The 144,179-nt window shown below is 40.6% G+C and overlaps 4 protein-coding genes and 1 long non-coding RNA gene across 7 annotated transcripts; 3 read left to right on the top strand and 2 right to left on the bottom strand.

Moving 5' to 3' along the window:
* The first annotated feature begins 8,631 nt into the window (after positions 1 to 8,631).
* On the top strand, positions 8,632 to 42,824 carry LOC134211831 (homer protein homolog 2). Of its 2 annotated transcripts, none has more exons than XM_062689119.1 (8): positions 8,632 to 9,043; positions 18,026 to 18,182; positions 28,438 to 28,569; positions 28,633 to 28,824; positions 31,879 to 32,063; positions 32,124 to 32,202; positions 32,315 to 32,608; positions 38,125 to 42,824. In XM_062689119.1, exons 1-8 carry the CDS (start codon positions 9,039 to 9,041, stop codon positions 38,233 to 38,235), a joined length of 1,155 nt encoding a protein of 384 aa, XP_062545103.1. In that variant the 5' UTR covers positions 8,632 to 9,038; the 3' UTR covers positions 38,236 to 42,824. The 2 variants fall into 2 exon arrangements, with proteins under 2 accessions (XP_062545103.1, XP_062545102.1); XM_062689118.1 differs by lacking the exon at positions 8,632 to 9,043 and adding an exon at positions 9,825 to 9,892.
* A 25,988-nt stretch (positions 42,825 to 68,812) lies between these two features.
* On the bottom strand, positions 68,813 to 100,619 carry LOC134211829 (lysine-specific demethylase 5). The gene is made up of 4 exons (XM_062689117.1): positions 99,625 to 100,619; positions 82,989 to 84,725; positions 81,175 to 82,065; positions 68,813 to 70,179 (listed from the first exon to the last, which is right to left on the bottom strand). Exons 1-4 carry the CDS (start codon positions 99,970 to 99,972, stop codon positions 69,088 to 69,090), a joined length of 4,068 nt encoding a protein of 1,355 aa, XP_062545101.1. The 5' UTR covers positions 99,973 to 100,619; the 3' UTR covers positions 68,813 to 69,087.
* Positions 100,620 to 104,753: 4,134 nt separating this feature from the next.
* LOC134215987 (uncharacterized) lies at positions 104,754 to 106,016 on the top strand. Of its 2 annotated transcripts, none has more exons than XR_009980412.1 (3): positions 104,754 to 104,815; positions 104,892 to 105,019; positions 105,836 to 106,016. It is a non-coding gene; the product is annotated as an uncharacterized LOC134215987 (long non-coding RNA). The 2 variants fall into 2 exon arrangements; XR_009980413.1 differs by having other exon boundaries at positions 104,754 to 104,819.
* A 3,782-nt stretch (positions 106,017 to 109,798) lies between these two features.
* LOC134211828 (U4/U6.U5 small nuclear ribonucleoprotein 27 kDa protein) lies at positions 109,799 to 124,707 on the bottom strand. The gene is made up of 4 exons (XM_062689116.1): positions 124,557 to 124,707; positions 124,319 to 124,405; positions 115,186 to 115,296; positions 109,799 to 111,399 (listed from the first exon to the last, which is right to left on the bottom strand). The coding sequence occupies exons 2-4, from the start codon at positions 124,390 to 124,392 to the stop codon at positions 111,114 to 111,116; spliced, it is 471 nt and encodes a 156-aa protein (XP_062545100.1). The 5' UTR covers positions 124,393 to 124,405; positions 124,557 to 124,707; the 3' UTR covers positions 109,799 to 111,113.
* Positions 124,708 to 128,243: 3,536 nt separating this feature from the next.
* Positions 128,244 to 143,820, top strand: LOC134211837 (complement component 1 Q subcomponent-binding protein, mitochondrial). Its single transcript, XM_062689131.1, has 5 exons — positions 128,244 to 128,624; positions 136,357 to 136,507; positions 136,565 to 136,758; positions 143,450 to 143,538; positions 143,606 to 143,820. Exons 1-5 carry the CDS (start codon positions 128,396 to 128,398, stop codon positions 143,756 to 143,758), a joined length of 816 nt encoding a protein of 271 aa, XP_062545115.1. The 5' UTR covers positions 128,244 to 128,395; the 3' UTR covers positions 143,759 to 143,820.
* The last annotated feature ends 359 nt before the right edge of the window (positions 143,821 to 144,179 follow it).

The raw sequence follows: 144,179 nt of genomic DNA, 5'->3' as shown, positions 1-144,179 counted from the left end.
TTGATATTCTAAAGTGAACTGTATGTTGACTTGATCCCATTGAAATTAAATTAATTTAATTACGTTAGCCGCAAATTAGAAAATAAAAGGCTATATTCCGGGGATTAAACCACCCTAATTGGACAAAATCACAAAATTTAGTGTTACGTAATTTTAGAAAGAACCCTTAGAGGAGCGTGCGTATTAAGAATGTCTGGCGGCTACAGCTACACACATTCTTCATCAGCAACTGTACTAATCAAGTAAAGTTGTGTGAGCTATAGACGAATCCAAGTAAAAATAAGAAGAAGACACACGACGGTGTTAACTTTGACAGATCCTACAGCACAGCATAGGAAGATCATTTTAAAATGCTTATAATAAATTCTAGACAAATGAATTATTGGCAGTGGCTGATTTTCTACCCGCCGCAGCCACATCCAGGCGCTATAGTATATGCACAAAATATCCAGCAAGAGTTAACCGCCAGAAATTTGTATTGCGAAAGACATCTAACGCTGGTTTTCTCAAAATTAGGAACTTTTCATGAAAAACTATTTGGTACCGGTTATGAGGGATGGTGTCCGCTACTACGCCTACCAAATATTTTTTCGATTAAAGTGCTTAATTTGGAGAAATCGAACCTTAGATGCTTTTCGCCATACTGATTTCAGAAAGTTAACTCCTAGTGTGCCGCTGTAAGCACGCTCAAAGTAGTCGATTCATTGTAATGAATTATTGGCAGTGGCTGATTTTCTACCCGCCGCTGTCACATCCAGGCGCTATAGTATATGCGCAAAATAGCCAGCAAGAGTTAACCGCCAGAAATTTGTATGGCGAAAGTCATCTAACGCGAGTTTTCTCAAAATAAAAAACTTTTCATGAAAAACTATTTGGTACCGATTATGTAGGAAGGTGTCCGCTACCATGCCTACCAAATATTTTTTTGATGAAAGTGCTTAATTTTGAGAAATCGAACCTTAGATGCCTTTCGCCATAGTGATTTCAGAAAGTTAACTCCTAGTGTGCCGCTGTAAGCACGCTCAAAGCAGGCGATTCATTAAAATCTGATTGATGTATGATACGGAAAAAGTTCTGAATTACATATTCGGAAGCTTATCTCAATTTTTTGAATATTTTCCAAAAATGTATCTATCATACAGTTCGGAACTTTTTCCGTATCATACTTCAATCAGATTTTAATTACTTTTTGTCTAGAATTTATTATAAGCATTTTAAAATGATCTTCCTATGCTGTGCTGTAGGATCTGTCAAAGTTAACACCGTCGTATGTCTTCTTCTTATTTTTACTTGGATTCGTCTATTTGCCAGTCGGTTGTCAAGTTCAGACCCGACCGCATTGCGTAGGCAAGAGCACGTAAGGTTCAGTTCAAAATATAAAGTACAGTTCGACACTGTTGTTTCATAAGGGTCAATGTCGCAAACGTAAACAATGCCTTTTCCTGCAAATTCCTCAACAACTAGGACCGCTCCCAGCTAGCAACCACTTGGAATTGGTGGCGCTCCGCGCCTTCTATCGAACGGAAGTAGAAAATAAGACCAGAAATCTCTAATCTTCCTGAAATCAGCAGAAAAAGTCAATGTTTACGTTTGCGACTTTCGCCCTTTTGAAATAACAATGTCAAGTTAACGTTCGCTTATTAGGGTTGTGATCCATTCCACCGATTCGTTTAACTTTTGGTTAAAATTTGACACTCCGATGGTTATTTTCCCATCGTGGTTAAAATTTTACTCCGAAGCCGACCCATTTGAGTTTTGACAGATTGATAGTTATTCGGAACGAAATGGATTTGGCGCCAATTTTCTCGCGAACAAAGTTTAACTATCGAACTGTCAAATCTAACCATGCTCCGGAGCAGGGCTATTTTTAACCACGGCGAAATAACCATCGAACTGTCAAATTTTAACTAAAAGTTAAACGAATCGGTGGAATGGTTCACAGCCTAGGTACTCTTCAGCGAGCTCTTCAGTTAGACTGTGGACCAAAAGATATTTTAGTTACTAGATAAAGATTGTCGCTGTCGTCGCTGTCCGGAACATCTTTTGCTGGCGAGGATAGGGGAGCTAAATGTCAAAGAAGGAATCTATATCTAGACAATCTTTATCTAGTAACTAAAATATCTTTTTGTGGACCATTCCACCGATTGGGCCCTCCTTAGCCGTGCGGTAAGATGCGCGGCTACAAAGCAAGACCATGCTGAGGGTGGCTGGGTTCGATTCCCGGTGCCGGTCTAGACAATTTTCGGATTGGAAATTGTCTCGTCTTCCCTGGGCATAAAAGTATCATCGTGTTAGCCTCATGATATACGAATGCAGAAATGGTAACTTGGCTTAGAAACCTCGCAGTTAATAACTGTGGAAGTGCTTAATGAACACTAAGCTGCGAGGCGGCAATGTCCCAGGGGGGATGTAATGCATTATGCCAACGAAGAAGATTCCACCGATTCGTTCAACTTTTAGTTAAAGTTAGGCAGTTCGATGGTTATTTTTTCCATCGTATAGTTAAAATTTTACTCCAAAGCCCACCCATTAGAGTTTTGACAGATTGATAGTTATTTGGAGTAAAATGGATTTGGCGTTAATTTTTTCGTGAACAAAGTTCAACTACCGCACTGTCAAATCTGACCATGCTCCGCACGGAGATTTTCGTTTATCCAATAATGGGTAAGGGAAGATCCATAAAGTACGTCACGCAAAAAATGGCGATTTTTAACCCCCCTCCCCCCTTCGTCTCACTTTTTGTATTAAATCCTAAAATTTTTGTATGAGTCGTCACGCTGCTCGGAACCCCCCCCTCCCCCATAGGAGCGTGACGTACTTTGTGGATGGCCCCTAAATTTAGATTTTCCGTGTGAAGGAGGGTTATTTTAAACCACAGACAAATAACCATCGAACTGTCAAATTTTAAATAAAAGTTAATCCAATCGGTGGAATGGTTCACAGACTCAGGGTGAAGCCAGAGTAAACGCGACGGCGCAATCCATCGCGATGCGATAATTCATTGATAATAGGGGCAATATGAACATACGGGGAAATATGAGCCACCCACAAATTGAGCTTATTGACAAGTTTTATCATGTCGTAGTTATATGGTCTTCAAAAGAATGCTCCACACATGCCTCAACGAGAAAACCGCATTAAAATTCAAGTCGATCATGGAAATACACTTGAAAATATAAATTTTCCCTGCATAGGCAGAATTATTATTGCGCATTTAGACCCAAACTGTTTGTATGACGCTGATGAACCACTTCCGACGAGATTCACACAGAAAAATGAAAAAAAAATACGCAGCACTGCACGGTGTTATCTGTCACAAAATTGAGCTTGTTTTGTCGCTGACAGCGTCGCTGAAACCAAATTGAAGTTCGGAAGTCGATTTCCATACTTCCGAACGCTCTTCTGACAATGTGTTGCTAGCAAATTCAATTTTTATTAAGTAAAGACAGAATCACCGTCTTCGACCAGAGGTCGCACAGACTGAACACTTAACATCTAGCATGAGACAACGGACAAGGGCATTTACACAACACCCAGTGGACCAGTGGAGAACTTTTCGCTTTACGAAAACTTATCTCCTTACCGGGGGGCGAACCCACACTTCACAGCACATGCGTTTAGACGATTGACGTCGCTAACCACACGGCCACGGAGCCACAGACACAATATAAGATTTGAAGTTTATAAATAAGGTTTTGACACAAAACTGATTCAAATACAGGTCAAAACTAAATATTCAAAGAGAAAAAATCGATTTTTATTCAATTTTTTTTAATGACTTCAGATCTCGACGTTTCATACATTTTTAAGTCATTGGGCATCCAAAACAAAAATTCGATTTTCGACTTTTCCTTTGGTCTCCCCTTAGGAATATTTTCATGTGTAAAAACTTCAAAACTTTAAATTAATGATTTCGTGTGTGTTACTTCTACGTGAAGTTAAACGATTTACAATGATATGGAAATGCTTATATCATCTTCCAAACTTGGACGTACATGTTCATGATAGAATTAGAGGCGCAAGTATAGAATTGATAGTTCCGTTAGGATACGGCAGGCATGAAGAATGTTTTTATAGAAGTCGATTTGAAAGCGAGCGGAGGGCAATATTTGTGATGGCACATATCACACGACCTTCCTTCTGCCAAGCTCCCTTACGGGATATAACAGGTAAATAACAGGCTATAGACATCCCTATCTAACTCCCTTAGCCTAAAAATAGCCACCATGTCCCGGGCACAGTGTGCAGATAAACCGCTGTCAGTTGCATGAGATGTCAACAATCGTCAACAACACCAATGTTTGTAGCTTGATAATTAATAATATCCACAACAATAAAAGAGCAGGATTTATTTTTAAATTCTGCTCAAGCTTTTCACGGTGAAATAAAAGACAAATTGTTGTTCTCCATGTAAGTAAAATCAAAATTGATCATTTAAATAAGTTTTGAATCAATTAAACTCATTAGTCATATTTAATGAATATTCCCGATTAAAGTTGAATATTGAAGAAAGCTGAATTTGGATGTTTTATGATGTTAAGCTTTTTTAGATTTGACGTACGTTGCTCGGCGTTGGTGTTGGTGTTGGCTATGCTAAACATGAGCTCTTAGCATAGGGGTGGTAAATAATGAACCCGGCATGTTTGAGAACGATAACAAAAGAAAACGCAGCGACTATCTTCCTCTATATAGTTTATTACCTGTATTATAAATTCAGTAGAAAATCGAATTATAGCCGCTATCGAAATTGGATTTTTCTCACAATCCATACGTTAAACCAAATTTCGGAAGTAGTGCGCTGTATAGCACATCACCAAATGAAAACAGCGCTCTACTTCCGAAGTTAGGTTTAATGTATGGATTGTGAGAAAAATCCAACTTCGTTAGCTGCTATAATTCGGTTTTGCACTGAATTGATAATATATTAAATAAACTATGCGGAAAGAACCCACACTCAGAATTTAAAATAAACGAAAATAGTTTAAACTTTAATCATTTTAGTGATTTTTAACATTAATACATAGCCTTGTATAAAAAGTATACTATCAAACATTAAAGTTTATACTAAAGCAGATTTTTGCTTGAATATTTGCTATTGTATTCCGATTGTTTGAGAGGGAGACATGTTTTCTCGTATTTTATATACTGAAACACTCAAAATCTTACTTTCGATATAAAGATCTGTGGCGTACTTATGGCGAATCATTCATATCTTTAAACGTAAGTAATTCTGAAGAAAACAAATGGCATATTAATGAAGAACATTACAGACGGGAAATTTTTCTTTTATAGGTACTTTAAAACAGAGGTCTGCCAGCACGATCCGCCATAAAAAAATGGCAGGAAGAGATCGAAATTTCTGGCTTAAAATTATATGAAAAATGTCGGCGGTAATGCTTTGTACTGAATGGAGATGGTACGCGGCGTGACGAATTTGGTGTTCGACAAGATTGCTGAGCATCGGTGTCTGTGGGACACTTGGTATCTGGATCAGGGATGCCAGAAGATATTTTCATATGTCTTCACAGTCGTTTAAAAATGTCTTCAAATGTCTTCAATATTAAAATAACGATTATTAGCGAGAAATTTCAAAATCCAATAGGTTTGTAAATTCATTAATCTCCTTGTTTTACTGATGTGGAATAATATTTATTTGAACATAAAAATTGTTAGAATTCAAGCGAATATTCTTTAAAATTATTTAATTTTTTTATGACGAGTTTCCCCTGGATTTTGTACTGAGGCGGATTTTTAACTGAATTTTCACTTGGAAATCTTTCAAATTTCTTTTTAAAGAATACCCTGTTGGGATTCGAAATTTACTGTGAAATGCTTGAAGAAACATCCAGAGAATTGTCTGAAGGAAGGTAAAATTTCTAGATCAACTTCCGGATAAATTCCTGATGGAGCTTCTTATAACTTCTTTTGGATGGAGCTTCTAATTACTTCTGGAAGTCTCCTGAAGAAATTTCTCGAGGAATTCCTGTTGGAACATCCAAAGGATTTACTGAAGAAACTGAGGAAAACATTCCGGAGGAATTCTTGGAGGAACTTAAGAAGGAATTCCTGTAGAAACTTCAGGATGAATTCCAGATGTTTTTTTCTGGAGGAATACCTGAAGGATTTTCCTGATGGATTTTTGAAGGATATTCCTGAGGAATTACAGAATCAATTTCCGGTGGAATTCCTGAAGAAACTTCTGGAGAAATTCTTGGAGGTAGTTCTGGATGAATTCTTGGAGGAGCTTCCTGATGTATTGCTGCAGAAATTTCCGAAAGCAATCCTGGAGGAAATACCAGATAAATTTCATAGTATACTTGGCGTTCTTGGAGACTCATTCGGCAACTTTCTTAACAGTTCTTCCAGAGGAAGAACTTCCGGAGGGATCCCTTGTGGAGCTTCCGCCGCAATCCCGTGAAAACTTTTGGAAAAAATCCTGGAAGAACTACTGGAGGAATTCGTGAAGGAACTACTGAAGGAGTTCTGGAAAAACTTCTGGAACTTCTTCCAAATGAAGTTCTGGAGGATTTTTCGGAAAAATCCCTGAAACTTCCGGACAATTTCCTGGAGGGATTACAGAAAGAATACAAGGACGATTTTTTGAAGAAATTCATAGAGGAATTCGCAAAGTAAATACTGGAAGAATGTCCAAAAATATTTCTAGAATAATAATCAAAGGAATTCAAGGAAAAATTTAACAAAAGTTTGTAGCAAGTTTCCTCTGGATTTCTTTTAGCTGGATTTTCCTGTAGAAATTTACCTGGAAAATTATGAGAATTACCCATTTAACACCAGCATAATTTCAACTTCTTATTGTCATTCGTAAGAATTTTTAATAAAAATTAATTGGGGCAATTTTCTTGTGGAAATTAAAAGGGATTTATTGTGGGAATTGTGGAAATCAAGATGAATTTTCCGTTTAAATTTTGGAGGATTTTTTTTATGTTTTTTTACGGAAATTATTAAATTTAAATTTTATACTGAATTTACAATTTCAATTCTCTTGAATATAGACAAGAAATTCCTCATAATTTTCATCGGAAATTCTTTTAAAAATTCACAGAAAATTCAAAGAGTTTCCCGTCGAATATTTAAACGAAAGTCACATGGGCATACCGAAAAGATCAAATGAATTCGTAAGGAATTTAGAAAAAGATCAGGTTCTAGCTCAACGATTGAATAGATTAAATCAAGTCATAGAAGAGTTCAATATATTTTTGCCGTAAAATAAAACGGCAATTGCGTTCCAATGTAATGATCGAAATACCTTTTTACATACACGCCATCGGGAATTTTTTAACCAGCGCCCAACTCCAAGTTAAGTGCGTACGTATGAAGTCTAAAACGCGTTGCATTTATCAGCCGGCTAGTGAGAATGTATTTTTATGTTTGAGATTCTGAGCCCCAGACAAAGACTATTATAACTTTTGTATTTTTTTTTGCATAATTTACATATGGTTGGGATTCAGCCAAACCGCACCAAACGGCTTTTTGACTAACTTGTGATATTTTGTTCGCAAAAGACAAACGGAAAGTATTTCATGTTAAGTCATGCGTACATTTGTTGTAAGGGATCCTCAGCTATGGCGTTGAACGATGTCCGATGCGATTTTTGACCATCAAGTGAATCTATTACATGAAAAACTTGGCAAAAAATAGGAAATATTTCATTGGCGCTTGGTGTGATTTGGCTGAACCCCAACCATATATAGAAGTCGCAGAATTTATAACTAAGAAATAAAATTATATTTTCTCTCGCTGGCTTATTGATTGTCTTCAAGTATCTTCAAATAAGTAGATAAGTCTTAAAATATTTTGAAAAGTCTTCAAAATGTCTTCACGAAATAAATGTCTTCACAGGGATTCAAATGTCTTCAAATTGAAGACATGTCTTCAAATCTGGCATCTCTGATCTGGATCCATTCACCGACGCGGAACGGTGTCGTCAGTAGGGACTGATTGATCGATGCCGTTCAATTGCACCAAGAGTGGCGACGGAGGACGAAATTCCAACCGAGAAGCAGTTCGAGGACCCGTTTTACGATGCTACCGATGCTACGATGGCGTGAATACCGTCGTTGCGATACTCAGCATTAGATGGTCATCATCGTTCCGCCGGAATCTGGAAGACCAGGATCTCGCGGATTTGGCGTGCCGAATCATTACTCCGAGCGTGATCCCATCATCGAATTTGCCTTTTCACTTCCGTTATAGAATATTATATGTGGCTCAGTTTCATTTTCTGCTGTTAAATGAAGTGATAAAATATAATTGGTGAAACCTAAATCGACCTAAATTTTACGAAAGAAATTAGAAATATTTTGTGTTTATTGTTTCTGACAGAACAAAAACAAAACTAAAATCATTAAAACGCCTTTATACTATTGCCATATACTGGGATGTTATACTATATGTTAATAAGTTGAAGTTATACTATCTTCGTTTTGTCCAAGTTTAAACTAATACGGGGTCAACCAGGCGAATAGCCAGTTAGTATGACTTTTAACCTATTTAGCATAAATTTATTTCAGAGTGCAGGTCATCAATTTTATTCCGTGTACATGCGTGTTTTGCTGCCATCACTCTGACATTGGGTTGAAGTTTGACAAATAATGGAAAGGAGATTCGGCGCAGTATTTGACAGCATACATAAATCAGAATGATATACAACAGTGATGTAGATATGAATTTTAAATCATAAAAATAGTGGAACTGGAGTGCAACAATAACTACGTATTGTAAAATTCAACACATCAAAGATTAAAATAAAACATGTGCTGTATCAATTAATCTATAGAAGCCGAAAATAACCATTTTTACAGACGAGTAACACTATGATCGTACCAGATTTCGGTAGTATCATTTGATATTTTAGTAAACGTCGTGAATGGGAGTGCATACGGTATCATCTGTCAAATTGTGTCTGAATTTTTCATGAATACATCTCAACTGTGTAAAATTTGTCTTACAAAAATTACTGGCTAGAATTTCGTGTTTTTAAATGTACAATTAAACGTCGCATCCAACAGTTTTTCACAATGGGGTAAGTAATTTACATGTTTATTATAATTACATCTTATATCATTTATACAGTAACTGAGGAGAAGTGTCTACAGTTTTTTAAACGTTCTATTTCCTACGCTCCACCCATTCTCAAAAGAAAAATAATGCTCAGCTGCAGTCTTTCCCGGGAATTTGAATTATTTTTTAATTGAAGCTAACAAGGATATGATTAATTTTGATGATGTAAATGGAAATATAAATAGGTAACTAGGTCAGTAATAAATTTGTTGAGCCAAGCACGACTGGATGATATGGATTAAAAAATTGTAGAATTAAATAAAAGTTCTCCTTTTATTTTGTCTAGTGTACCTCCTGTGTATTTCGGACCTAAAGGGCTAAATCATTCATTAAAAAGAATCTCCTGTGTCCTCTTTTTTATTCTGTAGTGTTCATTGAAAACTTTGATGCCATGAACCCTAGTAACATTTTGGTTTTATCACACTCTTGTAGAGTAAATTATGGACTTCAAAAGCGTTATAAAACTTAAAATGTTACTAGGGAATGGCATATATAATATTTGATATTACATTTATAAGTTTCATTCCAGATATCTAGATATGGAGACGGTCATGTTTTGCTGGATTTTTTAAAGATCGCAAACGATTGTTCAATGTCGTTTCAAAATGTCAATTCAGAGCACCGTATGAGATCAAGATAGCAATTGCACACTTGCTTGAATTTGCGCCAGTCCAAGTAATTAAAATGAAAATGATTCTTTCCCATGATTTTTTTTTCCAGGCAAGGGACTTTTCAAGATATTTATTCAGTTTACATGGATGCTAAATGCAGGTTTCGTGGTGGCTGCTGTGAGACCAAAAACGATTTTCCTGTGAGTGAAATTTCATATAAATGTGTATTGTATAAATTATGGGGGCAATCACAAATCCGTAATGCTCTTCACGCAAACTAGTTTTGCATTTCCATGTAAAGTTGATGAAGGGAAACTCAGATTCCTGATTCAACAGATAGAAATAATAATTTTACGAACCAATCGTGATAAATTTCAATAGTGATTGGTAAAACACTATGGGTCACCGGGCATTCTAACAAAAGTTCGATTCTGAAGTGATCCTATAGCCTTTCGGTACAACTTAGTCCAGGGATAACTAGTCCTATCAGGTGACGCGAAGGTTTGAAGTCATTCTCAATCAAGAGAATGTTTTTGACGCTTCATGGAGAACTAGTTTGGATGATGTGGGATCCGTTGTAGGAAAATTTAGCAATATTATAGTTCCGCCTGACGATGGTATTTTCCAGTTCCGTTAAATTTCAATGTCTATTATACGCTTTAATCCGATCGTGAGTTGAGCCTACGTAGATTTCAATTGAATACAGACCCTGTCTATTCAATTGATAACAAAAAACGCATTCCTTCGATTGAACATTAGCGAAATTTGCTACAATTCAAGCAAGCATGAATTCGACATCAACAAAACAATATATGTTCAATCGAAGGTAAGAAAAACATTTTCCCTGCTATTTTCTTTTTTTCGACCAACAATCTTCCGAATAACCCATATCTCAATTGACAGAATAAAATCAATTGAGAGAATAATTTCTTTATCAAATATCTCCAATTGCCATACATCCCAGGTAAAATCGTCATATATCATTTCCAATCCTAGATATTTTCGGAGTATCTCAAGGCCACCATCTTGGACCACTTGTGTTCCTTTGAGTATGTGAATGATGTAATCTTCAATTTGAAGTGCTTCAAGCTAGCTTATGCTGATAACCTAATGCTTTCTTGGCTCATAAAACAACCCCTACATTACATTCAAAGTTAATTGCCTATATGCCGGGTATTAAGCCACCCGGGGTGGAAAATAATTACTATGTCTGAAACTCGATTATGCATATGCACAAAATGTGATAGATTTAGTTCGGAAAAGGTATTGGAGGATAACCACCCCTTCGATGGGCTTTGATCCCACGATCTCTTCGCTTATATGGTCGGGTCGGATCTGACGACCAACTGGCACAACGATGGAAAAAACGTTTAAAGATCCTAAGAAAACTGATTGGGAATCCTACTCAGCTATCCTACGATCCGAAGAGTACATCATAGAAAGTCACATCAAGTCCATAACACAATTGGAAGATGCGTCCAAATCCATTAAAAACAAAATCCTTAACGCCTACCAAGAGAGCTGTCCAACTAAATCAACTAGTTCGAGTAGAGACGTTCCATGGTGGAATAAAACTCTTGAGAAGCTTAGGAAAACTGCGCGTAGGGAGTTCAACCGTGCTAAGCGAACCGGCGATTGGAGCCTATACAGAAAGGCCCTGACGAACTACAACAAAGAAATAAGGTCAGCCAAACGGAAATCGTGGATTTTAATGTGTGAAAGCATAGAGAATACACCCGTAGTGGCCAGACTCCAAAAAACTCTTTCAAAAGACCACTCCAATGGTGTGGGTAGCCTCCGAAGGACAGATGGTTCGCTCACTGTAGAGCCTAGCGATACACTGAGCGAATTGTTAAAGATCCACTTCCCTGATTCAATCCCTGAGTCGAGCATCGGCGACCAAGGCACTGGAATTGCTGTCTCAGATCCACAAGAGATCCAATCATGGGTTTCTGGATCTAAAAAAGACGCAATAAAGGTTGCAAAGGAAGCTTTCACTCGGGCCAGGGTTGAGAGGGCTGTGAGATCTTTCGAGCCATTTAAGTCTCCTGGCATGGATGGAATATTCCCAGCGTTGATCCAAAAAGAGGAGAAAATACTGGTTCCATCCTTGGTTGAGATTTTTAAGGCGAGTCTGATTTTGGGGCACATACCTAACGATTGGCGTCAAATCCGGGCTGTCTTCATTCCGAAGGCAGGCAAGACTGATAAAACCAACCCCAAAGCATTCAGGCCGATAAGTTTATCCTCTGTAATGCTCAAAATTATGGAAAAGGTACTATGCGAGTACATAAATCACAAATTTATGAAAGCAATGCCTTTGTCAAAAAACCAATTCGCTTATCAAAGTGGAAAATCTACGATCTCGGCACTACATACGGTAGTTCAAAAAATCGAAAAAACACTTAATGCAAAAGAAATGGCTCTTGTAGCATTTCTTGATATTGAGGGCGCATTCGATAACGCTTCTTATTCGTCTATAGGGTCAGCAATGTTGAGGAGAAAATTCGACCCATGCATTGTTACCTGGGTACATGCTATGCTAGCTAATCGGAAAATCTCCTCTGAGCTTAGCGGTTCATACATCACTGTTAAAGCAACAAGGGGGTGTCCGTAAGGTGGAGTGCTTTCTCCTTTGTTGTGGTCACTGGTGGTGGATGAGCTTCTAGACAGCTTAGAGAGAAGAGGCTTCGAAGTGGTTGGATATGCTGATGACGTTGTCATTATTGTACGAGGCAAATTAGAAAGTGTTATCGTGGAAAGAATGCAATCTGCCCTAAATCACACTTTTTCCTGGTGTCAAAAGGATCAACTAGGCATAAATCCTACAAAAACTTTCATTATCCCTTTCACCAAACGGAGAAAGGTACAACTGAAACCCCTTTTCTTGAATCAAACACAATTAGTTTATTCAAGTGAAGTAAAATATCTAGGTGTCATACTCGACGCAAAGCTTAATTGGAACTCTCATCTCCAATCAGTTGTGCAGAAAGGTCTCAATACACTTTGGGTTTGTTCAAAAACCCTTGGTAAAAGATGGGGCCTAAAACCAAGTATGATCATGTGGATATATAAAACCATTGTCCGTCCCAGGACAACTTACGCTTCCCTTGTCTGGTGGCCTAAAACTAATGAGGCTGCTGCAAGGGCTAAGCTCAACAAAATCCAACGCACCGCTTGCATAGCCATCACTACTGGTGCAGTTCGTAGTACACCCACTTTGGCCCTAGACGCAATGCTTCACCTGCCCCGGTTAGATCAATTCATAAAGCTGGAAGCGGAAAACAGTGCTCTAAGGTTAAAGAGAACAAAAACACTGCTGTCGGGAGACCTTACGGGTCACCTCAGCATATTAAATGAATTTGCCATAAATCCCGCAATAGGAATTTGTAGTGACTGGATGGAAACGGTAGTCAATTATGACTTACCTTACGATGTGTTCATTCCTTCCCGCCAGGAGTGGGAAGGAGGTGGACCCAGCGTTCCAACAGGCTCTATAAATTTCTTCACAGATGGTTCGAAAATGAATAATCTGACAGGATCCGGAATCTATGGCCCTACAACAAAAATTTCTGTCCACTTAAAACAGTGGCCCACAGTATTTCAGGCGGAAATATATGCAATATTAGAATGCGTGTTATTATGCCTGAGGAGAAAGTATAGATTTGCAAAAATATGTATTTTCTCTGACAGCCAAGCGGCACTTAAGTCGCTTAATAACTACACTTGTAACTCAAAGCTAGTGTGGGAATGCATTCTGGCTTTGAAAAACTTATCCATACGCAATCGAGTCTACCTATATTGGATCCCAGGACATACGGGTCTAGAGGGAAACGAGATTGCTGATGAGCTAGCCAGGAATGGATCTAATGAAAGGTTCATTGGCCCTGAGCCCTTCTGCGGGATCTCAGACTGCTCTGTAAAAATGGAACTGAACAAATATATGGTCAGTCAAATCACATCAACTGGAATGCATTTCCCCATACGAGCCAATCCAAAAGGCTCGTAACGATTAACCCCAAGAAAACCCAACAACTATTAGGTCTCAACAAAAGGGATCTCAACATCTACACCGGTCTAATAACTGGACACTGCCCCTGCAGATACCATCTACAAAAGATCGGAGCAATCCAAACCTCAAATTGCCGCTTCTGTGACGAGGAGAGAGAAACATCAGAACACATCCTCTGCTATTGCAGTGCACTCACCCAACGTAGGTTCAAAGTTCTCAGCAAGCCCTTTTCAGGGCCTGCTGACATATGGATCTTATCCCCCAAGGACGTGGTTGGCTTCATAAAGCTAGTCTCGCCAGAATGGGGGAGTCACATACTGTAACTCAGGATCTCTATTCATCAATAATAGATGGTCTTGAGTTCAATCGATACCAAGGTATCTCAGTGACAAACATGTTACTGAGATAACTTGCGTATTTCACAGCAAAAGGGTATATCACAATAGTCCTAAAATCTGGACGCAGTGATCTTCACCCGACAAACGAGGAAAAAAAAAGAAAAAAACTGGCACAACCTCACACAACCCTACTTCATTGAGCGCCGTTGCTGATGAAGCAAGTGTGTAGGAGCCGGACAATACTAAATACTCATCCTATTTGGTTGGCATGTGTACAAAAATACACATGAGAGAGTTAGTTCTGAAAATGTATTGCGAGAGTTCGGCTAGTGGAGCTGCGGAGGACGACGGAGGTCCTTCGTAGCTTAGTAGAGAAAGCACCTGTATAGCGTACTGGGGTCGTGAGATCAAAGCCCACCGAAGTGGCGGTTACCCTCCAATACCTTTTCCGAACTAAATCTATCACATGTTGTGCATATGTCTAATCGAGTTTCAGACAACCCCTACATGCCAATTTCTCGCAAGAGCAATTTATGTCATTTGGTAAGTTGCACGTTACCACAATAGATCAATTTACTGGTCGCAGTGGCTAAAACCATCACAAAAAAATTAAGGGACAGCCTTTGATCGGCTCTACGAACTGTAGGCGTATGACTACGTAGATAAGTAGAACACGTCACATTTAAAAATGAACATATTTTACACATTTTATACACAAGAAAATTTAGAATATTGGTTACATATCATATTGATATTCTATTCAAAACAACTAACATTTTGTGACTAACTTACTTGATGGGCTACAGCTCCTCGAAGATACTACGCCGAATGGGGTATCCACTGGACTCAATCCTGGGCCAATCGCTTCCAGAAACATTCCGTGTACCTAGTTTCCAACCATAGTCCTTATTTCGTTGCCGGGTCGGTAGCCAAAAATAACGTTCTCGGTTACTTCTTTCTCCATTTTTTTGTGGTATATTTGAAAGGCTTTAGTAGACTATTTTACCAGGGTTGTGTTACCTACACGGAAGAAATAAACTACCCAATAGTGAGTTTAATTCACCCAACCTCGAACATCCGTACGGGAAGCCAAAATTGAGTAAGTAGGGTCGAAGTAGTTTGCCTTTACTCCCATGTTAAAAAAGTACCCAACGGAAAATTTATTGACCCAAATTTAAGTTTAATTCACTCAATTTCGACCTCAGGTAATAAAACTCAAAATTGGCTTCCCGTATTGAACTGGCGTCGTTGGATTGTTTGGCTCTTTTGATTTTGACAACAAAAGAAAGAGTGGATGAAAGAGAAGAGAAAAAATAACTCAAAAGTAAGTTTAAAAATACTCAATTTTGGGTACTTTTTTTCTTTCGTGTATATCGCGCTGGTAGGGCTACCATCTTAGGGCCGATGCCTACGTAGAGATTTTTCAACGCTGCGTGCACTTGGCGTTGAAAAAACGCAGGTGTGCATCGGTGCGGCGACGCTTCGTTACCGCTGTTTCCCGAAACACACATGCGTCCTTTTAACGCCGTGTGCACGCAGCGTTGAAAAGACGCTACGTGGGCATCGGGCCTTAAGTGTAGCTGACGCACACTACCTGATATTCCAACAGCATTGGTTTGGGAAATGGATTGTGAATGCTTCGACTATGCGTTCAATTGGGGAATTTCGGGCTCATTCAGTAGCCGCTATGTTGCGAAGTTTGACGAAGGTCCTTCCACAAGCAGCACAAGTTGAGCAAATCTGGTTGCATTGTGACTGAATCCGATCATATATAAACTACTGTGATCGATGTGTGCTGCTCGAGTTGTAGCTTAGTTGGTTAAAAGCACCAGTCTAGCGTACTGAGGCTCATGGGTTCGAGTCCCGTCGAAGGAAAACGGTTACCTCCAATACGTTTTCAAATCAAATTCTTCCACATAATGTACATATTCACATCGGAGTTTTCCAGAACATTGTAAACTGTCTGTGATTGTTTGACTGATTGATTGATCATTGTTGTCTGTGATTTTTTTCATCAAATGCTGTGTCTGGTTGTCTAAGGTTGTCAGTGGTTTTGTTTTCTGTATCTGATAGTAAAAAAGAATTGAAGTGTCAAATATATTATTTTTTGTGAGAATTTCCCCGCGTGCTGCGTCTGGTTGGCAGGTCACCGGACAGACAAACAGGGCTATAGACTAACGCAAAATGAACTCCCCCAAGAAATTATGACGTTTGAGCGGGTCGCATAATGAACGCAAAATGAACTTTTGTTCGAGAAGACGACCCGCTCAAATGTCAAAATCCGTCGGGTGAGTGAATTCGATGAACCCCTGCATAAGTCTATTATATACTCGATTAAGTTGAAAACCGGAATACGGGACTAGCGAAGTTGGATTTTTCTCACAATCCTACGTTAAACCTAACTTCGCTAGTGACGCGCTAGTCTAATTAGGGCCTAATTAGACTAGCGCACTACTAGCGAAGTTAGGTTTAACGTACGGATTGCGAGAAAAATCCAACTTCGATAGTCTCCCATTCCGGTTTTCAACCTGAGTATTGTCAGATTTTCTGGATATGATACACTGCGCGGCGTTTGTAGTGTTCCCAAATGGGTACTTGCACAAAACTTCACGCGGCGAATGACTGTCGAAAGGTACGGCCGCGCCAAACGATACACCGCAATGCTATTCACCCATAAGAATCAAGTAAACGGGGTGCAGAAAGCGCGGCGGTATTATCAATTTTCCACCTTATCGGCCGCGACGATTTGAAATCGTCGCAAAACAAATTGACGCCAAAATCGTCGCCAGCAGAAATGGCCATAAGATCTGCCAAATCAACTGTGAACAAAATTTTATATACTCAATAATCACATTATTTCCCAAAATTGAGCCCTGTTTTTATTGCAGATTGACATTATTTACTAATAGAATATTAGTTATTTTAGAATAAAGATGTTGGCGACGATTTTGATAGTGCCTAAAAAATGGTCGGCGCGTTTTGTTACCAAGGAAACAGTCAATACCTTTCATGAAGGGTTCGCCGCGTGCAATTTTGAGAAAATCAGACAATAGCGATATATAGTATATTAATATTAATATTAATGACAACTACAGTGACTACAATAACAGTGTCGTCAAGTGTCAGTAGAGATGTCGTGAAATCCCGATTAATCGATTATTAACTAATCGATTACTCTCGATTCTTGTCGATTGTTGAATCGATTAATCGTTGGATAGTAATCGATTCAAAATAAATCGATTATCATAACGATGAATCGATTAATCGAAGTAATCAATTAATTAGCGACATCCTTATGATGTCGTAAAATCCTGATTAATCGATTAGTAACTAATCGATTACCCTCGATTCCTCTCGATTATTATATCGATTAATCGTTGGGTAATAATCGATTCAAAATTAATCGATTATCACAATGATGAATCGATTAATCGAAGTAATCGATTAATTTACGACATCTCTAAGTGTCAGAATTGGAACAGAATCGTCTGTCAGTTCCATACAAATGCGCGTTCCAAACGAGCAGGAGACCTGTCAAACGTGGCACATGACGTTACTCTTCTTATAGGACTCTAATGACAACCATATCGGGTGGCTCATACTGCAACTTTGGCATGGCACCCGAAATTGCTATGTGACACCGCGCTGCAACAAGTGTGGCGGCTCCCACTTAACCGATAGATACGACAATATGGAGGTGTCGACAAACATTGGGCCACCACCAAGGGCTGTCCAAATCGTGCAGGGTAACTGGAAATCTGGAGGAAAGCTTCCACCAGACTCTCCCGAATCTCTTGATCAGCCATATATCCCCTCCCTCCACCGTTGGAACCACAAAACCTAGCAGCAGCTGCAGCATCGATTCAAGCTCCAATATCACCTGCTGCCTCCATAAGCAGAAATTCCATTTGATGATTTTTATGGCTCCCTAGATCACAAATAGTTTATTGTAATAATGTTTTCTTTTCCTTTTTTTCTTTTAGGGAACAACCAATATTCTCCTGCAATGCTCATGTTTTCCATATAGATCCCAAAACTAAAAGGACATGGATAACTGCTAGTTCTAAGGCTATATCAGTCAGCTTTTTTTATGACTCTTCCCGGAATCTCTACCGCATCATAAGTGTAGAAGGCAGTAAGGTAAGTGTTTGAACATTATCAAAGTAAAATGAAACTAGGTATATCACGTTTTCGCAAGAGAAAGTTATCCCCATCGATTTTCCACGGCTAGCATTCTACTGCTGATAAGTACTGCGGAAATAGATAGGACACGGAATGGTCAAGGAATGATTTTGCTACTGAAATTCCTTGAGCAGTACAGAGCTAGCAAGTTTGAAACTCTAATAACGCCTGCTATGTAAAGTAAATGGAGCTGTTGCTTTTCCTTGCGGAAAAACAATCCGTACCAGGGAATCAACAAGGCTTGCTGATGTTTAATCATTTTTCTCTTGTACGCGAACAGAAAAGATAGGATTTGTTTGAAAAAGAAAGATGATTAAACGTCAGCGAGCCTTATATTCGATCGATACACAATATACCCTCTGTTATCAATAGAGCTCGTTACTGACAAACGCACCGCGCAACAAGCCTTTATCAGAACCCGAACACAATATGACAAGAATTATTTGCCTTGATTGCTCTGCATAGCAATATATCCAAGAATACGATGATAATTTTTTATTGTTTATCCGGATAAAAGTTAGTAGTCTTTTTTTACCGATGATGGATTTTTCTCGAGATATAGGCAATTTAACCAACCGCGAAAATAGTGCGCTGTATTCACATAAAGATGCGCTTAACAACGCATCACATTTAGTTTGACAGATAAAACTTCGGAAAAAAGTTCGGTTTGGAAGTCCCTATTTCCGAACTCTAATGCTATTACGCTGCTGAAAAGTACCAACACTATGGGTCTCCAGGCTTCTTATAAAAAGTTCGATTTTGGATCGAACATATTACTTTGTATACGAGAAAGGCAAAAAATAAAAAAATAATTTAAAAACTAATAAACAAGTAAAGCGTCTGAATAAATAAGGAAAATCTACAATCGGAATATATATATATATATATATACCCAGGTTTTTTTTACACGGTTGGAATTCATTAATTTCTAGGTTAACCTGAACTTTCACAGCTTTTTAAATACTCCCTGAATTTTCTTTGATTTTTTGTGAATTTTTTCGTGGGGTTAACTCATTGTTTAATTGACGCTGAAGGTCTTAAACGACTAAACCAAACCGTGTAAAAAAAACCTGGGTGTATATATATATAAAAGAACGAATAATAAATAAAGACACCTTAAGCTAGTAAGCGTAAAATAAACATCGTGTTCACACATCATGTGGAAACGATTATTGGACACTTAGACATTTAAATAAGAAATATTAACATACAAAAAAAATAAACCCAAATTAATCCACCTAGCGGTGACGATGCCTTTCTCGATTAAATTGTTTGGTTTCGCCTTAGTGTGATACACATCATAAATAATTGCCTACATTACGGCTCTTGCAAACGCTGTATAGCAGTGATCCTGTATATCAGTGATGCGGCCCTCGAAGCCTTTTGCTGCGGCCCGCGAAGGATTTCAGAATATACACTTCATGTGGCCCGTTGCTACGCATTAGATGTCACCAAATGCTTTTCATCATGCCCAATTGTTTGTGCTACTCAGGGAATCTGTCAAGTTCACATCATTATGGTGTTTGAGAAGCATGTTTAAGAAGCATCACGATTGATTCATCACTTCAGATGTTACGTGCAATGGTATTGCCCCGGGCTATGAAAATAGGAAATTCGTTGTCTTCCTATCGGTCGGACGTGTTTTCTAGTGCGCTTACACAACTGTTCTACGTTCGTGAGCAATCACACAGTGATGATATGGCCCTAAACTCGCGAGAAAACACTTTTAAGCTGGACTTAAAGAACTTTCCTCGGCGACCTAGTTATGAAGAAATTCATAAATTTGTGCATCGTGTCCTAGGATTACAACCTAATCAAGTGAAGCGCCTACAGATTAATCATTCGTTGAAATGCGCTCATGTGAAATGTGTTGATTTGGCTACGGCAGAAAATATTGTGAAGAAGCACGATGGCCGACACGAGATGGAAATGGAAGGATGCAAGTACGGCATTAGATTGCAAATCGATAATGGATACACAGAGGTTAAGGTCCATGACCTTTCCGAGAGTGTTTCAAATGAAGAAATTGCTGTTTTTCTACGTCACTACGGTGATGTACATGATGTGAAGGAGCTGAGTTGGGGTTCAGATTTCCTTTATCAAAACATCTCATCAGGTGTTCGTATAGCGGTTATGACATTTCGGAATCACATCCGATCGTTCGTCACCATACAAGGACAGCAAACCCTGGTTACTTATCGTAACCAACCTCCCTCATGTAAACACTGTGCACAACCACTACATCCAGGCAGTACTTGTGTACAATACAAGAAGGAAGCAAAACTCAAGTCCAACAATGAAGCAGTTTTTAAACCGACATCTGTATCGTCCAACGACAACCCAACACCCAGACCAACCGACAAACCAAAGGAAGTAAGTGCATCCATACCGAGCCGTTCCCATGAAGCAAGGAAAAAATTCCTACCAAGCCGCCAATCGGCCCTGCTACACAGAAGAGAAAAAAACAAAAGGAGCAACAACCGAGAAAGAAGTCCGATTGCACAGAGAAGATCGATGATACAATGGAGCATGCAAGCAGCGCGGATTACTTGGATGAGCCCTCGCCGTACGACTATGTTGATAAATGGATTGAATGGGTAGAAGAAAATCATAAAACATTGAATGTATTTGAATTATTTAATTTTATGTTTTGACTGTTATGAACAGTAATGGTTACCCAGAGACGAACCAGCGTAGGGCTGCAAGTCTCTTTAATAAAGATTTAAAAAAAAAACAACTGCAATGGTATTGCCCCGGGCTATGAAAATAGGAAATTCGTCCATTTTTTTCACATATTCAAACGAACTAAATGTTGGACTTGAGATCAAAATAATGTTGTCATACACTGCTCTGAAATGAAAAATCTTTCAATACAAGTTAGGATTTGACATAATTTAAATTGTTTTTTAACTCCAGAAAATAAGCTGAATATCAACGTACTTTTCACTACCTAAATTTTTTAACGAAGTCAAGTTTTTGTTCATGCTCTGATTAGTTGATGAAAGTTTCAGTAAATTTCAATTGATCGGAAATCTGGAAACACGGTAAATAGTGCGGAATTCAGATTTATTCAATTTCTATTCAAAATTGCCGGCAAGTTCACCTGGCTCCGAAATATGTTTGACGTTATTTGACACGACAAGTTACGATCAGTGGAGTCTCGACATCTTACTTTTTATCTATTCAATGACACAGAATTTGGAGATTTCAATATTTTGATTACCCAAATAAGAAATAAAATTATCAGAGTCAAATCAATCTCATTATTCCATAAACTTACGCGCACAAATTTTGCATATTGACAGTCCTTGAACCGATAGAATGATGTTTAGGAATCGTTACTTATATATATATTAAAATTATTAAAATATTTTTGTGTTTTCCCTTGAAAAAGACATAATCCCCGCGGCAAAACGTCGGATCAATAATAAACTCGTTGTAAAAATTGTAAGACTGAGTAGCCGTTCAATAAATATAAATAAAACGTACAGTCGATCCATAATTAGGAATCGTTACTGTTTTGTAGTGAACAATTAACAATCTTTCAATAAAAATTCAAAATCTCAGTATCGGGCGACATTATGCGAAATTTGTTTCTCGTGCCAAGTCCACTACCACAAAAATTTCTGTTAGAATCAACTGAAAGTCAGCTACGGTAATAAAACCCGTAGAATAAAATGTGCTTACTAGTATGTTATTTGAAGAAGACTCATCACAACAAGTTTTATTCAAATGTGAAATAGGTGTATTAAAAATAATTTTGAAAAAGCTTTAAAATTCTACATGAAATGAAAATCTAATGTTGGAAATGTACTGCGGCCCGCTTCGGCAGTTCAAAATTGCTATGCGGCCCTTGATTGTAAGCATGCTGGACCACGTCTGTATAGCGAATCAACCAACCAACCGTGTATAGTTCAACACGGTGTCAGGCCATCAGGCAGAAGGCCGTTAGGCCGAAGGCCATTTGGCCGAAGGTCATTAGGCCGAACGGTCATTAGGCCGAATGGCCATTAGGCCGAATTAGCAAAAAAAGAAAACAGTGAAAAATGAGAAGTTCTTTCTTCACCTTACGCCTCCTTCCTTCTCCCTTCTTGCACCTTCCTTCTTCTATCTGTCTTCTTCGTTTTTCCTTCTTCCCTCTTCCTTCTTCCTTCTTCCTTCTTCTTTCTTCCTTCTTCCTTCTTCCTTCTTCCTTCTTCCATCTTCCTTCTTCCTTCTTCCTTCTTCTTTCTTCCTGTTTAATCTTCCTTCTTCCTTCTTCTTTCTTCCTTCTTCCTGTTTAATCTTCCTTCTTCCTTCTTCTTTCTTCCTTCTTTCTTCTTCCTTCTTCATTCTTCATTTTTCCTTCTTCCTTCTTCCTTCTTAATTTTTCCTTCTTCGTTCTTCCTTCTTCCTTCTATCTTCTTCCTACTTCCTTCTTTCTTCTTCCTTCTACCTTCTTCCTCCTTCCTTCTTCCTTCTTCCGGGGGCAGCAGGGACAGCAGGGACAGCATGGACCATGTCCAAGGGCTTGACGACCCCTACCCAGCTGTCTGCGAGTCAGGGAGAACTGCCTAGGGCGTGGTGGGATTTAGCAGTGGGCTCTGCTAAAATCCCTCCCAAAAAACCACAAGTGCCCGTAAGCAGACTCTATCAAAGCGACTGTGTGCCGCTTCAAAAGCACAAGCCCGAGAGTGCCAATTGGCATGGGGAGTGTCCCTACTTCGGTAGGGTAGCGCGTGAGCTGCTTCGGCAGGGAGTGAGTGATCTGTTTGTGCTGAGGCAGGAGTGTCATAGCGCGTCACCGCTATTGTCACCTCGAAGCGCAGCAGAAGTCTGAGTATGGACTGCACATGCTAAGGTAGGAGTGTCGTAGCGTAGTATCGTTGATTTGTCCCTACATACCGCTATCGACACCTCGAGGCATGGCAGTGGAGTGTTAGAGTGAGTTGGGGAGTGTCCCTACTTCGGTAGGGTAGCGCGTGAGCTGCTTCGGCAGGGAGTGAGTGATCTGGTTGTGCTGAGGCAGGAGTGTCATAGCGTGTCGCCGCTATTGTCACCTCGAAGCGCAGCAGAAGTCTGAGTATGGACTGCACATGCTGAGGTAGGAGTCGAGGGACCTATCGACACCTCGAGGCATGGCAGTGGAGTGTTAGAGTGAGCACCCGAAAAGGGTCACATGGAGCGAATGGTCTTTGGAGAAGCTGCTTCGGCGGCAGGGTAGCAGTGGGTTGTACCCACACACCTACAGTTGTGCACATGTGGTGCATGGGGAGTGTCCCTGCTTCGGCAGGGTAGCGTGTGGTCTGCTTCGGCAGTGGTGTGATTGATCTGCTTGTGCTGAGGCAGGAGTGTCGTAGCGTAATATTTGTAGGCCCAGGCAGTTACCGCTATTGACAACTCGAGGCATGGCAGCGGAGCGCCCGGGAGAGCATCCAAGTAAGACTCAAATGGAGTGAATGGTGTGCGAGCCTGTGTGCCTGTGTGAGCGATAATGAGCGAGTACGCTTAGTACTGCCATCCCCCCAGAAGTAGTACTGCGAGGTAGTTCCTGGGAGAAACGATGGTGGAGCCCAAGGGAGTTTAGTCGGTATTACCGGTATGGTCGAGTCCGACACTCCAGTACACTTCCGTGTGGTAGTTTGGCAACTACAATGCACGTGTACTGGGTTAGTGTGTAAATGCATTCTCCCTTGTAAAAAAAAACAAACAGACATCACCTCAATTCGTCGAGCTGAGTCGATTGGTACATAACACTATGGGTCTCCGAGCCTTCTATCAAAAGTTTGGTTTTGGAGTGATCATATAGCCTTTACGTATACTTAGTATACGAGAAAGGCAAAAAAATGTAACTCTTCTAGTTTTAACAAAAATATTACTAAATATCTTATTAATTGAACAAAAATATAACTCTAGGTGTTACACAATACTGATGAAAATAGCTTAAATAAATTATGTTATTGAAAAGATTATGATTATCCACAATGTAGGCAAATAAATTTGTCCAGCTGGTTAAACTTTGAATGTATGATCAAGTTATACTGTAGGTAGTAACTTCGTTTTTTTCCAATTCCTATCTACCAAAAATGTTGGCAATTTTGTTTTTCTGTAAAATAAGCATAATACATTACGCTATAATCAAGTTATGACGATCGTGAAATTTTCTTTCATCCATTTTTGACAGAGAATGTATAACAAAATTATTTCAAGTATTGTTATTTGTAACACACATTGATAAAATTGTTATGACTAATTGGTCAGGTTGGTATATAACATCATGGAGACTTCTATAAAAGGTTCGATTTTGGAGTGAAACGATAGCCTTTCGGTACAGCTTTGTTGTACGAGAAAGACAAAAAACATATTTGTTATTTCTTCTAAGGGAAGATCCAATAATTATGAAAATTTTGTATGGACCGTGACACTTTTCCGACATCCTCTATCCTCACCCCTTTGACTCAAGTGGTGGAATTAAATGGGGTAGTACTAACTCGTCCTATGTCAAGTGAAGATATTTCACAAAAAAGCTCTAAATAATTTTCTTATCAAAATAATTGCTGTCCATGGGCTAAGACAAGACGAGACAAAAGACGATCTATTTGCTTGCTAAAGTTCTTTTGTTCACAACGTAATAATATATTTTAAAAGGTCAGTGGACAGTGCTGCGGAACGTTGTTTCTTGACTAAAGTTACTGTTGTCGTAGTAAATTTCATACAAACTTCCAACGGCTTGTGCTCTGTTCAATTACAATTAATTACAATTCAAATATCAGTACCAACATTGTCTATGGCTGGCAAGAATAGTGTTCTACAGTTTAGCTCGAGCTCAAACATGAGAACTTGACTCTTTATAGGTAGAATCACTTTGATTGCAAATTGATGAACCATGCTTATATCCAATACTAAGAGTTTTCATATGCCATAGAAAAGTTTTCAGCATAATTACATATTTCGGAATAAGAGACAGAAACAAAATTCCAACAATAAAATTCATATGGAAAAAACTAAAATTGGTAGAATTTCGGATGCTATGAGCAAATTTTGGAAGAAAGGGGTCGTACACTAATTACGTAAGCACTTATGGGGGGAGGAGGGGTCTGCATATTTCTTACGCTCCATATAAATAAAAATTGATTTGTATGGGAAAAATCTCACATTTTTCGGTTGTTTGAAAAACCCAGAAAAAATGCTTACGTAATTAGTGTACGGTCCCCAAGACACTTCTATTTAATAATTAGAAAAAGGCATTCTTAAGGTTCTTGTGAACAAAAAATACGCATTTGTAAGGTTTCAAATAGAAACAGACCAAAAAACACTAAGCACATTTTAAACTAAAACGTTAAAAAAAAGCAGCTTATCGCAACTTTTAATGAGCATTTGCGCCTATACTTTTGGAGCACTTCAATAAAACAAATGTGAGTATTTTGAATAAATTTGTATATAAAGTTAACTTAAGTTGAGTTCTGTCACCTATTGTTGACATAGGCATACTATTTAAGACCCTGATAATGCAGTATTAAAATAATATTGGGGTTAGCGATGTAATTGAAGCCGTTCGATGCTGATCTAAACGCTTTGTCAAACAGCGTTTTTGATTGGAAATCAACAATCATGTTCAAATTAAAATGATGAAACAATGTCAAAACTCAACAGAACTTCGTGAAATTTTGAATTTTAATCGCATAAGTATTCTATAAAATGAGAAAATATAATTCCGAGTATTCCGACCGAAGTACGAATTTAGATTTTTGAGGTTTTGGCTGCCTTCGAACCATTGTGCAGTCGTCCGATTTTCACGATGTGAACGATGGATGGTTCTCCCAACAGCTGATGTAACTCGTGCTTTATTCGCCTCCTCCAGGTACCATCCACCATTTGCACACCATCATAGATGGTAAGCAGCACTTTCCTTTCAAAAACTCCTAGTGCGCGTTGGTCCTACACGAGCATCGCCCAGGTTTCGTTTCCGTAGAAGACTACCGGCCTGAAGAGCGTATTGTAGATAGTCAGTTTCGAAGAAACTCGAGAAAACTACGCACATCAACCGATATATCGTCACCTTGACCAACCGTATCAGCTTATCCAGAAATCTGTATTCGTGCATTAGCTGCCATAGCTTATCTCGTTCGATTGTATCGTTTTCTTCTTCTCCAATGGCTCTACATTCCAACTGGAACTTGACCTGCTTTCCAACTTAGAATTCTATTAGCATTTCCTCAGTTATTAGTTGAAAGCTTTTCTATGGCCGCCATTGTATGATAATGTACCTTGTGTGGCAAGTACAATGGATACTAGGGTGGTTCAAAAAATTGATTTTGCTCCACAGTGCTCATCTGATTCTTTACCATGTTATGAGTGTCCTCTGAAAATTTGAGCTCATTTGGATTAAAACTGATTTAGCACAAGCCGTTTCAAGTTTGCATGCAAATTAGTATGGGGAAGTTTATTTTTTCATTATACTGTTAATGACGCTTCCCCATCAAGCGCAGGTTAAAAGGAAACCTACGTAGCTAAAAGGAATACTCAACAGCTTTCACTCAGTGAAAACCGCATCTCAATTAATCGTTCCAATAATTAGTAATCGAATTTAATCTATACCGTGGGTTTCTGGAGCTAATTGCATAACTCATCAACAGGCAACATTGCTGCTCGTGGCGCGAAAGATAGCACACACAAATTCAGGCTACTATGTTGCACTGCAGATTTCAGTGATGCCTTCAAAGAAGTTTAACGATCATGACTAAAGATTCGCAACCTGTCTTAAAATCGATTACTAATTATTGGGGCGATTAATCAACGTGCGGTTTTCGTTGGGTGAAAGCTGTTGAGTATTCCTTTAAGCTATGTAGGTTTTCTTTTAACCTGCGCTTAATGGGGAAACGTCATTAACAGTATAATGAAAAATAAACTTCCCATACTAATTTGCATGCAAACTTGAAACGGCTTGTGCTAAATCAGTTTTAATCCAAATGAGCTCAAATTTTCAGAAGACACTCATAACATGGTAAAGAATCAGATGAGCACTGTGGAGCAAAATCAATTTTTTGAACCACCCTAATGGATACGCTATGCCCAGGGCGTCGAGAAAATTTCCAACCTGCAAACCAGAGATGCATCTGAACACGAGAACGAGTGTTCGTGTTCAAAATGTTCTGAACACTGCACACTGTTCAAGAGCACTTACCTAACTTAGCAACTTGTATCCTAGGAAAACAAATTCAAGCGACGGCATGCTATACATTTTTCGTCAAGTAATAGAAAACACGTGGGCATCTAACGGATAGAAATCAAGCATGCTCGTATGTTTTTGCATAGTTCCAAATCTAAGGAATCTTAGTTACCATGATCGTTTTACTTGCGTACCAACCCAGTGCACACTGAACTGTGTTCAGAGTTCAAAACTAAGAACACCAAGGCACGCTCTTGCCTCATGTTCTGTTCAGGATGCATATCTGCTGCAAACATCCTAGACCGGACCGAGAATGAACTCGCCATCTCCGGATTGGAAATCTTACGTCTTTGCTCGCAAATCTGCTGGACTTGCAACCCTGAATAATTCAATGTTGTTCAAGTAGAGAACGTAGTCAGTACATCCGTTGGAAAAATCGTTCATGGGTTATTGAGTTTTCATCCCGCATAAAAATGGCAAAATAATTCACTTTTTCATGCATTATATATGCACTGACGGTTACTTGGATAGGGTCCACTTAATGATTCCTTAGCAATGTATATAGATAAAGAATATTATGTGAGATTTTCAGGTAGATTGCAGATTTTATCAATAAATCGTCGATGTCGAGTTAGGTACGAAACACTGAAGACGGCCTTACTGTTGAGGTCGAAATACGTATCTGTCAAGATACAATCAAGTGGTGGAATTGAATGGAATTGTACGATTTCAAGAGGTTTAACTGGTTTAACAATTTTATGCACTTGTTCTTATATCTATCTCTGGCATAGTTATGTCATGCCTATAACATGATATACGAGTGGAAAAAGGATAATTACTGTGAAAATCGTGGTACAGCTTACCCAGTCAACACAAGATCATATATGATGTCACATAAGATGTTAAAGTGAAGGCCATATAGGTACTTCCGCATGTACTATCGTCTCCAGTTTCGCATCTTATGTTGCATCATATAAGATTTTGTGTTGACTGGTTAATTACTCTCATTACTTTTTCTTTCATTACTTTTACAATTTGATATAAACAACGTTTATCAAATTCCAGGCGGTAATTAATTCGACTATAACTCCTAATATGACGTTTACTCAAACATCACAAAAATTCGGGCAATGGAGTGACGTTCGAGCTAACACCGTATATGGTTTGGGTTTCGCGTCAGAGGCGGAACTTGGCAAGGTAATTATTTTAAGGTAAGAAATAATAAGTAATTTAACATCGACACCTTGCTTGCCCCTACAGTTTATAGAAAAGTTTCAAGAAGTGAAGGAGGCAACAAAAAATGCCCTTAACAAAGCATCTACCAATGGAAACTCAACGGTTACTTCCGCGAATGCATCTCCAGTTACAGCGCGCTCTTCGATGTCCAACAGCGATAGCTTCGACCCTAACAACATTGATGCTCCCATTACCGTAACTGGTAATGTACCAACGGTAAGTAAACATATTGATTTCAACAATGTATATGACGTTTCATATCGAGACAGTATTTATCACGAGATATAGCTCGTTGTCTGAATACTTTATCAGCTTGGGTTCATTCACATAACGCTGAAATTGGCCATATTCAACCTAGTAACACTTTTAATACTCACCACCTAGTAACACTTTTTGTAAGGACAAGCTTGAAAATTTGTATAAGCCGTGCTTAGATAGATATACACCCCCTAAAGTGTAATGTGATTTGTGAATGGACCCTTTAATTATTTAATGGAAATATATACCAAAGAAGCCACAACATTCAAGACATGTTCATCGTAATTTTATTATAATTATAATCTTTCGTTGACCCGTGGGACGCAAAACGATTGTGTACACATTTATCGTTTGTGCACTACCGCCGTGTGTTTCGTGATTGGATTGGAGTCAGATCCCAAACTATATCAGATATTGGGCTTGTCTGACTCTGATTCAGAATTGAAATTGATACGGATTTTTTCATATTTCATCATATTTCAAATTTTTGATCACACCTGTTCAAAAAGTGATTCATCTGCATTCATTCAAGGTAGAGACAAATATTATTTATGATTTTCTAAACCTTCCTTGATCTTGGTGTTAACAAAGCCTTTTTCGGAGTTTTGGTTATACTTTTGGACCGGAATAGCTCGATGGTACATCATTTTGCTATTATAAATATGTCACAGTAGTTCCAGTACATCTACATCTACAACTTGTTAATTCAAGAGCAATCGGGATATCGAGAAAGACATTTTTGTGAGACCATTGAACGCATTGAACTTAGTATTAGCCAAATGGAAAGAAAACATGGAGTGTAAAGATACTGTCATGGCTATATTTTTGGATCTTAAACGCGCCTTTGAAACAAATTCTAAGCCCTTATTGTTGGAAAAAATCAAGCGCTTTGGAATCTCGGGTTCTGCGTATGAAAGGTTCAGAACAGAGTGTATGTAATTAAGAGTGGCGACATGTGCGGCATTTGACAGGTCTCCTGCTCGTTTGGAACACGATTTTGTATGGGAATGATAGATGAATTCTGTTTCAATTCTGACAGTGTCGCCACTCTTAAATACATACACTCTGGTTCAGAAGCTATTTGTCTGACAGAATCCAAAGGACTGTTTTTAATGATTGTGTTTCAAATCCCATGGCAAGCAATCTTGGTGTTCCACAGGGAAGTGTATTAGGGCCCGTTTTATTTATTATGTACTAGCAGACCCGACGAACTTCGTTTCGTTTAAAATTGATTTATTCTCTGCTTAGTTCTCGAGTTATGCAGAAATTTATGTTTCATTTGTATGGGAGCCCCCCTTTCCGAAGGAGGGAAGGGTCTGTAACCATCTTAAAAACCTTCCCCGGCCCCAAAAACCTCTGCATACAAATTTTTACGCCGATCGGTTCAGTGGTTTCGGAGTCTATAAGGTTCAGACAGACAGAAATTCATTTTTATGTATATAGAAGAAGAAGAAGAAGATATTAATGACATGGGACGGGTTTTACGTTTTTGCAACATTAATCTTTTCGCGGATGACACAGTATAGGGCACTGCACGGAAACATCTCCTTCTCTTTCGTTCCTCATTAATTTTGACGTTTACTGGCCTTGTTGTTTTCTAATTTCTTTGCAGCGAGAAAGAGACGAAGCAGTCCGTGCAGTGCCCTATTATTCATTGCAGCTAGAAATGTCGATGATGTTGTTTCACGCTTGAATACAGATTTGCATTCTCTAAGTAGATGGTTGAAGTACAAACAGTTGAAGTTGAATATAAGTAAAACTAAATACATGGTAATTTCGCGAAATCGATTCATTGATAATGTTTTTGTTTCATCAATTCTGATGAAACACCTATCGCGTTCGGGAAATTAAATATGTTGGCGTAATTATTGATGATAAATTGAAATTTGATTCTCATATCAACAATGTCATCAAGAAAATAGCCAAGAAGTATGGAATTTTATGTCGATTACAAAACGAATTAACTGTTGCGAGTAAAATACAATGTTTCGTGTGAATAAATCAAAGAAAAATCACATGATAACTAATATGCATTAAACATTCAGGATGAGTGCAAAATTGAGAAAATGTAAATCGTGCAAAAACAGAATCTAGTGTATTCAGAACTATGGTGAGCCGATTATAAAACCAGAAATCAACTAAAACTATGTTGAAATGATTCTCGCCAGTAGTGATACGACAGGTACGAAAAGACGCGATGCGCAGATGAATTGATGAGGTTGAATATCAATCAGTCATTGAATCATTCTTGGTTTGTTTCATATGATTCGTACAATTATGAACCGATCGGAATTGATTGGGCTTTAAATACAGGGTGCGTGACGAATTTTTGCAGTAATCAAAAAATTTAGCAAATTTACACCAGTTATAAATTTCCAGTAGTCGGGAAAATAGTAAAATCCAAGAAAAACATATTTCTCATTTCTGATTTCATATGTATTGTTGAAGCCGAATTGATTTGTGCAAATTGTGGTCAAGATTGTGAATTGTTGAATGCGTTTGCAGCTGTCTATTGATTAGATCGGGCCATTTTCTATTTTCATTGATTTTTTATCGAAAAATTCGTATTTCTTTCTCAATATATTGTGATTTTTTTTTTAATGTTGAGGGAGAAAAAAATTTCTGTTACTAAGTTTGATGTATTTATGAAAAATTGATATATCTCATCTTATCTACTTATCTCCTTGGTAGATAGGATTTTATATCGTTGTATCTCCTTGTATTTAATTATTACATATTTATTGCTTCTTTACTGATTTCTTCACAGGTATTTTTTTTTTCAATAAATTTCTAATTCATCATGAAAAGTTTATTTTGCTACCATTTATCTCTGGATACCACCGTTAACGGATGATTCCTTTTTTTCTGTTTGATAAAAACGTCATATACATTTTTTCCAGTGAAAATTTGAGGCACAACATATAGTTACTCTCGGGTTTTTATATCATATATAATATAGCATGAATAGCCTATTACATTCTATTAAAGCTCATTTTCAAAACTCTGTTTTAGAATATTAAAACTGAAAGCCCTTCTCACCCCACAACCAACGACGCACTCAATAATGTGAATCCCATAAGTACCGAGCTGAAACAGATGTCTATCAATTCTTCATCCAGTGATGGTATGACAACTTCCTCTGCAGAACAACAGCTTAAATATGAAAATGAACGGTTAAAGTTGGCCCTTGCTCAAAGGTAATAAAATGAATTTGCTGCACTAAAGAAGGATAAATGTTTCCTCAATATTTTTTACAGTTCGGCCAATGCTAAAAAATGGGAAATTGAGCTATCTACTCTAAAAAGCAACAATCTTCGACTGACAAGCGCTTTACAGGTACGCACAATACTTACTATCATTATAACTATAGAACAACTGGCACACAATATAAATCCAAAATCTTGAATAGTTAAGTTTTCGTTTAGTAAAATTTTTCTACTTCAAATAGGAATCCACCGCAAACGTAGACGAATGGAAGCGCCAGCTGCACTCCTATAAAGAAGATAATCAACGGCTAAAGATCCGTTATCAAGAGTTAGAAACTTCCAAAGGTAGTAACACAGCCACAGGTAGTGCGGGATCAGCAGCAACCACTGGAAACACTGAAATGGCAGACGAGCTTCGTCGCGAGATATCGTTGTTGAAAAGTCGAATTGAAGATTTGGAAAAGGAACTGATGAATCAGGAAATTGAACTGAAGGCTGCCAACAAGAGCTTGAAGGACAAACAAAACGATCCTACGGTAAGAACAGTTGTATCAATTGAAGAATTAACTCCTGAATGTTTACAAAATGTTACACAAATTGCCTTCACAAATCCATAAGTTGATCGGAGAAGGTAGTGAGCCTCAATATCGTTAATTTCAGTTTCAGTTTAAAACTAGTATCGAACAAACTGAGTAAATTGAAGCACATCGATCCAATCGTTTCTGCATTTATAATAGCTGATTTCCTGAACTGAAATAAAACGCTGAAAACCCAACTTTTACTTTACATATTAAAACCTTTTTTGACAAAAACACTCGCGGTTTCGGGAGCCTCTTCGTAATAATGTAAAGTTTGTAAATGTAACTAATGAGCGGGATTGAATGACTACAGCCAGAAAGAAGGAAAAAGTTTACTACTAAATACTGTTGGCTTGCCCGCCAACCAAGTACACAGAAGTCGGTATTTCCGCGGGGGATACGATCCGTTTAAAAAGTGTTGTTTTTTCCTTTATGTTTTAAATAAACATTCCTTCTGCACATGGTCTTGCTTTGTAGCCGCACGGCAAAGGAAGGCCCAACTCTTCAAAACTCACGAGAGGAACCGGCCTAGGGCCGAAAATCTCGTAAATAAAGATAATTCAATTCAACTCTTCAAATCTACGAATGATATTGTATTAATAGTGCTGTCCAATGAGAGCTTGAAGTAGCTCGAATTTTATCCCTGTCCTGCTCATGCCCATTTGTTGACAAAAAAGAACGAGCAGGACGGGAACAACTTCGAGCTGTTCATTGGACAGCGCTAATGCAAATGCTAATTGATATAGGGTAAGGTTATGGAGATGGGTAGATGGGTTATGGAGTAAGATGGGTCAGCTGTTGGGAAAAACATCCATTGTTCACACCGCGAAAATCGGAAGACTGCGGTGGTCTGGGCAGGTAGTCAGAATGTCGGACAATTGAAAATGGTGAAAATGGTTATCGACCACGATCTGACTGGCAAAAGAAGATGAAGTGCGCAGCGAACAAGGTGGATCGATCAAGTGGAGGACGATTTGCGGACCCTCTGGCCTTAGTCTGAGAAATAAATGATAATACATTTTATGCAGATATAAGAACAATAATTCGTTATGCACCTCGCCTTCCTGTTCCCGTCGGATCGTTGTCGAGAACCATTTCCACCGGATTACTGTCCGACATTCTGGCTACGTTCCCGGCCCACCGCAGTCTTGCGATTTGCGCGGTGTGAACGATGGATGGTTCTCCCAACAGCTGATGCAACCCGTGGTTTATTCGCCTCCTCCACGTACCGTCCACCATCTGCACCCCACCATAGATGGTACGCAGCACTTTCCTTTCGAAAACTCCCAGTGCGCGTTGGTCCTCCACGAGCATCGTCCAGGTCTCGTGTCCGTAGAGAACTACCGGTCTTATAAGCGTTTTGTAGATAGTCAGTTTGTACGGTGGCGAACTCTATTCGATCGAAGCGAAGCGTTTTGCGGAGTCCAAAGTACGTACGATTTCCTGCCATGATGCGTCTCCGAATTTCTCTGCTGATATCGTAATCGGCGGTCACCAGTGAGCCCAAGTACACGAATTTTTCAACCACCTCGATTTCGTCACCACCAACAATCCAGCTTATTGCCCTTTTTGTAGATGGGACACACGACACCTTCCATCAACTCCTGCGGCAGAACCTCATTCTCCAAAACCTCCCAAACCCAAGCCAGTGCCTACCCACCGTGTTTAAACAGCTCTCCTGGTAGTTGGTCAACTGCAGGGGCTTTGTTGTTTTTTCAGATGGCCGATTTCCTGGAGATTCGGAGCCGGAAGTCGCATGTCCTGCGCGCGTGCTCCTAGGTTCATTTCCATACCGCCACCGTTGTCTGCCACATCGCCATTCAGGTGCTCTTCGTAGTGCTGCCGCCACCTTTGGACCACCTCACGCTCGTTTGTAAGAAGGTTCCCGTTTATATCGGGCATATGTGACACGTGCCCCTTACGTGAACGGTTCAACTTCTCATAGAACTTTCGTGCGTTATTAGCGCGGTACGGTGGCGCTTTTTCCTCCGAGAGTTTTGAGTGCTGACATACAGTCGGGATTCGCTGGTTGGGATGTTAATACTTGAGCCACTTTTTAGTTGGGCCTCCGCTGTTGGGCCATGGCCCAATTAAAAAGCTACCGTACGTCAAAATTCAATGTAAAAACGGAAAACGGGATTGGGCGTCACTGGACATCATTTGTGATGTTCAAGTCGAAATACATGTGTTCAAACCGAATTCGTTAGTTAGGCCGAGGTCGTGGTCCAACCAGCGAATCACGACTGTACTGCAACGAGGTAGTGGTCGGATTCAATATGCGCACTGCGGTAAGTGCATAAGTTCGTGATGTCGCAGAAAAATTTACCGTCGATTTGGTTTTCCGTTTCTTGGTTAGGTGATCTCCATGTGGCCTTGTGGATATTTTTACGGGGAAAGAAGGTGCTTCGGACTACCATTCCGCGGGAGGCTGCAAAGTTTATGCATCGTTGGTCGTTGTTGTTCGATACGGTATGCAGACTATCCAGTCCGATGACCGGTCTATACATTTCCTCCCTTTCTACCTGAGCGTTCATGTCACCGATGACGATTTTGACGTCCCGCAGTGGGCATCCATCGTATGTCTGCTCCAGCTGTGTATAGAACGCTTCTTTCTCGTCGTCGGGTCTCCCTTAGTGTGGACTGTGCACGTTGATATAATGCTATAGTTGAAGAATCGGCCTTTTATCCTCAGCATGCACATCCTTGCGTTGATTGGCTGCCACCCAATCACGCGTTGGCGTATCTTTCCCAGCACTATGCTTTGGTAGAACACTTTGGTAGCACAGCTTTGGTAGAAGGTAGCCGCTCGATGCCCGCTTTTCCACACTTTCTGTCCTGTCCAGCAGATTTCCTGCAGCGCTACGACGTTGAAGTTGCGGGGATGTAATTCATCGTAGATTATCCTGTCGAAACCTAGCGACTTGCAATTCCATATTCCAAGGTTCCAATCGGGATTCTTTATTCGTCACCTAGGTCGTTGCCGTTTATATCGAGTCGTACTTTCTTCTATGTCATGCGTAATGGTTGTTTTTAAAGGCAACTTATTGGGCCTGCGCAAACCTCCTGTCTGCCACCACGGTCGCTTTGGCGGAGCCTACTTGCGGATACATGCAGCTTTTTATAGAAGTTTAACAGGCCCAGTGTCAAACCCCACCAAATTCTAGGCAGGCACCACAACTCGCAGATGGCTTGGGAAGGGACCGCCAAGGCCTTAATCTCGTCGAACAATGGTGAATTTAAACATTTTTGATAATATGGGGACATATCATATGTAGCGATGATGATGATGTATTCACTTTTTTTAAATAAATAAACTTGATCAAAAATTAAACATTCTAACATGAACCTGCAAATGGGGCGAGATGGGTATAAGCTTATTTAATCATTTTAAGGTTATTTTCCAGCATAATAGAGTTAATTTATTTATTGAAAATATATCATTTTTGCCTGAAAGCAAGACATGGACGGCTTGTTTTTATAAGAAATTGCAGACATTTTTTTTAATGTAAGGCAATTTCTCCATCCAAAGTCTCACAAATCTCGTTTATTCCATTGAATCATTGGCAATAAACCTACTTATACACACATTTAATATCGTGAATGGAAACAATAACAATTGTAGAATTCAAAGGTGTTACGCCCCGCTGTTTGGCTTATCTTACCCCGGCATTTTTTTTATTAACAGTAAAATAGACTTTTACTTTATTGAATCAAAACAAACCAGAAAGATTAAGAGATACAGATTATGAATTGTTTTTATAAATCCATGTTGGAAAGTTTAATTGACTTTGTTATTGCCCTGAGGCATTGATGGTTCGCCTAAGTTCAAATGCCAAATTGCCTCATCCTACCCTATTTAAAAAATGAAACTTGGTTAAGGTTGCGTCGATCGCATCCCGTAATAAGGTGAATAAAGATTCCGCAAGTAATCATAAGCACTGTATTTTGCCTTATCGGCTATAAACGGATATTATAGAGCTAATATATAGCTTTATAATAAAGTTTGTTAGCTTTGTTATAGCGTTATAGTCGCACGTATGGCTTATTTAAATGCTTACGGCAACCTGGATCATGCAACTTATTCCGTCCGACTTACGAGAAATCCCTTCTGAGACTATGTGTAGCGGCAAAGGTGACCTTGTTGTCCATTTAGAGATGCACGGGATGCAACACCAACATTCATTACTTTCCCTGTAATGATGTGGCATTCTCCGTAATTGATTTTTCAATGTCATGATCTCTAAATCTAAAAGGCCCTCCTTAGCCTAGCGGTAAGACGCGCGGGTACAAAGCAAGACTATGCTGAGGGTGGCTGGGTTCGATTCCCAGTGCCAGTCTAGGCAGTTTTCGGATTGGAAATTCTCTCGAATTCCCTGGGCATGAAAGTATCATCGTGTCAGCTTTGTTTATGGGGTGTAGAACCACTGGGTCCATTGAGTTGAACTTTTGCGCTATACCCCTGATTACTCTTAACTATGTATTCGCATCTTGTAGGTTGACCACTATTTATCAAGTAAACAACCTAAGACGCGTCTTTTCGCAGTCCGGTATAATTGAGTTAATAAAACCCACTACCTGTCCAGGATTTGCAGTCCAAATATCTCCTGGTTGCATAAAGCCACTATTTAGAAATTTAGATCTACCCTTGAACAATGCATAACAACTGCAAAGCAGATGTTCAGAGGTTTCACGTTCCATGTTCCATCACAGAAACGACAGATATCATTCTGAATCTGGCCAATATTTTTCATGTGATATCTGCTCGGGCAGTGTCCGGTTATTAGGCCAGTGAAGGAGCAAAGAGTTCTCTTGCTGAGCTCCAAGAGCTTTTCGGTTACTTTAACATTGGGAATTATAAATCGTGTTAGCTTCATGATATACGAATGCAAAAAAGGTACCTTGGCTTAGAAACCTCGCAGTTTATAACTGTGAAAGTGCTAAATGAACACTAAACTGCGAGGCGGAAATGTCCCAGTAAAAGATGTAATGCCAATAAGGGCCGATTTCTTCACCTTCGCTTAACTCTTAAACGGTGCTTACCCATATGTTTAAACCTGGTTTAGCGCCTAAGCGGAGGTGAAGAAATTGGCCATAAGAAGAAGAAGAAATTCTCTAAATCTATACACATTGAGATTGTAAGCTAATCCCAGACTTCAACTTTTGGGTTCCTGTGCAATTTTGATTGTTCTTATCACTGAACAGAAATAACGATTTTTGCGGCCAACCTCAAGTGCTAAAACTAGAGTTTATGGCTCTCGAAAAGAAACAAAACTGTCCAACTTCATAGCTTCGCGCGTAATGATTTTAACAATCCGTATCCTTGACAAAAATGATTCAGAAAAATACATGGCTCAGCTCTTTTATGCGGCCGTTCGGATCTATATGACAAAAGCAATACTGTGTTCATGAAATTATTTATTGAGTGTGTCTATGAATGTATATAACAATTGTACTAATCATGAATTTATTTTTAGGTTAAGCAGCTCACGACATTGTGTAGTCAATTCTCAGTACACATAACTGAACTGAACGGTCTCCAAAAGGAAATGGAAAAAGTTATTCAAACTCATCACAAAACCACTTGAGAATTATACGAGAAAAATGTTCAAACCAAGAAATTAATGGACGCCATAAATGTTCATGAGGATTGCCATAGGAATGATGGCATTATGATGAAATCTCTCAACAATAATTTTACCGCCAGCAACAACGACAAGGTTGATCCTAAATTAGACTACAAAGGTTATATACTCACTAACTGTAGCACACTTACCAGCGCATACCAGCAACCAGTTGAAACCTCTACAACTGATGCACAAAAACGGTCTTTAGCGATTGCACCGAAAACTGTAATTCCTAATCGTGCTAACTCTGGCATCGTTCTGATTACCGCCAAACTAAACCAGTCAGATGAAAGCAAACTCATCCAGTACAATGTCAGCAGTAGCAGCGGCATCACAAGCACTAATAAACTAAGCAAAGCCAATCTGGATAAACTGAACTCTGTTCGAGTAGCAGCAACAGAAGATCTCACTCTAATCGCACAGAAGCATGCCGCTTTTGGTTCCGATGAACAACAGCAGCAACCGAAAACAGCTACCATTTTGGTTTCAAAATCAAAAACGAAAACTGGACTTCCACTCCTGTTGAAGAAATCTAAATAGCGACTTTTAAAATTTTAAGTTTTTTAAAATCTCACTTTCGAATTTTCAGTAGGCAAAAAACATATTTGCATTTTCCATAGTCAGTTTAAGGCTTGCATACATAACTAACAATTCCCACTTCCCCATACCAACCCTTTCATTTTATGAATGTTTTCAATGTTTCGACCATCATTTCAAGACAAATTTGGCTCTAAAATTTAGTTATTATTTTTCCATTGCATATAGTCAATATTAGTTATGTTTTTAATCAATCCTTACATTCCTTATATTTTTAAGCTGAAAATCAGATTAAACTGATTTCGAGGTCTACATCAGTACTCTGTTTTGTAAGACTGTTTTCAGTCCGAACGAATTCAAATCGCTGTTATTTTGCTAGTGCCAGGTAACGAATTCTACAGTCAGAATCAAAAAGAGTGTTATCATGAACAATGCTCTTTTAATCCAGTTCACTTCTTCTTCAATGGCTCTACATTCCAACTGGAACTCGGCCTGCTTTTCAACTTAGTATTCAATTATCATTTCCTCAGTTATTAATTGAAAGCTTTTCTATGCCCGCCATTGCATGAGTATGTATCTTGTGTGGCAATTGATACACTATGCTAACATTCGTCAGGCTGGTCAGAAAAGAATGGTAGGTACTTGGGAAAACAGATGCCACATTGCGCATCATCGATTTCGAGTGTCCTCGATTCGACCGCATTTTTGTACGACAATTTACATGGTTTGCTCGTTTCGAGTCAAGATGCGCAAAGCCATCTCAGCAATTGCCTTCGATCCATCGATTGTGGCATTGCAGATACGTAAACAGCAAGGCTGTCTTCAGTGTTCCATACTTGATGATCTGGCCGAAAATCGAAGGATAGAATATGAATATACACCCGTTTTCTTATTTAGGACGAACAAAACATTCGTAGCGAATTCGATTCGTTCCATAATTTTCCCGTCCAATTTCTTAGGCGTAAATGAAAATGCGCATCAACTTTTGAAAGAGCATCCAAACGTTAACTAGATCATGGGGGGTTTGATTTGGTATAAAACATCAACACGTAGGAAGTATTAATAATACCTCTTTTGTAATATATATAATACATAAATATATATAAACATATATATATATATATATATGTATACACACACCCGATTCTGTTTTTACACAGATTTTTTTACACGGCCGCGTAAAAAAAAATCCCATACAAAATTTTTGCAAAGTTGCACCATTTTGCATGATTTGTCGAGAAATCATAAAACTTTTTTTACACGGATTTTCGAATTTTAAACTGAAAACTTTTTTTATACGAAACGCATCCCCTGTGTAAAAAAAGAATCGAACGAAATATATAAAAACAAGTTGACATTTCCTTTGAGGCAATATAACTCAAGAAAGGATGGACCGATATGCAAGAGTTCCTCGCTAATCGATTCGTCTTGTTATCAGCTGTGTTTAAATATGAAGAAACACATTTTTTATGGTTCAAACAACATCAAAAAGATAAACTGTTCACGAGTTGTGGTGAAATCTAGAAGGATCGCACAAAAACCGATCTAGAGTGAAGTGCTGTAAATGTTTCGAATCCGTGCAACCCATGGTACGTTCTCACATAACGTTCTGCTAGTATCTATTATATGATTTCAATAAGTACCGAGTTGTAATTGACTCTGAAACAATCGAAAGATGTGAAAAATTCACTGCGGGAACTTAGAGCCTAATTTGGTCAACCCTGAAAATGCATATTTTATCTCCATAAATCTCCTTTACAGTAAATAAAGCCCTCGGAAATTGCTTTATTTTTGGAAATATGCGAGAAACTGGCCAAATTGGGAACATGGCCAAAACTGGTACAGTCACCCTATATAGAATTTTATACGGTATTCGGACTACGAGCTATCCCACGTGACATAGAGTGTCACGATATGAAACGTCAATACATTATTTCCAGTGAAAATTGACATCAAGTTATTGAAGGCGATTCGATCATACGCTTGCAATTACATAGTAATGAAACTCAAGTCTGTAAGACCCAATTTCAATAACTTATTTTAACCTAATTCATAGTTAAATAATAATTAACAAATTTGTATTGATGCTAGCTTACTTTTAGTAGTTTTCAATCGTTTTTGGTCTATATTCGTGGGTCAAAAGTTCAGCTAACCGCACCCTGCTCAATTTCCGATATTTCATCCAAAATCGAAATCATTTGAATTCCGGTATTTTTTAAATATTTCTCGGGTACTTATTCAAAAGGACGTATGTGATTTTGTAAACAAAGATTCGAACGTCGATTTGTCCAATCTGATAGCACTCCCACGCAAACCATCACGACAGACAGGTAGAGGAAGCCTTCGGCTACCTGTTGGTGGTGTTGGTTTGCGTGAGAGGGCCATCCGATTGGACAAATCGACGTTTGAATCTTTGTTTACAAAATCACATACGTCCTTTTGAATACGTACCCGAGATTTATAGGTTATTCCTCACGAATCAACTATCAACAAGTTATATCTTTGAGGAACACATAGCATTGAGCTATTTGATCGCAGAAATATAAACTAGGGGTCTATGAAATTATGAGCCTTTCTCGTGTTGCAGCGCAGGTCATAATAAATAATTGAAATTTCATAATCATTTAAGCCCCAAACGCAATACAACGGAAAATTTGACAGTTAGCCCATATATTTTCTGTCAAATTTGCCGTTTCCGTCGCCGTTCCGTTGTATTGCGTTTGGAGCTTTAGAATAAGTTACAAAAACTAGCTTTTTACCTTCATAACTAGTGGAAAACAAACAAGAAACTGTCAGGCAGAGTTGTAGAAGTCCATCATACAACACGTTTTGAAATTCAGGTTCTTAAATGATTATTAACAATTTGCTAAATGATCGAACCCAAATTACTAATTGATCGACACCCTCCTTGTATTCAGCCTGTTATTTTGAAGCTCCTAGTTTTTATTTCCTCGCTTATTCCTAGTTCTTTTTTTATCAGCAATCCAAAAGCGTTAACATGTGTGCTCTTCAAAGATATTACATATTAACAGTTGATTTTGGACCGAAATCATATTTCAAGTGCAAAATCAGATCTTTGCCACCCTGAATATGTACACAATTGATAGTATCATGAAAATCAGTAGTATCTTGAGAATCAATTGATAGTGTCTTGAAATGATGAAATAAAAATAAAAACAAATCACTCCCCGATTCCCATTCCCCCATACGACTGCTTTTATCGCAATTAGTACATCTAAGTTTGTAACAGCCTGAGATTTATATTCTACTTTATCTCATGATAAAGTGTTTTATTGAAAATCTTAAAAACATTTAGATAGATTTACAGCATTTTAATGTACATTACATACAAAGTTTTATGTAACCAAACAGTCAATATTAGTTTTTGATTTTAGTTATATTCAGTGTTGTTTTCATCACCAAAGATTTATTGTATAGCAAATATTCACTTTATGTATTGTGAAGTGTGCAGCGCAGTTGATTCCATAGAAAATAACGCATTCAAATATACTCTAATAACAATCTATAACGAATGTTATTTGTCATATAACAATAGTATATATCAATGAGCAGCCATTTTTATGTTACTCACAGGGTAGATGAAAAGTTTTACTGGTCATTAAAAGTATTGATTTTTATTTTAATCAGATATTATAGTATAAGTTCAATGCATATTTAAACGATCGGAATAAACAATGTAGGATACAAAATAAATGTGTTTATTTGTGATTTTGTAGAAAAGATAATTAGACTATTTAAATTTGAAAGTGCTCCAGCAGACTTGGAATAAACTAGGCTTGTTTTTTTTGAAATCTCATTTCTCTCAATCACTCATTAATGACAACATTGAACTTTAATTTGGATTATTAGAAACATAGAATACATATTAAGATATTCAAGACACTCCCCCCATCAACAAGAAAATTGCTTTCTTGCTCTTCATGACGATATATATATATATATTTACTCCTAGGTAATCGGAGGATGGAAAATAAATTATTGTGTTTAAAACATCCGTTTTTATCATAATTGCGTTTTGAAACAAAGCCTTCATGTCCATCTCGAGCTATACACATGTTGTACATGTACTCAGTGTTCTAGTTGCAAAAAGTTGCATAGAGATGTTTTTTTTCAGTACGAGTCGCACATTTATCCAAAGAGGCTTGCCGAACTTGCCTTTGGAAAATTTGGATGTCGTGTCCATCAAACTATTTCATTTATTATGCGACGCAGAGAATACATTAACTGAACACTTACTCAAGCTAATTCAGCAAAATATAGTTATGTAACGACTGTTCTGATGTTGGTTATTCATTATAGCACCCAAATGACTGCTATAATGGATTTTATGCAACTCATTTGAGTGGCAGGAGATGCCGCATGGTAATTTGATTATATAAAAATGAAATGGTCTGTGTTCGTATCCGCAAAACTTGAAAACGGCTGGATGGATTTTCTTCATTCCTTCAGCAGATATGTTCGTAGAAGTTTCTACGAGTTTACCTATATGATATTTTCTCATGCGAAAGTACGTTCTAGTGGGAAAGTTAAAATACGGATTCATATCAAAATTTCGCTAGGAAAGTTCAAAACGCACATTTTTGCCCACTGCATGAACTTTTATTTTGTGGAAACTCATTAAGAAAAATCTGCCGCAAAGCGTACTTTGATAAAAAAAGAAAATGTGTTTACAACGAATTCGGGGTACCTTGTGCTTGTAGGTACCAGGGGTGGTCAATATTTGAATACATGACGTTTTAATTGACGGAAAAATATTTAGAAAAAGCCTCCGAACGCCTACAAGGTACTCTCCCAATTTTATACCGTCGACTAACACCAATTGCAAGAGAGCTCGTGGGGCAGTACCAGGCTGGTTTTATAGGCGAATGCTCTACCACGGACCAGGTGTTCGCCATTCGCCAAGTACTGCAGAAATGCCGCAAATACAACGTGCCCACGCATCATCTATTCATCGACATCAAAGCCGCATATGATATAATCGATCGGGACCAGCTATGGCAGCTAATACACGAAAACGGATTTCAGGATAAACTGACACGGTTGATCGAGGCGACAATGGATCGGGTGATGTGCGTAGTTCAAGTTTCAGGGGCATTCTCGAGTCCCTTCGAAACGCGCAGAGGGCTACGGCAAGGTGATGGTCTTTCGTGTCTGCTATTCAACATCGCTTTGGAAGGGATAATACAAAGAGCAGGGATTAACACGAGTGGTAAAATTTTCAAAAATGTCCGTCCAGCTATTTGGCTTCGCATAGATATTATGGCACGTAACTTTGAGAAGATGGAGGAAGCCTACATCAGACTGAAAAGGGAAGCTAAGCGAATCGGACTCCGCAAGACGCTCCGATCGAATAGAGTTCGCCGCCGTACCAAACTGACTATCTACAAAACGCTCATTAGATCGGTAGTCCTCTACGGACACGAGACGTGGACGATGCTCATGGAGGACCAACGCGCACTTGGGGTTTTCGAAAGGAAAGTGCTTTTTTTTCCTAAGCAATGGAGGGGGAATCTGCTCAACAGATATCCTGGGTTGTCCAGGAAGTGCGGGGTTAGGGATACCCTTCAATAGCAAACGAGGGAGGCAGGACTACATCCCTGACCCGCTAAACCGTTTCCATGGGGGACCCATAAGAAATGAGTATTGAACGAAACCAATCTTTGGAGTTGGAGGTGACGGACCCCTTTGCCAAAAGGGGTCTAGCGAGGTCCCCTATTAAAGAGGGGGCAAGTGGAGTGACGGCAGCTGCTATTGGCAGTACCGAAGAGTCTCCAGTGGTAGTGGGGAGTAGCCCTGCCTGCACGCCTGACGAGCCACTACCAGGGATACGGGTGGTGGCCGAGCAACTCGATGAGATCATCGAGTTCGTAAGCGGCAGGCAGAACACCAACAAGGAGCTTAAGCAGAGCCTGTTGGTGCTCCGGCGAGCTGTTCGTGTCGCAAGACAAGAATAGGTCGCTTATATCAGGCGTGTAGCGGAAGCAGAGAGGGTAGCCAAAGGTACGCAGACCAAGGCCCTCTCCTCCCCTAGCGGTGTTACTGCGGTGAAAGAGGCGACCGCCCTTACGGCCAGTGAGGGCAAAAAAACGCCAAGTAAGAAGCGACCCAAACGCGCTACCATTAATGCGAAGCGTCGCCTGGATGGTGCACCGGAGCCTGAAGGGCGTATGCCCAAGAAGGCGAAAGGCACTAGACAGGCACAAGTTGCTGAGCCACAAGCTGGCCCCAGCCAGCCATCGGTAGCCGCCGAAGGGGATGCGAATCCTTGGCAACTGGTCAGTAGGGGGCGGAAGTCGAACACCCCTCGACCAATGAAGAAAGTGAGAGACAGAGGCGAGGCCTTGTTGGTGAAAACCGACAAGGACAAATACGCCGATGTCCTTAAATCGCTGCGAGCGGCCGATAGCCTATCGGCCCTGGGCCAGGACGTGCGCAGCGTTAGACGTACCAAGAACGGTGAAATGATCTTGGTACTGAAGCGTGGCGCAATCCAGCGGGGTGGCTTACAAAAGCTTGCCCAGGAGGTCTTGGGTGACGGCGCTCAGGTTAGGTCGTTGGGTGCGGAAGTGACCCTCCAGTGTAAGCAGCTGGATGAGGTCACGACCGCGGAAGACGTCGTCTCTGCCGTCAAAGAGCAGTGCGGCACAGAGGTTGAGCGGTCCTCTGTACGTCTAAGAGGATTCTTTGGCACGCAGGTAGCCTATCTCAGACTACCGGTGGCTGACGCCAAAAAGGTCATCGAGAAAGGGAAGCTGAAGATCGGCTGGTCAGTATGCCCAGTAAGCGTGCTCCAGCCACCTTCAGTGGACAGGTGCTACCGGTGCCTTGAGTCCGGGCACAAGTCTTATGACTGCAAGGGCCCAGACCGAAGCAAGATGTGTCGTCGCTGCGGCGAGGAGGGACACAAAGCACAGGAATGCGACAAGGCACCTAGGTGCCTTATCTGCGCCAGTAGAGTAGAGTGGGGCAAGAGTACGCACTTAGTTTTCAATCGATCATGTAGCCCGTATGAAGCAAGCTTCTGCATATCAAATCAGTGTCGATGATTCATATACTCTTCCTTTATGTTACCCAGTGGAAAAATATTGAAATTATTGAGATTCGTTTTAGTAGAACCCTTATTGCAAGACAAGTGAAAAACGTACTCTTACCCCACTGGTGGGGTAAAAGTACGCATCGGGTGGGGTAAAAGCACGCATTTACGTGCTTTTAGTATATATTAACACAAATAAGAGTTAATAACATTTAATTGATGTTTATTGAGCATATATTAGGGAATATTTAAAGATTACGTAACTCTTAAAGGGGAAGGGAGTCCTAAAAATGTGCACTTTCATACGAAAAACCATTGTTTTTATATATACAAAAACTACAGAGGTAAAAATATATATCAGGTTTCGTGTGGCGTATACAAAGGCATTTTCCTTAAAGAAAGTCCACCAATCATGTAACGTAAAATTTGGCTATTTCATCACCCTCCCCTATCTTACACTATTTGTATGAATCCTACAAAATTATATGGATCGTCACACATCTCATAACCCCTCCCAGCTAAACGCTGCGTAATTTTTGAATGTTCCTTTTGATTAAATGAAATTATCATCTAGATGAAGTTGTGTTTTCGTACTATGTTTAGGTGTACAACAAGTCCTAATACAATTTCATTATTTCGCTTCAGTGCTTTTTTCGCTAAGTCCTTTCTAACACCGAATTACTTAAACTTATCCTAAAAACTTGCGATAATTTCGAATTATGTCCCTTTTTTCTTAGTTGTGAATCTTTACGCTTTGGAAGAAGTCTTATTTCGGCCGGAGATACGGGTTTGACATCATAACTTGAAAATTCATATGCGTACTCTTGCCCCACCTGTTCCTGCGTACTTTTACCCCACAGTCCCAAAAAATTATTCAAGTAATGGTTAGGATTCCTTGGAAAACCAACCGGATTGGTGTTCTGTACCATAAAGTACTCTATACAATAGGTTATCGAAATGGTATAATGTTCACCTGATTGAACGTATATATGGCAATGAAATACTAGTTGCGGAAATCCAATTATTTTTAGCAAAATGACTAAAAAGTTATCTAACTCCATATCTCTCTTGTTGTTTATTCAAATCGTTTACAATTACACATGATAATAGTTGGCCAGAATACCTGTCAAACTGATGCAGTGCTGCTAGTTTATCTTTTTTTATTACTTCAAAAAATCGAAAACGTACTCTTACCCCACGCGCACTCTTGCCCCACTCTACTCTAAGAAGCAGGCCCGGAACCATGCTATGGGCGGGCCTGCGTGTCCCTTCGGAGAAGCCAATCGGAAAAAGCCGTGCAAGTAACACAGCTGAATCTGAATCACTGTGCACCTGCCCAGCAGCTGCTGTGGCAGGCGGTCTCGGAGTCGAGGATCGATGTCGCCCTCCTGTCCGACCCGTACAACGTCCCTGCCGGCAACGGCAACTGGGTGGCGGACGGGTCTAGGTCGGCGGCAATCTGCACAACGGGAAGGTACCCCGTTCAAGAGGTTGTACACTCCTCCGCGGAGGGTGTCGCGATAGCCAAGATCAACGGGGTGTTCTATTGTAGCTGCTACGCCCCACCAAGGTGGCCAATGGAACAGTTCAACCAGATGATCGACAGGCTATCGGCCGACCTAGTAGGTCGGAGCCCGTTCGTTATAGCGGGAGACTTTAATGCTTGGGCAGTGGAATGGGGCAGCCGCTGCACCAATCAGAGGGGACAAGCGTTACTCGAGGCACTTGCAAAACTCGACGCAGTGCTTGTCAATGACGGAGCCAGTAGCACATTCCGTAGGAATGGGGTCGAGTCATGGATTGATGTAACGTTTGTCAGCCCTAGTCTGGTCTCGGACCTGGACTGGAGGGTAGACGAGGACTACACCCATAGTGATCACCTAGCAATTCGCTTCAAGATCAATTATGGTGTGCAGCGTCCGAGGGCGGGTGATCCCTGTCAGGTCCGTGGGTGGAAGACCATTCACTTCGACAGCGAAGTTTTCACCGCGGCCCTGGGACTGGAGGCCAACACCGACAGTCTAAACGGGGATGCGCTGATAGCTGTCCTATCACGCGCGTGCGACGCTACTATGCCGAGGAAAGCCCTGCCAAGAAATGGCAGACGCCCGGTATACTGGTGGAGTGCCGAAATTGCAGCCCTACGATCAGCCTGCCTCAAGGCTAGACGTAGGACGAAACGAGCCCGCACCGAGGAGGAAAGAGCGGTCCGCCGGGAAGTGTTTCAAGCTGCGAGACTGGCCCTTAACAAGGCCATCAAGAGCAGCAAGAGAGCGTGCTTCGACAACCTGTGCGAGGGTGCCAATGCGAATCCGTGGGGTGACGCCTATAGGATCGTGATGGCCAAGACCAAAGGGGGCTCTTCACCCCCCGAACGGTCACCGGACCGGTTGGCGAGGATTATCGAAGTACTCTTCCCGTCCCGAGCCACAAGTCCCTGGCCTCCTCCTGCGCTGCAAGGCGCTGGGAGTGTGGCCGAAATGGTGGCTCCGGTGACGAACGAAGAGTTACTCGCAGTGGCTAACACCCTTGCGATGAACAAAGCTCCAGGCCCCGATGGAGTTCCAAACAGTGCACTTCAGGCAGCGATCATAGCGAACCCGAACATGTTCAGGCTAGCTATGCAGAGATGCCTGGATGAGTGTTGTTTTCCTGAGAGATGGAAAAGGCAGAAGTTGGTACTGCTGCCGAAGGCCGGGAAGCCTCCGGGTGACCCATCGGCGTACAGACCAATTTGCCTGATCGACACGACGGGTAAACTGCTCGAGAGGATCATCCTCAACAGGCTCACCCCGTACGCAGAGGGTACGGATGGCCTGTCGAGTAACCAGTTTGGTTTTCGGAAGGGTAAGTCCACGGTGGACGCTATCAATTCAGTCCTCAAGACTGCAGAGGTAGCGATCCAACGGAAAAGGCGAGGAATTCGATACTGTGCGTTGGTGACACTGGACGTGAAGAACGCATTCAACAGCGCAAGCTGGGATGCCATCGCGCTCTCGTTACACCGGCTTAGCCTGCCGGTGGGACTGTACCGGATCTTGGAATGCTACTTCCAGAACCGTGTGCTGCTATACGAGACCGATGCCGGTCAGAAAAGTGTTCCTATTACCGCAGGAGTCCCGCAAGGGTCAATCCTGGGTCCGGTACTATGGAACCTGATGTATGACGGGGTTCTGAAGCTAAAGTTCCCTCCTGGTGTGAAGATCGTCGGCTTTGCTGACGATGTAACCCTAGAGGTCTACGGAGAGTCAATCCGTAGAGTAGAGCTAACCGCAGAACACGCGATCAGCACTGTGGCGGACTGGATGAGTGCGAGAGGCCTTGAGCTCGCTCAACATAAGACGGAGGTGGTTATCGTCAGCAACCGTAAGTCGGCACAACATGCAGTTGTACACGTGGGAGACGTCGCGATCACTTCAAAGCGGAGTCTGAAGATTCTTGGGGTCATCATAGACGACAAGCTTACCTTCGGTAGCCATGTCGAATATGCGTGCAAGAAGGCTTCGACTGCTGTGGCGGCATTATCGAGGATGATGTCCAACAGCTCCAAGGTGTGCGCCAGTAGACGTAGGCTACTGGCAGGCGTTACCGCATCTATTCTTAGGTACGGCGGCCCGCCCTGGGCAAAAGCACTGGGGTAACCAGTTACCTGCAGAAACTGGAGAGCACCTACCGCTTGATGTGTCTCAGGGTGATATCGGCCTACCGCACGGTATCGCGCGACGCATCCTGCGTGATAGCGAGTATGATGCCAGTCGGGCTGGTCATCCGGGAGGACGAGGAGTGTTTTGACCTACGTGGCACCAGAGGAGCCCGCGAGCGTACCAGGGTGACTTCGGTTGCCAGATGGCAGCGCGAGTGGGATAACTCCTCGAAAGGTAGGTGGACCCACCGGCTGATTCCTAACATATCAAGCTGGGTGGGGAGACCCCATGGGGAGGTTCACTTCCATCTGACACAATTCCTGTCAGGCCATGGCTGTTTCCGACAGTACCACCACAGGTTTGGGCACGCGGAGGTCTCCGTCTGCCCTGACTGCCCAGGTGTTGACGAAACTGCAGAGCACATACTGTTCGTATGTCCTCGTTTCGACGTCGAAAGAAGAGCAATGCTAGACGTTTGCGGCCGGGACACAACTCCGGATAATCTTATCCAAAGGATGTGTCAAGCGGTGGAGAAGTGGAACGCAGTCTCGACTGCAACCACTCAGATTGCCTGCAGCTTGCAGAGAATCTGGCGCGCCGAGCAACAATCGACAAGCATGACTAACTTGTGAGTTAGAGCGAAAGTGCCGAACGCGAAGAAGTGTGTGAATGGTCTGCCCATGCAGAGGTAATGGCGCAGCGGGTGGCAACCGAGATCGTCACCTCGAAGCATGGCAGAAGGGTGAATGAATAGGTGTATGTATGGACTGCACACGCCGCGCTGGGAGTAGCGCAGGAATGTTGGTTCCTACGACTACTGATACCCCGCGGCGTGGCAGAGGAGTGTGGGTGAGCATCCAAGTTAGTCTCACATGGTACGAAAGGAATGAGTTGAGTCGTGTTGAGCTAGTCTCATATGGCATGAACGAGGTGAGTCAGACTCACATGGTATGTCAGAAGTGGGAACCTAAGCGAAGAGTCCCACAAGGGATGCCAGAGGGAGTGTTAGGTCGAATGACTCGAGTAGTATGTGTCAGCGCGAACTGAATGAAAGAGGTGAGCATGGTACGATAAAGGTGGGCATAGAATTAGTCCCACACGGTATGAGAAGGGTGGGCACAAAAGTTAGTCCCGCACGGCATGAGAAGGGTGGGCACACAAGTCAGACCCATAGGAGCGTTAGCGTGTGTGCAAGCATGGAGTGTATGAGCATGAATCAAGGGTTTGGGTGGGCATACAAGTTAGACCCACATGGCATGAGAAGGGTGGGCACACAAGTTAGACCCGCACGGCATGACAGAGGTGCAACAGAGTATGTAGGGTGTGTTTGAGGGTGCGATAGAGCGAGCACCCAAGTCAGTCTCGCACGGGACGGGTGCCTGTGTGAGCGAGAACGAGCGAGTACGTTTAGTACTGCCATCCCCAGAAGTAGTACTGGGAGGTAGTTCCTGGGGGAAACGATGGTGGAGCCCAAGGGAGTTTAGTCGGTATTACCGGTATGGTCGAGTCCGACACTCCAGTACACTTCCGTGTGGTAGTTTGGCAACTACAATGCACGTGTACTGGGTTAGTGTGTAAATGCATTCTCCCTTGTAAAAAAAAAAAAACCGTTTCCATTGCCGCCAAGCCCATAGTCCCTTCGGTACAACCAGAAAGTAATGCTTCAAAGGGGGGCCAGTGCACAACGCACCCTCGAGGTTAGCTGCGTGTCCTTGCAGCATCGAACTTTGTGACTCGCTTTTTTAGAAGAACACCATGGTATCGTGCCAGCGCATTACCGGCTTTCCAGGTGGCCTTACCACGCCCTATGTCCTCGGAAGGTGGGAAGGGTCGACTTCGCGCCTGCTTCCCTCTGCACGACTGGTATCAAGAATGATGATGCCGCGTGCACCCCAAATTGACCTTTCTGCGATAGGGCCTATTCGCCAGCACACAGAGGGACTTGTCTGCGCACACCAAACACTCGGGCGAGGCCGAGCAAGCCAGCTGCGTTACCTGCACTGTGATTTTGCAGCACGCTTAAACGCCGGGCACATCGAACCCCCCATGGGGTGCTTGCTGTTCACAGCTTTGCTGGAACAAATCAAACAATTGGGAGGGTTCGTGCAGCATTGTGCCTTCTTCTTCTTATTGGCATTACATCCCGACACTGGGACAGAGCCGCCTCGCAGCTTAGTGTTCATTAAGCACTTCCACAGTTATTAACTACGAGGTTTCTAAGCCAAGTTACCATTTTTGCATTCGTATATCATGAGGCTAACACGATGATACATTTATGCCCAGGGAAGTCGAAACAATTTCCAATCCGAAAATTGCCTAGACCGGCACCGGGAATCGAACCCAGCCACCCTCAGCATGGTCTTGCTTTGTAGCCGCGCGTCTTACCGCACGGCTAAGGAGGGCCCCTACATTGTGCATTGTGCCTTATCTCCCTCCAATCCGCAGCGTCGGCAGAGATTGCTTCTGTCAGGGCCTTTGCAGTCCCATTGCTTGTGCCCCGGTTCCAGGCACTTGAAGCAAACTTCGGGTTGCTCGTATATGCCCACAGGGCATACCGACCATCCCACCTTGACGCTCCCTAACTTGACTACCTTGGAGGCGTTCGCTGCAGTTAGCCGAACCAATGCTACCTGCGTCCCTGCCGGACCTTTCCGTAGCCGAACGGCTGCGGTGGGCGTCTTCACTTCACACTGTCGCCGCAGTGCCGTGACGAACTCTTGACTTCGATTATCTCGTCCAGGTCTTTAACCCTTAGATTCACCTCCGTCGTGAGTGCACCTTGACCGTCTCGCCTAGGACCTCCTCCGCCAACTTCTTGTAGGCGGCGCCCTTTTGCGAGACGCCCCGCTTCAGCTCGAGGATCATCTCGCCCATCCGGGTACGTCTTATTCGACGTACGTCGGCGCCGAGTTCACCGAGCTTGACGTCACTCTTCATCGCCTTCAAGACGTCCGAGTACTTAGCCTCGTCCGCCGTGATGACTAGGACATCGTTCCTGGAGCAATTGGCGCCTACCATAGACTTCTTGCTACCCGCATTCGCCTGGGCCTTCTTTTCGGCCCTTGACGTCTTCGGTTTCGTCTTGTTCTTGACCAGGGTCCAGGAGGCGTCATCCCCCTCTATTTCCCTGGTCTGGTGCGGCTGACAGCTCTCAGCCTGCCGTAACCCCTTACCACCGTCTTTCCTGGGTGGACGGACCTTTCCAGGTCCTTCCTCCCCCGGTTTTGGAGGTACCTGGCCGGGGTTCAGCTTCCCAGCCCCACTAGCCTTGTTCGGGGTAGTAACCCTCCGCGTTTTGGAGCGGCCCCCAGGGAGCTCATCCCCTGGAGACTGTCTCCCCTGTTTTTGTGTCTGCTCCGTTGGAGCAGTCACCCCCGACGTACCCGCAAATACTTGAGCCTCAGTCTGGGTAGACTTTGGTACCACCGTCTTCGCTGGCACGCCTTCGGTCGATTCGACCTTGCCCGAGTCCGCGAATCCTTAGGCCTCAGTCTGGGTAGACCTCGACTCCACCGATTTCACGGGTTTACACTTGGCCGTCCCGACCGCCCTCTCCAGCTTGGCGTCCAGCATCGACTTTCGAAGTTTCTGCAAGCTCCTCTTGAGGCCCTTACTGATATTATGCTTCGATGACGCAAAGTCGATGATGGCGTCCAGCTGTTCCGTCGCCACCTCGAAGGCCGAAAGCCCATCGCGTTTGCGGTTCATCGCCTCCACAAGCCATGGGCCGTCAATAACCCCTACCGGCGTTTTTCTAGCCGAGATGAAGGTTAAGTGACCCACGCTGGCGCTGCGCACTGAGCTACCGACTATTGCCTCTGGCCTCTTAGGCGGAGACCTGAACAACCCACCTCTTGCGAAGGGGTTGTCGCCTACAGTACTACCACTAATTGAAGAATTGACTTGGTTTTCCATTTTGGTCCCACGAGTTGCTCTGGAAAAGAGGTCCACCACGCCAGAGCCCAGCATGAGGCGATAAGGGACAATTACTGTGGAGGGTGCCCAGGTACCCCACAGGCTCCGTTAAAGGCCTAGCTTATTATTTCACCCCCCTGGCCATGCATCCCCTCGGCACGGGTCGCTTGACGCCTTGGGATTAGGGGTTAGGGACGATGGTCCCGGTCTAACTCGCAGTGGCCATGGGGAGGAAAGTGCTGCATAGCATCTATGGTGGGATGCAGATGGCAGACGGTACGTGGAGGAGACGAATGCACCACGAGTTGCATGAGCTACTGGGAGAACTATCCATCGTTCACACGTAGCCAGAATGTCGGACAGCAACCCGGTAAAAATGGTTCTCAACAACGATCCGATAGGCATAGGATCAGGTGGAAGATGACTTGCGGACCCTCCGTAGACTGCGTGGCGACGTGTAGCCATGGACCGAGCCGAATGGGAGAAGACTCTTATATACCGCACAGGCCACTCCGTCCTTAGTCTGAATAAATAAATAATAATAATCCGAACATCATATTCGTGTAACCCTATAGAAATACAGTGCATGTAGATTGTTGTCTTAGTTCATTGTTGTCGGTTGAAGTAACTCAAATTTGGTCTTTTATGAGTATCAGAAACTGATTTACATCATGTGTAGGAAAACACGGAAATAATTCCCTCTGCTCATTCGCTAGAGGAACTTATAGCATACAAGAATGGATAATCAGGTTGATAAATAATAGGCCAACATTTGAAAGGACGTAACAACCAAAATGTAATCATTCCAGTTCAAGGAGTGTAACTGTTTCTGAAAAAGCTACAAAAGAGAATATCGACAAGTCTTTGTCCTCACCTGCATAAAGTTGTAATGTTGCGTTCCATTTTATCTGCAACAAACGTGGAGAGGTAATTGTTGAGAACTTTTCAAACTACGATAACTTGTATATTTCAGAAGTAAAACATAAAACATGTTAACAGATGGTTAAGTTTATGTCTTAATATTGATAACTGATACTAATTTAATCAAAAATCGACTACTTCTCTAAATGCGCGGCGCGATCATTGTCCTATTCTGTTGCAGTTCGGGACAAACGCTTATTGTGAGTTGAGTTTGTCCTAATATTTACAAGAGAGAACAATGTTGTTGTCATTGGCAATATTGTTGTTTCAAACATTCCCTGTCCCAGTTACTAATCTTCATATAGTTTTCTATGTGAACAAAAATTCAAGCCCATAACCATCTATTTGATGGAATATCACGATTAAAGAACCACCGCACGGCATATTTTGGCATAAAAACGAAAATTTCCCCTCTAATGGGCTCCTCGCTCCTCGGGGGCACCTCACAAATTGCAGGAGTTGCTAATATGGTAGATAGGGGAAATTACGGCTTTGGCAGGTTTTGTTCTATTATTGTCAGGGGGGGTTTTCTATAACTAATGATGCTCAAATTTGGCCTAAACATTCTTTGTATATTAAAGAATATTGTGGCCAAATTTCATAAAATTTGCTCAACAAAAATCCCCCTGACAATAATAGAACAAAACCTGCCAAAGCCGTCATTGTCCATATTTGATTTCAAGCGCAGACCCGTCCATTTGATAAAGAATAATGAAGAAAGAGCCACCATGCATATTTCAGTGGGCTAATGAATATATATTCCCTTCTACGGAATCTCTGGAGGCACATCATAGGTTCCAAATGTAATCAATTTCAAGTGTGGTTTCAAGCGCCTAATCATCTATTTGATGGAAACTAATTTAGCAAGAGCTAATAGTAAGTCATGAAGAAAGAGTTGCAGTACGGCATATTTTGGTGTGATAATAAAATGTCCTTGTCTACGGGTTCCCCGGGTACACCTTGCAGATTCCAGGAGTGGCCAATGTTATATGTAATCATTTTCTTCCACATTATCATTTGTTCAAGAACGAAGTACTTCCCTTCTACCAATTCCTCGAGAGCTTACAGGTTCCAAGATTTGTTGATGTGGTCGCTAATCGACTGCAAGTGCATAACCATATATTTGATAGAAAATCACAACAAACAAACCGTCGAACTGTATATTTTGGCGCAAGAATGTTAATGTTTATCTCAGATGTTTACTCCTACGGGGCAGCAGGGACTATGTCCCGATCCCTCCCCAGGCCATCTGCGAGTTGTGGGGCTTGCCTAGGATGTGATGGGGTTTGACAGTGGGCTCTGTTAAACCTCTATAAAAAGCTGCATGTATCCGCAAGTAGGCCACACCAAAGCGACCGTGTGCCGCTCAAAGCGCACAAGCCCAAGTCCTGGTGTTAGGTGGGACGCTAAACAGCCCTGACACGACGGCCCTCCAACGAGACAGGAGGTTTGCGCAGGCTCAATAAGCCGCCTAGAAAACCAATCATTACGAACAATATAAGAGATAATGCGACTCGATATAATCGGCAAAGACCTAGGCGACGAATACAGGATCACGATTGGAAGCTTGGAACATGGAATTGCAAGATGCGCCAACGCGTGATTGGGTGGCAGCCAATCAACGCAAGGATGTGCAAGCTGAGGATTAAAGGCCGTTTCTTCAACTATAGCATCATCAACGTGCACTGCCCACACGAAGGGAGACCCGACGACGAGAAAGAAGCGTTCTACGCACAGCTGGAGCAGACATACGATGAATGCCCACTGCGGGACGTCAAAATCGTCATCGGTGACATGAACGCGCAGGTAGGAAGAGAGGAAATGTATAGATCGGATCGGATAGTCTGCACACCGTATCGAATGACAACGGCCAACGATGCATCAACTTCGCAGCCTCCCGCGGAATGGTAGTCCGAAGCAGCTTCTTTCCCCGCAAAAATATCCACAAGGCCACATGGAGATCACCTAACCAAGAAACGGAAAACCAAATCGACCACGTTCTAATCGACGGTAAATTCTTCTCCGACATCACGAACGTCCGTACTTACCGCAGTGCGAATATTGAATCCGACCACTACCTCGTTGCAGTATGCCTGCGTTCAAAACTCTCGACGGTGTACAACACGCGTCGAAGTCGGACGCCGCGGCTTAACATTGGGCGGCTACAAGACGCTAGACTAGCCCAAGAATACGCGCAGCAGCTGGAAGTGGCACTCCCAACGGAAGAGCAGCTAGGCGCAGCGTCTCTTGAAGATGGCTGGAGAGATATTCGATCCGCCATTGGTAGCACCGCAATCGCTGCACTTGGCATGGTGCCCCCGGATCAGAGAATCGACTGGTATGACGGCGAATGTGAGCAGTTAGTGGAAGAGAAGAATGCAGCATGGGCGAGATTGCTGCAACACCGCACGAGGCACGATATAAACAGGCGCAGAACAGACAAAACTCGATTTTCCGGAGGAAAAAGTGCCAGCAGGAAGATCGAGACCGTGAAGAAACGGAGGAACTGTACCGCGTTAATAACACACGAAAGTTCTATGAGAAGTTAAACCGTTCACGTAAGGGCCACGTGCCACAGCCTGATATGTGTAAGGACATAAACGGGAACCTTCTTACGAACGAGCGTGAGGTGATCCAAAGGTGGCGGCAGCACTACGAAGAACACCTGAATGGCGATGTGGCAGACGAATATGACGGTATGGTGATGGACCTGGGAGAATGCGCGCAGGACATAATCTTGCCGGCTCCGAATCTCCAGGAAATCCAGGAGGAGATTGGCCGGCTGAAGCACAACAAAGCCCCTAGGGTTGACCAACTACCAGGAGAGCTATTTAAACACGGTGGTGAGGCACTGGCTAGAGCGCTGCACTGGGTCATTACCAAGATTTGGGAGGAGGAAGTTTTGCCGCAGGAGTGGATGGAAGGTGTCGTGTGTCCCATCTACAAAAAGGGCGATAAGCTGGATTGTAGCAACTACCGCGCAATCACATTGCTGTACGCCGCCTACAAGGTACTCTCCCAAATTTTATGCCGTCGACTAGCACCAATTGCAAGGGAGTTCGTGGGGCAGTACCAGGCGGGTTTTATGGGCGAACGCTCCACCACGGACCAGGTGTTCGCCATTCGCCAAGTACTTCAGAAATGCCGCGAATAAAACGTGCCCACACATCATCTATTCATCGACTTCAAAGCCGCATATGATACAATCGATCGGGACCAGCTATGGCAGCTAATGCACGAACACGGTTTTCCGGATAAACTGACACGGTTGATCAAAGCGACGATGGATCGGGTGATGTGCGTAGTTCGTGTTTCAGTGGCATTTTCGAGTCCCTTCGAAACCCGCAGAGGGTTACGGCAAGGTGATGGTCTTTCGTGTCTGCTATTTTACATCGCTTTGGAAGGGGTAATAAGAAGAGCAGGGATTAACACGAGTGGTACAATTTTCAATAAGTCCGTCCAGCTATTTGGCTTCGCCGACGACATAGATATCATGGCACGTAACTTTGAGAAGATGGAGGAAGCCTACATCAGACTGAAGAGGGAAGCTAAGCGGATCGGACTAGTCATCAATACGTCGAAGACGAAGTACATGATAGGAAGAGGTTCAAGAGAAGACAATGTGAGCCATCCACCGCGAGTTTGCATCGGTGGTGACGAAATCGAGGTGGTAGAAGAATTTGTGTACTTGGGCTCACTGGTGACTGCCGAAAATGACACCAGCAGAGAAATTCGGAGACGGATAGTGGCTGGAAATCGTACGTACTTTGGACTCCGCAAGACGCTCCGATCGAATAGAGTTCGCCGCCGTACCTAACTTACAATCTACAAAACGCTCATTAGACCGGTAGTCCTCTACGGACACAAGACCTGGACGATGCTCGTGGAGGACCAACGCGCACTCGGAGTTTTCGAAAGGAAAGTGCTGCGTACCATCTATGGTGGGGTGCAGATGGCGAACGGTACGTGGAGGAGGCGAATGAATCACGAGTTGCATCAGCTGCTGGGAGAACCATCCATCGTTCACACCGCGAAAATCGGACGACTGCGGTGGGCCGGGCACGTAGCCAGAATGTCGGACAGTAACCCGGTGAAAATGGTTCTCGACAACGATCCGACGGGCACAAGAAGGCGAAGTGCGCATCGGGCAAGGTGGATCGATCAGGTGGAAGATGACTTGCGGACCCTCCGTAGACTGCGTGGTTGGCGACGTGTAGCCATGGACCGAGCCGAATGGAGAAGACTCTTATATACCGCACAGGCCACTTCGGCCTTAGTCTGAATAAATAATAAATTACTCCTACGAGTTCAACGGGGGCACCCTATAGGTTCCAAGAATGGTCAATATTGTCGATAATCTATACCAAGTGCAAAACCACGTATTTGGTGAGAAATCACGAAGAGAGAGCTGTCATACGGCATATTTCGGTTTAAAAACGGAAATGTCTCCTTCTACTGGTTTCCCGGGCACCTTACAGGTTCCAGAAGTGACCAATATAGACGATATTCGATTTCAAGCGCATAACCACCCTATTGCTTTATTGCTTTATTGGTGTACTTCTATAAATAGATGACAGTTCGTTTCATCTGTTCGGCTCTATTCAAGAGGTATTTCGAAGTGTCAAGGTAAAATGCAGGACTTTCAAGCGATGGCATGTTGTTCGAATCTAGACTGAGATGATATTTTTTTATTGTGCGTCATTTTTAAATCAAAATATTATGCACGTTGCATGGAAGTGATGGTCTTTGAATGCAACTAGCTCTTCTATTGATAATGACTGGATTATAAAGTAGTGCAAATTCAAATGCACAACAGTTCACAAGGACGTGCTTATTTTTTACCGCATTCTGAGAGCAGACGAGAGATTACACGTATAAATCAACTCATACTAAATATAGCTCAATTTTACGACGTAATTTTAAATTTATCGACGGTTTCAACATAAGTGGAGGGTATGAATTAATTTAACATTCGACACGTTAATTTATACAATGCGGTAAATTGACGAAATCTTTGTAATTATTTTTTTAAAGATAAACATAATGTTAATTCCATGTGAGAAAATCGTAACGTGTACAGTGAACACTGAGAGGAAATTTGCGAGTTTCAAGCAAAATATCTTGAAAATTGAATTCGATCGAGTCCGCAGCTCCAGGTCTGTACGATCCAATTAAAAAACAATTAATTAATTCTACGGGTTCCCTAGGGGCACCTCATAGGTTCCAACATTGGCCAATAAGGTATAACCATCTGTTTGGTAAAAAATCACGACGAAAAAGCCGTCGCATGTCATATTTTGGTGTAAAAACGGAAATGTCCCCTTCTGCGAGTCCCTCGAGGGCACCTCATAGGTTCCAAAAGTGGTCAATGTGGTCGTAAATCAATTTCAAGCGCTTAATCATCTATTTGATGAAAGAATGTGACGAAAGAACCGTCGCAATGCATATTTTGGTGTTAAAAACGGAAATGTCCCATTGTACGGTTTCCCCGAGGCCACCTTACAGGTTCCAGGAGTGGCCATTTTAGTCGGAAACTCTGAGAGAGTTAAAAACTCTACGCCCCCGTTTAATGAGAATTTATGAAAAATTAGCCATCGAAAGACAAATATGGAGCGATTTTTATGCTACATCGTCCCGTGGAAGCCGTTTCCCGATGGATATTGTCTCTGGAACCAGCGTATCACCACATAGCCACAAAATTAATGAGTTTATCTTTCGAACGATATGTAAACTTTGTAATTCGGTTATAATTTGATAATTCTATAAGCATTTACATTTCTAGGTCAATATGACCCTAACATCTTATTCGTAACATTTTTGTGAGGTCCTTCCTGTTGCACCTTAAGTTGATTATAAAGTATCTCCCCGCTTATCCGGACCTCACTAATCCGACGACTCGTTAGTCCGGATCTCGCTAGTTCGGAATTTTCCGGATTAAAAAGTATCAACACCCATTTGAACACATTATGCTGTCAGTTTTCAAATTTGTGCTGTGATTTTGTTTTGGTTCATTTGTATGGATTTAACAGTCGGATTAACGAGAAAAATCTCGATGGTCCAGCCATACATTTGTCGGATCAGCGGGGGTATACTGTACAATGAATCCAGTGGTGAATTTTAAATTCACCACGAGTTTTTCTCATCCCTTCTTCAAAAGTCCAATTCTGGCACTATAATTTTCGTACAGAGCTGAAACTTAAGGTGAAGGTGGGTTGAGTACCAAAACAAAGCTTTGAAAGTAATGGTACAATACAAATTGTCATATACTGTAGTAGTATTGGTGTCGTATTTATGAAAAAACCAAGAATATTAGTAGGGTGGTTCAAAAAACGACCCAGCTCCAACACGCTCAATCGATTCCGTCCCATGCTCCGAGTGTTCTCCAAAAGCTGATTTGAACAAAAACTGATTGAGCACAAGCCGGTTAAAGTTTGTATGAAAGCTAGTATGGGAAACTAAGCCTTGCATTACACTGGCTACAGCACCTCCTTTCCAAACGCTGGCGAAAAGAAAACGCACATAGCTGAAAGCAACATTCCAGAGACTTCACTGAACGCACCTTAGGAAAGATCCGTTAAAATAGCATTTTATACTCCGCTCACCCCCATGTCACACTTTTTGTATGAAGTATCTGCTCCTGGTGCGATAGATATCACAGAAAAAATCTGGCTATTTTGTTGAATTACACAATTACACAAACACAATGTCAGCGGAACGGAAACTTGACAGAAAATATATGGGCTAACTGTCAAATTTGCAGTTTCCGTTTCTGTTCCGCCGACATTGTATTTGGGGCTTCATTATCATGCTAAAGATTTGCAACCTCGATTAAAATCGACTCCCAACTATTGGAACGTCCATTCAATATGCATTGTCTAAGGAGTTAAAGCTCTTGAATTTTATCCAGTCATTTGGTCTTCCCCTCGCCAGCGCCCAATCACGGAGTGCCACAATCAGAATAATGTAAAATTCAACCTCGTCATATCAACTGCCATACAAACCTGAAACCACCTGTGCACGGTAAGCCCCTATTCAAACCGACCGAAACCAGCGAACGACACCCAAAATATGAAACATAATCGACTGATCGTGGCGGAGCAAAATCAGTTTTGAACCACCCTGTTTATTAGTTTGCTGCTATCGGTAGTGTAGTAGTGCTACCGGTGTTTACATTCGCTCCGCGATCAGTTTTTAATCGTTTTCTTCGGGCAAAAATTGCAGTTTATATTAAGTTTTCGCTTCAAACAAGTAACTTAATCTAAAAAGTGAAGTTTAATTTGCCTTCCGTCAACATTTTGAGCTGTTCATGTGCGGAGAAGTGTGTAAAAAATTGTTTATTTCAATGTCCTTTGGGGAGAAGTGGAGTGCAGTGATAAACCCACCAAACCGCGGTCGGCTGTTAAATTGGCACGAAACTGCTGGTTTATGCCATATATCGAGCCGAAATGCATAGGACTCTTTGAAGAAACATGTCAATTATCACGGGAAGTACATAAATATACTGTGAACAGGTTAGTAATCTGAATATTAAACTTTTGTTCGATGCTGTTCGATGCATTCGAATGTTGGTGGGAGAGGAGTGCGGGAGGAGTGAGGTTGACCCGTGGAAGGTCCGGTGCCATATTGACTGCCATCTTGGTACTCTTCCAACTATGTCCTTAAGTCGATTGTTCAACATAAGTGAGCAAACGATCCTTTCATTGTGTCACCGCTATATGCGTAATAGTTCTCTCAACTCGTGCTCTTGAAAAAAAAACATCAGAAGCACGTGGTTGTCAAGATGCCCGATTTTTGGCTTTGTTGTACACTCAGCGAACTGGACTAGCGAAATTCATAACTGGCGCCTTATGAAGCTTCGACTGAATATTCCATCAACAGTGTTTTTTATATGCAGTTACCTTCCCAAGTCTTCAAGCGTCGATGGGCGTGTGGTCTACATACCGGCCTCCCGATCTCGACGTCCATTGTTCGAACCCAGTCTGCCGCACTTTACTTTTTTTTAATGTAAATCATCATTCATAAGGCAACATATTGAAATTCTTACCGATTCCTTGTGAAAAATTTTCATAAGGCGTTTGATTGGAAATCATACGTCTAGTTTCTTCAGTGTATAACCACCTTGAAATAAATTTTTCGTGTCAGATCCTTTATTTCTATAAAATATTAATAGTCAAGAAATGTCACAACCATCGGCACATCCGTAAAGGGTTATTCCACTTTGAAGTCTCGTTTTGGGTCATATTGACCCAAACATATTACTAAGTTTAAATTAATAATTAAAATCAGAGTGCACAAATATAAAAACATAAATCCATGAATCAGACCGCATCGTGCTTTTGTGATGTGTGGTTCTTTTCTCTCTTTGCGGAAGGAAGTTTTTGATACTACCCGAAGCTTTTTTAATTTCAACAGTACTTCTCAGCCCTATTTGTACCCACTGATCTTTGCAAGGACCCGTGCCTTCGTTTTATGTTGGACCCGTTTGCGGAAGTAAAATTCCGACAAGCGGTGGTAATCCTGCAGGGACACCGTTCTGGGAAAAAAAAACTTTTAGAAAGTCATGTCTCCACGCTCAGCAAATACAAGAGGAACAAGAGGAAGGGTGAGTCTCTGAATTTTCCACTTTCTTCTAAGAAATAAAGGTTTCAAGACCGTCCTGCCAAAGCGCGGAAAAAATAGAAGGAAGCTGGAGACTTCAGAAATTCCTTCTAACTCTAATATCGGAAATAATTCTCCTCCTATCGAACTGAACAATCAGTTCGATTTGATTCATGATGAAATTGACCAAATCGAATCCACCTCTAGCCCAGGTGATTCGATTCATGCGAAAAAGCCAAAGAATCCGCCAATTGTCGTATCTGTTGCCGAGTTTTCTGGCTTTAGGAATGAGATGTTGAGTAACCTTCAGGGGATCAAGGCTTCATTTCAGATTGCCAGGAAGGGTAACTGCCGCGTTTTGCCGGGATCCTTTGACGATCGCAAACGTCTTCTTCAGTATTTAACTGAGAATCCGTATAAATTCTTCATAAACGACGGTCCAAGTAATTAAGATGAAAAAGAAATCTCGCTCTGGTACTTCCCAGAGGGGTATTTCTCAAGAATTTTATTAGGTTCACTTTAACAAAAGTGAACTAAATAATATGAAAAGTTTTGAAAAGGCCTGTATTATGTCCCATGTCCGTGTTACATGGCAACATTTCCGCAGGCTTGGGGAACATTTCCAAAGCCCCACTCAGTGCCGTAAGGGGCCGTACACATATTACGTAAGCATTTATGAGGGGAGGGGGGGTCGGTCAATATCTTACGCTCCATATAAATAAAAAAACATTTGTATGAAAAAAATCTTAAGGAGGGGGGAGGGGGGGGGGTTAAAAAATCCAGAAAAATTGCTTACGTAATAAGTGTACGACCCCTAAGTGCCAAAAGTGAGGTCGCGGAACTAATCATTGTCACATGGATGCTAAATGCATGATTTGTGGAGGAACCTCTCACGCCAAGGACGCCTGTCCTGTGAGAGAAGATTCCAATAAATTTAAATGTGCCAATTGTGGGGGCAATCATAGATCCAATTTCTGGGAATACTCATCACGCAATTTGTTTGACTTCCCGTACAAAATTGATGACGGGAATTTCCAATAGGATCCCAGATTCGCCGGGTAAACATATTTCAAACGCTCAAAATCCGCAATCATTTGCCGGTCGAGCAATTCATACCCACCACAATCAACGAACAAATTTTGCTCCTACCACTCACCGAGTAACGAGCAGTTCGTCGAATTCTAATTTTTCAAAGAAGCCCACCTATGCAAGCATCGCTGCAGGCAGGCAAAATTTCATTTCTGAAAATTTACCGACGATGAATGATGTTCATACCCATTCTTCAACGGGAAATAACGTTCGTTCTGACGACTCAGGTAGCATGTTTGCTTCCGACTTTGATTTTCTAAATAAACAATAGGGTGGCTCAAATTAGTATGGGAAAAACTTTTTTCAATTTTTTGATGGGCCGCCCTCTTATTCGATCCTATTTGATGCGCTGATGCTCTGGACAAAATTTCAGCCAAATCGGTCAACGTTTGGGTGGTGCTAAACTCGTTGGAAGTTTATATGCAAAAATGTATGCAGAAACATCCAAAAACAGTAAATTGCAGCTGGACTACACATTTTACGATGAAGAACTATGATACTCATACAGATCTCGGAGAATTAAATACAGAATGTTATGCAGAAAATCGCGAGAAGATTAGAGTTTGCCCGGCTAAGTTATTATCATTTCTCTGGAGTGGGGTTTGAGCGAATTTCGTTTCTTTTACCTTTGAAAAGAAATAAATTCACGCCTACAGCACTCCAGTAAAATGCTAATATCTTTGCGTAATAAACTCTAATCTTCTCGCGGTTTTCAGCATAACATTCTGTATTTAAGTCTACAAGAGCTGAATGAGTATCATGGTTCTTTATCGTAAATTGTGCCGTCCAACTGTAAATCACTGTTTTTGGATGTTTCTGCATACATTTTTCCATATAAACTTCCAATGAGTTTAGCACCGCCTAAACGTTGACCGATTTGGCTGAAATTTGGTCCAGAGCATCAGGGCATCAAATAGAACCGAATAAGAAGGCGACCCATGAAAAAATGTGAAAAAGTGTTTTTTGAGCCACCCTAATAAACAATTGCATCATATGATTGATGCAATGTTCAAAGCAAATACCAAAACTGAAGCTGGTCAGATTGGTATCAAATTTACTCAAAAAATTGTTATTGGACTTCGTTTTAATGAACCCAAATATTTTTTTTAATAATTTTGAGTTGGAATGCCCGCTCTTTACAGGGTAAGGAAGATGTATTATTAAACTTCCTGTCAGTTTATAATGTGCACATTCCCATTATAACTGAAACATATTTAAAACCTGGTCTTTTCATCAAAAGAGATCCAAATTATTTTATTTACCGAAATGATCGTCTTGACAGCGCCTGTGGTGGGGTCGCCATTGTCATTTATAGACGTATCAAACATAAATTATATTCTTCGTTTGCAGCCAAAGTTTTCGAAACCTTGGGAGTTTCTGTTGAAACAAATTTTGGACAATTCTTTGGAGCAAAGCTGCGAACACTATGGGTCGCCGGGCCTTCTATTAAAAGTTCTTTTTTGGAGCAATCATATAGCTTTTCGGTGCAACTTTGTTGCACGAGAAAGGCAAAAAAGGGTTTAGTACACTCTGGCGGCCGGAAATAAGGTGATTTGCAGTGGAAATTCGGCTTAAAAAAAAACAGATTAACCCACCTAGCGGTATTGATGCCTTTCTCGTTCATTATAAAATGGATCGAGAAATGTTTATTAAGGAGGTAAAGCGCTAAGCCAAAGTTTGTGATTGTAATATAGACTTTAGAGAATAATTCTCAATCTTCATTGACTTTCAAAATTCATTCCAGGGGCAGTCAAAATTTGTTCATGTTAAAAAATGGGTCATCACTATATCTTGCACATATTTATTTATGGAATAATGCTATGACAATTATAGTATAGCATATGTGATTGTAAAAATTGTGGGTGGTTTGGTTATACAAACCTCAGTTGAGCAGTCTGCAGCAACATGTAGTATATTGTCACGAATTTGTAGGCTTGGGATTACTACCTTTTCCTATACAGTAGCAGTTGTATACCTGACGACGTCCTTACAATCACGGAAGGAAGGAAAGGAATTTTAGTTCAACATCTATTATTGAAGATGCATAGATGTCTCAGGAAGGATAGTTGAGTGTTAGTGGGTAAGGTGAATAATAAAAAGCTCACCTGTCATAAGACGAGTTTATACAGGTGAAAACATTCCACTAAAAAGCTCAAAATAATTTTCTTAACAATAAAAAGCTTTTTTCGACGATATAGAGAGTTTGTCAATAATAGTATATGCTGGAAAATATTTAGAATACAATTTTCTTCCGAACCGTCCAAAGCAGAACAATATACTCGGATCTTGCAAATGTTTTGTATCATTCAAAACACGTTCAATGACCGCTAAAATCAAAACCACAAACTGGAATTTCGCATATGTTCTGCGTCGTACCTAAAACACGTCTGATCACGCGCCAATCAACTTACTCACTCGTATACGCGAACTTGTCTTGTCTTGTCTTAGCACATGCACAGTCAGTATTAAAAATTATCCTGGAAATGTTGCTTTTTTTTGAGCATTTTGTTGTCTGTATTAATATTTGCAGCATATAATAAATATGACACAAGTATTCAAACGGCCAGATCCACCGTGCAGACTTGAATTTAGGAGACAATCCATAACTCCTCGGCAATCAGATTATTTAATAATAAATAACATGATCAACGAAAAGTTTTGAATCTACAAATGGACGAAACGGGGACAGCCGTACCAATAGTTTTACATTCAGGAGGAAAGATGATTGACGAATCGTTGGAAGCTGTTGGGAGTGACTCCCCTATCAATTTGTCGAGAATAAAGCTATAGGGTAAGGCATAATAAAATATGTGTGGTGCCAAATTTTCAGTTAAAATTTCTACTCAGTAAATTCAAGTCGTTTCTACAAAATGCCGATAAGTTCAAATAGGGGGAATGACGGCTTTGGCAGGTTTTGTTCTATTATTATCAGGGTTTTTTTATGACTGATTATGCTCAAATTTGTCTTAAACATTCTTTGGATATCAAAGAATATTGTGGCCAAATTTCATAAAATTTGGTCGAAAAAACCCCCCTGACAATAATAGAACAAAACCTGCCAAAGCCGTATTTCCCCCTACATAGTTTTGAAAAAGGGGAGGAAATTTCTTACCTTGTCGATGGTTGTTAGTGTAAAATAGTTGTGTGTGTCTGCTCACATATATCCTATGATGTTTCTCACGTATTTCAGTTCATTTTTAACACTATTAGTCCAAGAAAATTGCAGTGGGCCGCTTTCCAATAGTCCTCCGAGTTAAATGTTTAGTATATGGAATCAGAAAGGAGAAAGAATCGATTAGTGATATTTCAAATGTGATATTCTCACGACGGACATTCAGAATGGTTCAAAGGGTGCAGGTGAGGGGTCATCAAATTAGGTAAACGAGTAAATTTACTATTCATCAATCCATAACCATTATACTGTTCATTATTAGTTCTAAATTCAAGAAATTATAGGCGATTAATCTTCAAAGTGATTCCCTCAAACTTTATATCTCATTCAGACAACATGCTCTCATAAAAAAATTTGCATCAAATTAATCGCAACGAAACTATTGTATCTAACGTTTTGTTTTGATCCATTTTGTTTAGATCCTCTGGGGCCATAACAAATATTACAGTCAAACCTCCATGAGTCGGTGTTCTATCGACTCGATATCGACTCATGGAAGCAAATTATGCCATATTAAAAAAAAAAATTCTGGGTTTCTGTGATGGACCCTGCAACAGCTTTCCAAAGATTTCCTATTCCACATCTCGATATTTCCATGAGTCGATGGTCTCTTCAATATCGACTCATGGAGGTTTGACTGTTATTCATTCTTTTGTAATGAATCGCTAACTTTGAGCGTGCTTACAGCGGCACACTAGGAGTTAACTTTCTGAAGTCAGTATGGCGAAATGCATCGTTCGATTTCTCAAAATTAAGCACCATCATCGAAAAAATGGTGGGCATAGTAGCGGACACCTTCCTACACAGGGTCGGATTTAGCCGGAAGGGGGCCCCGGGGCCGACAGCTGTGGGGGTTGGTTTTGTTACATAAGATTTGTGGGGGCCCAGGGCCACGGACCCCCCCCTCCCCCCGGCCCTTCCTTAAATAGGCCCTGTTCCTACATTAATGGTACCAAATAGTTTTTCATGAAAATTTCCTACTTTTCAGAAATCCCGCCTTAGATGCCTTTTGCCATACAAATTTCTGGTGGTTAACTCATGCTGGCGTAAACTATAGCGCCTGGATGTGGCAGCGGCGGGTAGAAAATCAGCCACTGCCAATAATGCATTGTCAAGGTTCGACAAACTTCCTCTCCTTTTCAAGATGTGCGTAATGAATTATTGGCAGTGGCTGATTTCCTACTCGCCGCAGCCACATCCAGGCGCTATAGTATATGCACAAAATAGCCAGCAAGAGTTAGCCGCCAGAAATTTGTATGGCGAAAGACATCTAACGCTGGTTTTCTCAAAATTAGGAACTTTTCATGAAAAACTATTTGGTACCGGTTATGAGGGATGGTGTCTGCTACTACGCCTACCAAATATTTTTTCGATTAAAGTGCTTAATTTTGAGAAATCGAACCTTAGATGCCTTTCGCCATACTGATTTCAGAAAGTTAACTCCTAGTGTGCCGCTGTAAGCACGCTCAAAGCAGTCGATTCATTCATTGATATTCCCTAGAACGTTTTGTAGTGGTACCTTATTTAAATAACAGAAAAATTCAAATGAGGCTTCTCTGAAATAACTGACAAAATTCTTTAATTTCTATATTTGTGAAAATACGAGACTTTACTTCAGTATTATATTTACCTTCTGTATTTGACATTTGAAACTTATATGTAATAATATAGACACTTACTTCTATAATAGTTCAAAAGCGACGTTAGTATCCAGAAACGATTGAGGGATGGACCATTAAACGTATTGCAAATTTCCAAAATAATGGGAGAATTTCTCAGATACGTGACTAACATATCTTACGTGGGGAAAAAGCAAGAGCTCGTAAACACAAATTGTGATTAAGGTAAAGGTACTATTTTACTACACAAAGTGTCGGAACCATCTAAAAAATCACCCCACGGGGATCCAATATCGCTGTAGTCGCTGTAGATGTCGTAAATGAATCACCCTTACTTATATTTCCGCCAGTCAGTTTTTGTTTGTAACCCTTTCCTTGGTGACTAGTAACATTGGAATGAGCTGCTTCACAATACGAAGAGCTAGCTGGAAGTCTCGTGTTATTGGAGTTCTTGACACCATCGTCTACCGATGTACTTCTGTTTGCGTGCTCATTGCCTTGATTACTGTCCTCGCTGTCTCCGATGAATGCATCTCCTGCTGCTTCTTCATCGTCATCATGACTATTATCACTGTCTTGATCGGTTTCGTTATCTGGGTCGCTCATTTGATCCTCAAACTCATTGTCAACATCTTCGAAATCGTCAAAGCTTTCATGTACCTCTTGTTCATCTTCCTCTTTTTCTTTCGTTTCCACTTTGATATCCAGGTCAGGTTTAAATTGCTCGCCGTTGAATTCCCGTTTCTCCTCTTGATACTGTTTAATTCGTTTCTTCCTCGCAATTTCTGAACATTTTCCACAATGGTAAACAATTTTGCTTTCACCGAACTTTTCCTCAATACTCGTATACCAACCAGACATACTTAACGCGCTGACTCTACTTTTATCATTCCAGCAAAGAATCTGTGCCTTCAAAATTTGTTCATCGAGTTCTGTGATGCATGGGTCTTCCTTAATTTTCTTGATAACGTCGTCAACATTTTCCAATTTCTTTCTTTTTAAACCGCTACTGATTGCCGTATCGATACAACCAAACGATGAAAGTGACAGTTTTCCTTCGGAATCTGCCCCCATACTTTCAAACAATCTTTGTCGTTCTTCTTTCATGGGAAGCAATTTTGCACGGTTAGCGATATTTTGTAGGGTGTGGAAAAAGTTGTAGTTTTCATTCCGTTCCAAGGATTCGATGGCATGGAGCCATTCCTTGGACTTTTGCAGAGCATCTCTGAGTTGATTATGCGATGGCAAGAAGTCTTCGATCACATGTGCTCGTTCAAGCAAGTTTTCTATTTCACTGATCTTATGCTGCGTTTCGGTTTTGAAACATTGGCTTGCAGACTGCTCCCAGTCAACAATCTATTAGAAAAAGAAAAAAGAAAAAGTAAGTACTAGTATTCGTTCTATGATGTTCTGTTCAAGTAAGTACCAAAATAAGATGATTCTATAACATTCCCCAGGAAACCACTCCCCAGAAAACCATTTCCCAGAATTTACTTTCCCCCAAAAACCATTCCCCAGAATGCATCATTTCCCAGATTTTTTTCATACCTGTAAATAGTTTCTATAAACCTAGACAATAATTGAAAAATGGTCCTTATTACAATCACGCCGTTTACCGAATGACATGAATGGTCGTTCCTATCACATTGATATAAGCGAACATCTCAGAAAATAATAATCTGCAATGAAACACTAAATGCATGCTTAAAAAAGTTAAAGTTCGAACAAATGTGTTCATTTGTAATTAACCTTATTCCCGGCAAATGCTAACCTTTATGTGGACTCTCTCATTATAGCGGGTGGTTATTAACGCACACATAAATTTGTTTGTAAATTTCTTTAATTTTTTTGCCACTGTGAATTTTTTTAGTGCGGGTAAATTCATGTTTCAAAACAAGGCATCATCTGCTTGTTTGCCATACTCCGGGTAAACGCGTCATTTGAAAGAAGGCGTATTTCAGGAGATGTTTCTAAGAACCACCCCCCCTCTCTTCGTAACAATCCGTAACAATTTTTACAACTACCTTCATCTCTATGCGAAACGCGTAACAAAAGCTGTTTATTTGAAAAGACCCTAATTTTGGTAGAATTTAATGAACGGTGCACTAAATTATTATGTATTGTATATTTCATGCTTTTTTAAAGATAATTTTTATTGTGGAAAAAAAGTGAATATATTTTCTCTATGCAATTAACATGATACACTATCCAGTAACACCCCCAAAATTTTGTGTAACAAATCGTAACTAAAATCCAACAACCACTCATCCCTTATTTCGCGTAACAAACGCTATCTAATGCATTACGTTATGTAATATTTGAACAGACCCAATGTGCGTGAGTCAAAAAAATGTATCACTAATTTGCCTTTTCCGAGCAAATACGTATTTTAAAAGAAGGAATCATCTATTCGTTAACATTATATTTCGGACAAATTCGTGCTTTTCAAGAAGGAATCATTTACTCATTTTTCTTTTTCCGGGCAAACGCGTGTTTCAAAAGAAGGAATAATCTACTTTGTTATCTTATTCCGTAAAAAGAAAGAGTCATCTATTCGTGTGCCTTATTTCGGCAAATGCTGGATAAAGCGTACCACTGGTACTTCGCGTCACGGTGTGCCTGTAACGGTTATTAACGAAAAAAATGTCCATCCATTCTGAACTCGCCTTTCGAAAGATATAATATCCAGGCGTCTGCTATTAAAATTTCAAAATATTTCATCTAGGAAATCAGTGATACGAAAACGAGCTCCATTTGGAAAAAAATGGGAAAGGCTAGATCACACGAGGAAAACCGCCTTTTCCGAGAACGGTAGACGGAAAAAGCATATATGCCCCACTTCGGAACGTCTCAACAATTTAACTGACTTGTTGAACTACGATGCATTTACTTCATAAATTAATGCATTTACTACATAAATTAACTGACACAGGGAATACTAGTATCCGACTTAGAACTAGAAGAGAAAAAACATCGCATTTCCATAAAGCCAGGTAAGAAAATGAGAGATTTTAAAAGACTGAAACTACGGCTGTGCGGATTTTTGCCGAGCTGCAGAAATAAAAACTAAGTGTGTACAGTTAAGGTCGAAATACGTATATGTAAAAGTAATACCATTTGGTGAAATTGAATGGAATTGTAGTAAACTCGTCTCATGACAGTGAAATATTATAATAATGATCTCTAACATCCTATGTTATTTATTTGTTTTCTATTATTCAGAAAATAGGTTTAGGTTATAGTTGGTTGAGGTTGCAAATTGCATATTTGATGATAATTTATTTGGATGTAATCAGGAGGAAATTCACGGTATATATGGTTGCATATTAGTGAAATATCGAACGCAAAAGTCATGAAATATGTAACTGCTATAACTTTCGATTCCCTAGATGAAATATTTTGAAATTTTCATAGCAGACGCCTGGTTATTATTGTGATGTTTGTGAGGAATTAAAAGACTTCTCGCGTTTGACTTACAATTAAAGTGTATTTACGAAAATGCGTCTTAACACGTACGCTCTCGACTTAAAACTAAAGACACGTTTGCTTGCTCATTTTCTCTCTACGTTGGTAGCGCTGCCTGATACACTGATACAAATACACTCAAAATAATCCACACGTTATTGCTACCTGGAAATTCACGTAGATGGCTGAAAATGAACTTTTCTGCAAGTTCATCTGCAGAAGATAACAATCATGAAGTATATGATGCATACTAAATGAGGCATCGGTGGATTTTACTGCGGACACCTGGTCACTTCTACGTGAAAATCCCATGAAGGCTTGCAGTTCACTTTGACAGCCAAACTTTGTTCATTTTATGTTTGTTGTGGAAAGCATCACAAGTTTGATCACAAAACAGATTGTTACGGTGCGCAGTTAGCCAGAAGAAGATTCGTTCGAGCATGTTGGTGACAAAAGATCAACACAGGTAAAACATATTAATTGATTATTGCAATCTAATAAATAAGATTTTATTGCAGGAAAGTAAGATTATCAATTTATCAGCTTTCCGTGAACTGGTCTACCGGGGCTATATGACCAGCACCAAAATAAGCGAGATAAAATGAAGCAATTTTGCGGATTACTTTCGCGGCTGGTCCGATCCACATTACTTTGGAAGTATTTGTACTTATGATTTATTATTGTGCAATAAATTGTATTTTGATCATTGTTTGAATAATTTTGATGGCCTCAATTTTATTTGTATGTATTGACATTGAAAACCATTTCAAAATATAAATGAAACTGATAAAAATCAACCAGAAATACAATGGATTTTAAACATGTTTAATATGATTTTCATCACAACACTAATTAATATCTACCAAAACATAGAGTGGAATCTACCGAAAAGTCACGTAGCTATTACGTCACACACCAGTAGATCAAGAATTCATGAGTTCATTTGTAGTCACCTACGTTCCACGTAGCCCTTACGTGAAAAGTGTGATGGAAAAAAGTCACATATGTTTTCACGTAGCATTTACGTTTGGATTATTTTGAGTGTATCACAATTAGGCGGTACCCCGTTTGGCATAATGCCATATGGCATAATGCCGTTTGGCATAACGCCGTTTGGCATAATGGTTATTTGGCATAATGGCCGTTCGGCATAATGGCCATTTGGCATAATTTGTATGCGGTGTCAAATTGAGGGCCGTTTGGCATAATGGTCATTTGGCATAAGGGCCGTTTGGCATAATAGCCATTTGGCGTAATTTGTATGCGGTGTCAAATTGAGGAACGTTTGGCATAATTTACATACTGCTCCAAATTAATTGCCCAGGAATCTACTTAGCATCATCGGAGGTGAATTACTCCGATGATGCTAAGTAGACTTTAAAGCTCTAAAAATTATACGAGAATTTTCGGTATACAACATTCCGCGGTAATCCATTTCTTGATGAACCACATCGCGATCATAACCATTGCGCAATATTACATTATGCGTTTTGTATCATTCCGCAGTTAGAATTATTTTGCAGTGAATCGTTTTGCTGCCAATACCCGAGCAAATTCGAGTATTCAAAGAAGACAAAATAACATATTTGGCCTTATACCGGGCAAATGCGAGCAGTTATAGAAGGCAAAATAACACATTTTGCCTTATAACAGGCAAACACGTGCATCACGAAACGGTACACCATAAAATTGTTGAGACAGTCAAACTTCCATGAGTCGATAACAAAGGGACCATCGGCTCATGTAAATATCGAGAAGTGGAATATAAAATACTTGAAAAGCTTCCCGGGCAACAAAAGTCAGGCAAAGATGGTTGCAGCAACTTGTTTGTGACCAAATCTGGTCACAGATGAATTGCAGTAACCTATGTGAAACAGCATGGACTATGTCCAAGGGCTTGACGATCCCTCCCCAGGCCATCTGCGAGTTGTGGCGCCTGCCTAGGATGTGGTGGGGTTTGACAGTGGGCCCTGTTAAACCTCTATAAAAAAGCTGCATGTATCCGCAAGTAGGCTCCGCCAAAGCGACCGTGTGCCGCTCAAAGCGCACAAGCCCAAGTCCTGGTGTTAGGTGGGACGCTAAACAGCCCTGACACGACGGCCCTCCGACGAGACAGGAGGTTTGCGCAGGCCCAATAAGCCGCCTTTAAAAACAACTATTACGAACGACATAGAAGATAATACGACTCGATACAATCGGCAACGACCTAGGCGACGAATAAAGGATCACGATTGGAAGCTTGGAACATGGAACTGCAAGTCGCTAGGGCTTCGCAGGTTGCGATAGGATAATTTACGATGAATTACACCCCGCAACTTCGATGTCGTAGCGCTGCAGGAAATCTGCTGGACAGGACAGAAAGTGTGGAAAAGCGGGCATCGAGCGGCTACCTTCTACCAAAGCTGTGGCACCACCAACGAGCTGGGAACCGGCTTCATAGTGCTGGGAAAGATGCGCCAACGCGTGATTGGGTGGCAGCCAATCAACGCAAAGATGAAGCTGAGGATAAAGGCCGTTTCTTCAACTATAGCATCATCAACGTGCACTGCCCACACGAAGGGAGATCCGACGACGAGAAAGAAGCGTTCTATGCGCAGCTGGAGCAGACATACGATGGATGCCCACTGCGGGTCGTCAAAATCGTCATCGGTGACATGAACGCTCAGGTAGGAAGGGGAGAATGTATAGACCGGTCATTGGACCGGATAGTCTGCATACCGTATCGAACTAAAACGGCCAACGATGCTTAAACTTTGCAGCCTCCCGCGGAATGGTAGTCGGAAGAACATTCTTCCCCGTAAGAATATCCACAAGGCCACATGGAAATCACCTAATCAAGTAACGGAAAACCAAATCGACCACGTTCTAATCGACGGTAAATTCTTCTCCGACATCACGAACGTACGCACTTACCGCAGTGCGAATATTGAATCCGACCACTACCTCGTCGCAGTATGTCTGCGCTCAAAACTCTCGACGGTGATCAACACGCGTCGGAGTCGTCCGCCGCGGCTTAACATTGGGCGGCTACAAGACGGTAGACTAGCCCAAGACTACGCGCAGCAGCTGGAAGTGGCACTCCCAACGGAAAAGCAGCTAGGCGCAGCATCTCTTGAAGATGGCTGGAGAGATATTCGATCCGCCATTGGAAGCACCGCAACCGCTGCACTAGGCACGGTGGCTCCGGATCAGAAAAACGACTGGTATGACGGCGAATGTGAGCAGTTAGTTGAGGAGAAGAATGCAGCATGGGCGAGATTGCTGCAACACCGCACGAGGGCGAACGAGGCACGATACAAACGGACGCGGAACAGACAAAACTCGATTTTCCGGAGGAAAAAGCGCCAGCAGGAAGATCGAGACCGTGAAGAGACGGAGGAACTGTACCGCGCTAATAACGCACGAAAGTTCTATGAGAAGTTGAACCGTTCACGTAAGGGCCACGTGCCACAGCCCGATATGTGTAAGGACATAAACGGGAACCTTCTTACGAACGAGCGTGAGGTGATCCAAAGGTGGCGGCAGCACTACGAAGAGCACCTGAATGGCGATATGGCAGACAACGGTGGCGGTATGGTAATGAACCTAGGAGCACGCGCGCAGGACATGCGACTTCCGGCTCCGAATCTCCAGGAAATCCAGGAGGAGATCGGCCGGCTGAAAAACAACAAAGCCCCTGGAGTTGACCAACTACCAGGAGAGCTGTTTAAACACGGTGGTGAAGCACTGGCTAGAGCGCTGCACTGGGTGATTACCAAGGTGTGGGAGGATGAGGTTCTGCCGCAGGAGTGGATGGAAGGTGTCGTGTGTCCCATCTACAAAAAGGGCGATAAGCTGGATTGTAGCAACTACCGCGCAATCACATTGCTGAACGCCGCCTACAAGGTACTCTCCCAAATTTTATGCCGTCGACTAACACCTATTGCAAGAGAGTTCGTGGGGCAGTACCAGGCGGGATTTATGGGTGAACGCTCTACCACAGACCAGGTGTTCGCCATACGTCAGGTATTGCAGAAATGCCGCGAATACAACGTGCCCACACATCATCTATTTATCGACTTCAAAGCCGCATATGATACAATCGATCGGGACCAGCTATGGCAGCTAATGCACGAAAACGGATTTCCGGATAAACTGATACGGTTGATCAAGGCGACGATGGATCGGGTGATGTGCGTAGTTCGAGTTTCAGGGGCATTCTTGAGTCCCTTCGAAACCCGTAGAGGGTTACGGCAAGGTGATGGTCTTTCGTGTCTGCTATTCAACATCGCTTTGGAGGGAGTAATACGAAGGGCAGGGATTGACACGAGTGGTACGATTTTTACGAAGTCCGTCCAGTTATTTGGTTTCGCCGACGACATTGATATCATGGCACGTAACTTTGAGAGGATGGAGGAAGCCTACATCAGACTGAAAAGCGAAGCTAAACGGATTGGACTAGTCATCAACACGTCGAAGACGAAGTACATGATAGGAAGAGGCTCAAGAGAGGTCAATGTGAGCCACCCACCACGAGTTTGTATCGGTGGTGACGAAATCGAGGTGGTTGAAGAATTCGTGTACTTGGGCTCACTGGTGACCGCCGATAACGATACCAGCAGAGAAATTCGGAGACGCATAGTGGCTGGAAATCGTACGTACTTTGGACTCCGCAAGACGCTCCGATCGAATAGAGTTCGCCGCCGTACCAAACTGACTATCTACAAAACGCTTATAAGACCGGTAGTTCTCTACGGACACGAGACCTGGACGATGCTCGTGGAGGACCAACGCGCACTGGGAGTTTTCGAAAGGAAAGTGTTGCGTACCATCTGTAATTGGGTTGCAGATGGCGGACGGTACGTGGAGGAGGCGAATGAACCACGAGTTGCATCAGCTGTTGGGAGAACCATCCATCGTTCACACCGCGAAAATCGGAAGACTGCGGTGGGCCGGGCACGTAGCCAGAATGTCGGACAGTAATCCGGTGAAAATGGTTCTCGACAACGATCCGACGGGAACAAGAAGGCGAGGTGCACAGCGGGCAAGGTGGATCGATCAGGTGGAGGACGACTTGCGGACCCTCCGCAGACTGCGTGGTTGGCGAAGTGCAGCCATGAACCGAGCTGAATGGAGAAGTCTTTTATGTGCAGCACAGGCCACTCCGGCCTTAGTCTGATGATAAATAAATGTGAAACATGTGCTGCTAGGGTTTTCAAGGGACCATCGCAGTAATCCATAACATATTTTATAATATGGCATAACTTGCTTCCATGGCTCGTTATCGAGTCAGAACATCGTCTCTTGAAGGGTTCACTGTATATCCCGCTGAAGATTATTCACTTCAACACCTTATCATTCTCATTCCCTATAATTTACCCTTCTTTGAAATGCGAGCAGTTCTTTGTTTATTTCAATGGAATTTAAGAACTGACCATTTCTTAAAAGCCTTGATAGAAAAACTTTCATTCACTTTTCTGTAATTTACCCTTCTTTATTGCATATGAATTGTTGCAAACGGCAATTAATTTGGAACCGTATATAAATTATGCCAAATGACCTTTATGCCAAACGGCCCTCATTTTGACACCGCATACAAATTATGCCAAATGGTCGTTATGTCAAACGGCCCTTATGCCAAATGGCCATTATGCCAAATGGCCTTCAATTTGACACCGCATATATATTATGCCAAATGGCCATTATGCCAAACGGCCCTTATGTCAAATGGCCATTATGCCAAACGGCGGTACCCCCCGATACAAATATCACAATTATATCTTTCGAAAGGCGAGTTCAGAATGGATGGACTTTTTTTTCGTTAATAACCGTCACAGGCACACCGTGCGCGTACCTGAAGGAATAAAATAGACCCCATCTCGCGGTCCTTAGCCTCTTACCCAGCAACTCCTATCCCTACCTCCCCGCGGTGCTGGCCGGGATGCGAGCAACCTTTGGGGAAGATCGGGTAACCAACCCCGGTGGGAACTATGGTCGTATGCTGACAGGGAAGGGGGGGTTTGCTCCTCTCCCGAGGTGCAAATCTTATTGAGCGTCTGTTCTCTATGTCAGGATCGGCTCACAACAGCGTCTGTTCTCCATATTAGGGGCGGCTGATCATCGTCCGAGTGCCAGCGAGGGACTCTAAGTGAAATTGTGCACCATGGTCTACCGGAAATAAGGAGGAATGGTCCTCCGGAAATTTAGGGGGTTTGGTGTCAGGCCCTGCAAGCCAGCCAAAAAAAAAACTCACGCAACGAACAATCAACAAGAGAGTACGGACTGGAACCATCGACGAAGACCACTGCGACGAAAAAAGACTAGCGATTGGAAACTCGGTTCGTGGAACTGCAAATCTCACAACTTCATCGGGAGCACACGCATACTCGCCGATGTGCTCAAGGACCGTGGATTCGGCATCGTAGCGCTGCAGGAAGAACATTTGAATGGCGCTGAGAGTACATGCAGTGAAAGTCAAGGCAGCGGAGGAGATGACTACGTCAGTTCAGCGGACGATGGAAGCCAACCAGCCTCCACCTTGAGGGAAGTTAAGGATGCCATCCAACAGCTAAAGACCAATAAAGCAGCTGGTAAGGATGGTATCGGAGCTGAGCTCATCAATATGGGCCCGGAAAAGCTAGCCACTTGCCTGCACAAATTGATAATCAGAATCTGGGAAACTGAACAGCTACCGGAGGAGTGGAAGGAAGGGGTTATATGCCCCATCTACAAGAAAGGCGACAAGCTGGAGTGTGAAAACTTTCGAGCGATCATCATCCTTAATGCCGCCTACAAAGTTATGTATATCCCAGATCATCTTCCGTCGTCAACGGACCAGATCTTTACTGTACGGCAAATCCTTCAAAAATGCCGTGCCAGGTCCCAACGCATCATCTGTTCGTTGATTTCAAGGCGGCATACGACAGTATAGACTGCGTAGAGCTATGGAAAATTATGGACGAGAACAGCTTCCCTGAGAAGCTTATCAGACTGATCAATGCAACGGTGGATGATGTGCAAAACTGTGTGAAGATTTCGGGCGAACACTCCTGTTCGTTCGAATCGCGCCGGGGACTAAGACAAGGTGATGGACTTTCGTGCATGTTGTTCAACATTGCGCTAGAAGGTGTCATGCGGAGAGCCGGGTGTAACAGCCGGGGTACGATTTTCAACAGATCCAGTCAATTTATTTGCTTCGCGGATGACATGGACATTGTCGGCCGAACATTTGCAAAGGTGGCAGAACTGTACACCCGCCTGAAACGTGAAGCAACAAAAGTTGGACTGGTGGTGAATGCCTCAAAGACAAAGTACATGCTTGTGGGCGGAACAGAGCGCAACAGGGCCCGCCTGGGAAGCAGTGTTACGATAGACGGGGATACCTTCGAGGTGGTCGAGGAATTCGTCTACCTCGGATCCTTGCTAACGGCTGATAACAATGTCAGTCGTTAAATACGAAGGCGCATCATCTGTGGAAGTCGGGCCCACTACGGGCTCCAGAAGAAACTGCGGAACCACGCACCAAATGTGTCATGTACAAGACGCTCATAAGACCGGTTGTCCTCGTCCTTGAATTCCTAACCACCTCAAACTTGTATGCATTGATGTACAGCATTTATACATTTTTAAATTAGTGTTCCATTGGCATTTTCTCAGTTACTAATAGTTAGCTTCACTAAACTTGCCATTTATCTTGTGTGGGAAGCAGAAATGGATACACTATGGCCACGATTCACGGAGTCGAGAATGGTTTTCATCTGAACCGACAATTGAACTCAATATCTCCAGATTGAATAGTTGTAAGCCCGAATATGGGACATCGTAACATTTGATTTGTAGCTGCTGTCCCGTTCATGAGCAACTGCGTTTCTCAATATCAATAACATATTTAAATACAGAATTGCAAGCCAAGCCAATATCATATTTTGATATCATTTTGATAATAGAAAATAAAAATAGTTTTCCTAACCGTATATTTTGAATAAATCGCAGTTAAGTCGCGAATGGTTTATGAATATTATTATCACAATATTAAAATAAAATGATACGATATAATTTTTTTTACTAATTTTGTTATTTTTGTTTGGATATCATCCGAAATCAAATAAAACTAGTAGTGAACCGAATTAGATTTTTTTGTTCTCAAGGTGTTTAGAAAATGACTAATTGATAACTAATCTAGTTTGTAGGTCTTGATATCGCATATAAACTCATATTTTCTATCAAACACGTTACTGAACAGGATATAAGTATTTTGATATCACTATATGGTCCAAATATCAAAGTTAAGATATTTTAATTTTTTTTTTGTTTTTCTTCCATATAATTATTATCATAATGAAAACTCATTATGCAAATCAACGAAAAATGTCCGATATTATAAAAACATTTTTTGTTTTCTGTGGTATCAAAAAATATTATCATTTTGTTATTTTTCTTACAAAATGCAATTCTCATTTTTGATGTGATTATTATTAACTCGACCCAAGGGTCACCAAAATTTGATATTAGAAAAGAAAGTAACAAAATATGAAAATGAGTTTTCATTTTTTTTATAATTCTGTGCACGATGCCCCAGTGTCGTTTTGGACGGAGTACGTTTTGTACTGCCTATCCTTCAGAAGTAATACTGTAAGATGGTCCCGGGGGATCAGGATATTACAAGAGGGTAACTCAAGTAACCTTCCGCTACTTGGGTGGGTTTAGTGGGCCGGTCTTCCGTCAACCCCACTCCCTGAATGATAATTTCTTGGAGTAAGGCTATCGTCTTTTGGTACAACTTTGTCGTACGAGAAAGGCAAAAAAGCGATGGCAAAAATCTTCCAAATTAAGCGGAACGTGCAAACCTTTTGATACCTGAGGGCTTTTAAACTGAAATCAATAAACAAGAAAGATTATTATGCATACCTGTAACATGATGCCATGCAACTCGGCCAATTCTTTCTCCAAAACGGTATGTGGCAGGATCTTCATTCCTTCGTTCAAAAGCCTTTTGATTTCATCTAATGAAAGCCGATCAATAGTATTCTCTCTTAACAAACGAACTTGCTTGTACCACTTGAACTGAGCCAAACGATCCTTTAGCTGCACTATTTGGGGCAATTCAATACAAAGGGAATTTCCTTCATCGATGAGATGTGTAAGCTGTTGAATATTGGAATCCTTGAAACGAGCCTTCAGAGCACTTTCCACCTGCTTGACCCACTCTTTGCCAATTTTTTGAAGCTCTCTCACGCTATCCCCTTCACGTATGATACATCGTAAGTTGTTGATTTCGTTGACGAACATATCAAGCTCCTCCAGAGTTAGCTTATATTTGGCGCATTCTGATGAATTTCTAGTCCTCGTACGAATCTTGTTAATATCCAGCTGCTGAATTACAGTGATACATTTCTGAGCCTCCAAAATTGAAAAGTTCAATCGTTCCAGAATGACACTATTTGGGAACTTCTGTGTCTCGGCTTCCTGTGCTATCTCCTGTAGCTCATCTAAGGTTATGTTAGTGCTTACCGCCGGATCAAGTACATCTCGGACCTTAAACAGCCATTTTTCGAAAGATTCGGCCTTTACTTTGAGCTTCTGTACCATCAATGGTAGCTCATCCAGGGTGTATCGATACTTCAAGGTGTGGTTCTCCGGTGGACATTCACACAATTCAGCAAAATGGCGGAGACAAGCCAAATTGTTGGTGCATTTACACGTCACAGCTGACAAGAAGCAAGTGGTTTTGCAGATTTCACACTGTCGTGCATCGTCCGATAACAGTTCGAATGCCTCACGTTCCGCGTTTGTCACGCCCTAGAAAAATATAATAATTTGTAACATTCATCAAATAAGCCTAATAGAGTAAGCCCCTAACCTACTAGTGTTGAACTTAATTTTAAAATTAAAAAAACACTTTAATAAAGAATTAAAAAAAAAAAAAGAAGTAAGCCCCTAATAAAATCAAGTTAGTTTTAGTGTAACAGTTTTGTGTGACAGTTGACAAACAAAATTCATAGCAGTACCTATATCGGTTGTGCTTTCCAATAATAAATCTTTCAAAAAGTAATCTTCCTCGCCAAGCAGGGTTATTAGGAAGTTCGCTTACTAATTATTTAGTACTTGAAGAAGCGACGACCTCCGCAACAGCAGTTGGTATGAACTTGGGGTGGATATGAGGTAAAATATTAAAAAATACTAAAAATTAATATGCAAAATACTTTAAGCGTAACACACTCCGAAGACCAAACAGATAATATGTAATTTGTTACGCATTTGTAATAACAGAGTACAGTTATGCATGAAGTATTTTGCATATTAGTGTTTGGTATTATTTTTAGGTATTTACATCTCATACACACAAAATTCATAGCAGTATATCAATAACCGAATTACGTATCATTGATTTATTTGCTCCGGCACTGGGCTTCTAGGGATCTTAAGCTATCTTAAGATTGCATCTTCATAACTTTGTCACATTTATGTATAGTTTGACTTTTATTCAAGAATTGCCAAAGAACTTAAATTAGCAGCAACCTCAAATTTACCAATTTTTCGGGAGGAAATTTAACTTAATACTAATTATTAACATCACTTTTATGATTTTGTTTTACGTTTGCACGTTTTCGAGCAGCATATTTTGCTATTAAAAAGCTCAACAACTCGCTGCAGTAAAAATAATCATTATAAAGTTATTCTGAACCACTGAATAGTGAAAACCAAAGAAAAAACATACGTACCCATTCCAGTAGATTCTTTCTTAACTTCTTTTCAGTGTCAACCATCTCAGCCATGTCGATATAGCAAGCAGTTGCTATTCCTAAATTTAACCGATCCGGTTCCAAAGCCATTTTACATACTAATTCATCGTGCGAGAATACGCAATATCGACGCAATTTCGAATAATGGTTAACGCATTCACGGCCCATTTTCATCCAATCGGCTGGGGCAAAGTTAACCGCCTCCGCAAAATTGTATCCTTGATTGAACCCGGCGTGATACGCCCTGGGAAAAGTCACAATGAATTCACCGGCATGTTGATCCGTTCTATAGACGGGCACATTTGCATTCATAAGTATGTTTGGATTCATAATTGTCACAAGTTGATGTAAGAGATCGGGCTGAGATTGGAACAGTTCTGGTGCTGCAGATTTCATAGCAACCTCAAATTCCTCTGCACGGTTCCCTGGGACACCGTACCATGTTTTGGGTTCACCCCAGTGCAAATAGTTGATGGAATAGCTCCAATGATCTTCGTTGTGCCAACAAAACGTTGCAAAACACATTCCAACGTACATCCATGGTACCTTCATTCCACTGATGTCAGCATTAATATGCCCTAAAATTGATTCATCCAGAACCGGGAGATTATTTAGATTCCAGCTTGATTCGGCATATTCTTGGTCTTCAGGAAGCAAATATAAGGACGATTTGGTAGGAAATCCGCTACCATGGTCCATGGTATGCAAATCGGCGCCATACTCAACAGTAACATCCTCATCTATCGATGAAACAATGCGCCAAAACTCCTTTTCTACCAATTCAGTGGGAACCAAGTGTACGGGCATATTAAAATAGTTAGATTTGAACTGGTCTGCCATTTCCCCAAACTGCTGTAGTGTATACTCTCGTTGCGCCTGCTCAAAACCAAATGCTTCAACGGGTTTGGAGTTTTCCTCGACAATACATTTTGGACAACGCCAATCGCCTTTGGGTATTTCTTGTAGCGGGGGTAACAAGCAGAAAGTGTGATAAGAAGCATCACATCCGTCGCACAAGAGCATTGACTCTTCCACATCACCTCGGTTACACATGTGACAAATATATTTAGCCATTGGATCATGTGGATTCGGTGTGTACGGGACATCTGATTTATTTTTGGATGATCCATTTGTAGTAGCGTTTAGCATACTCTTCATACGATATTTTCCTGGCGAAAAGCGTGACAAATCATTTTCTGCACCAATACTTGCTGATTTGTTCATCTGGGCAAATCGTTGAGATCTTCTTGCTGTGGTAGCCGGTGGTGGTTGAATCTGCTGTCGAGCCTCAATCGAATGTGGCTTATACTCACAGTCCTCTTGCTCCGTTTCTAAATTGGCTAAATCTATGATGTTACCAGAGCGGTAAATGTCAAATGGATAGAGGATGCGTTCATAATGAGCCTTCAAATTCGTTCCCACGTTCTTTCCTTGCTGGTAACCCATCCGACAGGCTACTCTGGACCATTTACGCTCTTTAGTTACAACTTCAATGCCTCCCTCTTCGTTTACTACCTTATGAAGTGTGTACAAATCAAGAGGCTTTCTTTCGACCATTGGAATTTTTAAAGATGAGCCTTGTAGCTCCCAAAACTTAGCAATCTGGTCAAGGAAGTTCAATTTGATGCGAGTTTCGGCTTCCAGTTCATTCAGACGCTGCACACGTGGCACAAATGTTAATTTCTCGACATCAACGGTAAACGGTGGCTGCCAACTCTGAAATAAGGAAAAGTAAGGTAAGTTAGAGAAGTTGTTGAACGGTTCAAGAAAATTTTATTAAAATCCACTTTAAAAAAAACTCAAAAATTTTAACAACAGTCTTAACTAAAATTATGCGATATACTATATATGAGATATCAATACATTCTCAACTTAACTTAGTTCAGACCGATTGTATATATCAATGGTTCCTACTCCGTGATTGATCAGAGCTGGTGCAAATTGCACTTCAATCCAAGTGAAAATTGGTTGGAGTTTACCATCTATTATCGAAGTGCACGTTTCAGCAGCTCTCAAATGTTGATAAATAACGGCGCAGGCCAACTCTTTTCAGTCAGTTAGGAAAGGAAGACAATGTTAGTGTGTAGTTATTGTTGCTAGAATACCTCTACATCTCCACAATTACCACGGGAGAGAAGTTGTGTTATTTGGGTGGTATAATCAGAAACACAGATCGGAATTCACCATGGAATGTGAAGTAACATATGCAACTTCTATTTTACGAAACATTGTGCATATTTTTATATATAAAAGAATTAGCATTTCCTTATCTGATATTTAAGAATATGCTCATGGTTACTGTTGTTAGTCATAGATCAACTTTTATTGTTCTTTTTTGCAAATTGGATATCTTTCGGATGCATGATTTGTCCAATCGCCACATGTGCTTTACTGTTATATCTCGCTTAACTTTTCAAAAGAACCTAAGTAACATTTTTTTCATGAATTAATTTGAATAGTACAATCAACAGAACAACATGAAAGCTTTTGATTGCAGTACTCAAATTAATTCATGAAAAAATGTTACTTAGGTCCTTTTGAAAAGTTAAGCGAGATATATCCACAGTCAAGCGAGCCCACATTATTTATTATCGAGAACATCACACTCTATGCCCCCAGCAACGGGCTAAACGGATTTGTATTCAAAAGATATTCAATTTTCAAAACAGAGCTAACCGCGGTGGAGGTTGGTACTCGGATTCTGATGGCTTTTCCGCATATGCACAGCCAAGATATTTAACAAAAAAATATGTTTGCAATATATGCAGATATGCAATTAATTGTAACTTTTATTGTTTTTTTTTTATTACAGGGAAATTTGCTGCCATATAATAAATTGTAACGATATCGATGGCTCAGATAAAATGTTGATAAGGGGTCGTTCACTTGTAGAGTACGCAAATTTTATGGGTTTGTCAACCCACCCTCCCATCATGTGAAATTTATTTCATTTTTTATTTATATGGTGCGAAATCAAACGACAGACACTCCCCCTCCCCCATTAGTGCTTACATAATATGTGTTCTGCCCCTAACCCGAGCAGACACCGCTATCGAAATATTATCTAAATTGTAATAAATTAAGTTTTTGAAATCATATCAATAACATATTTTGATGAAGAATTGCGAGACAAAAATCCAATATCATATTTCGATATCATTTTAATAATTGAAAATAATTATAGTTGCATTCTATGAATGATTCTTTGTCTCGGTTTAAATAGCGAATGGTTTATGAAGATTTCTATTTAAATAAAATTTTCCGATATCAAAATTTCGATATTTTTGTTTTGATGTCATCTTAATTATATAACAACTGATTGAGGACTGAATTAGATATTTTTATTATTAAGGAAATAACTAAATAATAAGCAATCTAGTTTGTCTACTTCAAGTAAGTTCGAGCTGAGCCATTAGACAGCATTAATAATTGTGACAAAAACAGTCATCCAAAGTATGAAATTGAAAAAAAAACAGGAATCGATCGCATATCAGCAGAGATGCTCAATGCAGACCCCATGCTATCCGCTCAACTAATGCATCGATTATTTCATAATATCTAGGATACCGCTACTTTCCCGGTCGACTGGATGCAAGGTATCTTAGTGAAGGTGCCCAGAAACGGTGAACTGACCAAGGACCTGACTGTGTCCGATAACTGGCGAGGCATTTTGTTGCTGTGTATCGTTCTCAAAGTTATATCCAAAGGTACCCTTGCCCGGATACAGAAGAAGATCTATGCGGCTCTTCGGCGACAGCAGGCCGAATTCAGTGGCGGAAGATTCTGTGAGGACCATATTGTCACGCTCCGTATCATTCTGCAACGCGAAAACCAAGACAAGCAAACAGCCGAAACACCGGAAGGAAAACGTGGACTTGGACAGATAAAAGAAAAACACGTCTTGTTGCTTGGAGACAGTATACAAAAGTAAAAGTTTATTCAATGTATTTGTTGACATATATCTGACTCGTTCAACGATAAGTGATGGTTGACCTAAACGGCCGGGTAGGGCTGCACGAGGAGTGACGGTTGACTACAGTACACGCTCAATACCCCCTCCCTCAAGCCGACATCCCGAGCATGTCACGAAGCCTTGCAAATTGGGGTCCTGGCAGGGCCTTGATCATGATATCTGCAACTTGTAGATTGACTTGACACTGACGAAATGCCAACGCACATCTACATGCTTCATTCGATTCGTCGGTTTTTCCTCCTCTGCTACCTGATACAGGCCTGATTATCCTCCAGAATAACTGTCTGGTCGTTCAGGTGCCACCATTCTAAGCCACATCACTTAAGTTGCCCCAACACTTAGGGCCATATATTCGGCTTCCGCCGAGGAAAGTGCTACTGATGTTTGTTTGCGCGTGGCCCACGATCCCAGTCTGCGTCGACGTAACCTTGCAGTATACTACACTCTCCATTTCTCGACTCAAGTCGAGTATGAGACACTGAAGGCGGCCTTACTGTTGAGGTCGAAATACGTATCTGTCAAGATACAATTAAGCGGTGGAATTCAATGGGATTGTACAAACTCGTCTTATGACAAGTGAAGACATTCCACTAAAAAGTTCAAAATAATTTTCTTAAGGCTTTCCAAATACTGTCGCTGATCGACACTCAGAATACCCGCTATCCTTTCATAATGCACGGAAAGACCTAGAAAATGCTTCACTTCAACATAGTTATCAGCTCCAGTGAATGACTTGCTATTAATATATCATCGACGTAGATAATCAAAAACACTAGCTCTCCATTTTGAACAGCTGTATAGAGACAACTGTCCGCATCGCTCCGAGTGAATCCAAGACCAATAGCAAACTCGTGGAACCTGGAGTTCCAAGCTCGAGAGGCTTGTTTTAATCCATATAGAGAGCGCTGTAACTTTGCCACTAATCCTGTTGTATCAAACGCATATATATTTCCTGGTCTAAGTTGCCATTGAGGAAAGCTGTCTTAACATCGAGTTGATGTATATGCATCCCATCTGAATTCGCAACAGCCAAAACTATCCTAAGCGTCGTCAACCTAACGACTGGAGAGTAGGTATCTTCGTAGTCGAACCCTCGTTGCTGAAAAAATCCTCTGGCCACTAGCCTGGCCTTGTAGAGACTATTTCCATCAACCCCATGCTTCAACTTGAAGACCCATCAACTATCGATCGCTTTTCGTTCAGGTGGCAACTCAGAAAGAATCCACGTTTTATTCCTGCCCAACGCATCCATCTCGGTACTTATGGCTGCCTCCCACTCTGGCCAGTCGATCCGTTTCTGCAGCTCCTCCACAGTATTCGGCAAGTTGTCCACAAAATTCTCGGCACACATCGCGAGACCGCACGACAATTCATAGCAATCGAACCATTGAGGCTCTTTCCGCATTCATTCACTCCTTCTCCCACATTCACAGTGTAACCTACCATGAAAAGCTTCTTGCTTTTAGGATCAAGTTTTCTTGCGGCAAAAGTCACGCATTTCGCCACCTACATATTCGCCACCGTTATCTGTCCGGAACCTGGAAATTCTTGTTCCGAAACGCGTTGTCACAAGAGCTTCGTAGTCACGGAAATTCTCGAATACCTCGTCCTTCGATGTCATCAGGTAGATGATCGTAGGTGGGAAAAATCATCGATGGACGAAACGTAGAATCTTTTCCCGTCCCAGGTATGCGGCGTCATTGGTCCACACACATCGCTGTGGATGAGCTCCAGCGGCCGCGAGGAACGCCTATCCTCGCTAGATACGAATGGTTGCTTCGCAATTTTTCCAGAAAGACACGGTTCACAGACGACTGTTGTATCATTGAATTCCATCAGCTCCAAACCGTTTACCATACTATGCCGCACATGCTGGCGATAACTTTCGCACCCTACGTGACCGTATCGCTGCACAGTGATGCCACTCCATACAAAACACGGAAAAAAGTCTTTTCAATCACTTTTTGTCAACCGATTATCTCGCAACAGGTTGCATTCGATGCGGAACATTGTCCCATTGCTTTGCAATTGAAATTTGGCCGTGCAGGACTATGGGCTCATAAGCAATGGCCAAAATACATTTTTTTTTTTTCATACAAGAAAATGCATCACTCATTTTTTTGGACTTATTCTCAACCGACTCGCTCGCAACAATGTGTTTCAAAACAAAATCCTGTTCCATTGTTTCTTATTAAAAATTGGTCAGATCGGACAATGGGATCAGAAGTTATGGCCAAAATACTAATTTCATTATTACAACACAAAATCATTTTGTTGGCACTTATGTTAATCCGATTTGCTTGCAACAAGTTGCGTTCGGCGAGGAATTGTATAATGCATATAAACAGATTTGAAAAATAAGACATATCCACATATTTGTGTTATTTTAAACTCTTCTTACATATTTCTCAACCCTTTTGAACGAACGAGAAAGGCACCATCACCGATAGGTGGATTAATTAGGGTTTTTTTGCTTGAGATTGCTACGTAGCTTTTTTTAAGACAGTGATATATAAAACTTGTCATATACATATGAAGATTTTATGACCCTGAAATAAACCTTAATGATCAGAGTAATTCAATATGATTCAATTTGATTCAATTAGGGGGAAAGACGGCTTTGGCAGGTTTTGTTCTATTATTGGCAGGGGGGTTTTTGTCGACCAAATTTTATGAAATTTGGCCACAATATTCTTTGATATGCAAAGAATGTTTAGGCCAAATTTGAGCCTAGTCAGTCATAAAAAACCCCCTGCCAATAATAGAACAAAACCTGCCAAAGCCGTCATTCCCCCTATATGGTATTTGTGCAAGCATTGTATGTACTTGTACTAAGAACTGAGGTAAGATCCCTCGCAGCAGAGCGCTTTTTTCGAACTAAAACGTGTATAACTCGGAATTGGGCAGGGATTTTCCTTATCCCACACGGAAGAAAAAAAGTACCCAAAATTGAGTATTTTTAAACTTACTTTTGAGTTATTTTTTCTCTTCTCTTGCATCCACTCTTTCTTTTGTTGTCAAAAACAAAAGAGCCAAACAATCCAACGACGCCAGTTCAATACGGGAAGCCAATTTTAAGTTTTATTACCTGAGGTCGAAATTGAGTGAATTAAACTTACATTTGGGTCAATAAATTTTCCGTTGGGTACTTTTTTAACATGGGAGTAAAGGCAAACTACTTCGACCCTACTTACTCAATCTTGGCTTCCCGTACGGATGTTCGAGGTTGGGTGAATTAAACTCACTATTGGGTAGTTTATTTCTTCCGTGCAGCTGACAATCTCTTTCAAATTTATCAAGGAATTTCATGAACCTACTTTTCCCCAAATTTGAATGAATGTCTAAATACTGAACTATCGTACAACTAAAATTTTCGCTTCTCAACACTTCTCTCCAATGATTGATTTGAAATATAAAAAAACCGAATTTTGCAAAACCCAACTCACAAAAGTTTCTAAATTTTTCAATGATCATTCTGATGTGATAATAAGTATATGTAACCGCATGAAATTTAGCAGGAATGTCTTTCTACTTCAATCAAGTTTTCCAAATTCCATACAAAAATTACCATTTCGGGACTTTGGGAAAGCGGTTCCAGAAATTTCTCTGGATATTTCTCCAGGAATTGCTTTGATTTTCGTTCCAGAGATTTCTCCGGAAATTTCTTTAGTAATTTCTCCGGATATTCCTCAAGAAATTCCTTCCAACGTTTTTCCAGGAAATTCCTCCGGAAGTTCCTCCAGGAATTCCTCCGGAAGTTCCTCCAGGAATTCCTCCGGAAGTTCCTCCAGGAATTCCTCCGGAAGTTCCTCCAGGAATTCCTCCGGAAGTTCCTCCAGGGATACCTCAGGAAGTTCCTCCAGGAATTCCTCCGAAAGTTCCTCCAGGAATTTCTCCGGAATTTTCTCCAGGAATTCCTCCGGAAGTTCCTCCAGGAATTCTTCCGGAGGAATTCCAGGAGGAATATCCGAAAGAATTTCTGGAGGAATATCTGAAGGAATTCCTGGAGGAATATCCAAAGGAATTCCTGGAGGAATATCCGGAGGAATTCCTAAATGATTATCCGGAGGAATTCCTGGAGGATTATCCGGAGGAATTCCTGGAGGATTATCCGAAGGAATTCCTGGAGGAATATCCGGAGGAATTCCTGGAGGAATATCCGGAGGAATTCCTGGAGGAATATCCGGAGGAATTCCTGGAGGAATATCCGGAGGAATTCCTGGAGGAATATCCGGAGGAATTCCTGGAGGAAAATCCGGAGGAATATCCGGAGGAATTCCTGGAGGAATTCCTGGAGGAATATCCGGAGGAATTCCTGGAGGAATATCCGGAGGTATTCCTGGAGGAATATCCGGAGGAATTCCTGGAGGAATATCCGGAGGAATTCCTGGAGGAATATCCGGAGGTATTCCTGGAGGAATATCCGGAGGTATTCCTGGAGGAATATCCGGAGGAATTCCTGGAGGAATATCCGGAGGAATTCCTGGAGGAATATCCGGAGGAATTCCTGGAGGAATATCCGGAGGAATTCCTGGAGGAATATCCGGAGGAATTCCTGGAGGAATATCCGGAGGAATTCCTGGAGGAATATCCGGAGGAATTCCTGGAGGAATATCCGGAGGAATTCCTGGAGGAATATCCGGAGGAATATCCGGAGGAATTCCTGGAGGAATATCCGGAGGAATTCCTGGAGGAATATCCGGAGGAATTCCTGGAGGAATATCCGGAGGAATTCCTGGAGGAATATCTGGAGGAATTCTTGGAGAAATATCCAGAGGAATTCCTGGAAGAATAGCCGGAGGAATTCCTGGAGGAATATCCGGCGGAATTCCTGAAGGAATATCTGGCGGAATTCCTGAAGGAATATCTGGCGGAATTCCTGAAGGAATATCCGGAGGAATTCCTGAAGGAATATCCGGAGGAATTCCTGAAGGAATATCCGAAGGAATTCCTGAAGGAATATCCGAAGGAATTCCTGAAGGAATATCCGAAGGAATTCCTGAAGGAATATCCGAAGGAATTCCTGAAGGAATATCCGGAGGAATTCCTGAAGGAATATCCGGAGGAATTCCTGAAGGAATATCCGGAGGAATTCCTGAAGGAATATCCGGAGGAATTCCTGAAGGAATATCCGGAGGAATTCCTGAAGGAATATCCGGAGGAATTCCTGAAGGAATATCCGGAGGAATTCCTGAAGGAATATCCGGAGGAATTCCTGAAGGAATATCCGGAGGAATTCCTGAAGGAATATCCGGAGGAATTCCTGAAGGAATATCCGGAGGAATTCCTGAAGGAATATCCGGAGGAATTCCTGAAGAAATATCCGGAGGAATTCCTGAAGGAATATCCGGAGGAATTCCTGAAAGAATATCCGGAGGAATGGAACAATTCCTGGAAAAACATTGGAAGGAATTATTGGAGGATTGGAGCAATTTCTGGGGAAACACTGAAAGGAATTTTTTGAGGATTATCAGTAGAAATTTCTAAAAAAAAATCCGGAGAAATTCCTGGAACAATAATCAACGCAATTCCTGGAGCAATATCCGGAGAAGTTTCTGGAAAGGTATTCGAGGAATTCCCGGAGGATTATACGGAGGAGTTTCTGAGGGGTTCCTGTAGAAATTTTAAGAAGAATGCATGGAGGAATTCCTGGAGGAATATCCAGAGGATTTCCTATATGAGTTCCGGAAGAATCCCCGGAGAAAGATTTGGAGGAATATCCGGAAAAATATCTAGAGGAATATTCGGAGATATTCTTGAAGGAATTTCTCCAGGAATTCCTCCGAAAACTTTCCCAGGAATTTCTCCTTGAGTTCCTTCAGGAAATCCTCCGGAACTCCTCCGGAAGTATTATTTTTCGGAATTCTTGCGGAAGTTGCTTCGGAAAATCCGAAGTTCTTCCAAGAATCCCTCTGGAAGTTCCTTCAGGAATTCCTGGTAGACCAATTGATACGAGCTCCAACACAGTTTGGAAATTTTTCGAACTTCTGGTTTAGATGAGGTGCGAATCATATACGCGAGCTCTACGGACGTGTATGGACATGACTGGTCAATGTCAGATTTTTATCAAGCGTAGTTGACCTGTTAAACCAATTGTTCCAAACTTCACAATAGTTTGGACAACCTAGGATATCTGGTTTGGGTATAACTGAAACGAAATTTGTAAGCGTGATGTCTACGGGTATGTAGTTCCATTAATTACGTAACGCAAAAATTGGGCTTTTTCGAATTGGGCATTGATGTCAAAGTTATATTGGGCGCAGTTGACTTGATAGACATCTGAACATCTGATATTGGTATAACTAAGTTCCAAATCGTATACATGGGCTCTACTGACTTGTATGGATATGACTTATTGCTGTTAGATTTGTACCGAGCGCACCTGGTAGACCAATTGATCCAAACTCCATAACTGTTTGGAGAACCTGAAACATCTTGTTTGGGTATAACTGTACTGCAAATCATACGCGTGAGCTCCAAGAACTTGTGTGGACATGACTGGTCGATTTGGTCGATAGTTTGGGGAAAACTGAGTAGAATATCATTCCCCTGGCCTCTACTGAGGTACATGAACATGACGAGTTTCCTTTCGCACGGGTTTCCGTAGTTTTCATCGTCAATAATTGCATATCATCTTTCATCAGTATAATAGAGGTCATTTTGGAGTCGCTAGGGATGTCCAGAAGAAACATTTTGTTGACACATAGTATAGTCAATGCTAGAATACTGTTTTAAAAAAAATTCAAGCTGTAAGTGTTGTTACGACTGAAGTATGTCATGTAAATCGAAATTTACTATATTAAAAAAAAACATCCATATTCACGCCCCTCTAGGGAAAAAGTGAACATCCCTAGAAACATATCACACAAGTATGGTGAAACTAGATGAAATAGGTAAGAAATCCGTAAAAGAATTGTGAAAATCGGTCAAAAGACGCTCGAGATACAGCTGTTTGAAAATTTATTCCCATGATTTTCTGATAACTGTATTCGGTGTGTGCTTATGCTTACTTCAAGAATGTTATGAAGAAAAATGCTATTTGCGCAGATTTGCGCAAAACAATCATTATATCCCCGAAATGCTTAAAAAATAAGCTTTGAAATAAGCCCAGTTCGGCATGCGTGCGATTGCGTGCTCATAGTTAAAAACCAGGTTGAACAACATCATGTCTTCGCCATACATGTTACAAGCAAATTAAAAAAACATTTTTGATTTGCCATTGGATCGACATGATGCACCCCGTGCAATTTTCATTCAATCTTCGTGAAATTTTCAGGAAAGACATTTCAAACATTATGAAAAATTATAAAAATACTTTCGAAGCTGTACGCTGAACATAATTTTTTTCACTTTTTTCCGCCTTAGCATCACTGTGCGCTGATGCCAAAGAACTGCGTTCTGAGATACTTTCCCGATCACCATGGCCGAACCCTTTTCACTCCTTTTACAATATACGTCTAGTTCATAGAGCTTGCCTTTGAGCCAAGCGACTGCTTGCACTGTACCGTCTCTAGTGATCCGCGCTTGATTCTGGATTTGGTCACCCGCTTCACCGAATAAAGGTTTCAGCTTAGTCCGGGCAAATACAAAACGTCTTTAGCTTCACATGTCTTCGTTCTTCCATCGACGTTAACGTACATCAGCACATCACCACTGTATTCCGTCAGTAGCTTCGTGTCGTTGGCGACCACGATCTCCACTTGGCGAAACCAATTTCCGCATCGAATAAAAATAACTAGGATCGTTCAACATATGATCGCTAGCACCGGAGTCTAGATACCAACCAATCTTCACTTTCTCTTCGGCATTCGACGCCACGAATGCTACTTCAGGTTTGTCGTCTCAACCCAGGTTCACTTTCTATGCACTACAGTTCACTTCACCTCTCTTCTTTGTTTTATTGTTCTAGCTTCTGTAGTCAGAGTCATCTTTTATTCGACAATCGGCCTTTTTGTGACCGATTTTCCCACACTGAAAACATCTCATACGTCGCTTACTTTGCTTACTTGACATTGCTACTCCTTCACTTTCGCAATTACAATTCACTGTGTCCAAGTTCCGCCTTTTCATGTCGACGTCCAAGAGCCGATTCTTAACAAACTCCATGCTGACTCCTCCGGGTAACGTTTCCATCGCCGTGACGACAGTATCGAATGACGTGTCAATAATAAATGACAAACTGCATCCGACTCCGACTCACGGATTAGCTTGTCGAAACGTTAAAGATGTTTCGCCAACGTAGTGCCACCTTTATCCGAATTCTTTAGCGTCAGAAGTTGTTTCCGGATAATCTGTTGACCTGCTACACCCCGACGCTCAAACATGTTTCTCAGCATCGTCCAAATCGCCTTCGGGGTTGCACAATCTTTTATCAGCTCAAGCTGATAGACGAATCCAAGTAAAAATAAGAAGAAGACACACGACGGTGTTAACTTTGACAGATCCTGCACTGCCGTTAATCGCATATTTGCCCCATCTTTGCTGGGTTTCCTATTCATATGGGACAAATATGCGATTCACGGCAGTACAGCACAGCATAGGAAGATCATTTTAAAATGCTTATAATAAATTCTAGACAAAATTCATTTTCATTTTTATTTTGCAGCGTTTGGTGGGGCAGAGAGAGCGCAAGTCAATCCATGCCGATAATAGAGAGGGTAATGGCAGAAGAGTCCTTGCAGACCACTTGAACGCCATGGGGTAGGATAAGGATGGGATGAAGTGAGGTTCAGATTTGGAATCGACTCGGCACTAATGCAAAATGTAATTGAACTAGTCAATGATCAAAGATGAAATTGATAATTTCAAAAATGCTAGTACAACGTTTTCTAGTTTTTAAAAGCAACGTTTAAAATGCAATGTTTTCTTCTTTTGTCATATAGTCATTTAAGTCATATAGTCCAATTATAAGTTATTTAATTTGTTAGCCTTATGTGACCACCACATTGAAATTATAAAAAAATATTGCGTATTAGTGTTCTATTTTATAACTTTTATTTATGCAGAATGAAAATTAATTTCCTTTGTTCGTTATGCGTCCGTCAAATCACTTTGTTTACCTAAGTCATTATTTCGTCAATGTTCTTAAGCTGTGTCGACACTACAAACTCAATGTAAGATATATCATGTAAAATTGGAAACTGTTAAACAATTTAGCTTGTTCCATTATATTTTTTTTGTCAAGGTTGCCTATAACTTTAAACTGTTCTAACAAGTAGCTTTAGTGTAGATTAATTACGGTGATTATCTATTAAGTTCTAATCAAGGTCAGCTATAGGATTCACTTTTCGGTGGCAAAGTAAAGCTTCATCACGCCTATTGCCTGTCTATTTGTAAAAATTATCGAGAATGAAGCCGTTATGAGATTGTTCATATACCATCATTATAATGTGTGGTATTTTTTATTATTGCTCTTCGAAGTGATGCATAACAAAATAAAACTGGCACCACGTTCCTAGTTTTGAAAAAAAAAACTTCTACTCAGTGAATCCAGCAGTCGATTCCCTACGAATGTATGAAGACATTGTTTTTCAATAAATGCCTAGCTAGCTAAATGTAAGCGTCACAGGGAATGCACCAGAAAAGTATTGCCGAAAAGAAGAAAACACACATCATTATCACTGATGAAAAAGGCCTCTGCCTGACTGCACTACCATTCAAGGCTCCAAGACACGATGTCCGTTTGATCACATGCACATGCGTTAAATCAGTGCGCCAATGCCAGATATGTGACACGGCACCAAACGAAAATAGTCAACATGTGATACCACTACGACAGGATATGTCTTTGGTTCCCATATCAGTGCTAATGGCGTAAGCCCACCCATAGCATCAAGATCACATATCCGAGGGGAGGGCTTATAATAAATTCTAGACAAAATGTAATTAAAATTTGATTGAAGTATGATACGGAAAAAGTTCCGAACTGTATGATAGATACATTTTTGGAAAATATTCAGAAAATTGAGATAAGCTTCCGAATATGTAATTCAGAACTTTTTCCGTATCGTATATCAATCAGATTTTAATGTTAAGAAAATTATTTTGAGCTTTTTAGTGGAATGTCTTCACTTGTCATAAGACGAGTTTTTACCTTCCCATTTAATTCCACCACTTGATTGTACCTTGATAGATACGTATTTCGATTTCAACAGTAAGGTCATCTACAGTGTCTCGTACTTGACTCGACTTGAGTAAATATAAAATACGGTAAATATTAAATACTTGATGGGTCGTGTGCTTGTAGTATCCAGCTTGGTAGTCATATGGCTACGTTTCTCGTGGGTTCGATCATAGTCCCGACCAATCATCCTACTGTTTTTTTAAATAAATTTCTCATGTTATAGCAACTCCAGACCATTTTCAATTTTATCCTATCTCCATTCAATTTGAGTAACTCCAGCAGTAACTGCAAAAATTGGACATGAACGAAAGCTCGGGGGCAGGGCCATTCAATTAGAAACCATAAAATACTTTGCTATCACGATGCTCGTGGCTAGTGCAGAAGTATATTAGACTTGCAGTGGACGAGATTGCATCATCATGTCCTACCCCATCCATATATTGACATGCATCATTCCAATGGGACAGGCGATAATCTAGTACTTGTACATTGAGGATGAGTGCTAGTATCAAGTAAAACATCCCTTGGGTCTTCGGAGAAGAACAGCTGGTTTGGTCATAATGGAGTAGCAACTTCTTCTTCTTCATTGGCATTACATCCCCCACTGGGACATTGCCGCCTAAGCCAAGTTACCATTTTTCTGCATTCGTATATCATGAGGATTACACGATTATATATTTATCCCCAGGGAAGTCGAGACAATTTTCAAACCATATAACGTTGTATAACGGCAGTATAGCCGTGCTGAAATTATTCTAATGTTATATTTTACATATTTGAATAATATGTTCCTACTACACTTCGATACCGTTAACCCCCATTACCTTGGCCAAGGAATTTAAGATCGTATGGAAAGAACTAAGCAGAACTAAGTATATTTGTTTGTTACGAGAGCCTGCTACATAGTTACAAGATTTTCGCTTAAATCAAGAGTGTTTTAAAGGCAATTTATAAGCAAGTGTTCGATTCGAAACATGATTCATATTCGGACTTTGAATCAAAACTGTATTTTTATGAGCTTGAATAATTATTTTTAAAAATAAAAAAATCAAACTATCGTCAATTTGTCCCACTGATTTCAGAATTAATTAAATCTGTTTACAAATATGTTTTTGAAATGTGGTCGGGGTTCAGCCAAACCGCACCAAGCGGCTTTTCGACTGACTTGTGATATTTTGTTCGTAAAAGGACAACGGAAATAGTTTCATATCACATTAAACGTACATTTGCAGTAGGATATCCTCAGTTATGGAGTTGAGGGATATCCGATACGATTTACGATCAATTAAATCTGCTAAACAAAAGTTTGAGCAGAAAAATCGGTAATTTTTCGCTGTCGCTATATGCGTTTTGGCTGAACCCCGACCATGTAATGATCGTAGGTAGCACTTTTCTAAAATATATATCCTCAGTTATGGAGTTGAGGGATATCCGATACGATTTACGATCAATTAAATCTGCTAAACGAAAGTTTGAGCAGAAAAATCGGTAATTTTTCGCTGTCGCTATATGCGTTTTGGCTGAACCCCGACCATGTAATGATCGTAGGTAACACTTTTCTAAAATATAATACGGATCACTACCACCTATAGGTAGTACATATATGTAAACATTTTAAAGTCGCCATTATCATCAAACGACAACTTCATTTTTTTCAGTGAGACAAATTGACTCCTGTTATGAAAGATAACATAGGAGAATTATGCGTAGAATAGCAGTATATGTAATAGCTTATTCAGACTTCCAGACTATATGTTTTATCATTTGATAAATGGTATCTTGATTTCAGAGTTCACGCACTAAGAATAATATATGACATTTCACATCAAAATACTATTGAAATTAAGTAATAGGTCATTCTCGTAACTATAAGCTATAAAGATATAAAGTTTGTAATTATCTGGGAAATTGGAGAAGACAAATTAAGTCACGAACAATTGAGAAATCAAGAACTCAATTTAATTCTGTTCTGTTATTTTTAACGTAAAAATGTAAAAACTCCCTTTAATTCTGCTCTGTTATCATTAAAATAACAAAGAAAGAACTCACTTAAAAAAATCAAATATCATTCTATAGATTAGGTAGTACTATGAATAATACAAATTTTCATCATGTATCATCCAGTCTAATTTAGAAAACTTTTTGTTTCTCACAATTTCCTAATAACTCAAGCCTATTTAGAAGATGATAACACCAAAGCAAAATTTTATAAAAAGAGTTGATAGGATAGAGTTAAAAATAGTTTAGTGGGAAACGCAAGTTTAAAAAATGTAAATAATTTCAAGTAAAATGTGTATTCAATAATTATTGATACAGCATAAAAAAATACTGCGATGAAAACAAAGATGGAGTATGCTCTCATATTTTTTCTGTGTTTCATCATCGCCATGGCAGCGACGAAGCCATTAAACGTACAAATTATAGTTCAGACAGGCAAGTTTATGATTAAACATGATAGCATTTTCCATACTGATATTTCAAAGAATATTGAATGATTGTTTAAATTTTCTTCTACTTACAGCGGGCGGCCGAATTTTGCAGATACCATATTTTTCCGCTATCGGTCGTATTTTGTTGATGTAGATCAGGGGATTTTTGAAATCTTCCTCGGATGGCTCGAACACCGGTGCTTCCGGAGGCACTTTGAACTGGAATTCGTCATATTTATCCAGTGAAATGTGCGGTTTGTGAGGCTGCTGTTGTTGCTGAACAGATTCACCGCCACTGCCAGTACCCGCTCCTCCTAGCAGCGGATTTGTACCTGCACCATTTGTAGACGATTTGATGTTGGAGCAGGGATGATAGCTGGAACCAGTATTTTCACCACCCGATCCCGGAGAATTCGTCAGCTTGTTCTTACTTTTCATGATGCACTCACTGTCCCAATATTGTTGATTGGCTTAATCGGATATTCTATTCAAAATATAACTAGTCACCGATATTATAGCTTAGCATATATTTTTGCGATTCTTCAAGTTTCAAATCATTCGCATCGTATATCATGCTTTTCCGACAAAACTTTCAACAACTCGGTGAACACTTTCAGAACTCGCCTTCTAAACTCGAACAACACACTAATTTGCCACAAATTCTGCTTTTAACACTTAGACCGGACACTGATAATTCAATTTTCCATAAATTTATGAATATTCTACGCTTGCTGAGACCCAAATTTCTTTCTTTTCTAAAACACAGCAAGCAATGAAATTGTTAGAGGTCTTTTCGTACTTTTCTCACGGCACGGAAAACACTTCGTTCCTTCGTCGAAGCCTGCCTCACTCGGTCTCGTATCTGCTGCTGCTCTGCACCGCGTATGGCTTTGTGAAAGGTCCACCAAATGGGCTACTCGAAGTGTAAAATTGGTCACGTATCTTATCACAATCAATGCATTTACTTTTAAGAAACACTCTGTATTATTTACTACGTATACCGCTACTTATTCTGTTTAATATTATAAAAGTCACAATATTAAACAGATCATTTTTTTATTACACAGTAGTTAGATATTTTACATTTTGTTTTTTTACTCCCCAAAATATCAGATCTTTTAAATGAGAGCCACCCTGACAGTTATGTTGAATGTGTTTGTAAGGTACAATGATCAACTATTGGAAGGTTCGCAATAAAATGAAAACAGATTGTATTTTCGAGCAAGTGACGTCACATCAACTGTATATACACGGAGAACACTTATATGAATCTCGTTATTAGAATAATTCAAGCTCTATCTGGAATAAGGACGAATTTCTCGAAAAGTCTTTTTCGTATATAGTGAACAAAAGATATTTTAGTTACCAGATAAAGATTGTCGCTGTCGTCGCTGTCCGGAACATCTTTTGCTGGCGAGGATAGCGGAGCTAAATGTCAAAGAAGGAAAATCCATATGATTTGACAGCTTGGTACCCAACATGTTCCGGATAGCAGAACAAAGGGAACCGAAGCGACAATCTTTATCTAGTAACTAAAATATATTTTTAGTGAACGCACAGAGAACAGACGTTGAAGCTGCACTCGCTATGTTGTGATGACTTTTTACTGTTCATTTTGAAATAACTTTGAAATGTCGCCGTTATCCCGTGCAAAATCAGCGCTAGCATCAGCAAAAAATGCCGCTGTGCGCTAGTGTCGTTTTGCTTACAAGAGTACACCAGCGCCATCGTTATGTGAAACAGAGTTTGTGAGTTGCAATGTCGACGTCGATGGCGTTGAGGTTCGGTTTGATTTTTTACTAGGCTGACCATACGTACCGTATTTAACGGGACAGTCTTGTTTTTTAGACCTTATTGTGCTGTCCCGTCGTAATCTAGAGATACCCCAATTTGTCCCGTTTTTTCATTGATTTTTCTATCCAGCTTTCCACGCTCGGTAATGGCGGCTTTTCGGTGTGTAAAAATCAATCGGTCACTGTACTTTTTGACACTAGCTGGAGGAAAACTCACTGGCGAAAAGGCCTTTTTTCCCTTCCCCTCATCCAGGAACGCCAGTGAGCTTTCCTCCAGCTAGTGTCAAACAGTGCAGTGACCGATTGATTTTTACACAGCGACAAGCCGCCATTACCGAGCGTGGAAAGCTGGATAGAGCTCTAAAATGTTATTCAAACAAATATTTAAACAGAAATCAAAACCAAATATAAAGAAAGTGGACGAAACCCATCAAAAAAGTGTGAGATGTTATAATAATTATTGAACGCACCCCTATCGTGACTATGGTAACGTGACGTGTTGCCGGTAGTGCGAGTAAACGGCGCAATTGTTGTTTTAGCTGAAAATTTGTAGATTACGAATGGTTTTTCAATTAATCTTAATCTGCTGTTATAATATAACAATTTACGTATAGTATTGACATGGTTTTGGCCATGAAATGAGTTTCAAATTCAATAAATGAATTAAATTAGTCATAGAAAACTTGAACCTCATTTTTCTCGGTTCAGCATTGTTGGTTTTTCGGCCCTAATCATATGTTGCTCGAGAATTGTTGTTCTCCATGTAAGTAAAATCAAAATTGATCATTTAGGCTCTGTCTCCTTTGGAGAATAGGCCTTTTCATGTGACACTGCCGAGACTGCACTTGTTTACAACCGCTGAACAGGCCCGCAAGTCCGAAGCTGTCACTTTCATAGAAGAACTGTCAATTGACGATGAAATCAGCTGTTTTTAAACGTCTCGTGAAAAGGCCTATTAAACTTAAAAGTGACAGTTCGAAAATTAGCACATAACCCAGTCATACACTAATAAAAATCCACACATTTTTATTGGCAAAAATCTAAAGAAATTTACAAATAAATTTTATGTGTGCGTTAATAACCACCCGCTATAGGAGAATCCACATAAAGGTTATTAGTTAATAAGGGTTATGTGTGTTTCCACATATATGCTATGCGAATTCACATAGCCGTTATGTGGGAAATGCTATAGTCAAAATTTATGTGTGCCACACATAATGGATATGATTGGATTTTTGTCAGTGTAAAAATGGCTGGTGCTATCCAGCAATTCCAATAAGACATCGATGCAAAATGATTCGATATCTGTCAAAAGTAATCTTGCTCTGCGGGCAGGGTTATTTGATAATTATTGAAATGTCACTTTTAAGTTTAATTTCAGTTTAATTCTCCAAATGAGACAGAGCCTTAGATAAGTTTTGAATCAATTAAACTCATTAGTCATATTTAATTAATATTCCCGATTAAAGTTGAATATTGAAGCAAGCTGAATTTGGATGTTTTATGATGTTAAGCTTTTTTAGATTTGACGTACGTTGCTCGGCGTTGGTGTTGGCTATGGTAACTAAGAGCATCATTATCGGTCGCGAGCATTTTAATCACCCGCGCAGCGCTTTCATTTTAGTTTCGTCACTCGTTTCCGTATCGGTCACTATTTTCGGCTCACAATTTGGTTGCTGTATTCCGTACCGGTGACGTTTGACAGTTGACAGTTCATCAAATAGCAGCGCTCTTATCGCGCTACCAAATTTGGTCACCTGTCAGTCGCGCTACTGTTATAGCAGCGCGTTTAGTAGCGACCGGTAAAGTGTCAAGTAATGATACTGCGCTGCCAAACGGCTTAAACTCACCACCGGTAATCTTGCTCTAATAGAAGGATATTTCTCGCGTGATTTTTGAAAACGTCGTAAGCCCAAAAGAGAGGCTCTCTTTGTTTACTTTCTCTTTCGATTATTACAAAGCCATTCTAACATTTACATTGGATTTTCCAGCACCGATCTGAAGAAAATAGCTTTGTCTAGTGTGCTGAGGTGAAAATATTGCAACAAATTTTAAACTAGCCTAGATATTAGCAAAAGAGAGCATAATGAAAGAGAGTCTCTCATTTGGACTTACGACGTTTTCAAAAATCACGCGAGATTTGAATTTTCTAAATGTCATGGCAAACTGTCAAAAAAATGCACTCCAGAGCCACAGGAGCGCGCGCACTGAAAATACACTGGAGTGTTTTCACTGGAGTGTATTTTAAGCGCGCGCGCTCCTGTGGCTCTGGAGTGCATTTTTTTTTGACAGTTTGCCATGACATTTAGAAATTCCAAATATCTTTCTATTAGTTGAACTTACTTAGTTGAGACTATCCAGCTTTCCACGCTCGTTAATGGCGGCTTGTCGGTGTGCAAAAATCAATCGGTCGCTGTACTGTTTGACACTAGCTGGAGGAAAACTCACTGCCGAAAAGGCCTTTTTTCTCTTCCCCTCACCCAGGAACGCCAGTGGGTTTTCCTCCAGCTAGTGTCAAACAGTACAGTGACCAATTGATTTTTACACACCGATAAGCCGCCATTACCGAGCGTGGAAAGCTGGATATAGTAACAGATTTGTGTTGACCGGAGAAGGGAACCCCTCACCAAGAATAACAAATACTAGAGTTCCCTCTCTACACCACGGCAGGCTACTGACTGATACTTCGGCCAGCAGCTGCAGTTCTCTTTATTCAACAGTAGGTATATACAATTCATCCATAACAATATTTCTTAATCTACAAACAACTGGCGCCTGCTTCTTATCCATCTACGATCTACAGCGAAGCGTCGCACACTACCTGATATTCCAACACTCCTCCTTAGTGTGCACGCGTCGCTACTGTCCTGGCTCCCCCAACACCGAGCCTCCCGTCCAGAGCTCCTCCTAGTCGGAACAATTTTTCCTGGTCCAAAAAGTCCAAGTCCTGTTTGTACGACAACCTCTCCAGCACATGCGCCTGCACAAGCGGCCCGACTGCGGAGCTTGCACAGCGCCTCTCGATGCTCTGCCGACCAGCTCCTGAATGTTTCGATCCAAAGCTCCTCCTGGACTCCTGCTGACCCGCCAGCATCGTACCGAACTTTCCAACCTCCTGATGAATTCCGTCCGGCGCTACCCAAGACTTACGTCCCGCATAGAAATAAATCGTATGCTGTATATTCAATATTATAAGTATTCCATTCCGCTTGTAATCATCATTAACTGAACGATACATGTGCAATCATATGATTGACTTTTTTACCACCCAGATCATACCATATTATTGACAGATTGTACATCTTTTAATAAAGATTACTGGAATGGGAAATGAAAAATATTCTCATAAGAAAAAAATCATACATGATATAATTTGGGTAGCTATTCACATCCGACTGCAGAAAAAGATGTGTTTTCATTTTCAGTGTTAAATGCGAGGTTAAAGTGTCAACAGAAGTTTTTGTTCGAAGTCGGTGCTAATCTAAAATGTATGTAAGTCGATACATTAATTTGAAATGGTAAATAAATCTAATCTTATTTCTCCAATTTTTGTTTCGTTTCCAGAATCATCCATTTCCTGCGAATTTTTCCTTCCACGGGAAAATGCTGTGGCCGAACGTTGGTACTACGCTCTTCCTGGCTGAGCTAGTGGATTCAACAATTCGAGTTCAGCGAATATGGTGTGGATCAAGGTAATGATCCTGGGGGAAGGCCCTCCTTTAATGTAAGTGGTTTTCGGGATGAAAAACGTTGAAACCTAACGTCGTTCTAATGATAGAACGGTATTGTGGCAGACCGTGCCAGGATGCGAGACTCTGATGAATATTCTGAGATCCTCATCACAAAGTATCTGGTGGTGCCGTATATCGGCGTGACCAATTGCAATAACCTTCTAAATTTTGGACCGATGTTAGGTAGTGGTTGGTCCTTAGATGTTAGAACGGAATGGTGACGAGAACAACAGAATTGGCAGACTGCTGAGTTTCAGGGGATTTGGGGATTTTCCCGTTCATTTGAAAATACATGGGGGACCAAATCCCTTGTCACGTTTTCCGTATTGTAAAGCAGCCATAACGGTCCAATCTATGACCGTCGCGAACCATTTCATTGTGTTCAGGGCTTGGGTATGATGGTGATCAACACTAATATTATACATGGGAGGAAATAAAACTTAAATAAATCTTAAAACGAATGTGTTAAAATAGGTATATGAATAAGGATGAACACCTTGACCACTTCCATGTTTCCAAGCATCATTTAATAAGAAAGCAGTTCTTATTAAAACAAAATGCAAGATTGCTTGTGTACTCTACATTACATAGAATTTATCATTACAATAGTGAACAGATACCCACGTAGCGTGTTTTCAACGTCACTTTCACGCAGTGTTAAAAAGACGCTTCATGAAAACCTAACATGTGCTTTAATTCGAACTTTATACGTATACATAATAGCGCATATGAAAGACTCCTTCACCACTATCATTTCTTTTATTATATTATTTACAGGTGAAATTGTTGAGTGGACATCCGTACAAAAAGGGTCCCCGTAAACATAACTTATGTATTCAGTTTCCCGCGCTCACTAAGGGTGTGCGATGGTGGCGAGTGTGGCAGAATATATTCTGAGGTGATTATAGATAAGCTTTATTAGACAATAAATCAAATTTAACAAATAATGTTCAGTATTGGCTTATTTTATTATAAACTGAGGAAAAAACAAAATATTATCATATAGAAGTTTCTGAAATAATATTATCGTACAGCGTTCAATTCGGATTAACAGCTGAATCGTTGAAAAATCTTACTATTTATCGTCTGTGTTGAATATAATCAAACCCCAAATGATCGCATGCAACAAAAATGAAGATAAACCAATGATTCATGGTAAAATTGCTTGACAAAAATACATGCAAAAGTTGATGTTTTTGAATGGTAACGATACTTAACAACCCATTCAATGTATCATCCAAAACCAAAATATTATAAGCGCTATCATAAATACCATTCATGGTATAATTAATGTACAGTATTTTATATGATTCCATGAAAAATTCAATTATAATTTTCTATACTCAAAAAACGATTACTAGAAAAATCGATGTAAAATTTCATTTTATTCGGGGTGGCTAATCCTTGATCCCACTGCGCCACGCGACTTATGCGGCCGATCCATGATCCCACTGCGATAACGTCGACGGCCATAACATCCCACTAAGATGGCGAACTGGAATCGTTCCTGGGCCCATAACCTGTTGGCCGGAGAAAGGAACCCCTCACCAATAACAACAAATACTAGAGTTCCCTCTCTACATGAGACAGGAGGTTTGCGCAGGCCCAATAAGCCGCCTGGAAAACCAATAATTACGAACAATATCCAGCTTTCCACGCTCGTTAATGGCGGCTTGTCGGTGTGCAAAAATCAATCGGTCGCTGTACTGTTTGACACTAGCTGGAGGAAAACTCACTGCCGAATAGGCCTTTTTTCCCTTCCCCTCACCCAGGAACGCCAGTGGGAATCGCCTGCTTTGAGCGTGCTTACAACGACACACCTGGAGTTAACTTTCTGAATTCAGTGTGGCGAAAGGCATCTAAGGCTGTGAACCATTCCACCGATTCGTTTAACTTTTAGTTAAAATTTGACATTTCGATGGTTATTTTCCCATCGTGGTTAAAATTTTACTCCGAAGCCGACCCATTTGAGTTTTGACAGATTGATAGTTATTCGGAAAGAAATGGATTTGGCGCCAATTTTCTCGCGAACAAAGTTTAACTATCGAACTGTCAAATCTAACCATGCTCCGGAGCAGGGTTATTTTTAACCACGGCGAAATAACCATCGAACTGTCAAATTTTAACTAAAAGTTAAACGAATCGGTTGAATGGTTCACAGCCTAAGGTTCGATTTCTCAAAATTAAGCACCTTCATCGAAAAAATATTTGGTAGGCGTAGTAGCGGACACCTTCCTACATAACAGGTACCAAATAGTTTTTAATGAAAAGTTCCTAATATTGAGAAAACCCGCGTTAGATGTCTTTCGCCATACAAATTTCTGGCGGTTAACTCATGCTGGCTATTTTGCGCATATACTACAGCGCCTGGATGTGATAGCGGCGGGTCGAAAATCAGCCACTGCCAATAATTCATTGATTTTTACACACCGATAAGCCGCCATTACCGAGCGTGGAAAGCTGGATAAGAGATAATGCGACTCGATATAATCGGCAAAGACCTAGGCGACGAATAAAGGATCACGATGAGAAGCTTGGAACATGGAACTGCAAGTCGCTAAGTTTCGCAGGTTGCGACAGAATGATCTACGATGAATTACATCCCCACTACTTCGGCGTCGTGGCGCTGCAGCGGATTTGCTGGACAGGACAGAAAGTGTGGAAAAGCGGGCATCGAGCGGCTACCTTCTACCAAAGCTGTGGCACCACCATCGAGCTGGGAACCGGCTTCATAGTGTTGGGTAAGATGCGCTATCGTGTGATTGGGTGGCAGCCAATCAACGCAAGGATGTGCAAGCTGAGGATTAAAGGCCGTTTCTTCAACTATAGCATAATCAACGTGCACTGCCCACACGAAGGGAGACCCGACGACGAGAAAGAAGCGTTCTACGCACAGCTGGAGCAGACATACGATGGATGCCCATAGCGGGACGTCAAAATCGTCATCGGTGACATGACCGCACAGATAGGAAGAGAGGAAATGTATAGACCGGTCATCGGACCTGATAGTCTGCACACCGTATCGAATGACAACGGCCAACGATGCATAAACTTCGCAGCCTCCCGCGGAATGGTAGTCCAAAGCACCTTCTTTCCCCTCAAAAATATCCACATGGCCACATGGATATCACCTGACCAAGAAACGGATCGACCAAATCGACCACGTTATAATCGACGGTAAATTCTTCTCCGACATCACGAACGTCCGCACTTACCGCAGTGCGAATATTGAATCCGACTACTACCTCGTTGCAGTATACCTGCGCTCAAAACTCTCGAAGGTGTACAACACGCGTCGAAGTCGGACGCCGCGGCTTAACATTGGGCGGCTACAAGATGGTAGACCAGCTCAAGAATACGCGCAGCAGCTGGAAGTGGCAATCCCAACGGAAGAGCAGCTAGGCACAGCGTCTCTTGAAGATGGCTGGAGAGATATTCGATACGCCACTGGTAGCACCGCAACCGCTGCACTTGGCACGGTGCCCCCGGATCAGAGAAACGACTGGTACGGCAAATGTGAGCAGTTAAAGGAAGAGCACGAGGGCGAACGAGGCACGGTATAAACGGGCGCGGAACAGACAAAACTCGATTTTCCGGAGAAAAAAGCGCCAGCACGAAGATCGAGACCGGAGAAGAGACGGAGCAACTGTACCGCGCTAATAACACGAAAGTTCTATGAGAAGTTAAACGATGGATCAGGTGATGTGCGTAGTTCGAGTTTCAGGGGCATTCTCGAGTCTCTTCGAAACCCGCAGAGGGTTACGGCAAGGTGATGGCCTTTCGTGTCTGCTATTCAACATCGCTTTGGAAGGGGTAATAGCAAGAGCAGGGATTAACACGAGTGGTACAATTTTCAATAAGTCCGTCCACCTATTTGGCTTCGCCGACGACATAGATATTATGGCACGTAACTTTGAGAAGATGGAGGAAGCCTACATCAGACTGAAGAGGGAAGCCAAACGGGTCGGACTAGTCATCAGCACGTCGAAGATGAAGTACATGATAGGAAGAGGTTCAAGAGAAGACAATGTGAGCCACCCACCGCGAGTTTGCATCGGTGGTGACGAAATCGAGGTGGTACTTGGGCTCACTGGTGACTGCCGAAAATGATACCAGCAGAGAAATACGGAGACGCATAGTGGCTGGAAATCGTACGTACTTTGGACTACGCAAGACGCTCCGATAGAATAGAGTTCGCCGCTGTACCAAACTGACAATCTACAAAACGCTCATTAGACCGGTAGTCCTCTAGGGGCACGAGACCTGGACGATGCTCGTGGAGGACCAACGCGCACTTGGAGTTTTCGAAAGGAAAGTGCTGCGTACCATCTATGGAGGGGTGCAGATGGCGGACGGTACGTGGCGGAGGCGAATGAACCACGAATTGCATGAGCTGCTGGGAGAACCATCCATCGTTCAAACCGCTAAAATCGGACGACTGCGGTGGGCAAGGCACGTAGCCAGAATGTCGGACAGTAACCCGGTGAAAATGGTTCTCGACAACGATCCGACGGGCACAAGAAGGCGAGGTGCGCTGCGGGCAAGGTGGATCGATCAGGTGGAAGATGACTTGCGGACCCTCCGTAGACTGCGTGGTTGGCGACGTGTTGCCATGGATCGAGCCGAATGAAGAAGACTCTTATATACCGCACAGGCCACTTCGGCCTTAGTCTGAATAAATAAATGATAATAATTATAGTAACAGAACAAAAAAGAAATGAATGGGCTTTTAAAAAAAAGTTTTTTTTTGTTGAACTTATCATTTTATTCAGCTTTTTCTTTTGTCACAATCATGAAAAGTAACACTGTAACTTAATTTAAATTTTTATAATTTAGATACCGAAATTTTGTACAACTTATATTAATTAACATGCTTACAATAATAATCTTGACAGGTTTCACATATAGTTATTGGTACCAATAGTTTAGCGTGTGCGTGATTAAATACCTTAGTTGTAGAGTGTATCAAGTGAATATTATTTCACACGCCTTCGCACAGTAATCGCAATCGTGTCATATTCGTTCGATGGAACTTGTTTTGTTCGGAGACATGATATACTTTTTTTCGCCAATCTATGAATTCCACTATCTATAATATCAATTGTGCAATATTGTTTCAAAATTAAATTCTACACTTTTCAGTCTTGATATTTATAAAACGTAAAAAAAATTAAGAATTGCTGAAATGAGTAAAATTTTACTTGGAAACATAATTATACATTTTCTAACAGAACCTGAATAGATTGCAAATTTACATTTTAGCAACGCTAAAAACATTTTTAATTTTTTCTTTTGAAAAAATTGTACAATTATAATTTTATTATAAAATAGCAGTGACAATGAGTTTGTAATAACGAGGATGATTAACAATGATTTCAAATGAAGGACGTTTGTGTAGTATTCTAATGTTTCACTTCCCAAAAATTCAATATTTCTGTCGCTATTATCAAAAACTGTATAAGGTTTTATTCCTGCATACAAACAGTACATTCGCATTTACTTAATTTATGAGGTATATTAAAGTTTCTGTTTTGATACTATTGTTAACTGTGATGAATAAAATCTATGAGGTTTGGTGTTTGTATATAGAGAAGAGTTATGAGACGAGATATTGGGAAAATGGAAAGTCTGTTTAGAATCAACCAAGCTTTACTGGTTGGGTATACAAGGCGTAAGGGTATGAACGGAATAATGGAAGGAAAATTAAGGAATAAGAAAGTGTATGAGAAAAATTGAAGGCAGATTCCTAGTACTTGACCATGGCCCCAACATCCCGTTTCAATGTACTCTTTTTGGCTATTGCATTGTTATGGTAATTTAGTATCGGTGTCTAATATGTGTGTATATGAAAATGTGGCTATTGCAGTTATATGGAACCCGTTTGTGTTGTGACTATTGTACTTTGTGGAGGATGGTTTGGATGTAGAGGATCACTTTAAATATACCCATTTGATAAGAACTGGTTACGCAAATCAATAAGTAATAGAGATATGAATTGGAACAAGATATCGCAATTCTACTAAACTGAGTAATGCAGAGGAAAAGCATTTTGAACCTAGGCAACAAAATCCAGAGGCCGATTGAAACCACCTTTACGATTCATGTACTGTCTGTACTTCCGTTTTAAGATCACATGTACTTCGCCCACGTTGTTGCCTTCGACCTTCTTACCTTTTGTTGTGTCGAACCCACAAAATCCCATGGTCTTGAGCATTTCCTGTTCCTCAGGTGTTTTCCCTTCCAGATCGGCCTCTGTTACCACGGGCTTGGCTTGAATTCGTCTGGAGGATGAGGGGAGTGGTGATTTATCGCGACCTCGGTCTCTGTCATATGACCGCGATCTAAAAAGGAACGTAGACAAGCTTGTGATTCTGTTCATATTGCACTTATAAAGTGCAGAAAAAAATATAATACATTGAAAAATGATAATATATGTCCATGCGTATGTAAAAGTATTCTTCAATGAAAAACTGGCCAATGACCCTATTAACAAAAAAAAAATCGCACTAACAGAGAATCAAAACCCCAGATTAATTCACCCAGCGGTATTGATACCTTTCTCGATACAATCATTGCAGGGTTGAGATCCTGGAAATAAACGTCTTCTCTTTAAGTTCGTTTTATAAAATATTACTGATTTCAAATATGGTTTTAAACTGGAACAAATGTATTGTACCAAATTAAAAATAGGACTAACAAATCGCAGTTAGTATGACAACCCTTCTAGATGGCCCTATTCACCACTAGAAGTATTGAAGCTAAGTAAACAAGAACTAAACAGCCAAAGCTATTTCAATAAGCACTGCTTTTTAGATGAGATCAATACCAAATTTTCAAAACAACTTATCTGCTTTTGTATTGTCGGCGTAGCACCAACTTAGAATTCGGAAGTCCGGACTTCCGAACCGAACTTTCTTCCGAAGTTTTATCTGTCAAACTAATGGATGCGTTGTTTAGCGCATCTTTAGGGGAATCCAACGCACTACTTCCGAAGTTGGGAAAATTGCCTGTATCTGGAGAAAAATCCAACTTCGGTATAAAAAGCGGTATAAATTTATTCCGGATACACAATAAACGAAGATTCAAACGTCGAGTTGTCGAATCTGATAGCACTCCCACGCAAACCAATACAATCAACAGGTAGCCTTCACCTATGTGTTGTTGATGGTGCTGGTTTGCGTGGGAGTGCTATCAGATTCGACAATAATCGACGTTTGAATCTTTGTTTAAGAAAGACAAGGGCCCCGTACGCCTGTCACTGGCGAACCAAGTTTGTATACTCTGCATCGAAGCAATAGAGGTAATAAACTATAGAGGACGATTGTCGCTGCGGTTCCCTTTGTTATCGTCCCAAACATGTTTGGTACCTATCTGTCAAAACGTACACGGAAGAAATAAACTACCCAATAGTGAGTTTAATTCACTCAACCTCGAACATCCGTACGGGAAGCCAAAATTGAGTAAGTAGGGTCGAAGTAGTTTGCCTTTACTCCCATGTTAAAAAGTACCCAACGGAAAATTTATTTACCCAAATGTAAGTTTAATTCACTCAATTTCGACCTCAGGTAATAAAACTCAAAATTGCCTTCCCGTATTGAACTGGTGTCGTTGGATTGTTTTGCTCTTTTGTTTTTGACAACAAAAGATAGAGTGAATGAAAGAGAAGAGAAAAAATAACTCAAAAGTAAGTTTAAAAATACGACCCTCCTTAGCCGTGCGGTAAGACGCGTGGCTACAAAGCAAGACCATGCTGAGGGTGGCTGGGTTCGATTCCCGGTGCCGGTCTAGAAAATTTTCGGATTGGAAATTGTCTCGACTTCCCTGGGCATAAAGGTATCATCGTGTTAGCCTCATGATATACGAATGCAGAAATGGTAACTTGGCTTAGAAACCTCGCAGTTAATAACTGTGGAAGTGCTTAATGAACACTAAGCTGCGAGGCGGCAATGTCCCAGTGGGGGATGTAATGCCAACGAAGAAGAAGAAGAAGAAGAAGCTGCGAGGCGGCTCTGTCCCCCAGTGTGGGGATGTAATGCCAATAAGAAGAAGAAGAAGACCAAATAATGCTTTGGCAGTTTTCACAACATTTTCACGTTTAAAATGTTCGACCGAGTACTTTTCCGATGATCTTTGTTCGCTTGAAAAATTTATAAAGCGCGCCGCAGTATTTTTTGTTTCTACACGCCCGTTTCAAATCACTCAGAGACTGAGTGAAATTGTATTGCCGTCTCTTTTTTTCTCACGGAAATCTTACTCATTTTTCGTAAAAAGTGGAACTACTCAAATTTTGAGTAGTTCCACTTTTTACGAAAATTGAGTAACTTTTCCGTGGGAAAAAAAGAGACGGCAATACAATTTCACTCAGTCTCTGAGTGATTTGAAACGGGTGTGTGCGGCATGTTGTGAGCAGTGTTGGAGTGAAAGTGTGTGTGTGTGTGACAATTCTTAAAGACATGTTTCTTTTGCTTCATCCCGGACAAATGCGTACTTTTAAAGAAGGAGTCATCTACTGTTTTGCTTCATCCCGGGCAAATGCGTACTTTTAAAGGAGTCATATACTCTTTTGCCTTATACCGGGCAAATGCATACTTCTACTCATTTGCCTTGTTTTTGGACAAATGCGTACTTTAAAAGGAGTCATCTACTCTTTTGCATTATTCCGGTCAAATGCGTACTTTTAAAGAAGGAGTCATCTACTTCATCAAAGCTTCATCCTGGGCAAATGCATACTCGCAAACGTAAACAATGCCTTTTCCTGCAAATTTCTCAACAACTAGGACCGCTCCCAGCTAGGGATCCTACATTCAGAGATATGCGAAAGCGGCCATCTTGAGCCAATCGAGCATTGTGAACTGTCAAAATCTGAGCCAAATGAACATCGTTATTGTTGCAGATCGAAAGGTATTGTGATTTTGGTGAAATAGATTTTATGAAAAGTTTTATCGAATAAACAATTTGTTTTGCTTTCGTAAGTAAAAGTAGTCTAGTTGATGCCTTATATCGTGTTCATTCGTATTGCTCTTTAATTTTAGCGAAAATGCACTGCTAGAGGATAGACAAAATAATCAAAAAGTGTCTTCGAATGTAAAGTCATGTGCAAGCCTAAACATTTTTCATTGCGGCAAGTGCTGGCAGCGTTTGTTTACGAAAGTAACAGCGTTGCTAAATCATCTGGAAAAGTATTCGCACATCTCTTAATATAGGATCCCTACTCCCAGCTAACAATCACTTGGAACTGGTTGCGTACCGTGCCTTCTATCAAACAGAAGCGGAAAATATCGCCAGAAGTCTTTAATCTTCCTTAAATCAGCAAAAGAAGTCAATGTTTACGTTTGCGACTTTCGCCCTTATGAACACACAATGTCGATATATTCCTACGATTAACCTTTTTTGTTCCAAATGGTAGTTTTGCTAAACGGCCCGTTGTATTTAATTCATTTTTCAAGGATAATGTTTAATGGTCATTATGCCAAACGGTCGTTATGCCAAATGGCCTCGAGGTACCCAACAAATTATGCCAAATGGTCTTTATGCCAAATGGCCTTTAGACATTTAAATCGTTACGCTAAATGGCCTTATGTACACTGAGAAAATTCTTCATATTGAATATATTTGTCGCACACATAAATTTTTGCAATTTGGGAACCCAAATATATGCTATTTTTGTCCACACAAAAATTTAATAACTGCATATTAGAGACCACACATACATTTTATTTGACTATAGATTCTATTTGTACTTCGCGTTGAAAGTGGTTATGTGTGCGCTAATAAACATCATGAGTTAAATTAATGGATTTTGGCCAATAAAAATGTGTGGAGTTTTTGCAGTGTAGGGCTTCCCCTTACAAAAACTTAGGAAATAAACTTTGTATAATATCTAGACTAACATTTGAAAAGGGCGTAACAGCCAAAAATTATTTTTTCTGGTTCTTCATCCACAATAACAGCTATATATGTAGACGAAGAATCAAAAGGATTAAAATTTGGCTGTTACGCCCTTTTTAAATGTTGGTCTAGATATATCCCTTGATATGTTAAGAAGACCAACGGAAAGTGTTTAAAAAGTGTGGATCTTAAAAATGTTATACACTACATTCAGGGGGAGGGGTGCTTCCTGTATTCACCTCGATCTTCTTCTGTAATCACGCTGGCGCAGATCTCGTTCCCTGTCTCGCTCCCGACGTTCTCGACTTCGGTCTCGACTTCTTTCTCGTTCAATTGATCGCCGACGTTCCCTGTGAATATGAAATAAGTTTATATGGTATTATATATCATACAATAAAAACGGTTGAATAGAGCAAGACACATTTTAACTTAATATCTTAAAACCAAAGCATATCAGGTACACTGGGGCAAGTTGAAATTCAGGGTAAGTTGAAACGAAAACTGTAATTTAGACCGGAAATGACCGAATGCCCTGATTTTTTTAAACAAACTCACCTAAAGGCATTTCTGATTGTCATTCCCGGAAGATTACAGCTATTAAAAGCACTCCCTGTCATTGTTTACTTTCCGCTCTTTGCAAAATCCAAAATAACTTTTTGGCGAGCCCATGAAATTATAGGTCTTATAGGGAAGAGTTTCATCAAATTTTCACGGTAGGTAATTATTCAATGCTGAATAAGCATAATGATTCTAAAAAAATCGATGAGAAACCCGTTTTTATTTCTGAATTTTGTTCATTTCAAGTTGCTCCGCATTTTCAACCCATCGGAGCAAATAGAAATGCGCGGGGCGGGGCAAGTTGAATCAACGATTCAAAACGTCACCCCCGCAATCAAAAGTATTATTTTATTTCAGAATACAACATGGTGCGTGTAAATAGGTACATCTTAACACGTGAATATATAAAAAGACCCACATTTCTGAAAATAAATTTATTAAATTTCCATCTCTTCATTTTTTATTCATGAATACAGAGACTGCGTTTTCTCCTCGGTGGGTGGTGTTACTACTGGGGGGTGGTACGAGCACGTGGCTGTCTTTATCGTCAATGACTGGATGATGGTAAATGAATGGCCTGCTTTGAGCGTAATTACAGCGGCACACTAGGAGTTAACTTTCTGAAATCAGTATGGCGAAAGGCATCTATGGTTCGATTTCTCAAATCTTAGCACCCCAATCGAAAAAATATTTGGTAGGCGTAGTAGTGGACACCATCCTTCATAACCGGTACCAAATAGTTTTTCATGAAAACTTCCTAATGAATCGCCTGCTTTGAGCATACTTACAGCGGCACACTAGGAGTTAACTTTCTGAAATCAGTATGGCGAAAGGCATCTAAGGTTCGATTTCTCAAAATTAAGCACCTTCATCGAAAAAATATTTGGTAACCGTAGTAGCGGACACCTTCCTACATAACCGGTACTAAATATTTTTTCATGAGAAGTTACTTAATTTAAGAAAACCCGTATTAGATGTCTTTCGCCATACAAATTTCTGGCGGTTAACTCATGCTGGCTATTTTACGCATATACTATAGCGCCTGAATGTGGCAGCGGCGGATAGAAAATCAGCCACTGCCAATAATTCATTTTCAGAAAACCCGCGTTAGATGTCTTTCGCCATACAAATTTCTGGCGGTTAACTCATGCTGGCTATTTTGCGCATATACTATAATAGCGCCTGGATGTGGCAGCTGGGGGTAGAAAATCAGCCACTGCCAATAATTCATTGAGCCTTATGATATCAAATGTAGTAATCATGTTGATTTAAAAGGAAATTTGTATGGCGAAAGACATCTAACGCGGGTTTTCTCAAAATTAGGAAGTTTTCATGAAAAACTATTTGGTACCGGTTATGAAGGATGGTGTCCGCTACAACGCCTACCAAATATTTTTTCGATCAAGGTGCTTAATTTTGAGAAATCGAACCTTAGATGTCTTTCGTCATACTGATTTCAGAAAGTTAACTCCTAGTGTGCCGCTGTAAACATGCTCAAACCATTGACAGCAAAATTGTTTCCAGTATGATTTCACAGTGTAAAAATGTGCTCTCATTTCTGCTGTGTTAACCGTTAATCCATAGAAAACGAGATCAACTGGAGTAATCAAATAATTATTTTATATATTAACTGACATCATAAAAGCCAATGAATGATTGGCAGTGGCTGATTTTCTACTCGCCGCTGTCACATCCAGGCGCTATAGTATATGCGCAAAATAGCCAGCAAGAGTTAACCGCCAGAAATTTGTATGGCGAAAGTTATCTAACGCGGGTTTTCTCAAAATAAGAAACATTTCATTAAAAACTATTTGGTACCGATTATGTAGGAAGGTGTTCGCTACCATGCCTACCAAATATTTTTTTGATTCAATTAAAGGTTAATTGCCTATTTCCGGGGATTAAACCACCCGACTTGGACGTTAATTTACAATGTTATGAAAACTCATATGTGAATATGTACGTTATGTGGAAGATATTGATTTGGAAAATGTATTGGAGGTAACCACTTTCCCTTCGATGGGACTCGAACCCATGACCCTACAGTACGCTAGACTGGTGCTTTAACCAACGTCCAAGTCGGGTGGTTTAATCCCCGGAAATAGGCAATTAACCTTTAATTGAACTGAACTTGAGTTGCGTGCTCTTGCCTACGCAATGCGGTCGGGTCTGAGCTTGACGACCGACTGGCAAATAGCTTACACAGCCTCACTTGATCAGTACCGTTGCTGATGAAGAATGTGTATAGCCGCCAGACATTCTAAATACTCACGCTCCTCTAATGTGGACGTGTACAATACACATGTGGAAGTATTGGCTTGAGAAATGGATTGCGAGTGATTTGACTATGCGTCCAATTTGGGAATCTCGAGCTCGTTCAGTAGCCGCTAGGTTGCGAAGGCCGACGGAGGTCCTTCGTAGCTTAGTTGGTTAAAGCACCAGTCTAGCGTACTGTAGGGTCATGGGTTCGAGTCCCATCGAAGGGAAAGTGGTTACCTCCAATACATTTTCCAAATCAATATCTTCCACATAACGTACATATTCACATATGAGTTTTCATAACATTTTTTTGATGAAAGTGCTTAATTTTGAGAAATCGAACTTTAGATGCCTTTCGCCATACTGATTTCAGAAAGTTAACTCCTAGTGTGCCGCTGTAAGCACGCTCAAAGCAGGCGATTTCTCAAAATTAGGCACCTTAATCGAAAAAAATATTTGGTAGGCGTAGTAGCGGACACCTTCCTACATAATCGGTACCAAATAGTTTTTCATGAAAAGTTTCTTATTTTGAGAAAACCCGCGTTAGATGATTTTCGCCATACAAATTTCTGGCGGTTAACTCTTGCTGGCTATTTTGCGCATATACTATAGCGCCTGGATGTGACAGCGGCGGGTAGAAAATCAGCCACTGCCAATAATTCATTATTGGCAGTGGCTGATTTTCTATCCGCCGCTGCCACATACAGGCGCTATACTGCCATGAATCGCATATCTGTCCCATCTTTGCTGGGTTTTCTATTCATATGGGACAAATATGCGATTCACGGCAGTATAGTATATGCGTAAAATAGCCAGCATGAGTTAACCGCCAGAAATTTGTATGGCGAAAGACATCTAATGCGTGTTTTCTCAAAATTAGAAACATTTCATGAAAAACTATTTGGAACCGGTTATGTAGGAAGATGTCCAATACTACGCCTACCAAATATTTTTTCGATGAAGGTGCTTAATCCAGAAAAATCGAACCTTAGATGCATTTCGCCATACTGATTTCAGAAAGTTAACTCCTAGTGTGCCGCTGTAAGCACGCTCAAAGCAGACGATTCATTATTTGAGTAGGGATTTTCCTATAAAAAGCCCGACCTTCCCTGCAGCCTTCTCTTTGGCTGAACTTTTCTAGAAGTCTAGGAGTGTGCGCGTATGTAGTTTTCTTTAAAGTGAGAGGTTAGAAAGTTAATTCCTCTTGTGGTGTAATTTGGTGTTTTTGTCTCTTTGTTAGGCTCAATTTGTACAATAGTTAGTATGAAGTTCGTTAGTAATGTGTTAGTCGCTGTAAAATTGTTTAAAGAAGTATGTACATTGTACAGTGTTATTAAATGTTAGTATGAAGCTAAAAAATTTTCTATGTTCAGATTCAGAGTTAAAACACGACAAAAAGCTAACAACAAAAACGAACACGTTAAAAAGCAACAAGAAAAAGGTAACACGTAAAACCCAACTTAATGAATCGACTGCTTTGAGCGTGCTTACAGCGGCACACTAGGAGTTAACTTTCTGAAATCAGAATGGCGAAAGGCGTCTAAGGTTCGATTTCTCCAAATTAAGCACTTTAATCGAAAAAATATTTGGTAGGCGTAGGCGTAGTAGCGGACACCATCCCTCATAACCGGTACCAAATAGTTTTTCATGAAAAGTTCCTAATTTTGAGAAAACCAGCGTTAGATGTCTTTCGCCATACAAATTTCTGGCGGTTAACTCTTGCTGGCTATTTTTTGCATATACTATAGCGCCTGGATGTGGCTGCGGCGGGTAGAAAATCAGCCATTGCCAATAATTCATTCACCGAGTAGTGATACTGCCTTTCTCGCATTTAGCGGACACCAACCTTATATGGTGCTAATATAATTCGATGTACCATTTTCTTTATAACTTTCAAACGCAACGATTGATCGTTATCAAATTTAATAGTGATCAACAAGGCTTTGCCCCCTGTCGAATGAAACTTGTTGCGAGAAAATCGGTTAAGGATTACTACATGAAAAGTTGTCTAATGTTTTTCTTAGCATTTGTGCACACACATACACACATACATACAGACATTTGCTCGGCTTGTCGAGCTGAGTCGATTGGTATATACAGTGTTGACCCGATTTTGTCACTCCCCGATTTTATCACGTTTTCGACCCGATTTTGTCACCCCAAAAAAATTGTCATTCTTTTTATTTTCGTAAATAATACCAAAAACAACATTGATTTTCATTAAATAACTTTCACCGCATGTAGTTTATTACGAACGACTTCTGAGTACCTGGGAATTATTCTGTAAGCGATTTCGACAAGAAATAATGGGTTCACGCATTTCGCCTTTCCAAGGCATAAAATGATTCTTATTTGTGGAATGAATGAATTATTGGCAGATGCTGATTTTCTACTCGCCGCTGTCACATCCAGGCGCAATCGTATATGCGCAAAATAGCCAGCATGAGTTAACCGCCAGAGATTTGTATGGCGAAAGACATCTAACGCGGGTTTTCTCAACAGCAGAAGCTTTTCACGAAAATCTATTTGGTACCAGTTATGTAGGAAGGCGTCTGCTACTACGCCTACCAAATATTTTTTCGATTAAGTTGCTTATTTTCGAGATATTAAACCTTAGATGCTTTTCGCCATACTGATTACCGAAAGTTAACTCCTAGTGTGCCGCTGTAAGCACGCTCAAAGCAGGCGATTCATTGAAAATAATTTAAAAAAAAATCCAATTTTGTCACATACCCTGTTTTATCACCCCAAAATTCACCAGGGGGGTGATAAAATCGGGATATTACTGTAACACTATTGGTCACCGAGGCTTCTATAAAAAGTTCGTTTTCGTAGTGAAATGTTGAAACTTTGTTGTACGAGAAAAGCAAAAATATTGGAAAATTTCAGAAAATGTTAAAAAGCGAGTTAGTGACGTCATAGGGGACTAATTTGTGGTTAGGTCCAAAGCATGGGCCTTTTTCTGTGTTTTTGGAATATTCTTCAGCAACCTCGGTGGCGAGAATGGCGACAGAACGTCGGCATCAGCAGCGCACCGCTATCCACTACAGCCAGCGTCAGCCATTGTCAATGGTACACCGGTAGTAGATCGCAACGGAACCACGAACCTCGGTCGTACTTCACGATTCCGAAGCCCCCGGTGTGAAACTCCGTCACCGAAACGGAAACGACATATCGCCACTGCTTGCTAATGCCTGGCGCTGGATCACCACAAAGCATCCAATGCCGCTATCTGCCATCTTCATCGACATCGGTAAATATGGCTCCTCGTAGATCTTCTCATCCGGTTGTCTCCAGAGCGAGCAACCTTCGTGCGGAGCCTGAGGTTCACCCAAACTAAACCGCAAGTATACGCCCCCTTGTGAAAGTAGTGACGTCACTAAAATAATAAATAGGAAAAGTTGTACAACTGAGCCAGTGGTTCCTAATGAATCGCCTGCTTTGAGCGTGCTTACAGCGGCACACTAGGAGTTAACTTTTGGAAATCAGTATGACGATGTTTAATATCTCGAAAATAAGAACCTTAATCGAAAAAATATTTGGTTGGCGTAGTAGCGGACACCGTCCTACATAACTGGTACCAAATAGATTTTCGTGAAAAGTCCCTGCTGTTGAGAAAACCTCCGTTAGATGTCTTTCGCCATACAAATTTCTGGCGGTTAACTTATGCTGGCTATTTTGCGCATATACAATAGCGCCTGGATGTGACAACGACGGGTAGTAAATCAGCCACTGCCAATAATTCATTTAAAAAGCATAGCTCTAGGTTAAAATGTTTCCACCACTTTTGTATTTGTTCGCTTTGTTGGGTCCGCAAAAAGGTTATCAGGCCTCGCCTTTCTAGGAACGCCCCCCTATAGTAAGTAAGTAAAGGAAGTAAAACGTAAGCCAACTATGGCAAACTTCAAACTAGCATTAAGATAAGCAATAATTATTTAACTTAACCATAGAATACTTTAAATGCACTTTACAAATATTATCTTTATTGCACTCACTGTATCCTAAATTGTATCCTCTAAAAGTATTTAACCTTCCTTGATCTGTTCAAAAGTCTTGTACTTGTAGGCAGGGAATGAAGTTATCATTCCATTATCATTTAGTATTCAGCCAATATCTAACTCAAAAGGCGGATTTCCAAAAAATGTTGTATGGCGGACTTTTAGCGCTATTTTTCCTCTACAACTTTGTCTAAGAGTACATTACTCTATGTCTAATATTTACACCGTGAAATGCTAGTATCACTCAATATATTCAATATATAAATCAGCCACTGCCAATAATTCATTTAAAAAGCATAGCTCTAGGTTAAAATGTTTCCACCACTTTTGTATTTGTTCGCTTTGTTGGGTCCGCAAAAAGGTTATCAGGCCTCGCCTTTCTAGGAACGCCCCCCTATAGTAAGTAAGTAAAGGAAGTAAAACGTAAGCCAACTATGGCAAACTTCAAACTAGCATTAAGATAAGCAATAATTATTTAACTTAACCATAGAATACTTTAAATGCACTTTACAAATATTATCTTTATTGCACTCACTGTATCCTAAATTGTATCCTCTAAAAGTATTTAACCTTCCTTGATCTGTTCAAAAGTCTTGTACTTGTAGGCAGGGAATGAAGTTATCATTCCATTATCATTTAGTATTCAGCCAATATCTAACTCAAAAGGCGGATTTCCAAAAAATGTTGTATGGCGGACTTTTAGCGCTATTTTTCCTCTACAACTTTGTCTAAGAGTACATTACTCTATGTCTAATATTTACACCGTGAAATGCTAGTATCACTCAATATATTCAATGATAATAACACTTATTATCATTAAGTATATTAAGCGATACTAGCTATTCACGCTGTAAATATTTGCAACAGAGCAATATACTCTTAGACAAAGTTGTAGAGAGGAAATAGCGCTAGAAGTCCGCCATACAACACTTTTCGGAATTCTGCCTCTGGAATGAGTTATTGGCTGAATACTAAATGATAATGAAAAGATTAGTTCAATCCCTAATGATAGGAAGCAGGTGATCGTTTTTAATGAATCGCCTGCTTTGAGCGTACTTACAGCGGCACAGAAGGAGTTAACTTTCTAAAATCAGTATGGCGAAAGGCATCTACGGTTCGATTACTCGAAATTAAGCACCTTAATCGAAAAAATATTTGGTAGGCGTAGTAGCGGACACCATCCTTCATAACCGGTACCAAATAGTTTTTCATGAATAGTTCCTAGTCTTGAGAAAACCCGCGTTAGATGTCTTTCGCCGTACAAATTTCTGGCGGTTAACTCATGCTGGCTATTTTGCGCATATACTATAGCGCCGGGATGTGATAGCGGCGAGTAGAAAATCAGCCACTGCCAATAATTCATAAAGAACCAATGAATTATTGGCAGTGGCTGATTTTCTACCCGCCGCTGCCACATCCAGGCGCTATATATGCAAATCGCCAGAAATTTGTATGGCGAAAGACATCTAACGTGGTTTTTCAAAATAAGAACTTTTCATGAAAACTATTTGGTACCGGTTATGAAGGATGGTGTCATTACGCCTACCAAATATTCGATGATGCTTAATTTTGAGAAATCGAACCTTAGATGCGCCATACTGATTTCAAAGTTAACGTGTAAGCACGCTCAAAGCAGGCGATTCATTACCAATGAATCGCCTGCTTTGAGCGTGCTTACAGCGGCACACTAGGAGTTAACTTTCTGAAATCAGTATGGCGAAAGGTATCTAAGGTTCGATTTCTCAAAATTAAGCACTTTCATCAAAATATTTGGTAGGCATGGTGGCGGACACCTTCCTACATAATCGGTACCAAATAGTTTTTCATGAAAAGTTTCTTATTTTGAGAAAATCCGTGTTAGATGACTTTCGCCATACAAATTTCTGGCGGTTTACTCTTGCTGGCTATTTTGCGCATATACTATAGCGGCTGGATGTGACAGCGGCGAGTAGAAAATCAGCCACTGACAATAATTCATTACATGTTTTCCAGGAAGGTGTGATTAAGACTAGAACCCTTTGAAAACAGATCGGAGGGTCATCTAAGTTCCATAATATTGTCATTCCTGGGTATGCGTGGGACATCATCTATCGTCCGTTTCGTATACCTATAATACAACCGATGGACAGTGAGTTGTACAAAGTTGAGGAATGAAGCATTGACCTACGAATCCACCATAGATCGCATTCAGCAAGTGAATAAAGCTTATACTAAATGATAGTCCAATGCATGTTTGGCCTAAACTACTGATCATGATCTAGCAAAATTTCTGCCTGCAGCAAAACAAAGCTTACCAAGGATCGAAATTTTCCACAAAATTCGTGATTATATCGCTAGTCAAGTTGAAAACCGAAATGGGGGCTATTTCTCGCAATCCGTACGTTAAACCTAACTTTGTTAGTTGTGCGCTAGTCTAATAAGGCCCTAATTAGACTAGCGCGCCACTAGCGAAGTTAGGTTCAACGTACGGATTGCGAGAAAAATCCAACTTCGCTAGTCCCGTATTCCGGTTTCCAACTTAATCGAGTATATTGAAAGATGAAATCGTCATACATACCTGCCGGTCGATCGATTTCGTTCCCTATCCCGGCGTTTTTCTCTGTGTGCTTTTCTGCGCGGTGGTGATGGCATTTTTTCGGGCAATCTGTGTACAGCACAAAAGTGAGGTTATGAAACTGTTGATATCCAGATTAATGTTTCCTAGCATCAAGATTTCATTGGTTTATAGTAAAAATAATAGACAAAACATTGTCTGGCAAATTTATTTTTCATGTGGAAATGATTAACTAACTTACCTTGATTATGAAGTCATGAAATTGCTTATTTTTTGGAACGTCCGCAGCGAGCAGGAAACTAACGAAAACTGTACACGCTAAGCCTCAGCTACTCAAAATTGAGTCGAATTCGACTCATTTTAGTTAAAAACGGGACAACCCAAAAATTGAGTAAACACTATTTTACTCAATTTTGAGTAAAGCGTTATGAACGGCATAATGAGTAAATGATGCTCATGGGATTGTGGAATGAATTTGCTTACATTTGACTCAGTGGTTGAAACGATTTTATTCATAACCTCTCGTAACATCCTGTACGGAATAATTGTTTACGGCGATTTATTAGGCATTTCAGTCTCGCTTTGGATGAAACCATACAATTATTTTTATCTTCTGCTGACTTTTGATCCTTATTGGATCTTTTTCAAATAGAAGCACACCGTTGTTTTTCATCCAAGATGAGACTGAAATGCTAAATAAATCACTTTTTATTTATTACCGGTGAACTCATGTGGTATGCATGTCAGCTAAACTGTTCAACTGCGAACAGATTTTATTTTTTCTAAAACGCTCATTTGCAAAATATAAATCGCTCGCGTCTGATGAACTGTTCCCACGTAAACAAAATGGAAAATGCTTCAAATTGTGATTTCTCAGATCTTCGAAATTTAAATTCGAACAAAACGATTTTACTCAAAATCGAGTCATCTTATTATTACAAACACGCTAACAATCAACTACTCAGTGCCTGGCTACTATTGACTCATTTTTGCCGTCTCCATAGAGTAGACAAACATTGAGTAAATCTGTTTTGGGCGTTTGAGGTTATTTTACTCAGTATATTTTGTAATAATAAGGTGACTCGATTTTAAATCTTCAATTAATTCGAATCGAACATAACAACATTTCAGGAAATAAAACATAACAGTTTTAGCAAATAATCATCTTGGATAAAAACGAAAATTTTGAATGTCCATAAACAGGATTAGTTTCAGTCATCTTGGATGAAAATAACTAGAAATCAAAATGCTGAATTTATTTTAATTCGTTCAAGAAAGGATAAACTTCAGTACAGTAACTGAAACTTAACGTAGCATCAATATACTGAGTAAAATAACCTCAAACGCCCAAAACAGATTTACTCAATGTTTGTCTACTCTATGGAGACGGCAAAAATGAGTCAATAGTAGCCAGGCACTGAGTAGTTGATTGTTAGCGTGTACTGTCAAGCACGAATAAACGAACTCAATCGTAAAGATCGTAAATCAGCACCGCATAAACAGAAGAGGTACTATCATCATTTTGAGCTTTTCTCGAGCTTTTAGCTGAAGTCAGCTGGTACCGCTCTGCTGATACTTGAAAGCTTTTATCAGAAATTTACCTGATCTGATTAGGCGTGTATTTTTCAGTGTAACAATAAGCTGAAACATTCTAGTACTACTTTTTGTGTTACGACAGACAGGGATGCCAGACATACAGACATGTCTGTATTTATACAGACATTTGGTCTTGCATACAGACATCATACAGATTACAGATATTATACAGACTTTTGATGAAAGTTACAGACTTTTACAGACATTCAGTTTTCGAAAACTTTGTTCGGCCAAACAGAATCCTGTTGGGCTATCCAATTAAACCATTTTGAGTTTCTAAACAAAATTGTTATGGGATTTCGTAAGGATTTCTATAAAGTTTCCAAACGGTAACATTTTGAAATTCCGAGCAGGAGCCTTTTGAGCTTCTGAACATCCCGTTGGGTTTCAAAAAGAATCTTTTTAGGATTTCAAACGGATAGATTCTTTAATTCCTTTGCAGAAACCTATAAATATTCCATTCAGAAGTCAAAATTCATCCATTCTGAAACACAAAATGATCCCATTCGAAAGCCTAAAGCCTGGGTTTACTAACGGAATCTCTTCGAGTTTTCGAACGGAATTCTTTTGGGCTTACGAAAGGAATCTTCCAACGGAATTCTGATGGGATTCTGAAAATAATCTTTCTTGAATCCCGAAAGGAATACTTTTGGTCTTCGAACGGAACTTTCAAAGAAATACTTCTAGACTTCCGATTGGAGAGTTCTGGGCTTCTGAACGGAATCTTTTCTGCCTCTGAACAAGGGATACCTATTTGAATACTTGAGAGATTTCCTACCGAAGCCCTGAAAGGATTTTGCTCGGAACTGCAAAGGAATCGATTCGAAAAACCCAGAAGAGTTCTTCCCCAAAGGCAAGAAACGCTCCGGTTAGTTCTTCTTTAAGTGATGAACTTTGTACTGAACTTAAAAATAATTCTAATAAAGCTACGAAAAAAAGCTCCGTTCAGAAAACCAAATCTCGGTTCTTAAATTCAAATAAGTCCTTTCAGGGTCTCCAGTAGCCTTACGAACAAAGGCGTAGGATTGCCAATCCGGAGATGGCGAGTTCGATTCTCGGTCCGGTCTAGGATGTTTTCGGGTTGGAAACATTCTCGACAACCTGGACATACCAGTAAAAATCGTTTACTCATTAATGAGTACTTTTTCTCAGCTATCTCTTTCTCTCTGCTGAAAAATTTACCCATTTTGGGAGAATAAGTAGATTTACTCATTTAAATGAGTAGATCCACTTATTCTCCCAAAATAAATAAAGTCAACAGAAAGAAAAAAGATAACAAAGAAAAGTACCCATTAATAGTAAACGTGTTTCTCCGTGTAGTGTATCAATTGTACTTGTCACACAAGATACATACTCATGCAATGGCGGGTATAGAAAAGCTTTCAATTAATAACTGAGAAAATGTTAATAGAATACCAAGTTAAAAAGCAGGCTAAGTTCCTGTTGGGATATAGAGCCAAGTCCTTTCTCTGGATTCCCGAACGAAATTATTTGGGATTCTGGAAGAAATTCTTGTATATTTCTGAACGAAATTCTTATAGGTTTTCAAAACAGAGTTTTTTTGGGTTTCCTAACGGAACCTTTTGGGCTGTTGAATGAAATTATTTTGGACTATATTTTAAAAACGGATTCCTTCTAGACTTTCAAAAGGAATACTTTTGGAATATCGAGTGGAGTCGAGTTTTTTTTTCTCATTCTTCTCATTCGTTTTGGGATTACGAAGTCTTAAAAGATTCCGTTAGGAAGCCGAAAGTATTTTGTTCGAAAGCGCAAAGCTTACTTGTCTTCAGTATCTCGTACTTGACTCGACTAAGTATTACAATGACTTTTTAATTATTGAAACTTCGATATTCTACGTTTTCAAAAGTGCATGGTTTTCGAATAATTTCTAATGGATTAACGAAAAGCGAAACTATGGACTTAACCACGAGCGACTTCTTTTCCACGATTCTTCTCTTATCGGTCGGTAAAGTGACATCTGCTGCGGGCCAATGAATATTTCAGTGAACTCGGAGCATTTTAGTTCACCGGATGTTCATGTCGAGGTTCATTTTTTGTAAACATTGCCCGCAGCGGATGTTTTCTTCTTACTGAAAATCGGCGCGTGACGTCATCGTGGCTTAGTCCATGAAATGAGTAGATAGCGCCACCGTAAACCAGTTCATTCAAAACCTCTCGCATGTTAACCTACATATACAGTGGCGGCTTTGTTTTGATGCGGTGAGTGCAAAATGAGTTACCTAAAATAATCCATTCCTGTATCTTCTAAACTCCATACAGACAAATACAGACATTTTGCTAAGATTGATACAGACTTATAAAAAATGTATCTGGCATCCCTGACGACAGATTCAGTTCAGAGTGACGTGAGTAAATCAAATAATAATCTTTGCCGGTACGGTACACGATTTTGATCCTGATAAATATTAAAGTTATTTGAGAGATATTCTTTAATTCGTTAATAATAATTTGTTAAGTGTCATAATGAATATGTTGACAAAAGTTTTCCGTGCGCGACCGGTGCAGCAGCTATCATTGGCAATGGCTTCAACTAAAAACATCGTCGGCAAGCGAGATTTTACCAGAACACTTTGGTACATGTGCCGCACAGAAAACTTGAATGGAATGCAATCTGCCCATACGAAGGAGTTCCTGAAACCCACCATTAGCTGTTCTTGTGGATGTGCCGGTTCTAAGCATGTGCATACCAAAGGTATGAACCAAGAATTATAATCTTAGGTGCAATACGATTACATAACCTTAACATGTGGCTCGGCTCCAATCTATTATATATTGGCCGTAGCACAATGTTTACTAATCTCAGGTTTACTATAATATGATTTAACGCTGGAGAATATTGTAATTATACCTTTATAGCCTATTTAGATTACAAGCTTAATGAAATGATGGACTATCTTGATTCAAATACCTTGTAAATGTTCATAATCTGAATAGGCTGTAATGGTGTTTGATCTTCGAACTACTAAATTATCCTGAAAATAGTTGTGTGGCTCCAAATGAACTATTGGCAGTGGCTGATTTTCTATCCGCCGCTGTCACATCCAGGCGCTATAGTATATGTGCAAAATAGCCAGCAAGAGTTAACCGCCAGAAATTTGTATGGCGAAAGTCATCTAACGCGGGATGTCTCAAAATAAGAAACTTTTCATGAAAAACTATTTGGTACCGATTATGTAGGAAGGTGTCCGCTACCATGCCTACCAAATATTTTTTTTGATGAAAGTGCTTAATGAATCGCCTGCTTCGAGCGTAATTACAGCGGCACACTAGGAGTTAACTTTCTGAAATCAGTATGGCGAAAAGCATCTAAGGTTCGATTTCTCAAAATTAAGCACCTTCATCGAAAATATATTTGGTAGGCATAGTAGCGGACACCTTCCTACATAACCGGTACCAAATAGTTTTTCATGAAAAGTTCCTTATGAATCGCCTGCTTTGAGCGTGCTTACAGCGGCACACTAGGAGTTAACTTTCTTAAATCAGTATGGCTAAAGACATCTAAGGCTTGATTTCTCAAAATTAAGCACCTTCATCGAAAAAAATATTTGGTAGGCGTAGTAGCGGACACCTTCCTACATAACCGGTACCAAATAGTTTTTCATGAAAAGTTCTAGTGTTGAGAAAACCCGCGTTAGATGTTTTCGCCATACAAATTTCTGGTGGTTAACTCATGCTAACTATTTACGCATATACGATAGCGCCTGGATGTGAAGCACGGCAGTAAAATCAGCTACTGCCAATAATGAATGAATTATTGGCAGTGGCTGATTTTCTACTCGCCGCTTCCACATCCAGGCGCTATAGTATATGCGCAAATAGGCAGCATGAGTTAACCGCCAGAAATTTGTATGGCGAAAGACATCTAACGCGGGTTTCTCAAAATTAGGAACTTTTCATGAAAAACTATTTGGTACCGGTAGGAAGGAGTCCGCTACTACGCCTACCAAATATTTTTTCGATGAAGGGGCTTAATTTTGAGAATTCGAGCCTTAGATGCCTTTCGCCATACTGATTTCAGAAAGTTAACTCCTAGTGTGCCGCTGTAATTACGCTCAAAGCAGGCAATTCATTCATTTTGAGAAATCGAACCTTAGATGCCTTTCGCCATACTGATTTCAGAAAGTTAACTCCTAGTGTGCCGCTGTAAGCACGCTCAAAGCAGGCGATTCATTGCCGGAACGATCTGCGATGACAGCAGCTCTCCGACAGTGCGTGTGCACGCCGCGGAGGTCTGTCAAGAAGAGGGCGAGTCATGGCTTGCTGATCACTGACACGCTGAGGTGTTAATGTATAATCACACGCGGAAAGTAACTTACTCAAACCCCACATTCTCCTTCATCTCTCATAAAAAAGGCAAAAAAAATCCTCTAGCATAGGGCACATTGATTTTCTTCTAAGTAATATGCGCAAGACGAAGATGAACGTTGACATTGAACTCCAAAATAAACGTGAATAAAAACGTAATATCGTGGTTTTTACTCGCAGAACCAAGATATGGAAGTAAATCGTTTAAATGTTTAGTACCTAGGTAGTGTTATAACATTGATCTCTCCAGGAATATATAGTGTTGGGAAGTCGATACTAGGAAATGGAAAGACCTTCATAATAGCTTAGTGTAAGCACAGCTTCAAACAGAAATTTAATTCCGATTAATTTCATTGACCAACTTATGCCACAATTTTCCGTACATCTAGTTTACTCCTTGCAAGGTGGACTGATTCCCTAGTACCTTTATTCTCAACGGACCTCATTTTGTTCACTGCAACAACAAGACTATTAAGCTATGATCAAACGGTCTTTCGGGTAATTTTCTACTTACAGTAGAAACTAGTGACAGTGGTGAGTATAGCAACTCAGCTGATCACTTCAAATTTATCCTCGTGTACGCACATCTATTAGTTAAACTCCTTTAAATCTACTAATAATGAATTATTGGCAGTGGCTGATGTTCTACCCGCCGCATCGTATATGCGTATCGCTATCGTATATGCGCAAATAGCCAGCATGAGTTAACCGCCAGAAATTTGTATGACGAAAGACATCTAACGCGGGTTTTCTCAAAATTGGGAACTTTTCATGAAAAACTATTTGGTACCGGTTATGAAGGATGGTGACCACTACTACGCCTACCAAATATTTTTTTGATTAAGGTGCTTAATTTTGAGAAATCAAACCTTAGATGCCTTTCGCCATACTGATTTCAGAAAGTTAACTCCTGGTGTGCCGCTCTAAGCACGCTCAAAGCAGGCGATTCATTGTGAATAACTTTTCCAATCAACTTATTATAATCTCACATGCCATCGACGTTGTTTTTGATGTCGTTCTTTTTCGCTGTACACCAATGAATTATTGGCAGTGGCTGATTTTCTATCCGCCGCTGTCACATCCAGGCGCTATAGTATATGCGCAAAATAGCCAGCAAGAGTTAACCGCCAGGAATTTGTATGGCGAAAGTCATCTAACGCGGGTTTTCTCAAAATAAGAAACTTTTCATGAAAAACTATTTAGTATCGATTATGTAGGAAGGTGTCCGCTATCATGCCTGCCAAATATTTTTTTGAAGAAAGTGCTTAATTTTGAGAAATCGAACCTTAGATGCCTTTCGCCATACTGATTTTTTAGAAAGTTAACTCCTAGTGTGCCGGTGTAAGCACGCTCAAAGCAGGCGATTCATTCAGTGTTCACTAATGAATTATTGGCAGTGGCTTCCACATCCAGGCGCTATTGTATATGCGCAAAATAGCCAGTATGAGTTAACCGCCAGAAATTTGTATGGCGAAAGGCATCTAACGTGGGTTTTCTCAAAATTAGGAACTTTCCATGAAAAACTATTTGGTACCGTTTATGAAGGATGGTGTCCGCTACTACACGTACCAAATATTTTTTCGATTAAGGTGCCTAATTTCGAGAAATTGAACCTTAGATGCCTTTCACCATACTGATTTCAGAAAGTTAATTCCTAGCACAGACAAACAGACATAACACATTGAACATTTACTCATCAAATTCATCGTCGTTCAAACACTAACGACATCTGTTGATTTCAGTTAGTTGGGCAAATCACGAACCAGATGGCGGTAGTGAGCAAACGTCAAACTCGAGCAAAAACGATGCGCGCGCCACGAGTGTTCGATTGGCCGACTAATGATTATTTGAATTGACCAGTAAATCAGTGAACGATGGACATTTGACGAGTGTTATGTCTGTTTGTCTGTGTTCCTAGTGTGCCGCTGTAAGCACGCTCAATGCAGGCGATTCATCAGCTGTCGAGATCTCGGTACTCACACCAGTGGTGGAAATTTGCGAATCTTACTCACAAAACAAGAAGTAGGCAATGCAAAAGACTCGCGAACATTTGTTTTGCCTTTTTCTTGCCTACCTACTACTCGCAGAGAAAACAAAAAAACGAATCCCGAAAAATGTTCGTGAAGCGTCGCGAGTCATTCGGCTTAATTTGCTAAAAGTCATAAAAAAACCTCAGAACTTATTTTTCACTGATACGCCATACAAATTTCTGGCGATTAACTCGTGCTGGCTATTTGGCGAATATACTATAGCGCCTGGATGTGACAGCGGCGGGTAGAAAATCAGCCACTGCCAATAATGAATCGCCTGCTTTGAGCGTGCTTACAGCGGCACACTAGGAGTTAACTTTTGGAAATCAGTATGGCGAAAAGCATCTAATGTTTAATATCTCGAAAATGAGCACCTTAATAAAAAAATATTTGGTAGGCGTAGTAGCGGACACCTTCCTACATAACTGGTACCAAATAGTTTTTCGTTGGAAGTTACAACTGTTGAGAAAACCCGCGTTAGATACCTTTCGCCATACAAACTTCGGATGGTTAACTCATGCTGGCTATTTTTCACATATACGTTAGCGCCTGGTGCTGGCAGCGGCTGGTAGGAAACCAGCCACTGTATTTGATTCATTCATTGGAAACTTTTCATGAAAAACTATTTGGTACCGGTTATGAAGAATGGTGTCCGCTACTACGCCTACCAAATATTTTTTCGATTAAGGTGCTTAATTTTGAGCAAACGAACCTTAGATGCCTTTCGTCATACTGATTTCAGAAAGTTAACTCCTAGTGTGCCGCTGTAAGCACGCTCAAAGCAGGCGATTCATTACACTCTTTTCTTACTCGTGAAGCGAGTATTTCCACCACTGACTCACACTGGTGTGTATTGTAACACCATCAAGCTGACCTTCAACCTATCGATGTTGAACTTCCGAACAACGACCAAGAAAATGATATTTATCTAATTTTTGTGGAGATATTATATTTGAATGAGATATCATACTTAAATCAGATCTAACGGGTAATTCCGCTATAACTACTAAGTCAGTGATTTTCAAAATAAATTTTAAGATAATATATTTTGCCTTCCAAACAATTTTGTAGGAAACGATATTTTCCATATCTCTCAGATTTCGTTAGAACTTGCTTAACTGGTAGTCTTATGTACACTAAAGCCGCCAAATTTATAAATATCAAACTAAATTTGTTTTGACCAAAATGCCTCTTCTTTTCCAAACCACAATCAATTTTCAGTGGTCCCCAAAACGCGCTTTGTGAATGAATCGCCTGCTTTGAGCGTGCTTACAGCGGCACACTAGGAGTTAACTTTCTGAAATCAGTATGGCGAAATGCATCTAAGGTTCGATTTCTCATAACTAAGCACCTTAATCGAAAAAATATTTGGTAGGCGTATTAGAGGACACCTTCCTACATAACTGATACCAAATAGTTTTTCGTGAATAGTTCCTAATGTTGAGAAAACCCGCGTTAGATTTCGCCATACAAATTTCTGGCGGTTAACTCATGCTGGCTTTTTGCGCATATACGATAGCGCCTGGATGTGGAAGCGGTGGGTAGAAAATCAGCCACTGCCAATAATTCATTGGCAGTGGCTGATTTTCTACCCGCCGCTGTCACATCCAGGCGCTATTGTATATGCACAAAATAGCCAGCATGAGTTGAGCACCAGAAATTTGTATGGCGAAAGACATCTAACGGAGGTTTTCTCAACAGCAGGAACTTTTCACGAAAATCTATTTGGTACCAGATATGTAGGACGGTGTCCGCTACTACACCTACCAAATTTTTGTTCGATTAAGTTGCTTATTTTCGAGATATTAAACATTAGATGCCTTTCGCCATACTGATTTCCAAAAGTTAACTCCTAGTGTGCCGCTGTAAGCACGCTCAAAGCAGGCGATTCATTAAGCTAGGGCCCAGTATAGTAGATTTTACGTCACGTCATATACTGGATTAGAGCAGGGATTGAACTTATCATTTAGTTTTTCTTGATCAATGACTTGTATGGGAAGCCAGATTTTTTTTTCTTTTTTTTTTTTAGAAAAGATGTTTAATTTTGATACACATAGTTAAGTTTGCCATTTTAGGATGTTTTTATTAGATATTGCGAAAAAAGATTCGGCTGCCGGTGGGACTTGAACCCACACTATTCCATTAAGTACACCGACGTATTACCAATGAATCGCCTGCTTTGAGCGTGCTTACAGCGGCACACTTGGAGTTAACTTTCTGAATTCAGTATGGCGAAAGGCATCTAAGATTCGATTTCTCAAAATTAAGCACCTTCATCGAAAAAATATTTGGTAGGCGTAGTAGCGGACACCTTCCTACATAATGGTACCAAATAGTTTTTCATGAAGAGTTTCTTATTTTGAGAAAACCCGCGTTAGATGACTTTCGCCATACAAATTTCTGGCGGTTAACTCTTGCTGGCTATTTTGCACATACACTATAGCGCCTGGATGTGATAGCGGCGGGTCGAAAATCAGCCACTGCCAATAATTCATTATGCGTCCACCCAGTGGCGTAGCCACGGGGGTGGTTTTGGACATAAAACCCCCCCCAGAGACAACATTTTCAGAAGAATTTTTTTTTGTCGAAAAAAAAAAATGTTCCGAAAACCCCCCCCCAGACCAATTTTCTGGCTACGCCACTGCGTCCACCGGTAGTTCAGCTCTGTCTAATGGGCCAAACAATAGATACGCTTGCGTGCGTTTTGACAGTTTTCCCATGAGAAAACTGTCAAAACGCACTTAAACGTATCCATTGTGTTTGGCCCATAAGAGTACATTCAGGCGGGTGCTAAGCTGTCAAATTTTTGTTGCCACCAATCGAGCGAATGCCAACGGCACTAACACCAAGCCGTAGTCTATGAAAAATAAACACTGCAGTGAGTGAGAATGTTCTGAAACGCACAAAGTTTGGATAATGCAAGAAACAACTGTTTCTGCTCAGCACAGAGTTTCTTCTACCAACATAATTATTTATCTGCATATTTCGCGTAAGGAATAAAGTGAAAACACTACATATTTACGGATTTGGTGTATTTTTGTTCGTTGCGATCTTTAATCTAATATGTGCATTCGACACCACTCTCTCTTGTAAAAACGGTAAACAATACAAATTTTTACAAATACCACCACAATTTATAATAGTATATGAGCATTTTGACATTGGAGTATAAATTTATGCGCCAAAAAAGAGGGTACTGTCATACTTGCCAAACTCCATATGAAAAAAAATCCGTTTTCCCCCCTCTGAGTACATTGCTTTACATCTTTAATAAAACAAAAATCATTAATAAGCGTTTTGAACAAAGTTTGAAAACATTAAAAATCCCATAATGGGTAAAAATGTCACATATGCAATTTCTCATACAAAAGGTTCAACTTTAGTTCAGATCAAAATCCAACATCAGTAAAAACACTCTAGTACCGGTACCACGAAAATAGGTCGGTACTAGGAACCCTAATATGTAGTCTCCAAGTGCTTAACATCGTTTAACATAGACAGACATAGACTAGCCTTTCTAAGTATTGGTCCAACTGGAAGCAACACTTTTGTTGGGTTCAGTCTGGACAAATGAATTATTGGCAGTGGCTGATTTTCTACCCGCCGCAGCCACATCCAGGCGCTATAGTATATGCACAAAATAGCCTGCAAGAGTTAACCGCCAGAAATTTGTATGGCGAAAGACATCTAACGCTGGTTTTCTCAAAATTAGGAACTTTTCATGAAAAACTATTTGGTACCGGTTAAGAGGGATGGTGTCCGCTACTACGCCTACCAAATATTTTTTCGATTAAAGTGCTTAATCTTGAGAAATCGAACCTTAGATGCCTTTCGCCATACTGATTTCAGAAAGTTAACTCCTAGTGTGCCGCTGTAAGCACGCTCAAAGCAGTCGATTCATTGTGCTGTCGTCAGTTAGCTGAAAAATACAAATTTCTGGCGGTTAACTTCATGCTTCTTCTCGGGCATATACCTATACGTTAGCGCCTGGACTGGATGCTGGAAGCCGTGACCAACCACTGCTTGTGATTCATTTGCTTATAGCCGACTACTACACTATGTAAATTAACTTTTTTTTTTCATTTTTAGGCGAGCGTGAACTTGTAGAATTCTTGACCGAAGAAATCGTTGCCGAGAAAAAATCTCAAAAGAAAAAAACTCTTCCTACGGATATCGATGGGTTCAAAGTCAAACTTAATGGGGCAGATGTGGAGCTAATTAAGCAAAATGATAAAGAAAAGTAAGACAATTTCAAATCACCCATAACTTCATATCTCATCGTAAGTTCTCATTTAAGAATTGTTGTATCCTTCAACGTGAACCATACAGTCGATGCTGAAGATGAAGCGGAAGTCGATCCCAATGCAGACAAGCCAGAATTTGCGGAAATGAGGAGCAAACCGCAGTTTGAAGTAGATGTCGTGAAGGGATCCCAAACCCTTAGTTTCACTTGCTCGTTCCTCCAGGGCGAAGCGCAAGAAGGAGAATACAGTAAGCAGTTACAAAATAAATATTACCTGTTGCTCGAATTCTAACCGGAGAACGGAGGAGTGAAAAACTGTAAAACTAACAAGTCAGAAAATCGTCTAATTCAGGCAACAATTTTTAGCATGCTTCATGCCTTCATACACATAGTAAAGCATACCTATTCGTCAAACATTGACTCCGCCACCAGAAAAATGAACAATGAATCACCCACTTTGAGCGTGCTTACAGCGGCACACTAGGAGTTAACTTTCTAAAATCAGTATGGCGAAAGGCATCTAAGACTCGATTTCTCAAAATTAGGCACCCTTATCGAAAAAATATTTGGTAGGCGTAGTAGCGGACACCTTCCTACAAACCGGTACCAAATAGATTTTCATGAAAAGTTTCTAGTTTTGAGAAAACCCGCGTTAGATATCTTTCGCCATACAAACTTCAGGTGGTTAACTCATGCTGACTATTTTCACATATACTATAGCGCCTGGATAGGGTAGAAAATCAGCCACTGCCAGTAATGAATTATTGGCAGTGGCTGATTTTCTTCCCGCCGCTTCCACATCCAGGCGCTATTGTATATGCGCAAAATATCAGTATGGTCTTTCCTGAAATTTGTATGGGGAACGACATCTAACGTGGGTTTTCTCAAAATGAATTATTGGCAGTTACTGATTTTCTACCCGCCGCTATCACATCTAGGCGCTATAATAGTATATGCGGAAAATAGCCAGCATGAGTTAACCTCCAGAAATTTGTATGGCGAAAGATATCTAACGCGGGTTTACTCAAATTTAGGAACTTTTCATGAAAAACTATTTGGTACCGGTTATGAAGGTGGTGGTGTCCGCTACTACGCCTACCAAATATTTTTCGATTAAGGTGCCTAATTTTGAGAAATCGAACCTTAGATGCCTTTCGCCATACTGATTTCAGAAAGTTAACTCCTAGTGTGCCGCTGTAAGCACGTTCAATGCAGGCGATTCATTCGTTTGTTAAAATGTTTGACCACTTGTACACTCTTTTGTGCGATAATGAATTATTGGCAGTGGCTGATTTTCTACCCGCCGCTACCACATCCAGGCGCTATCGTATATGCGCAAATAGCCAGCATGAGTTAGCCGCCAGAAAGGTTCTCGTAGGGTAGGGTTCGGTAGGGTTCTCGAAATGAATGAATCGCCTGCTTTGAGCGTGCTTACAGCGGCACACTAGGAGTTAACTTTCTGAAATCAGTATGGCGAAAGGCATCTAAGGTTCGATTTCTCAAAATTAATTATTAGCAGTGGCTGATTTTCTACCCGCCGCTATCACATCCAGGCGCTATAGTATATGCGCAAAATAGCCAGCAAGAGTTAGCCGCCAGAAATTTGTATGTCGAAAGTCATCTAACGCGGGTTTTCTCAAAATAAAAACTTTTCATGAAAAACTATTTGGTACCGATTATGTAGGAAGGTGTCGCTACCATGCCTACCAAATATTTTTGATGAAAGTGCTTAATTTTGAGAAATCGAACCTTAGATGCCTTTCGCCATACTGATTTCAGAAAGTTAACTCCTAGTGTGCCGCTGTAAGCACGCTCGAAGCAGGCGATTCATTAAGCACTTTCATCAAAAAAATATTTGGTAGGCATGGTAGCGGACACCTTCCTACATAATCGGTACCAAATAGTTTTTCATGAAAAGTTTCTTATTTTGAGAAAATCCGCGTTAGATGACTTTCGCCATACACATTTTAGGCGGTTAACTCTTGCTGGCTATTTTGCGCGTATACTATAGCGCCTGGATGTGACAGCGGCGGGTAGAAAATCAGCCACTGCCAATAATTCATTATCGCACAAAAGAGTGTACAAGTGGTCAAACATTTTAACAAACGAATGAATCGCCTGCATTGAACGTGCTTACAGCGGCACACCAGGAGTTAACTTTCTGAAATCAGTATGGCGAAAGGCATCTAAGGTCCGATTTCTCGAAATGAATGAATCGCCTGCTTTGAGCGTGCTTACAGCGGCACACTAGGAGTTAACTTTCTGAAATCAGTATGGCGAAAGGCATCTAAGGTTCGATTTCTCAAAATGAATTATTAGCAGTGGCTGATTTTCTACCCGCCGCTTCCACATCCAGGCGCTATCGTATATGCGGAAATAGCCAGCAAGAGTTAACCACCAGAAATATGTATGGCGAAAGACATCTAACGCGGGTTTTCTCAAAATGAATTATTGGCAGTGGCTGAATTTCTACCCGCCGCTGTCACATCCAGGCGCTATAGTATATGCGCAAAATAGCCAGCAAGAGTTAACCGCCAGAAATTTGTATGGCGAAAGTCATCTAACGCGGGTTTTCTCAAAATAAGAAACTTTTCATGAAAAACTATTTGGTACCGATTATGTAGGAAGGTGTCCGCTACCATGCCTACCAAATATTTGTTTGATGAAAGTGCTTAATTTTGGGAAATCGAACCTTAGATGCTTTTCGCCATACTGATTTCAGAAAGTTAACTCCTAGTGTGCCGCTGTAAGCACGCTCAAAGCAGGCGATTCATTAGGAAGTTTTCATGAAAAACTATTTGGTACCGGTTATGAAGGATGGTGTCCGCTACTACGCCTACCAAATATTTTTTCGATTAAGGTGCTTAATTTTGAGAAATCGAACCTTAGATGCCTTTCGCCATACTGATTTCAGAAAGTTAACTCCTAGTGTGCCGCTGTAAGCACGCTCAAAGCAGGCGATTCATTCATTATTGGCAGTGGCTGATTTTCCACCCGCCGTTGCCACATCCAGGCGCTATAGTATATGCGCAAAATAGCCAGCATGAGTTAATGAATTATTGGCAGTGGCTGATTTTCTACCCGCCGCTTTCACATCCAGGCGCTATGGTATATGCCCAAATAGCCAGTAAGAGTTAACCGCCAGAAATTTGTATGGCGAAAGACATCTAACGCGGCTTATCTTAAAATTAGGAACTTTTCATGAAAAACTATTTGGTACCTGTTATGAAGGATTTTGAGAAATCGAACCTTAGATGTATTTCGCCATACTGATTTCAGAAAGTTAACTCCTCGTGTGCCGCTGTAAGCAAGCTCAAAGCAGGCGATTCATTAAGCACCTTCATCGAAAAAATATTTGGTAAGCGTTGTAGCGGACACCTTCCTACATAACCGCTACCAAATAGTTTTTCATGAAAAGTTCCTAATTTTAAGAAAACCCGCGTTAGATGTCTTTCGCCATACAAATTTCTGGTGGTTAACTCTTGCTGGCTATTTGCGCATATACGATAGCGCCTGGATGTGGAAGCGGCGGGTAGAAAATCAGGCACTGCCAATAATTCATTGCGAGGATGTGAAAGCAGCATATTGCTGATGATGATTTTATTTGACACTAGCGAGTGTGAAGAGTTTTGTCAAGCCTGGTTGTGAATTCTCAGGTCTCAAGAAGTGTAAATCGGTTCTTTATTTAAAGTGAAATTAAATTAAATGGCTATGATTGCCTCGTTAGCTATCCCAACGACATCAAAGATGGCCGTCGGCGAAGGCTGTTATAGAAATGAATCGCCTGCTTTGAGCGTGCTTACAGCGGCACACTAGGAGTTAACTTTCTGAAATCAGTATGGCGAAAGGTATCTAAGGATCGATTTCTCAAAATTAAGCACCTTAATCAAAAAAATATTTGGTAGGTGTAGTAGCGGACACCATTCTTCATAACCGGTACCAAATAGTTTTTCATGAAAACTTCCTAATGAATTATTGGCAGTGGCTGATTTTCTACTCGCCGCTTCCACATCCAGGCGCTATCGTATATGCGCAAATAGCCAGCATGAGTTAACCGCCAGAAATTTGTATGGCGAAAGACATCTAACGCGGGTTTTCTCAAAATTAGGAACTTTTCATGAAAAATATTTGGTACAGGTTATGTAGGAAGGTGCTACTACGCCTACCAAATATTTTCGACGGAGGTGCTTAATTTTGAGAAATCGAGCCTTAGATGCCTTTCGCCATACTGATTTCAGAAAGTTAACTCCTAGTGTGCCGCTGTAATTACGCTCAAAGCAGGCGATTCATTTTGAGAAAAGCCGCGTTAGATGTCTTTCGCCATACAAATTTCTGGCGGTTAACTCATGCTGGCTATTTTGCACATATACAATAGCGCTTGGATGTGACAGCGGCGGGTAGAAAATCAGCCACTGCCAATAATTCATTGGACAGGAAAGGTAAACTACGTCTACGTCGGGACCGTATAGTAAAGAGAAGAGTTTCATTTGCCGTGTTTGAAATTGATGCTAGAATGAATTATTGGCAGGGGCTCGACTTACGAGTCAAGTACGAGACACTGAAGAAGGCCTTACTGTTGAGGTCGAAATACGTATCTGTCAAGATACAATTAAGTGGTGGAATCCAATTATGGGATTGTACAACCTCGTCTTATGCAACGTACACACCAGTCAAGCAGTTTGACGAACATTGACTCCGCCTCCAAGAAAACGCTTCGGTTGCTGCTTTGTTTGATCGTGTGTGAAGTTGTTCGAACAACCATTTGACAGTTGGCGGCTCGGTTGGAAAAAATTAAAACGGTTTGATTTTGGTTTGAGTTGTGGGGGCGGAGTCAAGGTTTGCCGAACATGTTTGAGCATTTGTAGTGAAGTTGCACAAACCCCCATATATTTTTGATGGTTGGTGCTCAAGTTGGCGCTTCGGTCGTTTGTGTGTGATATTGTTGGTCGAATAAATTGATTGTTCGTGCCGCTGTTGGTAAAAGTTAATGGATGTTTAAATAAACGAGAGGTGGAGTCAATGTTGGTCAAACTGCTTGACGGTGTGTACGTTCCATAAGAGATACATCAGTATCTGAATTCATCAGTATCCAGTATCAAACCTGGCGATCTCCACCAAAGTTGGTCGGGGAGAGCGAAATTGAACAGTGTTGACTATCATTGTTCTAAACGTCCGTACAGAGAAAACCGTACGATCGAGAATGACACTAATGACACATTTGCTAATTTTCGAACTGTCACTTTTAAGTTTAATTCTCCTCATTTAAAGATCCTGAATAGAACCCAAAGAGTTCGTTCAATATGCTTTGTATCTAATTTTTGGACTACCACCAACGTCGACTAATGTTGACTTGACAAATCTTATAGTCCTGTGCCTGCAATAGCTTTCAAATCCGATGTGAAAAATGATGCTAAGGTCACGGATAAAACATGCAAACTGTCATACGAAAGAGCTATCAAGAGCTATCTTTCGCCTTACAAATTTCGGGCGGGTAACTCATGCTGGCTATTTGCGCATATACGATGATATTGATGTGGAAGCGGCGGGTAGAAAATCAGCCACTGCCAATAATGAGCTGTGCTGAGCGCAGTGTTGCCACATGTACAGATTTATCTGGAAAGGTACAGATTTTTTGACAAATTTTGGTACAGATTCTGTACGGTACAGATTACAGATTTTCTGCAATAAGTACAGATTGGTACAGATTTTCTTCACATACCAAGCCTAGAATATTTAGTTTAATTTTTCTTCAAATAGTTTCTTCTGCTATAAAAAATATTAAATTCATGGAAGTCAAAACAAAAAAAATCGTATTCTATCTCGATCTACCGTCCGGATAATCCGTTCGAGCGGAACGGCAACGGAAACGGCAAATTTGACAGTTAGCCCATATATTTTCTGTCAAATTTGCCGTTTGCTGCCGTTCCGCTTACATTGTGTTTGGGGCTTTAATTCGCGATAAATGAAATGTCATCTCATCGTTATTTATTCAGACGAACATCTGAATCCAAATTTGTTAATATTTAGATTCCAACGACATTTTAGTATCGATTGTTCGAAGGTTCGATTATCCGTAAAAAATGCTTGACTATACCGCTTATATTATTACATTTTCAAAATAACCATTCCAGATTCATAAATCTACATTTATGTTTGATTTTTAATAGAGGGATGATAATCAGAAACAGATGCAAAATGAACATGTGTTACTTGTATAAAATATGGTTTTCTTGGACAATTAATTTTTCAAATTTATCACTTTATACTCATGTGAACCTTCGCCAATTCTTGTAGAGGTATTTGCTTCAAATAGTTATTTTATTATTATTGTCTTGATTAAAGAGACGTGCAAACCTCGGCTGGCTCATCTCTGAAATAGTACTTCAAATAATAAAATAAACAAATTATCATCTTTTAGATGTTATGAAAAAAAAACTTGGAACAACTTTTCAAAAGTTCCCATAGGAAATCACCCACATAAAAAAAAACTTTTTCATACTTTCTGGTACAGATTATGGTTTTCGTAGATTTCGGTACAGATGAAAAAGATTTTTGGGCCCATGGTACAGATAAAAATGCGGCAACACTGGCTGAGCGTGATGCAGCGCATACTAGCTCGATCGGATCTCAATATTTCAACAGCATTACATTCCTCATAAAACCAGAGATCTGTACAAACGTTTACATGTTAAAAACGGCCGATAACTCGACCGTACGAGGCATTTTTGTGGCTGTGTAACTTTCGCTCATCTATATGTTGTTCTAAAAATGGCCCATTTTGTGTAAATGAAACACTGAGCCTCTCGTTCCTTGACGGTGAACAATGGACAAACGAATAAATTAAAGGCAGTGATCCTGTATGCGCTGCCGGTTTATAGTTATCTACAACCAGATTTTAACACTAATAACTTAACAAAACAATATTATCTATTGTTGCAGATGATGTATTTGGTATCGATGAGATTACTCTGTTCGAAGGAGAATGGAACGATAAAGTATATGCAGTAGCTGGCGATGTATTGGATGGAGTGAGTTTATATATTTTTTAATCCTACCATTTAATAATCCTATCACTAATAATGTTATTTTTTTCAGTATCTTTATGACCTGCTAATGAACGTCCTCGAAGAAAAAGGTGTCAGCAACGAATTTGCCGAAAAACTCTCTGACTTCAGTACAGCATATGAACACACAGCCTACATAAGCTTACTGGAGGGTATTTCAAAATTCACCATCGAGAAGAAATAAACTTACACTTTGTGTGGCATTTTAGGGTAATAAAACAACCTTCGTAACTTTAATATACAAAATTTTTATTTGTTCAGAGTTCGCCATAGGAGCATAACAAAAAGTCTCAGCACTTGTCGCTCTCTTTAATTTGTATCCAGGTTATAATACGTTTTAACTAAGATTAAACTATCCCTAGCCAAAATAGAATCGCAAATCAACTCACTTTATGGATCCTTTTACTCAAATCCGCCCTTGCATGGCAGAAGCCAAAAGTAAGTAAAATGCAAAAAAATCCGGTGAGTACTTTGCCTTTACTTGTAATATTTGTGTGCCTGGCTTCGAATGAATGAATGAATCGCTTGCTTTGAGCGTGCTTACAGCGGCACACTAGGAGTTAACTTTTGAAAATCAGTATGGTGAAAGGCATCTAATGTTTAAT

The sequence above is a fragment of the Armigeres subalbatus genome, chromosome 2 (genome assembly GCF_024139115.2).
Source record: "Armigeres subalbatus isolate Guangzhou_Male chromosome 2, GZ_Asu_2, whole genome shotgun sequence".
Taxonomy (NCBI): domain Eukaryota; kingdom Metazoa; phylum Arthropoda; class Insecta; order Diptera; family Culicidae; genus Armigeres; species Armigeres subalbatus.
The sequence above is the reverse complement of the archived record's forward strand: the minus strand, read 5'-3'. Positions and strand labels throughout refer to the sequence as shown.

Bases quoted from the DNA above. Each gene is read 5' to 3' on its own strand.
- LOC134211837 (XM_062689131.1), top strand. From the start codon at position 128,396: ATGAATATGTTGACAAAAGTTTTCCGTGCGCGACCGGTGCAGCAGCTA. The intron at 128,625-136,356 runs GTATGAACCAAG...TTTCATTTTTAG, and splicing joins TAAGCATGTGCATACCAAAG to GCGAGCGTGAACTTGTAGAA. The intron at 143,539-143,605 runs GTGAGTTTATAT...TATTTTTTTCAG, and splicing joins CTGGCGATGTATTGGATGGA to TATCTTTATGACCTGCTAAT.
- LOC134211831 (XM_062689118.1), top strand. From the start codon at position 9,840: ATGCTAAATGCAGGTTTCGTGGTGGCTGCTGTGAGACCAAAAACGATT. The intron at 28,570-28,632 runs GTAATTATTTTA...TTGCCCCTACAG, and splicing joins CAGAGGCGGAACTTGGCAAG to TTTATAGAAAAGTTTCAAGA. The intron at 32,609-38,124 runs GTAAGAACAGTT...ATTTATTTTTAG, and splicing joins ACAAACAAAACGATCCTACG to GTTAAGCAGCTCACGACATT.
- LOC134211828 (XM_062689116.1), bottom strand. From the start codon at position 124,392: ATGCCATCACCACCGCGCAGAAAAGCACACAGAGAAAAACGCCGGGAT. The intron at 115,297-124,318 runs GTATGTATGACG...TCATATTCACAG, and splicing joins CGAAATCGATCGACCGGCAG to GGAACGTCGGCGATCAATTG. The intron at 111,400-115,185 runs GTGAATACAGGA...GTTCCTTTTTAG, and splicing joins GATTACAGAAGAAGATCGAG to ATCGCGGTCATATGACAGAG.
- LOC134211829 (XM_062689117.1), bottom strand. From the start codon at position 99,972: ATGAAAAGTAAGAACAAGCTGACGAATTCTCCGGGATCGGGTGGTGAA. The intron at 84,726-99,624 runs GTAAGTAGAAGA...TCCTTATTTCAG, and splicing joins GCAAAATTCGGCCGCCCGCT to AGTTGGCAGCCACCGTTTAC. The intron at 70,180-81,174 runs GTATGCATAATA...TTTTTCTAATAG, and splicing joins TGCATGGCATCATGTTACAG to ATTGTTGACTGGGAGCAGTC.